Source organism: Triticum aestivum, chromosome 5D, assembly GCF_018294505.1.
Source record: "Triticum aestivum cultivar Chinese Spring chromosome 5D, IWGSC CS RefSeq v2.1, whole genome shotgun sequence".
Classification (NCBI taxonomy): domain Eukaryota; kingdom Viridiplantae; phylum Streptophyta; class Magnoliopsida; order Poales; family Poaceae; genus Triticum; species Triticum aestivum.
The window spans coordinates 108,490,431-108,629,785 of record NC_057808.1 but is presented as its reverse complement, the minus strand read 5'-3'; the positions used below and the strand labels follow the sequence as shown (position 1 = coordinate 108,629,785).

General features: G+C 45.5%; 3 protein-coding genes and 3 long non-coding RNA genes across 21 annotated transcripts; 3 read left to right on the top strand and 3 right to left on the bottom strand.

Annotated features, from left to right (window-relative positions):
* The first annotated feature begins 37,878 nt into the window (after nt 1-37,878).
* LOC123119737 (uncharacterized) lies at nt 37,879-40,700 on the top strand. The gene is made up of 3 exons (XR_006458813.1): nt 37,879-38,136; nt 38,570-38,634; nt 38,741-40,700. It is a non-coding gene; the product is annotated as an uncharacterized lncRNA (long non-coding RNA).
* Nucleotides 40,701-40,970: 270 nt separating this feature from the next.
* Nucleotides 40,971-43,407, top strand: LOC123119735 (uncharacterized). The gene is made up of 2 exons (XR_006458812.1): nt 40,971-41,750; nt 41,822-43,407. It is a non-coding gene; the product is annotated as an uncharacterized lncRNA (long non-coding RNA).
* Nucleotides 43,408-45,109: 1,702 nt separating this feature from the next.
* Nucleotides 45,110-51,011, top strand: LOC123119734 (uncharacterized). 12 transcript variants are annotated; one of them, XR_006458808.1, is made up of 8 exons: nt 45,110-45,713; nt 45,830-45,936; nt 46,447-46,582; nt 48,081-48,176; nt 48,345-48,668; nt 49,523-49,643; nt 50,017-50,072; nt 50,718-51,011. XR_006458808.1 is itself a non-coding variant. In XM_044539640.1 (4 exons), the coding sequence occupies exons 2-4, from the start codon at nt 46,451-46,453 to the stop codon at nt 48,633-48,635; spliced, it is 519 nt and encodes a 172-aa protein (XP_044395575.1). In that variant the 5' UTR covers nt 45,110-45,936; nt 46,447-46,450; the 3' UTR covers nt 48,636-51,011. The 12 variants fall into 12 exon arrangements, 3 of the variants coding, with proteins under 3 accessions (XP_044395575.1, XP_044395574.1, XP_044395573.1); XR_006458809.1 differs by having other exon boundaries at nt 48,345-49,643; XR_006458811.1 differs by lacking the exon at nt 49,523-49,643 and having other exon boundaries at nt 50,017-51,011.
* A 298-nt stretch (nt 51,012-51,309) lies between these two features.
* LOC123119733 (dual specificity protein kinase shkD) lies at nt 51,310-58,827 on the bottom strand. 2 transcript variants are annotated; one of them, XM_044539637.1, is made up of 14 exons: nt 58,594-58,827; nt 57,705-58,391; nt 56,656-57,091; nt 55,913-56,516; nt 55,169-55,209; nt 55,008-55,076; nt 54,523-54,623; nt 53,636-53,714; nt 53,062-53,160; nt 52,918-52,986; nt 52,778-52,827; nt 52,603-52,684; nt 51,996-52,090; nt 51,310-51,857 (listed from the first exon to the last, which is right to left on the bottom strand). In XM_044539637.1, the coding sequence occupies exons 2-14, from the start codon at nt 58,106-58,108 to the stop codon at nt 51,725-51,727; spliced, it is 2,262 nt and encodes a 753-aa protein (XP_044395572.1). In that variant the 5' UTR covers nt 58,109-58,391; nt 58,594-58,827; the 3' UTR covers nt 51,310-51,724. The 2 variants fall into 2 exon arrangements, with proteins under 2 accessions (XP_044395572.1, XP_044395570.1); XM_044539635.1 differs by lacking the exon at nt 58,594-58,827 and having other exon boundaries at nt 57,705-58,577.
* Nucleotides 58,828-66,117: 7,290 nt separating this feature from the next.
* LOC123119732 (pentatricopeptide repeat-containing protein At2g31400, chloroplastic) lies at nt 66,118-70,904 on the bottom strand. Of its 2 annotated transcripts, XM_044539634.1 has the most exons (5): nt 68,559-70,904; nt 67,680-67,893; nt 66,730-66,914; nt 66,298-66,597; nt 66,118-66,180 (listed from the first exon to the last, which is right to left on the bottom strand). In XM_044539634.1, exons 1-4 carry the CDS (start codon nt 70,466-70,468, stop codon nt 66,336-66,338), a joined length of 2,571 nt encoding a protein of 856 aa, XP_044395569.1. In that variant the 5' UTR covers nt 70,469-70,904; the 3' UTR covers nt 66,118-66,180; nt 66,298-66,335. The 2 variants fall into 2 exon arrangements, with proteins under 2 accessions (XP_044395569.1, XP_044395568.1); XM_044539633.1 differs by having other exon boundaries at nt 66,118-66,597.
* Nucleotides 70,905-72,127: 1,223 nt separating this feature from the next.
* Nucleotides 72,128-79,511, bottom strand: LOC123119730 (uncharacterized). 3 transcript variants are annotated; one of them, XR_006458801.1, is made up of 7 exons: nt 79,170-79,511; nt 78,918-79,088; nt 78,167-78,367; nt 77,297-77,537; nt 74,570-76,280; nt 73,001-74,168; nt 72,128-72,442 (listed from the first exon to the last, which is right to left on the bottom strand). It is a non-coding gene; the product is annotated as an uncharacterized lncRNA (long non-coding RNA). The 3 variants fall into 3 exon arrangements; XR_006458802.1 differs by lacking the exons at nt 77,297-77,537; nt 78,167-78,367; nt 78,918-79,088; nt 79,170-79,511 and having other exon boundaries at nt 72,128-72,445; nt 74,570-76,676; XR_006458800.1 differs by lacking the exons at nt 77,297-77,537; nt 78,167-78,367; nt 78,918-79,088; nt 79,170-79,511 and having other exon boundaries at nt 74,570-76,676.
* Nucleotides 79,512-139,355: the final 59,844 nt, after the last annotated feature.

Here is a 139,355-nt window from a genome sequence, read left to right as displayed (position 1 = left end):
CCGCCGCCCCCGAGCCCCGCACCCCCGCCGCCCGAGCCCCGTCCGCCGGAGTCCCGCCGAGGTACTGCCGCCGCCGGCCGTTTTTGCTATTGACCGGTTTTTCTGAAAAAAAAAACCTTTTGTTTTAAAAAAAACCCTAGATCGGTTTTTTTCGGTTTTCTTATTTCACGAGCGTTCACCGAATCGTTCGTTTTAACGAACGCGTTCATCGGTTTTTTCTCTGTTAACGAACGTCCGTTATTTAACCGTTCGTCCGTTTTTCTTTTTCGTCGGATTTTCTCGTTATTTTCTCAGATTCGATTTCTGATCGAAATTTCGAATCTGTTTAACTTTTTGCTCGTTTATCGGCATCAGGTGATTCAAGCGCCTAGAGTTTCGTCTCGAAATTCTCTTTCCGTTTAACCTACTCAAACAAGTTTTTGCTACAGTAAAATTTGACCTAGATCCAGATTAGCAAATGAAGTTTCTTTCTTTCGCCGTTTGACTTTCGTTGGTTCTTTCGAGTTGATTCTTTTTGCAAACCGGAGTTCTTAAGTTGAACTTTCTGGTTGGATCTTTCCTTCGAGTTTTACCTGTGCATTAGATGAGTACTGATTGTATGCTTGTTTGTTTGCGATAGAGTACCCGGAGTGTGCCGCTTGTTACTTCGACTCGCTAGGTTTTGCGGATCATCAGCAAGGCAAGTAACACTTTGATCATACCCGTTCATACCCAGTTTTGTTGCATTAGATCATGTTTTCCTCAAACACATTGCATGATTAGGATCTAATTAAATTGTGGGAACTGGGAAGTAGTTGTGGTAGTACCTATTACCTGTTTTCTTATCAAACCCTTGGGAGTTACTTCTACGTTGCTTTTATATTGCCATGCTATGCTCGTAGACGTGGATTGGGTTCGAGAGATATTCATGACAGATGTGAGTGTTTAATAATGGTTCAACTTAAGGTGGCAACTAAAACTCACATCTGGGTGGATTGAGGCACCTGGAGAACCCAGTGTTGTCTGTATGTATAAGGTCCGCCACCCAGGCTCAAAGGGATCATAAGATTATTCATGCTAGAAACTTCCGTGTGCAGCCGCAAGCTATTATGGGCTCTAGCATAGCTGAGTAGGTTACAGGATCTCTTGAAGAGGTGGACTAGCAGATGTAGGGGAAAGTAGGTGTACCGGTCCATCCAGAGTAGAGAGTGATTGTTTCTGAAAGACTGTGTCTCGGTCATCCGTTTCTCAAACATCATGCAGTGCGAGAATCAAGCGGAGGCGATCGAGTCTTGTGGGGAAAAGTGCACAAACCTCTGCAGAGTGTACAAACTGATCATGATTAGCCGTGTCCCCGGTTATGGACAACTTGAGTATCTAGTACCTGGATTATCATTTGAATCTCATCACCGTGATACTTATAACTAATTTTGTTGGGTTAATGATGTTACTTAATTGGGATTGAGTTGGAGGTACCTTCTCAATGTTTCAACCACCATGATAGTTAAATAAAATTTATTCCTTTGCAGTAGGATAAAATTGGCTTTTCGCAAAAACTGTAACCATAGAGCCTTTCCACCAGCCATATATGCATATAGTATAGCCTTATTATTGTTCATTGCTCTCTATGTGTTGCTTTGCCAGCATATTCTATGTGCTGACCCGTTTTCGGGCTGCAACGTTTCATGTTGCAGACTTTACAGACGACGAGTAAGGTGCCTTAGGTCGTGGTCTTATACTCAGTGATGCCGCTGGAGTTGATGGACTCACTTATCTTCCAAGTCTTCCGCTGTTATCGTTATTAGATGGCCTTAAGCCATGTTTATCATACTTAATCTCTTTGGAGATATTCGATGTAATAAGTGTGTGATTGCTACTCTGTTATAAATCCTCCATTTGTACTGTGCGTGTCAGCATTACTGATCCAGGGATGACACTGGTGCACAGCAGCACAGGCCATTTGAGGTCTGGTCGCTACAGCTTACCACCATTGCCTTGGTTATTTCCATTGCCCCCTGCCACATTCTGCTGCTGACCCTTACCATTGTCACTCTTCTTGCCTTTGTTTGACTTCTCCTCATCAGATCCAGGGTCCTTGGTGGTGTTAGAGTCGGCATATTTAATGAGAGCAACCATGAGCTCACCCATGTCATTACAATAACGCTTGAGCCGCCCAAGCTTCTGCTTAAGGGGGTGAAATGACAGTTCTTCTCCAAGACCAGGACCGCCTGGTTCGCTGCAATACTATCTGACGAGTGAATAATTGCAGAGACCCGTCGGACCCAATGATGGGCCGACTCATCCTCATGCTGCACGCAGTTATCCAGATCAATAATCATTAGAGGTTGTTTGTATGTCCCTTGAAAATTCTTAATGAACCGCTCTTTCAGCTCTGCCCATGAATTGATGGAACTAGGAGGCAATCCTTTTAACCATGTATGAGCTAGTCCATCCAACATCATAGTAAAGTACTTGGCACAGACTGCGTCATTGACATCCAATATCTCCATGGCGAGCCCATAACTCTCAATCCAGCCTTCAGGGGGGAGATCAACTCTATAATTGCGCACTTTAAGAGGACCCTTGAAATCCTTAGGCAGGTGTTCGTTACGCAACGCTGGTACCAAGCATGGTACTCCCACCGTCCTAGAGATAGTTCCAGCTCCCATCGAGGTTGAAGGGGTCACCGGAGGCTGCTGATAAGCCCCCAGTTGAGCCGCCGCCACCACCTGAGCCGCCGCTACCTCTGCCTCTCGGCGGGCTCTGGCTTCATCTACAATCGCCTGAGCCTTAGTAAGGGGCGGGTTATTCCCACGGGGCGGGTCATCCTGATGGGGCGGGTTACGACGCCGCTCACTGCTGGAAACTGCTGCCGACTCAACGCGTCGGCAGCAACTGCGACTTTGGCAAGGGGTCAAATGAACACGATCACGATTGTAGGAATAAGCTGCCTGCTGTGCAACAGCGGTTCGAAGGAGTTCAACTACATTCCGGGTCTCTATCCCTTCCGACGACTCTCCCTCGATCGGAATCGCCGCCAGCTAGGTTGTTGCCGCTAACATGTTACCCAACGGGTTAGAGTAGTGACCAGGTGGTGTCGAAAACTGCCAAGGTGGGGTCTGATCCCTATGGTGCGGGTATGGTAGTCGAGGCTGAGCCGTCACCCTGCTCCCCGGCGCCTCCACAACCTGGTTCATACCTGGCGGGTTACTTGGTCCTGCTCCAGGCGTGTTGGACAGGTTCCGTGCCTCATATTGCAAAGGCAGATGGGTTTGGTGCCTCCTACGAAGAACAGTGTTGGAGGCATCCTGATCCAAACTTAGGCGAAAAGCTCCCGCCCTTATACGCTGTGAAGCATCATCCATCTGAGCCCGCTCTATCGCCATCCTGATATTCTCTGCATTAAGATCCTCCTGGGCCTTGGCTACCTGGTCTGGCACCTTTGCAATCTTTGCATTATGCTCCACCTGATTCGCCGTTGTAACCTCTGTAGCTAGCAAGGTTGTCAAGGTGCCTAAGAGTTCCGATAAAACCTGAGCCGGCGGCCTAACTAAGCCGCAAGCCCCCGCTGACACAGCGGCTGTTGATCCAGATGTCATTGCAGCAGTTGTTGATGAATTTAGAACCGGCCCTGTACCGGCCATGAAAATAGCAGCCATGCACGGCGGCTCATAGGGGTCTGGAATACTGTTGTCGTCGGAATAGCCCCCAAGCCCGCCGTCTTCAAGCTGGTAAATTGACTCTGTCTCTCCGATCGAGGACTCATCACCTGAGTAGATGGCAGTCTCTCCTCCGGATTTAGAAATTTCCGCAAGCTCCATGCCTTGCGTGAAACCAATGAAAACATGCTTCCGGCCGGGTTGAACCCGGGCGGGTCGCACACGCCAAGCCAACTCAATGAAGTCGGTGGAGATGTCCGTCTCAGGCTCAGATTCGCCGATCTTGCTGATGAAGACGTGAATTCCGCCGAAGGGGACCCGGTACCCGTACTTGATTGAGTCGGCCTCGGGGCCCCAGCCAGCATCGTCAATGTAGAGCTTGCCGCGGTGACTCTTGGTCATCCTGCCAATGTCGTATCCCTCAATCCCTGGGAAAGAGCCCCTCAAGCACTTGAAACCACCGTGCGCAGGCCCCACGGTGGGCGCCAACTGTCGTGGTTTTGTCACGGCAGATGCCCTTGTGAAAGGACTTAGGTGTGGAGTCATCGCAACGTAGCTTAGCTCGAAGGGGTTGAACGGGACGAAGGACACAAGTTTACCCAGGTTCGGCCCCTCACCAACGAGGTAAAAGCCTACTTCATGCTTTGTGTTATATTAATTGAGTATCGATTACAAGGGAGTGGAATCGCTTGACCTAGCTATCGATTGGTTGTTACTTGAGTTAACCCGCCGCAGGGTCTCGCCTTTTATATACACAGGTCGAGGCCCTGGGCTTACAAGAGTCCAAGTCGGACCACACAACATGACCGTCCCGGGTTCTAAGTCACCTTGCCTTGCTAGGCAAGTCGTCATTGGGCGGCTTACAAGCGCTGGGTCTCGCACCATCTTCTGGGCCTAGGCCTCCGGTGGCTCATCACGTAAGTTGCCCTCTGGTTCCATATCTAGTTTCTTGGGCCTACTTAGGCTTCCTCTCTGAGTCGCCAACAGTGTCACCCGGCCCCTCCTGGGCGGGTCAGACCGTGGGGTTATATCCCCAACAGGGGCCATAGTTTTCACTAGAGGCTTCTCTCTTGAACACAAAGCATATGGTGGGTGAACAAATTACTATTGGGCAATTGATAGAAAAGCGCATAGTCATGACGATATTCAAGGAAATGACCATGTATATAGGCAACATGTCGGAGACAAGTAGACTGACTCATGCCTACGTCTACTACTATTACTCCACCAATCATCTGCTATCCAAGATGCATCTATGGTATTAAGTTCATAAAAAATGGAGTGATGCCTTAAGCAAGATGACATGATGTAGACAAAGTAAACCCAATCAATATGAATAAACCCTGTCGTTTTACCCTTAATTACAATAATATAAATACATGTGTTGTCCCTTTCTATCACTGGGATATGTAGCACTGCAAGATTGAACCCATTACAAAGAACCTCTCCCACTGAAGATAAATCAATCTAGTTGGCCAAACCAAATGGATAAATCGAAGAGAAATACAAAGCTATAAAATCATGCATAATAAAGTTCAGAAAAGACTCAATTACTTCTCATGAACATTCAGATCATAAACCCACAATTCATCGGATCCCAACAAACACACCGCAAAGAAGATTAGATCGAATAGAATGCCAAGAATACCGAGGAGAACATTATATTGAAGATCAAAGAGAGAGAAGAAGCCATGTAGATACTAGTTATGGACCCATAGGTCTATGGTGAACTACTCACGCATCATCGGAAGGCAGCAAGGATGATGTAGAAGCCCTTCGTGATCGGTTCCCCCTTCGGCAGAGTACCGAAAAAGGCCTCCACATGGGATCACAGAAGAACAAAAGCTTGCAGCGGCAGAAAAAATGTTTCGGGTGGTTCTATGTTGGTTTCCCAATATTTGAGAATGTATAGAAGTGGAATTAGGTCAAATGGAGCCACGAGTGGCCCACAAGGCAACAGGGCGCGCCATGTTGCCTTGCCATCTCCTTGTTCGTCATCTGGTCTCCTCCCCAAGCTTCCAGGGTCTCTCTTGTCCAGAAAAAAAATCATCAAACAGTTTCGTAGCGTTTGGACTTTGTTTGGTACTTATTTTTTGGAAAACTAAAAACATGCAGAAAATAGCAACTGGCACTAGGCACTGGGTGAATATGTTAGTTCCCAAAATGATATAAATATTATAAAAATGCATATAAAGTATCCAAGACTGATAATATAATAGCATGGAAGAATGAAAAATTATAGATACATTGGAGACGTATCAGTCAAGTGAAGAAACTCAGAACCATTGTTAGGATAAAGAAACTAGTGATACGTCCATTTTGCAACATGTTTTCCTATTGTTATTTATAATGTTTTTTATCAATATAATACTTTGTGGATCAATTCTATTGTCTTTTCTCTCTTAATTTGCAATATTTACATGAAGATGGAGATTGCCGCCAGCTGGAATTCTGGACCTTAAAAAGCTATGTCAGAGATACCTATTCTGCACATCTCCAAATGAACTGAAGTTTCACGGAGAATTATTTTGGAATAAATAAAGATACTAGAAGAAATAAATACCATAGGAGGCCACCCACGTGCCCACAAGGCACCAGGGCGCGCCCACCCGCTGGGCACGCCTTAGTGGCTTGTGGGGCCCCTGGCCAGCCTCTGTGGCCCATCTTTTGGTATATAATCCCATTTGCCCAAGAAAAAATAAGGGAAGACTTTTGGGACCAACGTCTCAAGGCGGAACTTGGGCAAGAGCACTTTTGCTCTCTAGCGGAGCGATTCCGCCAGGGGCACTTCCCTCCGAAAGGGGGAAATCGAAGCCATCTTCATCACCAACAACCCTCTCATCGTGGGAGGACCAATCTTAATCAACATCTTCACCAGCACCATCTCATCTGAAACCCTAGTTCATCTCTTGTATTCAATCTTTGTCTCAAAACCTCAGATTGGTACTTGTGGGTTGCTAGTAGTGTTGATTACATCTTGTAGTTGGTGCTAGTTGGTTTATTTGGTGGAAGATTATATGTTTAGATCCTTAATGCTATTGAATACCCCTCTGATCTTGGACATGAATATGATTTGTGAGTAGTTACTTTTGTTCTTGAGGACATGGGAGAAGTCTTGTCATAAGTAATCATGTGAATTTGGTATTCGTTTGATATTTTGATGATATGTATGTAGTTCTTTCCCTTAGTGGTGTTATGTGAACGTCGACTACATGACACTTCACCATATTTGGGCCTAAGGGAATGCATTGTGGAGTAGTAATTAGATGATGGGTTGCTACAGTGACAGAAGCTTAAACCCTAGTTTATGCGCTATTCCGTAAGGGGCTGATTTGGATCCAAATGTTTCATGCTATGGTTATATTTATCTTAATTCTTATTTCATTGTTGCGGATACTTGCGAGAGGGGTTAGTCATAAGTGGGAGGCTTGTTCAAGTAAGAACAACACCCAAGAACTGGTCCACCCACATATCAAATTATCAAAGTAGCGAACGCGAATCAAACAAACATGATGAAAGTGATTAGATGGAACTCCCGTGTGTCCTCAAGAACGCTTTACTTGCTATAAGAGAAAGTTCCGGCATGTCATTTGCTACAAAAAGGATTGGGCTACCTTGATGCACCTTAGTTGCTATTGCTACTTATTGCCCGTTACAAATTACCTTGCTATCAAACTACCTGTTACCGATAATTTTAGTGCTTGAAGAAAATACCTTGCTGAAAACCACTTATCATTTCCTTCTGCTCCTCATTGGGTTCGACACTCTTACTTATCGAAAGGACTAAGATCGATCCCCTATACGTGTGGGTCATCAACTAGCGATGAAAAACAACAAGATCTTTGTCTGCACAATGAAGAACACAACAGTGAACTACAGGATGGTACTAATATTATACCTTTTCATTATTCCTTTGCGCCATTTCAAAATGTAGAGAAGATATTTATGCATATCTTTGTTTTCAGGCCTTTCCAAAGCAGTTCACTGATGATTACCTCTCAAACCACATGTATGGTCAAGAGGCGAGGAAGCTGTTCATACAACACCCACGGTACAATATTGAAGTCTTCCTCAAGAGCATGAAGGATGGGCGGTCAATCATCCACAGGCACTTGCCTAAAGTTGCAAGGACCTTCAACATCATTGAAGGATCAATATTCACCTTCTGCTTCAGCTATTTTCCAGATGAGATTCATCTGTCTATCTACTGTCTATGATGCTAATTTCCAAAGGTTTTAGATGTTATGTGTGAAAATTGGTGATGTTGTGTAATGGGGTAGCTAGCTATATGCTTATATATATGGTGTAACTGAGTGCTTAATTAAGCTATATGATGTTGTACTTTGATGTATTTCAATTATGAAATCCTGGTTCCGTAATATGAAAATGAAATATATTGTGTGTTTAATATGAAATGTCAATTTGATTACTAAATAGATTAAAAATAGTAGGCCAATTAGCCTGCTTATTGGGTTTTTCTATTGCAAACAGTTATTAAGACAACACCGTGGGCGATGACCTCAGACAGCCCACATAGTTTGTAGGAAGTAAACGTGTTGGATCAATGAACAACCACACACAACTTCCTCTGGACAATTGTTTGTGTTAGGCCACCTTGCACAAGTGTTTTCCACATAAAAAGTGTGTGTGATGGAAAGCCTATGCCACATAGTTTCTTATAGGCACCGTGTGTGATGCATTCAATAACACAAACGATAAAATATTAGGGATTTCTATTTCTGTGCCTTTGGTTGCTTTGTACTCCTCAGTTTTACCCCACCCAACTAACGTCCCTCACTTTTACCCTCCACCACTCACCCCACACTTAAAAACGCCCAAAAGGGATCATCTCCATTGGGTCAATGCAGTTGATCGTTACCTGGCGCATACACTGACGCTTGGGTCACCCAGGACCCACCTATCAGTGTCTAGTATATAAGTAAAAAATAGTGAAATGTACAGAATCCTGGGACACTGCAGGACCCACATGTAAGTGGCTGATTTATTTGCAAAAAATGGTGGAATATATTGCCGCCTGTGGGGGTCGAACTCGTGACCAAGGCTAAATTATGCAACGTGCGAGCCATTTCAGTTGTGTGCATCTGTTTGTTTATTATCCTACCCGAGTCTTTCTAACCTGATATTTTCTACCTTACAGAAGGACCCACAAAATAGTGACACTAAAGATAGAAAGCGGCGGAGTACAACATAGCAGATTCAGAGATCGAGAGATTCAGATAAACTTAATAAGCATGTTCTTAGATTTGTTCAATGCTTAGCAGAGCGAACTAACATAGTGACATTACACTAATACGCTATTTTAATAAGGGTGAGATTAGATGGCCGACCGGTGGCGGCAACGACAACAAATGGAAGGCTACTTGTCTTCATCATCCGAAAGGACGAAGGTATCATCGTTGTCGTTGTTGTGGTCTTCGTCGGAGGAGGAGGATAGGACGATGATGTTCGGTCCCTCGCCTTCTGCCTCGACGGCGGCCGCTACACGCAGAGTCACTGCCCTCCTCTGCTCTCGAGTGTGGCCTCTACTTCAGCCGCTTGGTGCCTGACAGCCTCTGCCTGCGCCGTGGGCAGAGACGCGGCTAGCCTGCCTCGTCGAGCTGCTGCTTGTTCAGAAACTTGGGCGGCTCAAGCGAAAGGTGCAGGACATGGGCAAACTCATGGACATCCTTACCAGATATGCTGAGTTAGATACCACAAAAGATCCTAGTCCGGACGATGATCAAGCCGGCAAGGGAAAGAAAAACGGCGGTAGAAAGGGTCATCAGTAGAACAATTCAGGTCATACTGGAAATCACAATAATCAAGGTAATGGTGGCAAGCACAAAAACCCGGAGGGCTGGTTAGATTTCGTCGCCAACACCAACACTGGTGACAGGGGCCAAAGGCAGAATAACTCAGGGAAGCCCTACAACGGGAACAAGGCTCGTAATTTTGAGGAAGCACTCAAAGGTTTGTGCCCGAAACATAGCCGCCCTGACAAACCAGCGCATCACTCTCGGGAGAACTGTTATATTATGCAAGCTTACTGCAATCAGGTCTACTAAAATCATCAAGGTGGTGGTGGTCGAAACCCGGGGCAACCCGCTTCCCATGAAGCGGCTCATCTAATAATTGCCAGAATACAGGTTTTAGGGATCAGGTGGCTCAGGGTCTGATTATCAAGGTTCAGGTAACAGTGGGGCTGGACACCAGCACTCCGGCCAAGGCACTCAACAACAGGGCAATCAGACAAGTTTTCAGAGCCATCCTAAAGAACTGAACAGTGTTCAATATCACGTGTTCACATCTAGCACTTGCAAGCGTGATCGCAAGCTGCAGTGGCGTGCAATCAATGTGGTTGAGCTGGCAGTCTCTCGGTACTTAAACTGGTCAGAGCAACCGGTTGTCTGGAGTAGAGAGTATCACCCATCCCGGATCGAGAATCCGGGTTGTCCTGCTCTGGTGGTGTCACCTCAAGTTGGTGGTTATAATCTTACCAAGGCGCTCATGGATGGTGGCAGCAGAATTAATATACTATATTATGATACCTTCAAGTGGATGAACTTTTCGGAAAAACAATTGCAGCCCTCATCTACGGTATTCCATGGGATTGTTCCAGGAAAATATGCCTATCCCATTGGCCAGGTTAAACTGGAAGTTGCTTTCGATACAGAGTTCAATTATCTATGTGAATCTTTAATGTTTGAGGTGGTCAAAATCAAAAGCCCATATCATGCTTTCTTTGGGCAGCCGGCTTATGCACGCTTCATGGCACGGTCGTGTTATGTATACCTCAAGCTCAAAATGCCTGGGCCAAAGGGCACGATCACAGTCAATGGTGATAGAAAGATTGCTCTAGAGTGTGAGGAAGGGGATGCAGCTTATGATGAGTCGGCTTGTGCTGCTGAAGAGCTAAAATTTTACACCGTCAATGTTGACTCGGCTGACATGACGCCCCTGAAGAAACCCACCATAGAGTCTGACCCACCACTCAAGTTCAAGCTGGCTGAGGACACGAAGCAAGTTGATTTCACTCTGGGTGGCTCATCCAAGCAGTTCACCATTGGGACCGGTTTGGACCCGAAATAGGAAAGCGCGCTCATCAAGTTCATCCGTGAGAATCGGGACGTCTTTGCATGGAAACCCTCTGACATGCTTGGAATACCGGGTGAACTCGCTGAGCGCCGCCCTAATGTGGATCCAAAAATGAAACCGGCCAGACAATACCTCCGTCGTTTTAACAAGGAGAGACACAAGGCTATTGGGGAAGAAGTGGCTCGGCTCCTAGCTGCCGGGTCCATCGTTGAAGTATTTCATCCCGAGTGGTTGGCAAATCTAGTGCTTGTTCTCAAGAAAAACGGCACTTGGTGCATGTGTGTCGATTACACAGACCTTAACAAGGCTTGTCCCAAAGACCAGTTTGCCATCCCCCGCATTGATCAGATTATTGATTCCACGACTGGTTGTGAGAGCTTATGTTTCATGGATGCTTACTCCGGCTATCATCAGATAAAGATGGTTGTTGAGGATCAGGAGAAGACAGCCTTCATTACACCCTTTGGGGCTTTCTGCTATGTCTCTATGCCTTTTGGGCTTAAGACTTTTGATAATCTTTGGGTCTATTAGATGAAGCCCAACCCGACCAAATGTGTTTTTGGTGTTCCTGCAGGGAAATTGCTCGGTTTCCTGGTGTCACAGAGAGGCATCGAAGGTAAGCTGGAGAAAATCAAGGCGGTCACTTCCCTTGCTAAGCCGGCAAATATCAATGATGTTCAGCGCCTGGCAGGACGAATCGCGGCTTTAAGCCGGTTTATAAGCCGCCTTGGCAAGAAGGCTATTCCGGTCTACTAGATGTTGAAAAAGACTGACAATTTTGTCTGGAGTGACGCTGCAAATGAGACCTTTGAAGCCTTGAAGAAATAGCTGGATGAGCCGCCTGTTCTTGCTGGTCCTATTGACAAAGAGCTATGCCCATGTACATTGCCGCTAATAATAAAGCAGTAAGTGCAGCAGTTGTCATCGAGCACAAGGAGGCTGGGAAGGAATATCCGGTCCAGCGGCCGGTTTATTATGTCAGTGAAGTTTTGACAAAGTCCAAGCAGAGATATCCACATTCGCAAAAGCTGGTATTTGGCATTTTCATGGCTAGTCGCAAGTTGAAGCACTATTTCCAAGAACACCCAATAACTGTGGTGAGCTCAGCTCCCTTGGGAGATATCATCCAGAACAGGGAGGCCACAGGCCAGGTTGCTAAGTGGGTAATTGAACTCGGTCCTCATCATCTTAAGTATGTGCCCAGGATAGCCATCAAATCTCAAGCATTGGTGAATTTCATCAATGATTGGACTTAAGCTACAGATTCCTGAGGAGAAGCCGGACAATACGTACTGGACGATACACTTTGATAGCTCAAGGCAATTGGAAGGCTCGGGGGTTGGAATTGTTTATCTTCTCCCTGAGGTGATAAATTTTTTATGTCCTTAGAAACATGTTTCCCTGTACTAACAATGTAACTGAGTATGAAGCCCTCATTAATGGTCTCCGTATGGCCAAGGAGATGAATCTTAGCCGGGTCAGATGCCTGGGCGACTCTGATTTGGTCATCCAGCAGGTCTCTACAACGTGGGACTCCAAGGATCCCCTCATGGCGGCTTATCGACAAGCGGTGACTAACATCGCCGGGCATTTCAAAGGATATCAGGTGGATCATATAGATCGGCGGATTAACAAGGTGGCTGATGCTCTATCACGACTTGGCTCTCAGCATAAGCCGGTCCCTCCCAATGTGTTCCTTGATGTTCTCCATAATCCTTCTGTTAAATTTCCTTACAAGGAAGATCTTGTTGTGCCTGACCCGGAGGCCCAGTTGGTGGCGGCTCTTCGTGCTATTCCAGATTGGACGGTTCCTTATCTGGCTTATATGACTCGTAAGATGAATTCATTGCTCATCAGATCGTTCGGTGTTCCACGTCCATGACTATCGTCAATGGCGAGTTGCGCAGAAGAAGCATCACCGGTGTTTTCGAACGACGTGTTTCCCCTGATGAAGGGCGAGAGATACTCAATGAGATTCACTCTAGTGATTATGGTCACCATGTCGGCTCACGATCCCTTGTGGCAAAGGCTTTCCTTAATGGTTTTTTCTGGCTCGCGGTGCATGGAAATGTTGAGGAAATAGTACGCAAGTGTGATGGTTGTGAGAAGTTTGCACGCCAAGCTCATGTGTCGGCTCAAGAGCTTTGGATGATTCCCATCACTTGGCCTTTTGCAGTACGGGGGCTTGATATGGTTGGTCCGTTTAAATGGTCCAAGGACAAGAAAACTCACCTTTTGTTGATGTTGATAAATTCACCAAGTGGGTCGAAGCAGAGCTAGTCAGCAATTGTGATGCAGCAACGGGGGTCAAGTTCGTGAAAAAGTTGATTTTTTGCTTTGGTTATCCGCACAGCCACATCACTCATAATGGCAGTAATTTGTCCAAAGGGGCTATGAAGAAGTTCTATCAGCAAGAGCACATCCAGTTTGATGTAGCCTCAGTGGCACACCCTCTTGAGCACACTCCAGGTTGTTGGGTTGAGGAGCTCCCTTCTGTCCTTTGGAGCATACGGACAACCCCCAACAGATCAACCGGTTATACACTAATACGTCTCCAGCGTATCTATAATTTTTTATTGTTACATGCTATTATATTATCCATTTGGATGTTTTATATGCATTATTATGCTATTTTATATCATTTTTGGGACTAACCTATTAACCTAGTGCCCAATGCCATTGTTGTTTTTTCATTGTTTTTGCCTTTACAGAAAATCAATACCAAGCGGAGTCCAAATGGAACGAAACTTTTTGACGATTTTTTTGGCCAATAAAACACCCAGGAAGCTTCGGGAGGAGGCCAGAAGAGCTACGAGGTGGCCACAATGTCACAGCCTGATTTTTGGCCCTTTCTTTTTCATTTGATTTTTTGAGGTTTTTGCTTGAGTTTTCTTTCTCCGTGGCTTTGTGGTCTGGAATCTGAAGAAGATGACTCTTCTTTGCTTCCAGAGTGGCTTGTCAACCTCAAATCCTTCCCTAGACCTTTCCATTTCCACCTTGGACCAAATCCTAATATTCTTTTTATTGGGAATATTCCTTTTTCTGTTAAACGAATGACCCTAATTGCCCTAGGTTGTGAAGCAACCTATATTTCTGTCAATCCTAAAATTCCCAAATAATTCTCGTAAATTGTTTGGGTCATATCTTCCTCAAATATGGCAAATTATTTCATTTGCCATGTTTATCATCATGCTCAAATAATTTATTTCCTATTCCGCCCTAAATGGCACATTGTGAAGCAAGTGCTATTTTACTTTGCCCAATTGACCTCAAACTTCTTGGACACCTTTTCATGTCCAAATAATTGGCCTGTGACAAAATTCAACTTTATTTTCCTAGCCAAGCTTCCTTAGTGATTTTTCAAAGTTCCTGCTTGAGGGAAGCCTTTGTGAAGGAAGTGCTAGCTAGGGTTATCCAAATAAGTTGAAATTTTTCACACTCCTTCATGTGCTCATATAATTACCCTCCTCCAATTTTCAGCCCTATCCTATGTTCTATGTGAGCACAGGACCAAATCTTTGTTTCTGGCAATATTTTCAGGTTGTGAAGCAAGTATATTTTAAATTGCTTCATTAATTATGAAAAATTACCAGATCATGCTCCTACCCATATAACATATCTCCACCAAATTTGGGATCACTTGCTTAAGCAGTTTGATCACCAAAATTATTTCTAGTTTCTGGTCAGTGGAAATGCTTGTGAAGGAAGTACCATTTTGGTTTATCCAATTGGTATGAAACCTTTTGTAGCATCTTCATATGACCAAATAACTCAGCCTTGCCCAAGTTGAGCTCAAGTTGATACTCCATGTGAGAGCATCATCATGATCTTCATTCTGGACCAGATTACTTAGTTGTAAAGCAACTATATTATTTAGTGGTCCAAATCCCTCCAAACTTCACAGGATTCTTGTCCTTCCTATCATAAACACACCAGAAAACCCATTTGGCTATAATACCTTTCCTGTTGATCAGCAGTGCTCGTCCAAATCTGATACAGCAAACTTGTACCGATGCCACACTCCTCTCCTTGGCTCCTTCTCATTATATTTTACTTCTAAGATGCCTTGGGGATCAAGGACTAGCCTCCAGACAAACTTTGCCAGCCCATGGCAGCTTCTCCTTGCCGGTCACAGTGGTGACCACCGTGTTGGCATATCATCCGCGCGCTCCAGCGCCTCTGTCTTCTTCTCCCTCTCTGTGCGCTGGTTCCCTTGGAGCCTAACCATGTCCAGCGTGCTCCCCGAGCCGTCGCTGTCCCTCTGGAGCTCTTGCCCCCTCCTTTTGCTTCCCCGGTGACCCGTCCCCGTCGAGAAACAGAGCGCGTCCATGGGCGCACAGTGCCGACAAGGCATTAATGGCATCGTGGCTTCTTCCCTCTCTTGTCCCCGAGCCCCTCTCGTCTCCGTGACCCTCGTCCACTTCCCCCTCGTCGTCGTTCGAGCTTGGCCGCGAGCACACGCGTCCGCGGTGCCGGACACGCGTCTGCAGTGGCAACCGAGCTCGAACCGCCTTGACATGGCTATATAAGCCAGCCCCGACCCCTCCCGAGCACACCACGCACCTCACCTCACTCCCAGAGCCCTGCCTAGCCTCTGTCTCGAGCTCAAGAAGCTCTCCTGCCCTCCCTCTGTCGCCATGGTCGCCGCCTCGGTCCTCCTAAATTGGAGCTACCCGAGCCCCTCCTCCACTTCTAGCCACCACCTCTAGCCCCTCCGATCTCCGGCGACCCTCCTCAGACCCTCTTCCCCTCACCGGAGCCACTATGGCCAGAACCCCATCTCCACCCGAAGCCCTCCTCCGCCGCAGCCCTCACCGCCATCGTTTCGGTCCTTCTCGGGGCCCGTGCACCCCAGGAATGGATGCTCCGCTCTTCCCCAAGCTCACCAGTGTGCCGAGAGCCGCGAGAGGTGGCCGGAGCCGGCCGGACGGCCGCCCGTAGCGCCGTTCCTCCCCTACATCGGGCGCGAGCGGAAGGAAGAAGGCGTTGACCCCCAGCCAGGCGGGCCCCAGCCCCGCAGACCCCACCTGTCGGCCTCCGACCCGTTGACCTGGTGGCCGACGTGGATAAGTGACGGGCCCCACTGCCCATGGGACCCGCACGTCAGCGAGATAAGCCTGGCCCCGCCACTGCCACATCAGCTAAGTGGAAGCGTAGTTTCCAGAAGACGTTTTTGAATTCGGAAAGCGTATTCTGTGTTAACTGCGGCTGAAAGTGCGCTTTCCTTTATAGGAAACGTATTCACTCGAATACGCTTTCAGTTTTTCTGTCCAGGCCCTGTTTGAAAATATTTTTCTTGCACATAGGTCCCTGGCAGAAAACTCCTCCTAACTTTTTATCCGTAAATCCGATCGAGGTGAATCCAACGCCCACGTCTTCGTCTCGTCGAGCCCGTTCTGTTCCCACCATTTTCACTATGTTTCAACATTCTGAAAATGACCATTTTGCCCTTGCCCTAATCAGCCCCCTCCGAGAGAGTACCCTTTCCGGCGATTCCTTCCGCGGTCATTCCGCACTTCTTCCCGGAGCCTTCTCCATCCCCAAGCAAGACACAACCACCATTTGCATGATAGCCATGCAGAAGCATTGGTTTTAAACTTGAATATTTAATAACTGTCTGTTTGTTTTGCTACTGTTGTCGGTATTTCGGTTATGCTTATGGATCGGTGTTTACCGTCATGCTATGTTTTCTTGCGCTCTGTTATTATGCTCTTCATGCTAGTATTACTTTCTTATGGACCATGTTTGGTAGTAGTAGTACATGTTGGCAATGGTCTTCGGTGCATGACTATCGTCTGTTCCGAGTACCGCCGTTATGCATGTTTCTTTACATCCAGTTGATTAAATACTTGCATGGTAATTTTATCGTTATTGCATGGTATTTATTGTTGATGCTAGTGTCATGTCATGCTATGAGTAGTGTGCTAGTTGTGATATTCATGCTTGTCAGTATGCCATGCTCATCTGGATAAATGGTTAAATGTTGTTGCTATGCTCGTGGATTATGATGCACCTCCATGCTTATGTTTGATATCATGTTCATGCATTGTAGTTGTATCATGTTATTTTGTCATGGATTAGCATATTGCATTCAAGTTTAACCGGATTAAATTGAACTTGAACAACTGTTGGCTGAGTCATGGTGCCACCATACCGAGCTGACCAGTGCAACCACGTTTGCCTTATGGGAAGGCCCTAACTGGGTCTATTGTCATGCCTCTCGCCGGTGCCTCCCGCAAGGGAAGGTTATGCGCGGGCGCTACCTTGGCCGGGTAGGACGGCATAAGCCTTGTGTGCCCATGTTTGGTTTTGAGCTCATGTCCCCGTTTGGGACCGTTTTGCCACGACAGTGGTTGTTGGTGCCTTTGGTAGGCACGGGGCCACCCAGGACTTAGCCCAAAGGGGAGTTGGTCAGAGTGGCCGGGAGAGTGTCATGGCAGTAGATCGGTTTTGTCGGAACGCCGTGTCCGCACGTATGGGAGTGCGAGACCATGGGTTCCGTGGTGTGGGTACAGTGTGCTAACCTCTGCAGAGTGTGTGTTTAACCTATCGATAGCCACGCCCGCGGATATGGGTCCAGTTCGTGTCGGTCACACTATGGGTCAACAGTAATAATAATAATGTGCTTAATAACAACCCCGGTTCGATGATGAAAGAAGTTGGTTGATATTTATGTGATCGTGAGAGGATCATTGTGGTATTGTGAATACCAACTTGTTGGATATTTGGGGATGTTATGCAAGAGTCAAGGGTAAAGATCAAGCTCCTTGTGGTCATAAATGATTACTATGGTATTGTTAATACCAAGCTTGATTGGATCCTGAGACGATTGTGAGATATCCATGATGGTAAGTGATACAGGTGATGGTTACGAGGTAACCCGAACAGAGTAAGTTGGTGCATGATAGTTTCATCATGTTGCATGCTAGTATCATCATGTTCATATGTTTATGCCATGCTCGTATTGTTCTAGCTATATCATCTTGTTCATGCTATGATTGATCTGATAGTATCATGTTAATCCGTGTTAACCTATAATTGCCATGCTATTGTTTGTCTTGATTGCTTTGGTTCTTGTGAGCTTGCAAGTACATTCAATGTACTGACCTGGCGTGTCATGCCAGTTTGCAGGTCATGCCGGATATGATTGCTTGTTTGTCGTGGATCCCTTGTTTGCGCGCTAGGATAAGCGTTCCAGCCAGAGTCCCAGCGGAGTGGGGTTCATCACCGTCATCGTTGTTCCGCTGCCAGTAGTCATACCATTGTGTCGTGTTGTTCTGCTGCTTGCATAGAGCAACCGTGGCAGGCGTAGCGTCGCTGCGCCGATGTAATCCCCTTGTAACCCAATAGATTGCAATAAAGAGCTGATTTGTTCTATGCTAAGCAGTGCCGTACTCCAGAAGACTTCTCCTCGATCTCTGTGCTGTAATACGGGGCGTTTCGGTTTCTCTGAGCCGGGGTGCCACACACAAGCTCATAGGGCGCGCCCTAGGGGGGCGCCCCCCAGGCTTGTGGGCCTCCTGTGCCTCCTCTAACCCTAATTCTTCTTCTATAAATACCCAAATATTCCCCAAGGACCAGGGGGCACACCAAAAATACTTTTCCGCCGCCGCAAGCTTTTGTTCTCATGAGATCCCATCTTGGGGCCTTCTCCGACACTCCGTCGGAGGGGGACTCGATCACGGAGGGCTTCTACATCAACCTTGCTGCCCCTCCGATGATGTGTGAGTAGTTTACCAAGGACCTATGGGTCCATAGCTAGTAGCTAGATGGCTTCTTCTCTCTCTTTGATCTTCAATACAATGTTCTCCTCGATGTTCTTGGAGATTTATTCGATGTAATCTTCTTTTGCGGTGCATTTGTTGAGATCCGATGAATTGTGGGTTTATGTTTAGATTATCTATGAATATTATTTGAGTCTTCTCTGAACTCTTTTATGCATTATTTATATAGCTTTGTATTTCTCTCCAATATATTGATTTGGTTTGGCCAACTAGATTAATTTTTCTTGCAATGGGAGAGGTTGTAATGGGTTCAATCTTGTGGTGCTCAATCCCAGTGACAGAAAAGAATGACACTCTCTGTAATTAACATGATCCTTCCGTTCAACATTCGATGAACTTTTCATAATTAGCGTGATCCTCCTGTTGAAAAAATAATACTTTTCATTATTGTACTGATCCTACTGTCAAACGCTAGATAATGCTTTTCATAATTAACATGATTATCCCGTCTAAATAATGATACTCTTCATAATTAATGTGATCGTGCAGTCCAAAAAATGATATTCTTCATAATTAATGTGATCCTCTCATCTAACGCTCGATTATACTTTCCAGATTAAATGGACATAGTCTGGCTAATTAACACGCATAATCAACTGGTATGGCTAATTAATTGCATGCAATTGTGGGCAAGGCAGGAATTGGACAAGAGATAACTGAGATGATTTTTAGGCATTAGTGAATGAGTGCAAAACCAAACCAATCGACATACCAACTCCCTTTATGAGTAGAGATTAGTTTCGAAGAGAAGAAGGCACTCCCTTGGAGCAGGGAGAGTGAGGGGTTTGCAATCCGTGGATGTCATCGCCGCTAAACCCCTCCGCCGCCATCGCCCATCTCCACTCCTCCCGTCTATCGTTTTCATCCTTGGTAGGCCGACGCGAGAATCACTCAACATCGTTCGCCGTCGAGATCACCACCGACACGGTCGACGTGCAAGGCAGGTCCATAGGCCGGGGAAAAAGGGCAACCACCCTGGGCCCTGAGAGCAACAGGGACCCAAACTACTAAATTATGGAAGTAATGACCATAGTATTATACATTATGTCTGAAAGATTATTGAATACCTAAGAAGATTCAATTTTCATGGGAGAAAATTCACACCACACTAATAGTGTATATAATCTCGAAGCAAATTCACACGTCATGCATGTCAATAATGAAATATATGTTAAGTAGATTTCTGTATTCAAATTAATGCACAACCTTTTATTTTATAAGCTAGTGGGAGCTTTGGTATACACCAAATTAAACTAGTTACATTCTAGAGGAGCTTATCAAATATCAAATCATATCTGTACAAAAGTAGAGTCTGCAATTTTCTATGTTCTTCGATGATTACAATAAATGTGTTATTTGAAGTACAAGTACAAATCATGCACATGTTGCCAATTTGTTAATGAACCCAAGTTGCAAGAGACAATTGGCATACTCCAAAAGTTTATATAAGCTTACCTAACAATACACTAGAAACCACTATTAATATTTTGTTGGATTGTATGCTTTACAAATCTCTATCATGATATTTAATGCTATTAATATATACGAACACACACGCATGGAAATGTATATTTATACACTATATAGTTAATAGAATTATTATCTTTAATAATTCAAAGAGAAATTTTTATATTATACAATTTAAATTTAAGAGAAGCGAAATTTTAATGGTATACATTTAAGCTGCATATAAAACAGAGAACACTATAAGTATTATTTGGCGAATTTTTTATGTTGTTGACTATGCTAACTAAGTAATATAAAAGTAAACTAATTAAAGCTATAGTATTATACAACCAGTTTAAATAAGTACAAAAGTTTATTATAAAGATATGAATTTGACACACCGGGTCTTCGCCGCGTGAGTATCTACAACCCCATCCCTTGTTCCCATCCAAAAGGCTGCTGTGAGAAGCTACAACTACTTGAGTAAGGATGAGATTGAGAAGAGGCAGAGGCAACAACGCAATATGGTAGAGGTGGCAGTCATGTACCGGTCCATTGTACTTCTCATCTTCATTGTTGTGCTCTTCTACTATGAATACAAACGGCTGATAATCTTGGTCTCTGAGATTGTTGTGGTCTCTTGCCTTTTTCTTTATCTCTGGTCCTCTCACATTATACAGTTTTGGTTAGACCATCCAGTGACCGAGGATGCCTCATCGGTCATGTTTATTTGGTGCTTAGTGCTTTGCCTGCTAGGGTTTCTAGTAGGAGTGATGATCGGTCCAGTTGCTGTTATGGTCATCACAAGTTTGGCTACAATATGTATGTCAACATTTTTGTGCTAAGTCTTCGTGAGTATTTACATACAAGACCACTGTGTTGTCTCAGTGAGGGAGAAGACACTTCTCGCAATGTCGTGGCTTTAGGGGAGATCAGTTTCTCGCCGAGAAGTTGGAGTTGCCAAGCCAGTCAAGAAACCATGGAGATAGGTGAAATATGCAATCCTACCACTATAGTCTTTGAAGTTGGAGTTTCGATGTGGTTCAACATTTTGTCTTGGTAATAAATTAAACACAGCATAGGAACCACTTTTGTGATTTGTTAAAATGAGAATATAAGCTCCAAATGTGCCTACATATGAATTGTGTGGGCACAAAAATATTAGTAGAATTTGTCATACCAATCTTTTTATATAGATGCTAGTCCATATACCATCTGGCCTAATGTTGTAGGATAGTGTAGCAAGTACCCTGAACAGCATGAGATGAGAAAAAAGCACTGGAAAAAAAAGCAATGCTATAGCGTATAGAGAATTACCTCGCTAAATAAATCAGTATATAATGCCTCGCTAATAGCGTAATTTAAGAGACGACGCTATTTTCTATAGCGTGCTATCTTTTCCTGGAAAAAGTCTCTAACACTATAATTTCGGCACAACATGGTTGTTCTATATAGCTAGGTTATGTCAATTTTAGATTCCTGGGTTATTCTGCAAGAAGGAATTAAAAGATAGGAACATTTCTATATTTTTTTCCTAATTTCTGTCCAACCTCATCTTTATCCTTAAAAAACAGTGCTCAACGTTGCCCCTCTTCGGTTGGAAGCCCTTATGAAAATACCCTTCTGTGTCATTCACGTTCGATCAAAGGACTTTGACCGTCGATGAGCTGTTCTTTGGACATTTGTTCCCCTTGCTGCATATGTCACTTACACGTGAGGCCTACCTTGTAAAAAGAAAAGGAAATCTCTCTCTCTCTTCCCCTCTCTCTTACAGATGGACCCGGGACCCCCAACCCAAAAAAAATCTCTCTCACACTAGCTCTCTCTCCCCCTGACATGTGGGCCACTGGACCCACGGCCAGGGTCAAAATTGGTCCACGCATGCCCGTGTGAGGCTTGCGCGGCTCGGCCGGTGGTCGTCGCCGGCGAGGAGCATCGCACCTGAGGGTGAGGTACATGGGGGCGTGCTCAGGGCGGTCTGGCGTCGGGGTTGGATGTGGTGATCGAGGTGGATGGATGTGGTGACGCTCGAAGACGACCTGGTCGTCATCAATGGCGGACGCCGGTGCGGCTGCTCGCGGAGTGGTGGCTCTGGGACGCGAGGATACTCACGGGTGCACCAGGAGATTCCGGGGATCAATATAGAGCAACAGAGCCTGAGGGAATCCGGCGGCGTCCACTGCTGGAGGAGATCAACAGCGGCAGCGCGACATCGGAGTCGGGGAAGACCGGAAATGATCCGTTGCTATGGCGTGACTCATTCTAATTCCTCCCATGGGGAGATGAGGTGGAGATCGTTGGAGCTAGTAGACATGTTTTCGAGGCTCGGGGATACCGTTGGTAGCGCGTGCGAGACACTGTTTCGGCGACGGCATGAACCGGGCGCTTTTGTCGTTCTTTGGTGACGCCAAGAGAGAGGGGGAGGGAGGCCATGGCGTAACGACGGCCGTGAAAGCGTGGGCGAGTGGAGGTTGTCGAGTCCTCGAGCAGAGAGAGGAAGGGAATCGGCGGTGGGGCTTCTCGGCGGAAGGCCGGAAGGGTCTTCCCGGCGGCGGCCGGGCTTCCCAACGGGCTACCTACAGGCGGGAGATGGGGGAAGGCAGGGCTACGGGTGGGTGGTATGGCTGTGCAGGAGGGGGCAGGAGCTCGCCGGAGGGAACAGGAGAGAGATAGAAAGGAGAGAGAGAGAGAGAGTTTTTCTGTTGGGTCCCATGTGTAAGTGGTAGAGGTGGGAGAGAGTTTTTTCTTTTTTTCTCTTCTTTGGGTGGGTCCCACATGTAAGTGGCATATGCAGCGAGGGGTACAAATGTCCAGAGAACTGCTCATTAACGGTCAAAGGCCATTGACCGGACGGAAATGGCACGGAAGGGTATTTTCATAAGGGATTATAACTGAAGAGGGGCAAAATTGAGCATTGTTTTTTTAGGAGTAAAGATGAGGTCGGGCAGGAAATAGGGAGGGAATGGAAATGTCCCTAAACAATAAGACTCACAAATCACTTGACCGAATAATTCGGTTTTTTTTTCTAGATTTTGTTTCCATTTCCACTTACATATGTTTGAAATGAATTGGGAAAATAGGAGCCATGTTCTGTTAATACATGGGAGTATCAGTGTATAACCCTTTTTGGCCATGATAGCATACATGTGCTATTCTTGTTCAGTTCTGCAAGTGAATCTCCAGTGACGAGCAATCTGAATATCAAGGTATAAATGTAAGTACCGAACATGAAATGGATATTTTAAATTGAAAATAGGAGAGATGTTATAGTGAAAAGCTTGCAAGTATGGTGGAAGTTTATCCACTTCAAGCAGTCTTTCAGATAGTTATACAATCTGTACTTGGTGAGAAGTTTGACTGGAAGAGGCAAGATTGGACAACAAGTTTTCTGAAGACATGAGGGGAGGGGTGACACGTGAGGCGCCGCTGCCGCCCGGTCAGGACCGCACCACTGGCCGGCGCATCGGCGGGAGATTCCGGGCCCTCGCAGATAGGTCTGCATCTGAAGACGAGGAGGAGGAGGATGCTGGCTCCATCGCCAGTTCTCCGGCAGTGGCCTCGACGACTCCTTCGGATGCGCTTTGTGAATAACTAGCGGTGGGATATGTAACGAACCAGAGAGGAGAGGGATCGGAATCGGAGGTGGGTGAGGTTGAGAGACGAGGAGGAGGAGGAGACTTGGGGGAGAAGAAGCTCGATTGCACATCAATGATTAGGTGAGGATACAGACTTTTCCACACGCATACCCTCGCTGCCACAGGTGGCCAGCTTTAAACCCAACGCGCGCGCACACACACACACACCACCTGCAGGTGGGGCACATTTGCAGGCATGCCAAGTGTGGCAAGGTGTGACATTCTCCCTCCCTTAAGATTGTGCTCCATCTTGAGTACTTGCGTCGCTGTCTTCCCAGATTGGCGCCGCCGGAAAACGTTGCTGTAGAATCTCGTAATCCTCCCATGTCATCGCCGGATGGGAGTTGTCGGCCCACTGTACCTTGATCTGAACAATTGATGTGTTGCCATGCTTCATCATGGGCCGATCCAGACTGCACGTGGGTTCTTTGTCGCGGTGGATAGATCTGGGACCTGGGGCAGCTCCGCGTACACCGGCGTGAACGGCTTCAACTGGGACACGTGAAAGACGGGGTGCACGCAGCTGGACTCCGGCAGGTCGAGCTTGTACGTCAGGGGTCCGATCTTCTTGACGATGGTGTATGGCCCAAAGAACTTGAATGCGAGCTTGGCGCAGGGTCGACTGACAATAGATTGATGGACGTAAGGTTGGAGCTTCAGAAGTACTTGTTCGCCCACCTGGAATTGGTGCTCCGTGCGGTTGCGGTCGGCTTGTTTCTTGAAGCGCCGTTGGGCGCGCTCCAACTGTGCTCGAATGTGTGGTGCGCTCCACCCAGTTCATGTCCTTGCCGGTGGGTGAGTCATAAGGGCCACACCGTCATCGCACCCAGGTTGTCATCCTTGCCGTAAAGTGCCTTGAATGGAGTACAATTGAGCGATGAGTGGAAGGTCGAGTTGTACCAGAATTCGGCCATGGGAAGCCAGCAAAGCCACTTGCGTGGCGCGTCCTGCACCGTGCATCGAAGATACATCTCCATGCACTGGTTGGCGCATTCGCTCTGGTCGTCCGTCTGCGGATGATATGCCGTGGAGTAGAGCAGTTTCGTGCCGGTGCCGGCGAGCAGTTCCCGCCAGAGATTGCTGGTGAACATCTTGTCGTGATTGGAGATGATCTATGCCGGAATGCTATGGAGCTTGACCACATTGTCCCAAAATGCACGTGCCACTTGCGTCGCGTGGAAGGGGTGGCGCAGAGGGATGAAATGGGAGAACTTGGTGCAGCGGTCCACCACAACCATGATCGCGTCGAAGCCCTCGGATGATGGCAGTCCCTCCACGAAATCCATTGTGAGGTCCTCCCATGGCACTGTCGGAATTGGTAGGGGTGTCAGGAGCCCCGCCGGCTTGGAGTGCTCGTGCTTGGCCTGCTGACAGGTCGAGCACTGCTGCACAAACTCCTCGACATTGCGCTTGAGGCCGCGCCAGTCGAAGTGCTTGCGCACGCGTTGGTATGTCGTTGTGGAGCCCAAGTGACCGCCGACCACGTTGTTGTGGAGCGCGGCAATTAGCTTGTTGTGGAGAACGGTGTTGGCGCCAATCCACAAGCGATCGCCGCTTTGTGACATATGCCTCAAGCCGATGCATGGTTCAGGAGAGTACCCCCTTCTCTTGGGACCGAAACCGGTGGTCACAATCTATGGGGTGTGTTGCCCCGAGTTGATGTTCTTTGAATCTCCTCGCACCACCCCAGTTACGCCTCGTATGGAGAGCTCGAGGACGGGCTTGGTGAGGGTGACACGTGGGACGATTACGGAAGAGCAGATTGTGCAACAGCTTAGGGAGTTGGTCTCAACCGGTTTTCAGTGTGCTCCCGTGAGACTTGAGGATCAGGCGCTCAGTGTAGATTTTCCTACAAGGGAGGATCTTGCTCGTCTTATTAAGTTTGGTCTGAGCAGGGTACCAAACAGCATTTTTGTTTTTGAGTTTGATGCATGGACTAAGCACGAGCCGAAGGGAACACCTCTTTGACAGATTTGGGTCAGATTCTTAGGGGCACCATCTACGCCTCTGAATGACTTTCTGGTTACGTGGAGTTTGGGTTCGCTGATAGGCAAGACGTAGCATGTGGATATGCCATTCACTCGCACTCAAAGGCATTGCTCGCTTTCTTGTCAGGTCCTCGAAGAACGTGTCGGCAAGGATCAACAGGTTTATTATTTCATTTCCATGCATGCCTAAGCACCTTGGCCTACAAAGATTATTTTTCAGTCATCAGTGGGACTGGTGACAGCTCTAGCATGCATGAAGACATGAGGTTCATGTTCTTGTCGTTCTCGTTGACACGTACGTACGTTTCTCCTCCGTCAGGTTCCTGGAGGAAGGAGCCGAGGATTTCCTGCTCAAGCCCGTCCAGCCGTTCGATGTGTCGCGCATCTACGGCCGTGTCCTCCGCCGAGCGCTGCGTCGTCAGGTTGCGCCGTGGACGGCATCACACGCTTGCGTATGGACTCTGTTGGGAATTACTCCATTTGTCCGGAAATATTTATCAGCGGAATGGATATATTTGATGTATTTTAATTCTAGATACATTCATTTTTACCCATTTCTACAATAAGTAATTCTAGACGAAGGGAGTACTAATTAAGTTGTAATTATATCATGTAATCCCCGCTTCGTAACTAACGGACGGTTAGCATACATTGCTAACCGGCGCATCCCTTACTATAATATCATCAGTAATGAAGAGTCGTTGTTCGTTCATTTTGCAATGGACTACTGCTGCCGAGGGCAATAAGGCCAGGATGGGAAGAAACCGCAAAAACAAAAGGAGTTACCATTAATCACATCTACTCCCTCCGTTTCATATTACTTGTCGCTGATTTAATACAAAGTTGTACTAAATCAGCGACAAGTAATATAGTACAACTTTGTATTAAATCAGCGACAAGTAATATGGAACGGAGGGAGTACCAAGGAGACGACGCCAACAACAACGAATTTATCTCTTCTGTTGAGCAAACGTTCGTCAACGAGAACAAGATTTTTTTTATAGACAATATAAGGCTTGAGATGATGGCTTTGAATTAGCGAGGCCATCAACTGACTAGAATTACAGTCAACATTAACACCTTACTAAAACAGAAATAAAAGCCAATGGCCAAAAGATACAAGGTGCCTGGCTCAACCTGGCAGTCGGGTCAGGTTTGACCGGGTCAACCTCTCCCAAACCCATGCCCGAATAGCTTATCGGGTCTACCATCCACCCACGACCCTACCCATGGGCATACAATCAGACCCATGCCCATACCCATCGGGTAACCCGACCCAACGGGTTGCCCATCGGGTCTGGCCGCACTGCACTTATGGCTGCCTTCTGGTAGTAGTTCTGTTATATAAGCATCGATGCCTTCACTTCTTTGTTTCACTAGCGAGGTGGTACTATTAGGCGCCACCGAGAGGTGGTCCTATTAGGCGCCACCGAGCCAGCCAGATGCTTTTTTTAGTAACGCCAGCCAGATGCATGAAACCATAGGGCTAGCATGGGCCTATGGTTGAACTAGTCAAGTCTTGGGCCGAATGAAACATCTGGATGGTTGTGTTCTTATGAGCGTGAAGACTGAGAGAAGGAAACGCATCCATCCATATTTATTTCAATTTAACCACAAGTCAGTTAATCGGGCAACCCACCGGGTGACTCATGGGCAAGAACTTATGCCCATACCCTACCGATGACTAATCGGGTTACCCATCGGGGTTATCCATGGATGAAGATGCCGACCCATACCCTACGCATTTGGATCGGGTGCCCATGGGCGCCGCCGCCCATGGGTCGGATTGCCGGGTTGATGCCTGGCACACAGGCTGAAAGAAAACAAAGAGGCTCCGCTTGTCGAAGAGCTTGCTCGAACACCGCAGCAGAAGACATGAGCAGCAGCAGGGGACCGAGAACAATGCGCACACACCTATTCCTCGCCGAAGAGGGACCCTACCCCCTCGTCTTGGCTCGAAGGACGTCGCACCGTCGAACTTGTTCACCCTAGAATGAAGACAGGACACCGCACGTGACCGCCTTGCCCGCACCAAGCTCACTTGACAATTCCAACGTTGCAAACCGGCGTAGGCAAAACAAGAGCGAGCTGAGGTAAGTCGGCCCGTACTAGTGCTAGGATTCATAAATTGCCTTTTCTTTTGTAGGAGGGGAATAAAATTGCCCAAGCTACTGCTGGGTCGTGCTACCCAAATACTTGGAAGATCAGAGGTATTCCGTCAAAAAGAAATGGAAGATCAGAGGCACTACTCAAATAAATTGGAGAGCAGACCAAATTGGTAAATTATGTTTTTTCTTATCTTTACCTAATATATATATTTATCTTTCTTTTTTTAATAATAAAACACGGATTGACTTTGTCGGGTTCACCGTCACAATACGCTTCTTCTCATGAATTTACCCTTTCAGTTTTTTCACCTATATTATTTTCTACATCCGAGGTGGTACTATTGTTCCGCGGTCGTTCTGTCTTACGTTATTGGGATGGGCCTGACGTTTCCATAAGCAGCAGCCCAGACTCATCGGTCGTTGGAATTGCTGCCCCGCACGGGAAAGCGGGGGTTTCCTTCCCCGCCGCGACCCCATATCCCTCCGCTCTACGGTGCCCCTCCTCGCTCCACGGTCGCGGAATCCGGATGAGACCGGCAGGATCCGCTCTCGGGCGAGGGTTTTCTCTCTATAAGTCGCTGCCTCGACCCATGGGAACTCCGACGAACGGTGTACATGCCGGCAGCCGGCGGGCCGGCGGATCGGCTCCAGCCGCGTCCACCCTCACCTCCTCGTCCATGACCTACTCTGCCCGGACGCCCGAGGTGACCGCGTGATGTGAGTGCGTGTTGCTGTGTGCTTAGCCTGTGTGCGTTTGCCTGCCGCTGCGTGCGTGTGTCTATGTGTTGCGTGTGTGCTGATGGAAGTTTTGCTGCTGCTTAGCACTTCCCTATACAATAGATAGAAGATGATTTGTATGTTCTAAATTCTTGCAGATTGAACTGACTATTGAAGGAAATATGCCCTAGAGGCAATAATAAAGTATTATATATTTCCTTATATCATGATAAATGTTTATTATTCATGCTAGAATTGTATTAACCGGAAACATAATACATGTGTGAATACATAGACAAACAAAGTGTCACTAGTATGCCTCTACTTGACTAGTTCGTTAATCAAAGATGGTTATGTTTCCTAGCCATAGACATGAGTTGTCATTTGATTAACGGGATCACCTCATTAGGAGAATGACGTGATTGACATGACCCATTACATTAGCTTAGCACCCGATCGTTTAGTATGTTGCTATTGCTTTCTTCATGACTTATACATGTTCCTATGACTATGAGATTATGCAACTCCCGTTTACCGGAGGAACACTTTGTGTGCTACCAAACGTCACAACGTAACTGGGTGATTATAAAGGTGCTCTACAGGTGTCTCCAAAGGTACTTGTTGGGTTGGCGTATTTCGAGATTAGGATTTGTCACTCCGATTGTCGGAGAGGTATCTCAGGGCCCACTCGGTAATGCACTTCACTATAAGCCTTGCAAGCATTGTGACTAATGAGTTAGTTGCGGGATGATGTATTACGGAACGAGTAAAGAGACTTGCCGGTAACGAGATTGAACTAGGTATCGAGATACCGACGATCGAATCTCGGGCAAGTAACATACCGAGGACAAAGGGAACAACGTATGTTGTTATGCGGTCTGACCGATAAAGATCTTCGTAGAATATGTAGGAGCCAATATGGGCATCCAGGTCCCGCTATTGGTTATTGACCGGAGAGGTGTCTCGGTCATGTCTACATAGTTCTCGAACCCAAAGGGTCCGCACGCTTAAAGTTACGATGACAGTTTTATTATGAGTTTATATGATTTGATGTACCGAAGGTTGTTCGGAGTCCCGGATGTGATCACGGACATGACGAGGAGTCTCGAAATGGTCGAGACGTAAAGATTGATATATTGGACGACTATATTCGGACACCGGAAGTGTTCCGGAGAAGTTTCGGATTAAACCGGAGTGCCGGAGGGTTACCGGAACCCCCCGGGGAAGTATTGGGCCTTAGTGGGCCTTGAGGGGAGAGAGAGGGCAGCAGCCAGGAGGTGGTGCGCCCCCTCCCAGAGGAGTCCTAGTTGGACTAGGAGAGGGGGGCGCAGCCCCCTTTCCCTCTCCCTCTCCCTCTCTTTCCTTCCCCCCTTCTTTTCCTAGTAGGACTAGGAAAGGGGAGTCCTACTCCTACTAGGAGGAGGACTCCCCCCCTCTCCTTGGCGCGCCCCATAGGCAGCCGGCCTCCCCCTTGCTCCTTTATATACGGGGGCAGGGGGCACCTAAGAACACACTTGATATACGATATTTTAGCCGTGTGCGGTGCCCCCCTCCACCAGATTACACCTCGATAATACCGTCGCGAAGCTTAGGCGAAGCCCTGCGTCGGTGGAACATCATCATCGTCACCACGCCGTCGTGCTGACGAAACTCTCCCTCAACACTCGGCTGGATCGGAGTTCGAGGGACGTCATCGAGCTGAACGTGTGTAGAACTTCGGAGGTGCCGTGCGTTCGGTACTTGATCGGTCGGATCGTGAAGACGTTCGACTACATCAACCGCGTTGTGATAACGCTTCCGCTGTCGGTCTATGAGGGTACGTGGACAACACTCTCCCCTCTCGTTGCTATGCATCACCATGATCTTGCGTGTGCGTAGGAAATTTTTTGAAATTACTACGTTCCCCATCGGTGGCATCCGAGCCTGGTTTTATGCGTTGATGCTATGCACGAGTAGAACACAAGTGAGTTGTGGGCGATATAAGTCATACTGCTTACCAGCATGTCATACTTTGGTTCAGCGGTATTGTGAGATGAAGCGGCCCGGACCGACATTACGCGTACGCTTACGCGAGACTGGTTTCACCGTTCGGAGCACTCGTTGCTTAAAGGTGACTGGCGGGTGTCTGTCTCTCTCACTTTAGTTGAACCGAGTGTGGCTACGCCCGGTCCTTGCGAAGGTTAAAACAGCACCAACTTGACAAACTATCGTTGTGGTTTTGATGCGTAGGTAAGAACGGTTCTTGCTAAGCCCGTAGCAGCCACGTAAAATATGCAACAACAAAGTAGAGATCGTCTAACTTGTTTTTGCAGGGCATGTTGTGATGTGATATGGTCAAGACATGATGTGATATAATGTGTTGTATGAGATGATCATGTTTTGTAACCGAGTTATCGGCAACTGGCAGGAGCCATATGGTTGTCGCTTTATTGTATGAGATGCAATCGCCATGTAATAGTTTTACTTTATCACTAAACGGTAGCGATAGTCGTAAAAGCAATAAGTTGGCGAGACGACAACGATACTACGATGGAGATCAAGGTGTCGAGCCGGTGACGATGGTGATCATGATGGTGCTTCGGAGATGGAGATCACAAGCACGGTGCTTTGGAGATGGAGATCACAAGCGCAAGATGATGATGGCCATATCATATCACTTATATTGATTGCATGTGATGTTAATCCTTTATGCATCTTATCTTGCTTTGATTGACGGTAGCATTATAAGATGATCTCTCACTAAAATTTCAAGATAAAAGTGTTCTCCCTGAGTATGCACCGTTGCAAAAGTTCTTCGTGCTGAGACACCACGTGTTAATCGGGTGTGATAGGCTCTACGTTCAAATACAACAGGTGCAAAACAGTTGCACACGCGGAATACTCAGGTTAAACTTGACGAGCCTAGCATATGTACAGATATGGCCTCGGAACACAGAGACCGAAAGGTCGAGCGTGAATCATATAGTAGATATGATCAACATAGTGATGTTCACCATTGAAACTACTCCATCTCACGTGTTAATCGGACATGGTTTAGTTGCTTTGGATCACGTAATCACTTAGATGATTAGAGAGATATCTATCTAAGTGGGAGTTCTTAAGTAATATGATTAATTGAACTTAAATTTATCATGAACTTAGTACCTGATAGTATCTTGCTTGTCTATGTTAATTGTAGATATATGGCCCGTGCTGTTGTGCCGTTGAATTTTAATGCGTTCCTTGAGAAAGCTAAGTTGAAAGATGATGATAGCAATTACACGGACTGGGTCCGTAACTTGAGGATTATCCTCATTGCTGCACAGAAGAATTACGTCCTGGAAGCACCGCTAGGTGCCAGGCCTCCTGCAAGAGCTACGCCAGAAGTTATGAACGTCTGGCAAAGCAAAGCTGATGACTACTCAATAGTTCAGTGTGCCATGCTTTACGGCTTAGAACCGGGACTTCAACGACGTTTTGAACGTCATGGAGCATATGAGATGTTCCAGGAGTTGAAGTTAATATTTCAAGCAAATGCCCGGATTGAGAGATATGAAGTCTCCAATAAGTTATATAGCTGCAAGATGGAAGAGAATAGTTCTGTCAGTGAGCATATACTCAGAATGTCTGGGTATAATAATCACTTAATTCAACTAGGAGTTCAATTTCCGGATGATTGCGTCATTGACAGAATTCTTCAATCACTGCCACCAAGCTACAAGAGCTTCGTGATGAACTATAACATGCAAGGGATGAATAAGACGATTCCCGAGCTCTTCGCAATGCTAAAGGCAGCGGAGGTAGAAATCAAAAAGGAGCATCAAGTGTTGATGGTCAGTAAAACCACTAGTTTCAAGAAAAAGGGCAAAGGGAAGAAGAAAGGGAACTTCAAGAAGAATAGCAAGCAAGTTGCTGTTCAGGAGAAGAAATCCAAGTCTGGACCTAAGCCTGAAACTGAGTGCTTCTACTGTAAGCAGACTGGTCACTGGAAGCGGAACTGCCCCAAGTATTTGGCGGATAAGAAGGATGGCAAGGTTAACAAAGGTATATGTGATATACATGTTATTGATGTGTACCTTACTAATACTCGCAGTAGCACCTGGGTATTTGATACTGGTTCTGTTGCTAATATTTGCAACTCGAAACAGGGGCTACGGATTAAGCGAAGTTTGGCTAAGGACGAGGTGACGATGCGCGTGGGAAATGGTTCCAAAGTCGATGTGATCGCCGTCGGCACGCTACCTCTACATCTACCTTCGGGATTAGTTTTAGACCTAAATAATTGTTATTTGGTGCCAGCGTTGAGCATGAACATTATATCTGGATCTTGTTTAATGCGAGACGGTTATTCATTTAAATCAGAGAATAATGGTTGTTCTATTTATATGAATAATATCTTTTATGGTCATGCACCCTTGAAGAGTGGTCTATTTTTAATGAATCTCGATAGTAGTGATACACATATTCATAATGTTGAAGCCAAAAGATGCAGAGTTAATAATGACAGTGCAACTTATTTGTGGCACTGCCGTTTGGGTCATATCGGTGTAAAGCGCATGAAGAAACTCCATACTGATGGAATTTTGGAATCACTTGATTTTGAATCACTTGGTACTTGCGAACCGTGCCTTATGGGCAAGATGAAAAAACACCGTTCTCCGGAACTATGGAGAGAGCAACAGATTTGTTGGAAATCATACATACAGATGTATGTGGCCCGATGAATATTGAAGCTCGTGGCGGATATCGTTATTTTCTCACCTTCACAGATGATTTGAGCAGATATGGGTATATCTACTTAATGAAACATAAGTCTGAAACATTTGAAAAGTTCAAAGAATTTCAGAGTGAAGTTGAAAATCATCGTAACAAGAAAATAAAATTCCTACGATCTGATCGTGGAGGGGAATATTTGAGTTACGAGTTTGGTCTACATTTGAAACAATGCGGAATAGTTTCGCAACTCACGCCACCCGGAACACCACAGCGTAATGGTGTGTCTGAACGTCGTAATCGTACTTTATTAGATATGGTGCGAACTATGATGTCTCTTACTAATTTACCGCTATCATTTTGGGGTTATGCTTTAGAGACAGCTGCATTCACTCTAAATAGGACACCATCGAAATCCGTTGAGACGACGCCTTTTGAACTATGGTTTGGCAAGAAACCAAAGTTGTCGTATCTTAAAGTTTGGGGTTGCGATGCTTATGTGAAGAAACTTCAACCTGATAAGCTCGAACCTAAATCGGAGAAATGTGTCTTCATAGGATACCCAAAGGAGACCGTTGGGTACACCTTCTATCACAGATCCGAAGGCAAGATATTTGTTGCTAGAAATGGATCCTTTCTAGAGAAGGAGTTTCTCTCGAAAGATGTGAGTGGGAGGAAAGTAGAACTTGATGAGGTAACTGTACCTACTCCCTTATTGGAAAGTAGATCATCGCAGAGATCAGTTTCTGCGACACCTACACCAAATAGTGAGGAAGTTAATGATAATGATCATGAAACTTCAGATCAAGTTATTACTGAACTTCGTAGGTCAACTAGATCAAGATCCGCACCAGATTGGTACGGTAATCCTGTTCTGGAGGTCATGTTATTAGACCATGGCGAACCTACGAACTATGAAGAAGCGATGGTGAGCCCAGATTCCGCAACATGGCTTGAAGCCATGAAATCCGAGATAGGATCCATGTATGAGAACAAAGTATGGACTTTGGTTGACTTGCCCGATGGTCGGCAAGCCATTGAAAATAAATGGATCTGCAAGAAGAAGACTGACGCTGATGGTAATGTTACTATCTATAAAGCTCGACTTGTTGCGAAAGGTTTTCGACAAGTTCAAGGAATTGACTACGATGAGACCTTCTCACCCGTAGCGATGCTTAAGTCTGTCCGAATCATGTTAGCAATTGCCGCATTTTATGATTATGAAATTTGGCAAATGGATGTCAAAACTGCGTTCCTGAATGGATTTCTGGAAGAAGAGTTGTATATGATGCAACCGGAAGGTTTTGTCGATCCAAAGGGAGCTAACAAAGTGTGCAAGCTCCAGCGATCCATTTATGGACTGGTGCAAGCCTCTCGGAGTTGGAATAAACGCTTTGATAGTGTGATCAAAGCATTTGGTTTTATACAGACTTTTGGAGAAGCCTGTATTTACAAGAAAGTGAGTGGGAGCTCGATAGCATTTCTGATATTATATGTGGATGACATATTACTGATTGAAATGATATTGAATTTCTGGATAGCATAAAGGGATACTTGAATAAAAGTTTTTCAATGAAAGACCTCGGTGAAGCTGCATATATATTAGGCATTAAGATCTATAGAGATAGATCAAGGCGCTTAATTGGACTTTCACAAAGCACATACCTTGACAAAGTTTTGAAGAAGTTCAAAATGGATCAAGCAAAGAAAGGGTTCTTGCCTGTACTACAAGGTGTGAGATTGAGTAAGACTCAATGCCCGACCACTGCAGAAGATAGAGAGAAGATGAAAGATGTTCCCTATGCTTCAGCCATAGGCTCTATCATGTATGCAATGCTGTGTACCAGACCTGATGTGTCCCTGGCTATAAGTTTAGCAGGGAGGTACCAAAGTAATCCAGGAGTGGATCACTGGACAGCGGTCAAGAACATCCTGAAATACCTGAAAAGGACTAAGGATATGTTTCTCGTATATGGAGGTGACAAAGAGCTCATCGTAAATGGTTACGTTGATGCAAGCTTTGACACTGATCCGGACGATTCGAAATCGCAAACCGGATACGTATTTACGTTGAACGGTGGAGCTGTCAGTTGGTGCAGTTCCAAGCAAAGTGTCGTGGCGGGATCTACGTGTGAAGCGGAATACATAGCTGCTTCGGAAGCAGCGAATGAAGGAGTCTGGATGAAGGAGTTCATAACCGATCTAGGTGTCATACCTAGTACGTCGGGATCAATGAAAATCTTTTGTGATAATACTGGTGCAATTGCCTTAGCAAAGGAATCCAGATTTCACAAGAGAACCAAGCACATCAGAAGACGCTTCAATTCCATCCGGGATTTAGTCCAGGTGGGAGACATAGAAATTTGCAAGATACATACGGATCTGAATGTAGCAGATCCGTTGACTAAGCCTCTTCCACGAGCAAAACATGATCAGCACCAAGACTCCATGGGTGTAAGAATCATTACTATGTAATCTAGATTATTGACTCTAGTGCAAGTGGGAGACTGAAGGAAATATGCCCTAGAGGCAATAATAAAGTATTATATATTTCCTTATATCATGATAAATGTTTATTATTCATGCTAGAATTGTATTAACCGGAAACATAATACATGTGTGAATACATAGACAAACAAAGTGTCACTAGTATGCCTCTACTTGACTAGTTCGTTAATCAAAGATGGTTATGTTTCCTAGCCATAGACATGAGTTGTCATTTGATTAACGGGATCACCTCATTAGGAGAATGACGTGATTGACATGACCCATTACATTAGCTTAGCACCCGATCGTTTAGTATGTTGCTATTGCTTTCTTCATGACTTATACATGTTCCTATGACTATGAGATTATGCAACTCCCGTTTACCGGAGGAACACTTTGTGTGCTACCAAACGTCACAACGTAACTGGGTGATTATAAAGGTGCTCTACAGGTGTCTCCAAAGGTACTTGTTGGGTTGGCGTATTTCGAGATTAGGATTTGTCGCTCCGATTGTCGGAGAGGTATCTCAGGGCCCACTCGGTAATGCACTTCACTATAAGCCTTGCAAGCATTGTGACTAATGAGTTAGTTGCGGGATGATGTATTACGGAACGAGTAAAGAGACTTGCCGGTAACGAGATTGAACTAGGTATCGAGATACCGACGATCGAATCTCGGGCAAGTAACATACCGATGACAAAGGGAACAACGTATGTTGTTATGCGGTCTGACCGATAAAGATCTTCGTAGAATATGTAGGAGCCAATATGGGCATCCAGGTCCTGCTATTGGTTATTGACCGGAGAGGTGTCTCGGTCATGTCTACATAGTTCTCGAACCCAAAGGGTCCGCACGCTTAAAGTTACGATGACAGTTTTATTATGAGTTTATATGATTTGATGTACCGAAGGTTGTTCGGAGTCCCGGATGTGATCACGGACATGACGAGGAGTCTCGAAATGGTCGAGACGTAAAGATTGATATATTGGACGACTATATTCGGACACCGGAAGTGTTCCGGAGAAGTTTCGGATTAAACCGGAGTGCCGGAGGGTTACCGGAACCCCCCCGGGGAAGTATTGGGCCTTAGTGGGCCTTGAGGGGAGAGAGAGGGCAGCAGCCAGGAGGTGGTGCGCCCCCTCCCAGAGGAGTCCTAGTTGGACTAGGAGAGGGGGGCGCAGCCCCCTTTCCCTCTCCCTCTCCCTCTCTTTCCTTCCCCCCTTCTTTTCCTAGTAGGACTAGGAAAGGGGAGTCCTACTCCTACTAGGAGGAGGACTCCCCCCCTCTCCTTGGCGCGCCCCATAGGCAGTCGGCCTCCCCCTTGCTCCTTTATATACGGGGGCAGGGGGGCACCTAAGAACACACTTGATATACGATATTTTAGCCGTGTGCGGTGCCCCCTCCACCAGATTACACCTCGATAATACCGTCGCGAAGCTTAGGCGAAGCCCTGCGTCGGTGGAACATCATCATCGTCACCACGCTGTCGTGCTGACGAAACTCTCCCTCAACACTCGGCTGGATCGGAGTTCGAGGGACGTCATCGAGCTGAACGTATGTAGAACTTCGGAGGTGCCGTGCGTTCGGTACTTGATCGGTCGGATCGTGAAGACGTTCGACTACATCAACCGCGTTGTGATAACGCTTCCGCTGTCGGTCTACGAGGGTACGTGGACAACACTCTCCCCTCTCGTTGCTATGCATCACCATGATCTTGTGTGTGCGTAGGAAATTTTTTGAAATTACTACGTTCCCCATCAACTATTTGTTATCTCTTCTCTCTAGATCAGAGAAGATACTATTTTTTCAGAAAAAAAAGGAAAGTAGGATTTGAACGCCATCCGCGAGTCCTCCATCTAAGAGGTACCCCATCCTATAAACATGAGTACTAGATTTTGTATAATCAGATCATGAATATCCTGGAAGTAGCATGCTCCCTTGCTGTTGTAATTCGCAGCGTGTACTTTTGCTATTGTACTATTGCTTGACAATCTGGTCTGGATTTATGATATTTAGTAATTATGTGATTTGTATTTATGTGTTGTTAGTTTGATCCAATTGGAACTTCTTACTGTTCAAGAATGATGCTTCATGATGTAAAGATGTTCAGTTTAAGTGGGAGCCGTGAAGGGCCTAATCTGTGCACTCTTAAGTTTCAGAAATATGGTAGTAGTCCATATAGAGTACAAGAGCTGACCAATGTGGAGGCGTGGAGCAGACTGACAATGGAAATACACAGGCTAATGCCTTTATTCTCCATGTTTGCTAAAAGAGAGCTGCCCAGGTCTCCTGTGTCTCTCCCCTTGCCCCCGTGCTCTCTCTCTCTCCCTCTCTCTCTCCCTCTCCCTCTCCCTCTCTCTCTCTCTCTCCCTCTCCCTCTCCCCCCCCTCTCTCTCTCTCTCTGAGCTCTTCTCATCTCACCGCCGTACTTCGTTTACAGGAGCAACCATGGATGCTCCGCGTTCAAGGTGTACAAGGCCGATTTGGAGTGGTTCCCTCGCAAGCCCCTGCTATTCCCCACCTCTCGCGGGGTTCTAGGCAGGAAGGTGAGTGGGAGCACCATATGTCAGGGAGTTTTGGTTTAAAGAGAGATCACTGGGGATGAGTTCACAACCATGTTCCTGCTCATTTTTGGCGATATGGTTCAGAGAGTGGTAACTATTTGGTCAAACAAACATCTTCCTGTCTTGATATGCCTTTTTATTTTTTGTTATTTTTGAGAACTTTTAGTACATGTCTTTGTCATAGCTAGAACTTCTGACAACTTTGAAGCAAGAATGTTCAGAGAAATTGTTCCATGGAATAGCTAAACGATAATACTATTATTGATTTATGATAGTTTGCACATACAGAAATAGATATATTCAAGCCTGTAATGGCTAACAGCCAAAAGTGCGAATCTATTCTTGATACTCTTTTCCCCTTCTCTTAAAATCATCATATACAAATTATAAGCTTTCTAACATCTGCATATTTCAGGTTTCCAAGGAGGTACAGATAGCAAAGTTCAAACAATTCAGTGCAGCAGCAGCAACACCTCCAAGGTGAGAAATATGTTCCTATTTATCCTTCTTTGCTAGCTGTGTTCCTCTGTCGGGCATCGACCATGATCTCCATGTCGCCACTATGGCCATAGCTCCTCGGATCCAGGACGCTGGGCTCGCATGGTCTAGGCCACTATCGATTTGTTTCTCTTGGTCGATGGCCTCTTTCGCCTATGGTCGGATCTGCGCGTCAGCGTCCACAGGAGGACTAGGATCTGGCTGTGCTCCACGACCATCACAACCAAGCCGGGGAGCGCCAGAGATCACAACTTGAAAATTTTAACTGCAATATTTGTTGGTCAGTGTCCTCTGAAATTGTTTGTAAGGTAGTGCTCTATTCTGTATAGCATCCTTGGAAGATTGTGTGGTGTGATGCTTTATTTATAAAGCGGGGCGTATAGCCCTTTTTGTTATTCTGTATAACAAAGGGAAAGAGCCTCAGTTTGGTATAGCAATGGGGGTGATCCTTCGTTGGAAGAAACATTAGACTTACTGTTTTTTTATACTAGCATAGTGTTGGTTGTTAATTTTAAGTGTATCATCAGTTTTTTCAGCCAATGAAGTTATGCTCACGACATGGAGAACTTCGAGGACAACCTGCCTGAACAGTTTCTACCTGATTATTGAACTAGGCCATTTACTATACAAATAGTTATTTTGTTGCAAGTTACGCCCGTTGCTTCTAAATACTACACTTTTGGTTGCATTTTGCAACTAAGAATGACACAAGCAGACTCTAAAACATTCGAGCAATGCCCAAGGTTAGTGCAGGAAGCATAGTAGTTTGCTTTAGTAGAAATTATATTCCTTTTTTCCACTACTGTGAACATGGACGTGAGTAGGTAATTTCTCCTAAAAAAACCTAATTAATGTATTGTTGAACCTAATTTTGAGATGATTTTTATTCTACCATTGTACAGTGCACATTAGCATCGTCTAAATACATATGTCTTTGGGGGTTTCTTTTTGGTGGCAAATTGATTCTTGCAATCATAGCGGAAAGGCCAGCAATAAGGCACTTTACACTGATGAAATTTGCATAACTATTCCTCTTTGTGATACGATTTCACCAAAAGTTTCAACATTCAGATGTTTACTTAGTTAAACCCGAACTGATGCACCCACCCATACATGTATAAGCTCCAAAAAAAACAATATGCAAAGAATTTTTCAGCTTTCGGGCTATAAGCATTAGACATTTTCAAAAGAAATGCTGAATGTTAGTATCAATTGAATCAATTTGACCTTAACACAGTGCAGGTACTGTTAAATCTATAGTTGTAATTTATTCATCTGTAACTTGATTTTCTTTTCACTTCTGTTTTTATAAATTCATGTAGTCGGCTATAATAATGATATTTTTTTTTCTTTTGAGAGAGAAATTGTGTGTCTGCTCTGGTTTCAGTTTTAACGTCAGCTCGTTACAATCCGTAACTACTTATAGACTACTTCATCCGGATGGGTTTGCAACTTTGTGTACAGACTGCTTCAACACTTCTATTTTCTATAGGACTTGGATTAATAATCTCCAACAATATGGTCATGCTTCTTATATTCACTTTCAGTTCTAAATACATTTGTGCTTTTCTCTATGTTGTACTACTAAACTATGTGTGCTCAACTGAACATAAAAATATGATGGGGTGGTGGTTTCAGCCATAGAAAGAATTGATGTGGAGAACAAAGGAAATTTTCGACGGACGAAGAACTCGCTCGAGATGCTTCAGTGATGATTTTATATAGCATTTTATCTAAACCTGGGTTCCTTCTTTCAGACTGGGCGGTGCCATATGATGTGAAGCCGGTGTAATAACTTTTTCATTTGGCATCAGTGGACAGTGGTGATGTGGCAACCTTTTAGACAATTTGCCACCTGTAACACAATGTAAAACCTCATACGAGCTGGTTGCCTTCTTGGTAGTTGTTGCGGCTTCTGAATTAAGTGTACCGCTATGTTTAAAACGCCATGATCAGAAGCTATGGTAGGTGTATCAATTGTGGGTGGCTATTCCTAAGATTGATTCTTATTGGGTCAGGGGCATGTGATTTCGTTCTCCCGGTGCAACGCACGGGCCCTTTTGCTATTAATTAATTTTTTAATAATAAAGCACGGATTGACTCCGTGGGTTCACCGTCACAATACGCTTCTTCCCGTGATTTTGCGCTTTCAGTTTAATAAATTTAAAACATATAACGAGGTGGTACTAAAACGGTTTCGTTCGCTGACAATTGTTTCGGAGCGTAGTCGATGTTGGGCTGGAGCCAGGCGAGTCTGCTCGGTGGCCCATAGCTCGTCCGCCCCACACAAGCCATTCGGGCACGAGTAAAAAAGACGTTTCGCTAGGTCCCCTCTGCGCCGCCATGCGCGTGAGATGCTCGTCACCTGTTTCCGCGCGCCCCACCGGAGAGCACCTGCCGGCCGCCGACGACGAGGGCCACGCCGGCGATCTCCTCTCAGCCCATCTGCCTCCTCTTTCCTCTCCATTATTTTCTTCTCTCTCCGCCTCTTGTTCATTCGTGACCGCCCGAGCTCGCCCAGATCCGGTCCGTCACCGGTCGTCCGTGGCGCGAGCGCCGGGCCTCCTCCTCAGTCTCCTCGTTCTGCGCCGCCCCTATTGCACTGCGCACACGCGCTCCGGAGCCATGGCCACCATTTGTCGAGCCGCGGGATCGACGCCCGACCGGCGCCGCGACCGGCCTCTTGCGCAGCTCCCGGCCGCCGTCCCCTGTGCCTCATCCCGTGTCTCCCCACCTCGCCTGTGCAGCACCGTGGCTGCACATCTCCAGCGCCATCTGCTACAGCCCTGCGGTCAACCGCCTGGACGCCATGGGCAGCGGCCATGGACCAGTTCGACAAGACCATGGTGCTTGCGGGCGGAATGCCCCTCGCCGCCGGCACTATGACAATACCCTCTGAAGATGTGGGAGTCCATGGACACTCTCGTGTGGCACCTGTGCATTGCCTTTGAGGAGCACGATGACTACCTGGAGGCCAAGCCGTTCGGTGTGACCGTCATGCCCGTACTTTCCTGCCTCCTCCCTGTCCTCCCCTCTTACTCTCAAACTCGAGCACCAACTCGACGGCAAGCACCAAGCAGCAGCTCAGCCAAAGCCCGGTACTCTTTCTGAATTTCCTTTGTACCTGCAACACATATCCGTTATGTCTGATGCTGAATTTTGGACACAGAAATACATTGAACGGACAACAAGTGCTGAACCGGTTCACGGACTAGCCTGATTGATTCAATCCCCATGTGCTTGTATCAATGCCTGCAAGGGAGCAAGCGTACTGGAGGGATGGTTGGACGGAGAGTAATTTGCTACAAAGCTTTATTATTTATGGTTATTTCCTGAATCCCTGATATAATATACAATGCATTATGTAGAAACCAAAATGATGTTCATAGAGATCCGTTCTTACCGCGTTTATGACATTCATTTCTGATTTGAGAAAATTGCTCAGAATTAGGTGAATATCATTTATGCTTGTGTCATCTCTTTCATTTTATGGTTTAGCACCAGTCGCCAACTATGGTTACCGTGTGCGGCTTGAATCAAATGGCATGTGATTGAGCAAATGAACGAAATATAGGTGAAACATTTATTTTTTAGAAGAGATGGGTGCTACGTATTTCCATTCAAGTGTTCCCTTTAATTTTTCATAGTTTACATTGAGACACAGGAATTGCTTAAAGCATGGATTTGACTGCAGTGTTGCTGGCCGGCATCTCCACCATTCATCTTGTCATTGACAGAAACCCCATCTTGTCACTGATAGAACCCCAGGCTCTTCCACCTACAGCAAACAAATAAAAGGACTTGATTTATGGTCTTGTAAATTGGTTGTATCCTCGAGTCAGGGTTGATATATGTCCTTGCATGAGCAAGTTGACGTATCTACATGGAAGGTTACTACAGCACTACACTTATCTTGCAGACGTTTTTCTTTTACTGAAAATAGTAGGTGAGTGTTAATCTTTTGCAGGTTCTGTATTTGACACTATTTTGTATGTTTAAAGGATAAAATTTTATGGCTCTTTTCACTTCAGCAAGTGAACAACTTGGATCACTTATGATATTCGTTGTGCTATACTTCTAACTGAAATATGTAGTGCAGCGCATGTTACACTATCTGCTTGTCCAGAAACTGGAACAGCCAGCCGATGTTCGGTAGTGGAGTATCCTTATATTTATGTTGATAGTTGTCGAGGATTTGTTGGGTGTCACCTAAAGGACACTTCCTATGGCCCTGTTGCAACGCACGTGCTCTTTTGCTCTGGTTGATGGAGAAGTTGCAGTAGGCTGAAGACATCATCAAGGCCGAGGACCAGGAGATGAAACAGTGAGTGACAGAGGGTGTCGGTGCATGATGTGGCAGCTGTGCAGTCGACCAACGAGTGTTGGTTCTCATACCTTCAGGTTACGTAGAGAAACTACACATATCTGCACAATGTACTAATCGTGCAGTGTGCTTTGATGTAGAGTGGTGTTTTCCATGTTGTTGGCATAGGAGTACTGATCAATGTGAGCTTCAGTTACAATGGCAACATATGATCGAATGCCCATGTATCATAATTTATGGTGTACCTGACATTCGGAGCCTATGTCCAATACTTTTAGCTGTGTATTCTGATCTGTGATCAAAATTTGTAATATGGGCAGATGGAGCTAATGATATATTCACTCACAAGGTAAGTAGTTGATAGAATCATGTACATGTGGGAAGATCAGGTTTTCCTTTCTAAATAATCATTTATATGTTACTAGCGTACATATCAATATTTTTATGGTTGATTAGCATATCGGCTGAGGACATGACTTTGCTGTCATCAAGGCCATGGACGGTATTGTGGTCTCCCATTTGCGAGCAATTTGGCAAATTGCCCCATATTTCCTGGGACATTGCTCTAACACCACATCTTTCTTTTTTATTTGATTCAGTAATACACTTTGATGATAACTGGATAGAATATCACAAACTGAGTTTTTCTCACTTTTCATGTCAAGCCCACACATCATATTTTGTTGGATGATTTTGCCCTAAGTTGTTTTTACCTAGCGACCTGGACTCCTGGTTCAATCGAAACAAAAACAAGCGAGACCTACGCAGACGAAGCAGAGGAACAGAGGCGCCATCTTGCCGTGCTTCCTTCCCAGAGCGCCATACCACGGCGCGCCTCCTCCCCACGCTACCACCTCGCCTGCGTGTCATCCATTTATGTGGAGGATTAGATGCCGTCCGCTCCCTTGCCATGCTGGACAAGAAGGGCGCGGCCATCCGCTGTGCCATGGTCGCTCCCTCGTCGATGCCACTTCCATGTACATATTAAGATAGCTGCTGAGGGTGGGCCTCGCTTTCAGCTCGATGAGATTGTTTTTCAAGTTTTAAATATTTTCTTGCGCTAGCGCGATTCAATGACGTGTACGGTGGTGGTCAAGTTCATCATCTTGAGACTGACAAGTGAACAGAGTAGCCATCAATGGCAAGGATCAAAAGGAGGATAAGCAACAACTCAAATGGGATGTCATGTTAAAATAAAAAATGTGGATCTAAGGTTTATTGTTTAAGGGCGTACATTGTTTTTTTCTCCTATTGCAAACAGGAGCTCCAAGTTTACAAACGTTTCCATGATACTTGAATCAAGCTTTTTCTACATCTTCATGTCATAGGAGCCGTAATTTTTAGATCATCTACACACCTCACACAAGAAACATGAACTTGCGAAAAGCTAGAAAACATGACAACTTTTGCATGTTTTGTGTGTGTTTTCTACCCGTCGCCAAAGCACAAGGAGTCTGACTCGGAGTACCCGATGTGTGCGACACAAACTCCACAGTTTTCTATCTTATATTAGCTAAGGATGGAGGATCTTGGCACAATGCTCATAATATCATTGGATATGAATAGCGCTACACTATACAGTCCCTAAACCTAGCCAACACTAGTTCATGGAAATTTGTGTTACCTCCGTAGTGAGGCAAATACATTGTATTAAAATGAACTTCACTATTTTCGGTATAATGCGATATTTATAGGGCTTCACTAAGCAACCCCAACAAAGGCGTGAAGAGATACTCGCAATGGGGTGGATACTTCTGTGATTTAAATTGCATACACCTTCAATACACTTACGACATCCTTTCACGTTTATGTTTTTTGTGCAACACATCTTTTCATGGCAGCGTGGAGGATTTCAAAGAGTTTGTTGATGTCATCATGTCTGGCGGTGGGTTGTGGGAGGAGGGGGGTCTTGAGACATTGGGTTAAAAATTTGTTGTTTTTTCCTCCCGTTGCAACGCACGGGCATTTGTGCTACTATAATAATAAAGAAAGTTGGGTTTCTGGTAGGCCATCGTTGCTAGCGATTTTGCAAAAAAGTCCCTCGGTTTATAAGAAATTAACCCGCAGTCCCTGTTTTAGTGGGTCTATATATAACGTTTCAATTTTGCAAAAAAGCCCCTGTACTCATTTGAATTTCACCCGCTGTCCTCCCGTCGTCTTATCCATTTCTCCCGCGACAACGACGGCGGCTTCGCCCATTCCGTCGTGGGCCGGCGACGGCCGCCGCCGTGCCTCGCGCGGGAGGATGGAGGGCACTCGCCAGGAGGTTGGAGGACGTTCGCCGGGGCGAGTGCTGCGGAGGCGACGCGGCGAGGCGGGGCGGTGGCGGTTGTTGACCGGCCGTCGTGCGTCGCGGGGGAGGATGGAGGACGCTCGCCGTGGCGTGCGCGGCGGGAGGCGTCTGCTGCCGCGCTTCGAGGTGGAGCAGTGGCGTTGGTCGAGGAGGCAGAGGCAGCCAAGTCAATGAGGCACTGGCGTCGGCCAGCGAATTGGCGGCCGGAGCAAAGGACGACAGCTCCCGCCCTCGCTGCTGTCCGTGCGCGCCCGCGTGCTCGCCTCCGTCCGCGCCCTTCAGCTCGCCTCCGCCCGCGTCCTGCCGCGTGCCAACCGCGCCGGGAGACCGCCTTTGCCTGCCGCGCGCGCCTTTGCTCACGCCCTGCAGCTCGCCTCCGCCCTCGTCCTGCCGCGGTGAGCGCGAGCCTGCACCTGTGTCCGCGAGCAGGCAAAGCTGTGAGCTGTATGCTTCTGAATCTCTGACGGATTTTTGCTCCCGTGGTTGATTTGAATCTCTGACGGAAATCCTGCTCCTGTGTCCTTCTCAAACTCCTGCTCCCGTGTCCTTCTCGAACAAAGAAACCGTCCCGACCCGGATTGGAGTTCACTGCTATAAGTTGAATTGTTCTTGGCCGGAATCGTGAACCAGGCCAGCGCCACCAGCGAGCAGTGCACCGTCGCTTGGGGTATGATACAGATCTTCTTACCTTGCTTCTCCTGTTTCCTGCCGTATAATGTTGCAATTCACCTGCTACCATGTGATCTTGCAATTGTCGTAGTTATCATTCTTAATGTAAGAGTTATTGAGTATTAATAGCTGCTCAATCTGTTTTTGATCATGCTGTGAATATTGGCGTGTTTTTATGTGCCCTCGCTAGAAGTCTTAGCAAGTTTCTTAGCCTGATTATTAGGGGTTTCATTGGTTGAACTATTGGAGAAATTTGTATGCTATTTGCTGATGCCTGACGATGATTTTTGGTTGTCGCTCTGTTACAGTGTAGTAATATATAATTTGGTCGGTTCGTGTTGTGTTACTACCTCTGATCCCTAATTTGAGCAAAACTGCGACGCTTATTTGGGGCTGAGCTGATCCATTTGTGAACTTGCTATCCTGCACTGTTTTATGACAACAATTAGATTGTGCTTTGGATGATTTTTTGCTTGATAATGATTTGCCAGTCTAACACCATGCTCAGCATCATGTCGCCTTTGAGTACGCCGGAGGAACAGGCACCGAGTTCGCCTTTGAGTACGCCGGAGGAACCGGCACTGTGTTCGCCGGAATTCTTGGTCCAGAAAAGCACTGTGAGTCCAACGGTGGCTACAACAGAGGTATGTGATGCCTCGACCTCCCTCAAAAACAGCCCTGCTGTTGCCCCTTCCCTCAAGCTTTTGTGTGTTCAGAGATTTATTTAGAGATGGTAACTGAGCAGTAGGTTGTTATCTCTATTGTTTGATTTTTTGCATGCACTGTGGCTGGACATGATGTTGGCAAATACACTAGAGATTATGCTGCAATCTAGCATATATCTTCTAGGCCAATTACTGAATAAATCTGACGATGGTTGATTCGGCGAAGTGTACTGATTGCTTAGAATAGATTGAAGCAGATTATGCGTTGGTGGGGCTGACAACTGAAGGAACTGCATCCTCATGGTGGCGCCGCGTTCCCTACTTTATTGTCCATGCTTCATAGCATTTTTTCAAGAATAAAAATCATGACATGCATCCATGAGCACTCCTCTTGACTCGATTGTGTGCTGTAGGGACCGAAAGCCTACCAGTAATTGGGGTGGTCTGCCACTCAACATCCTCTCCAGCAACACCACAAAATACATACAGTTCCGTTTGATGTTTACATATAGCTTAAATTACAGATGTTTTTCCATATATTTAACTTCCAGATTGTATATGTATTGATTATTAGATTAGGTAGTCAGATTTGACAACTATTGGCCATACAGGTATCTGAAAGTAGTAATTGAGCCAGATTTCTTAGTTACACGGTTCTCATTCTACCACGGACCCCAGCTGTCAAGTTTTCCCAATCTTTTTCTTATCGAATTGTTATTTTAATTCTCTCCGATTATTATTTCTGTGACACACGTACACGCACATTAATGCAGAAGATAATACATGTCAATATTCCACAAATCCTATATAATACACTATAATTAACAATAGAAATCATCTCGAGGCTGGAAAATTTGCTGAACTTGTGGCGTACACTAGAGATCATGGGCTGAGACAATACAATAGAAATCATGTCGAGGCTGGAAAATTTGCTAAACTTGTGGTGCCTGTGTTCCTTCTGACAGTAGTTGTTTTATGGTGCTTGTGAGGCGTCAGCGACTGGTGTTACTTCTTTCAAATTACAATGTTTTCTGATTACCCAGATGAGTTAATTCAGAGGTTACTATCAAATCAATGTGTTCTCAGGTTCAGTATTAATTGGGAGCTGCTTTTGCCACAGTAGTTCAGAGTTTTCAGATTTGAATTAGCATGCATCAGGGTAATTCCTAATTAACAAACATTTGCTAATTAATTGGGGAGTTGATGGTTAGGATTGAGGAGTCACTGATAATTAGCCTGCTTTTAAGTATCAGTTTGCTAAACAGGCAAATGCCTCTAGGATTGTTGCTGGCATAGTAAGATACATCAATAGGTTTCTTGTTTGTTTGCAAGCACTGATGTGAAACTGCTATCATGACGTCATGTCGAGTTCTTTGGATATTCAGGCTTATCTCTTTATTCTAACGATAATGCATCTTTTATAGCCCTGCATGTAGGATAATTGGTTTTGATGTCTCTGTTGTGTGTGCACTTGTAGGTCCCAAAGACGTCTGATAGAACTCAGGTGGAGGCCAAGGAGATTCGGCTCTCGGACATGCCACCAGTAACACTTGATGATAGCAACATGCACACTGTAAGTTTCCCCATGCAAATTGCATATTTTGATATGTGTTGCTGCTGTGAACATTTGTTGTTGTTAAATGGAGCAAGTCAATTTAGTTCAGCACTAAACAACTGCATCTACCTTTATATATACCCTAAGTGGGTTTTCTAAAGCAGTTTATTTATGTTGTAACTGCAGAAAACAGATGACACCTCTGAAATGAACATTCCAGAGGATTTCGATAACCGACCTTCAAAAAAAGCAAAAAATTCTGAATCAGGTGTTTTGGAGCCATCACCAATGTCATTCATGGCGTACAAGGACGATTTGGAGTGGTCCCTTAGGGTACCGGCGACGGGGTTGTGGAGCAGTCGACGGGCTGTGACACGTGAATTGATACCAGGGTCACCAGCGTGCACCCGCGGCAAAGAAAGCGGCCAACAGTGGTCTCAACTATGGCAATCAGGATTTAGGAGATCGGCTTGGTGATCTGCGTGGTGGGTGTGTCATCTCCATGCACTGGTATGCTATTGTTCTCCCTTTCTATTAGCATTTCTCATCAATCAAATACATAAATTGGATGTTCAGACAGATTCTGGTCTACAGTTCGACCCAAATGAATCGATGTTTCTGTACTATTTCTGTTTACGTTGTTGTTTAGTTACTTTTTTTATCGTCCTATAATTTCTCAGTTGTCTGACTTCTATTACAAAACATGTGCCAATTGTAAGTGTGTTTAAAAGATTGATTCGTGCAGAATCTTACCCAAGCTAATGCGTGAATTAGAATGCAAATCATCATAGATGCAGAGTAGAATCAAAACTGATACCCAAGCTGGGAGCTATTTTCCAGTTTGGCATATAATGAATTGATTGGAGCAGGACATGTTGTCTATTTTAACTCAATCCACTGCTCTCTTTGGATTTCTTTATCATCGTTGTATTTTGTTGCATCTGGATCTCTGAGAAAATTTATATCTTATGTCCCTTTTTTAGGTTGGTGCAAAAGCATCATCACTGTTCTATTACTAATGTGGTCGTAACTTAGGCTACTGTCCGAGGCTTCTTGTGTCCCCTTCTTAGGTTGGCACACAAGCTGTAATTTAGGCTACCGTTGCAATGAGGACAGAACACAGGATATGGTAATAATTGGTACTGTCTAGAGTGCTCGAGTAAATCTATGGAATTTATCATGTTAGCAACACTGACCTAGGAAAAAGTTACAAGTAGAGAATTTTGTACTAAATAGGCCTGATTTGTTTGATTTGTGGATATGACGTCTGCACCTTATTTGTGAGCTGCCACGAAATTAACGAAAAAGAAAATGTATTATTGTGATTTGTTACTAATATACTGACCACAAATTTTGGTGTTCAGTTTGTCATTTATGCATCCTACAGGACAGTAGTACTGAATTATATATGAGTTCTCGAGAGAACAAAGTTTGTTATCCAGCAGATGAATGGTAGAAGTACATTCAGATTTAGTCAGGTTTCAGGTTTGTGACATTTAATTTTTGCAGTCTCATGTGAATGAAAGACCCTGTGTGTCTCTGACTTGCAACTGATTTGAGGCTCAAACTTTGCCATTTGATCTCCTACCAGTAGCTCCAGTGCATTATTATCGTTGTTGGATTTGCATGTACTACATAAGCAAAGGGTAGATGCCATGAAAAAAGCACATTAGGAAGTATTTGTACCTTTTAGTTATTATTATCATTGTGTTTGTTCTGGCCTACAAGGATCTCACTTAGATATTACCAATTTTCATCAGGGTTCTATATGCAGTGTTCATAGATTCCTTGCATTGTTCAGTTACCAATTTTTGTAAGGGTCATACTTAATGGACCATGGCACACCCTTCCAATGCAGGTTGCTTCCATGACAATACTTCAAATATGGGAGCCTGGTTTGCCTATCATCAACAGGTTTGGACTCTCTTTGCGTGGGCATTTTTTTTTTCAAAGCGTACTTGTATAAAATAAACTGTATTGGTGTTCACTTTATATCTGTCCATGGTTTTGCTCACATCACAAATATTTGACAGCTAGATAGTTCCCGAGTTCGGTGCAACCGAAACACTTATAATCCAGTCCAACATAGATTGTTTACCCCTATTTGACATTCATTTATCTTTCTCGATTATTCTTCCATGAAGCTTTTAAATCTGCTAGAAAGGCCTGATTGTTTGTTCATACAATTTAAGTTGGACATTGCATTTATTTTCCTTGATTATTCTTCCATAACGCTTTCAAATCTGCTAGAAAGAGATGCATACATCACGTACTTCTTTTTGCACGTGTAGTTCAGTTATATCTAGATCTGATAATGATTCATCACACTTGAGTAAATTACCTTACAGATTAAGGCGAGAAATCTAGATTTTTATTTTGTGTTTAGCTAATTGTTACTCCCTCTGTAAAGAAATATAAGAGCGTTTAGTAAACGCTCTTATATTTCTTTACAGAGGGAGTATGTCTCAAGACATGACAATGCATAATAATAGTTGTTGTAAGGGAGTTGAAACTCATGAGAAGTGAGAAAAAATGTAAGACTAATCCATTGACTACCAGGTTTATGAGTGGCCTTATTACTACGTGGAAGGTACCTCTTAATTCCTTCTTTTTATGTGGGGACCCTCTTCATTCCTTGATCATAGCATGGCTTGAGGCGAAGCTAAGTGGAGGCAAAGAAATATCAGACATAGTCGGCGGCAAGTTGGTTCTACCAACGCAGGAATGTTGTTGTTGACGAATGTGAAATATCAGTGATTCACTATCATTAATAATTTGGTGTTCATATTCATATATACATTTTGTGATCACCTTATGCAAAATGTTTTTTGGAATGTATGTTTCTGAAAACAATTTGCATCCGCATCCTACATTCTTGAGACATATTAATTTCGCATGATTTGTGGTTAGTCATTGCATGATGCGGGGTGGAGAAGCTAATCACATACTTTTTCTTGAGTCGAATGCAATGCGCCTGAGTGTTTCAATACCATGATAACATGTCTACAGTGCATTCCCGCGACGGGCAATTTTCCTATACTAAATAAAAGAAATAAAAGTAGACGTACAGTAACAGCTTCGGTTGATTTGTGCTGGAACTCGGAATTCCCGCCAAAAAAAAATTTGAAGAGCAGAAGAAGGCAAGGGAAAAAAAACAAGTACAAATCTTACAAAGTTCTTGTTGATTGGCCACTCGTGTACAATTTGTCATCAGAACAATCTACACAGCAACACCGTCCTCTCCGTGTTACAAATGCAAGCCAGATCAATCCGATCGCATGTTAGTCACGCATCGCCACGGAATGTAGAACCCCAAAAGCGCCAGCCTCGGCTCACTCGCTACTCTAATCTTTGCTGCCAGAAGTTGCGGTCGGAGGAAGTTCAGGCATATCCTCCCACGAATTCAGAGGACACCTCATCTGCACAATCTTCAGCATTGGCTTCTCGTGAAACAATCACACCTGAGGTACGAATCTTTTCTTGGGTTAAAACGTCGCTCCATCACCGACCGACAATGTTCCCTCCTCATTCGCACACCCACCGCCTTAGCAAGAAGTTGGAATCTTTCATTCCTCGATGATGCTGTTCTTCGCAGCGGCAGATGCATTTCGCTGCACCTGATTCTGGACCGCGTACTTCCTTTGCAGTTCCCTGAGCTTCTCCAGAAGTTCTTGGAACGACGGACGGCTTTGTGGGTCGCTGCTTGCACCAAGGACAATGGTAGTAAGAACACACGACATGTACAAAAACCAGCACAGTTCAAAATTTATGAAGTCTGAAAAGGCAAGTCGTTAAGAAGAGTGAGAAAAAAAAAGGGATGGCAGAGATAGTACATACGTTTCCCAACAACTGAGTATAAGTGATGTCCAGTAAGGATCTGTTTCACTGGGAATCTCCAACCTTTGGTTCATGAAACCTACTGCACCAATGACCTACATAGGAAAGAGTTTCAAGAATTAATTTACAAATAGCCAAGAGTTTCAACAATTGATGTACATTCTACAAAACTTGTCAAATTCTGAGAAAACTGCAAGTGAACTAGATTTTTTTTAAGCAATACTGAGCACAGATGCTGCTACCATAAGAAAATTTCACACTATTCATGGGACTTCTCCAGAATATGAAAACCAGCAGAATATGCTGCTTCTCGTAACTCTAGTAGTTACATTCCTAGGTGACCAATAATACTAGCAATCGCAATTAATCGGACAAATTTAGAAGCCCATCAACTGAATATTCGTATGTCAACCAGCTCATGTTCTTGTGCCAAATTTTAGGAAGCGATGTAACCAATCCAAAAAGAATATATTACTCTGGAATTTAACTTTTTGTGGAGCTGCTGAAACAAATATTGCTTGAAATTCAAATCATCACAATCTGAACCAAATGTATGGCCTGAACCAGATGATTTAATGACAGATAAAACTACATAGAAGCAACATACCTGCATTGAATTGAGATTTTCCCACGGTATCTTCTGAGTGACAAGTTCCCATAGGATCACCCCATAGCTATACACATCAGACCTAAATATGTAGTCACTCAAGTCATTAGCAATTATGTACTTTTGCAGATGTGACCACAGGAACTTCTGTTGATTAAAACTGCCATGTACTTACTTCTCATCTGAAGGTTCATTGCGCAATACCTCCGGAGCCATCCATTGTGGCTACACAAGAAAGCGGCATCAATAAAGTTAGGAAAACAAAAGGTCCATGCTGTGTATGTCAATCAATCAAATGATTTTTTTTATACTTACCGTTCCTTTTCCTGTTTTTGTTGTCAGATAAGTTTCACGCTTGAGACGTGAAAGACCAAAATCTGCAACCTGATTGAGCAAGATGAAATTAGATGCAAGTAGAACATATTAAAAGGCTTGAAGAGCAAATGATTGTAATGTTACCTTAACAGTCCAGTTCTTATCCACCAGCAGATTTGACGACTTTAAATCTCGATGAATGATAGGTGGGCTATAGTGATGAAGATAATTCATGCCCCTTGCCTGTAGAAATGTTAATAAGAAGACGTTATGAATCTTATCATCCAGGAGATTCTGAAGTTCCTTGCTTGAAATGAAACGCAAACTAACCAAAACTATTCACAGAATAGCTATGTGCATATTAGCATCATAATAATTCAAAACTTCAGGTAGAATCCAGCCACCTAAGGGGAAAAATAAATGAATATATTGAACATACGATACCGTCACTTTTCAAATATATTTATTTCTTGCACTGAAACTACCCGATGTGGCCTTTTTATCTGGAATTCAACTTCTACACATGCCCATTTGCAACAAACACAAAATCAGGTGTCTCACATTTTACGTTTTGTACGCAATCAATGTCTCTACATACCACAATCCAAGAATAATTCTCTGTTTTTCCTGTCATTAACTGCATTTCCTTTTGGACTAAAAAGTAATATGTGATCTGTGGTAAAATCCACATTCGGCCATTAGAAAGAAATGCACTTACAACATCTAAAGCCATGTGAACACGTCGTCTCCAATCCAACTTGGTAGTGCTTCTTTGAAGTAAGCGAAATAAACTTCCACTGCATTTGAGAAATAATGAACAATGAAAATGAGACCCAACCTATTTTTTCTGTAGGTAAGATCATGACATCTGGGTAGTAGTCATATTCTGTTAATAAAATTGAACAAAACCAATCTTGACGTGCTAGTGAGTATTGAAGCATAAATCTAAAAATTATCTTGATGTGCTAACATGGATAAAATATACAACTGAACAGCCTAATAAACGGTCCCCATGAAATTTTGCCCACCTCTATCAACAGGTATGGGTACACCATAAGAGAAAAGGAGAAATGTCTAATCTAGTTAAACCGGCAAATAACTTCTGTTTAGCTAGGATCAAATCCACACATTGTTGCACAGTTGCAGGCATTCAACTTTCTCTTTTATTAGAATTAAAATTGACTATTGATGGTCCTAGAAAATATGGAACATGTTGGTCTTTATATGCATGTGAGAGAAATCTAGAGAAAGGAGGTGTGCTCTTAAGTATTTACTTAGAAGTGTATAGTATGCACTATATTTTGTAAATACTGAGTGTTTTCTTAGGTATTCTTTTCAATTTTGTTCATAGGTTTGAATCAAATAGTAGATAGAAAATGGAGTGACATGGCACTTGCTTGTGCCATCTTCTGTGCTTAATTTTGATAGAGATGATATTTACCATGCCTTAATGAAATTGCTTTTGTAAAAATCAAGCCATGGCAGGTTTTGTACAAGTAGCTCCGGTCATTGTCTTATACATTTGAAGAAGAGAGCAACAGCCAGAGAATAGATACTTTCAAAAATATAGGGTAGTAGAACGCAAGTACAAAGTAGGGAACACACCGTGGGAGGAACTCGGTAACAATACAAAGGCGGTGTGGAGATGTAACCGCACCCATGAAGAGCAGTATATTAGGATGGCGTAATTTCTTCATAAGGGATACCTTCACATACGAATGATGACAATTCATTATAGAAGAACTAAATTTAAAATGATATCACGAGACCTGAAGTCAGTGAATACTTAATTTCTATCTTCCGGAATTAACCTTTAAAAAAAGTGATGATCTGTGGCCATGTTATGTTCATATTTATTCACATCAAAATGTTTGGCAACCATGGCAATGATAGGTTTTTATGGGCATCCTGAGAACAAAAAATTTCATTATTTTGAAAGGCCCAAAGTATCAATAGAACATCACAGGTTTGATGCTAGCTAATCGGCTAAGAAAATACTGAAAGCCACTCTGCTGGTTACATAGACATTGTCTTCTCTTGTATATTTCATGAATCAACTAACAGAAGTTGTGCTAAAAATGGAAAACTACCTCTTGTCGAAAGGCCTGTATCACTTCCTCCGAATATTCCTGCCTGGAGAAAACTTTCACACCCACATCCTGCAGCAAAATGCCACACAAAAAGATGAAACTAACAACCAAAAGTGAACAGAGACAAGTCACTCGTGCAACAAAGAAACAACTGAACATACCGAGCCATACCACAAAGCATGGTATACTGTCCCACAGGAGCCTGTGCAGATCAAAATTGAAAGGGACACAATTAGAAAACACTCAATATAGTAGAAAGCAGTACACCCCGTCAACATTTTTGGCATGCTTGTACTCTTCTAAAAATATCAAACCCTATAGCAACTAAATTCACACAAGAGTATTTGGATCTGGAGAAGTGTTTGAGCATAAATGCAAGGGAAATTCTTGATGGTCTAAGCTCTCTAAATGTTCAGGTCCTAGGAATAAGCACACACACTATTAGTAGGGCAAATTCATATCAAACCAAAATAGCATATTAAGAACTTGAAAGTAGAAATTTTAATCACAAATTTGAAAGCAAACTTAAGCAACCCATGTGAAAAGTTTCTATGTCTCATTAGGAGTTAGAGCTAGTGAGCTACGTGGCCCCAGTTGTAATAAAATTAGAACCAAAACTTGGCCAAACTGGGGGCAAAATGGATTATTATTTATTCCAACTACATATATAGTTGTAATATTATCTAGCTGATTTGACAATGGAGATTATGCAACAAGCATAGATTTTATAAAACAAATAGGACAGGAAAGGAGCTATTCTAAAGTAATGTCATGCAGACAAAGCCAGTTACCATAACCAAATAGTCAATTCTAAAGCCGCTGGTAGAAACTATGAAACAGCATAGAAACTTCCATGTGATAAAAAATATATACACATAAGAACTCACAAAAGGAGAAGCAACTACCTTGGCCTACTTGTTCTCCAATTACAAGATCTTCCCACAGGATTTCATAATCCAGACAGTCTGCTTCATGGTCGATTTTGTATAGAGCACTACTATTGGTACTTCCAGTGCTGCTTGCACTACTTGAGCTGTTGTTGTTGAAAGAAGACCAGGAACCTGATGCCTCATTTTTGTTAGGTTGGTTATATTCAGCCAATTGAGTGTCAGAGACTTTCGGATGATTCTGGCCATTCTCTTGCTCACTATGCAATGATGGCAAGGTCACCTGATTTCTGCAATCAGGCACATCATTCTCCCGCCCTTTCCAAGGCCATGTTATCCCTTTCTTGTTCAACAATGCCTCTGCTTTTGAACTCAACATCTTGTGGAGACCTATTTTCGCTTCTGATTCATCACCGTTTGTTTTGGTTGATTTCCCAGGGGAATTCTCTTCCGTGCCGAAGGCACCATGTGGTGCATCTCCTCTTGGTGTACTTGGTCCACTAGATGGACCTTCCTTGTTATCACGATCAGAGCACTGACTCTCACCACTGCCACCTTCCCGTACCATGCCATTCTCATCCATCTTGACCCTCGAACGAACTTTATTTGTAACCTTGTTAGCCTGTGTTATTCTAAATATCAGAAAGGAATACAGTAGCAAATAATTAAGAAAACATGCTATAGAGAAACAATGTTTCATTGCTACTCAATGGCATGCATATCTCTACTTTTTACAATAATAAAGTAGTAACAGAACTCACCAAATTTGTTATCTTGGAGGCTATAGTAGACTGCTGGGGATCAAACGGATTTCTGTTCAACAAACTGGTTTTTCGATTACTGTTGCTGCAACTGCCATCACAACAGGAGGGGCTAGATGATTCTGAATGGGACCTTGCAGAGGTTGAAGGTCCACTGAGTATCTCCTCCAATGCGCGTGAATCACTTGAAACACAAATAATGCCCACCAAACTGCCATCCTCATCATAAAATGGAGTGTTGGTGCCAACAGCTAAAAACCTATCCCCTGCCTTGTTCTTAACTGGAAACTTCCCAGTCCAACTCTCACCCAAAGAAATACGTCGAAACATATCATTTACCACACTGAGGTCACGGGAATCAACCAGCAGCATGAGTGCATCCTGACCAAGTACTTCTGATGCAGGATAACCATAGAGATTCTCTGCAGACCGATTCCTGCATCATAGCAAATGAAAGGCTTTGGTGATAAGAAAGCATTAACAAGAACAAAAGAGAAGCAAAAGTCCATGCAGAACTGCAGACTAAAAAAAATATGTGATGTTTGTTTAGCACAGGTGGGAAGTAGGTACATGACTATCAAACTGTGTTGCTGAATTGATAAGCAATGCGACTCACACAAAAATGAAGACCCAAAACTTTGACCCATGTGCATCACTCAACTCTTGAAACAACAATGGCAGAAGTGCCATGAAACCTTATTGTGTTATTTTACTGTTACCAATTTGTTCAACCAGGCAGAAAGCTTCACTTCAAATCAATATAAACTGTGACATAGCATGGACGATACGTAACTTGTACAGCCTAGGGTTGTAGGAGTACAAAGCTCTGACAAAATACCAGATTTCACCAAGTAGTAAGTCCCATCATCACACGCATACATGGTTAAAATGCCACTAAAAACACAACTCCCATTGGATGCATGGTCACTTCATTGCAGTATAACAAGAACAGTTGAACCGATGCCATCACTATCACCGCAGCAGCTCCTCGAGCATTTACAAGCTCGCACAAAACAGGTCAACAAACATTGAAGAAGTAGAAAGCTCACCAGTATATGATCCTTCCATCGAGGTCAAGAATGTGGACGGACTGCCCCAGCGACTGGAGCACCCTGCGGTACTGCCGCTCCGCCAGCCCAGCGCCCGTGGCGCCGCCTTCCGCCGCCGCACGGCCTTCCCGCTGCAGCGGCGACGAGTGCGAGAAGGACGCGGAGCCACGGCCCCACCCCCGCTGGCCTCCATCAAGCCCCCCGGAGAGCCGCCTCGAGGGCGCCGGCGCCGGCGCAGGATGAGGCGGCGCGCCGCGGCTGGGCGAGACGGACTGCGAGCGCCGGCGCTCCCCTCCGCCGCCGGTCGGCGGCAGCGCGAACTTGGACATCTCCTGCTTGAGCTGCGCCTGGCCCACCTCCAGCTGCCGGATCTTCTTCAGGAGCTCCTCCCCGCTGGAATCCATCCCCGCAGCAGCGTGAACCAGAATCAAAGCAGCGGCATCGCCGCCCTCCCGAGCGCTCGGAGGCCGCCTCGCTCACCCTCCGCGGCTCCTGGGAGCTCGAAAGGCCGCTCGCCTGTCGCCGGTCCCGAGGCAGGATGATTCGGGCTCAAAATGGAGCAAGAACCGGCATCAAATCCTCCTCCCGGAGATCCAGCCGCCGCCAACCCGAGATTTCCCGGACAGAAGCGGGCCAAATCCAGGAAAAGAAAAAGATCCTTCCTTGGGAGGGAGCTGTTCTTGGCTTCTGCTCGGAGCAAACAAGTACTCAGCTATAGCTGGGGTTGGAAACTTGGAATCTATCTATCCATCCATCACACACACACCCAAATGGGCGAACAGCTAAACAATAAAATAATCAAGAAACCAGTGAGAGGGAGAGGAAGAAGATAAAAAAAGAAGCAAGCGTACAAGAGGGAGGGAGGGAGGGAGGAAATGATATAGGTGACCTGGTGGTGAGTTCCTGAGGGGTCCTCCTCCGGCGATTGGTCAGCCGGGCTATAAAAAACACGGCGGCTGCTCGCTGGCCTTGCGCGAGGTGATGATGGAAAGCTCCGGTCTTAGTTTTTATTTGGGCTTTGGAATTTTCCTGAGAAATTCATTTACTTGTCAATCTCTTTTGTTTTATATATCTACAGTATATTTTGATCCACACAGTAGGAGAGGAGAGGGGAGGGGGGCTGGCTGTCCTTGTCCCTATCCATCTACCTTGCTGCCAATGCCAACCTGTGGCGTCATCTGTCGAGAGAGGGCAGGGAGAAATGGGCGAATTGGTTGGTCCATTTTATCACTGGCCTTTCGCACTGGCGTTGCCACAATTGGGTTAGGGTTTGGCCTCTAACTGCCTCTTTGGTGTTTTGTGCTGCGTGTTTCTACTCTGGTGTGCTCTCCCCTTTTTTGTGCTACATGTCTGTGGGTGCATGTGAATCTCTTTCATGTTGATCAACTACATTGTTGCTGTACAAGTTTCTCTTCTTCTCTGACCCGTAAGAATTTTATTCTTTCTATTTTCTGCCAAGCAATTCGGGTGAGAAACCACGGCAAGATATGACAAATAAGTGTATTATTATTGGATGCGCAAGAGCTATACAATATTGAAAGTCAATCATTTGTATACTTTAAAATAATATTGAAAACAAGATAAGCTGATTAACTTGCGGTTTGTCTTAAACAGATTTTTTTTTCTCTTCTAAGATAGGCAATTCATGTATTTTGTATTTCTTTTCTTTTTTGCAGAGAGAAAAAAAGAACTTATAGAGCAAGCACAAAACATGTATGCATTACATAATTCAGGTACCTCACCAGGCCATGATCAAAGCCACACAACAGTGCGCTTCTCCTTTCTACCGGAATTTGCTAAATAATGACTCACGGAGCTCTGCTCTCTCCTAACGTGCTTAATTACAAACTCTCTTTCTTCCGAAAGATATGTGTTGATTTCACGAACCATCATAGAATACAAAGATCTATCATCACCGGCAACTCGTATCATGTGTGTCAACTAAAGGTGGTCAAACTGCACCACACTCCGCAATAGGCATCGACGTCCACTAGATAGCTAGAGCTAAGCCCTCCATGCATGCAGCAAGCTCTGATTTCAATGGTGAGGAATACTGCCGCAGCTCTCGGCATGATGAGAATATGAGCGCCCCAGATTCATCACGCAAGATCATCCATGCACCTGCCTGTTTTCTCGTTCACTCAAGGAACCATCAATATTCAAAGTAGTCCAGACCGACGACGATGATTCTCAACGTAATGTTGAGACGTTGCCTTGTTCCACATGTGGAAGCACTCTTTGGGGGAGATGAACAGCGACTGACATCTTGCCCTTAACTTGGCACGCATCAGGGTGGTTCTTGATGGACACTAGAGATTTGACATATCTCACTAGGAATCGCTCCGATGACTCCACCTCCGATGGTCACTTGTGATGCGCAATCGCACAGTTGACATGCCAGCTGCGCCATAAATGTCATCACCAACGTTAACCGCCCCCTCTCCGGTAGATTAGCAAGGGTGTGGAGCAACCATCCAGGCACTAAGTTCACCAGTTGATGAAGCTCCGGAGTCTCCAGTGTTGCACCATTGCCTACCAAAGCGCCACCATTCGTGGACCTCTGCAGAGGGCATGAAAGTATCCTCCGACTCGATCCTAGAGAGAAAGAATAAGTCAGAAACCTCAAGTGTACGACGTTCTTTATTCACCGACCTAAGTAGGCAGAGAATCAGTTGCAACACACACCTTAGGAGGAACAGATCTCACCTCCGTAATAAAGCCCAGACGGCTCATCGCCCGTTCGATGCCTCGTTCACTACGATTGAAGAAGGACGAAGACGTTCATCGAGCACCAACTAGTACGCGCTCCGGACTGTGAAAACACCACTCAGTTTTGCTTCCCACGCCAGCACATCCTCCCCGAGGCAAGGGGATGATCGGATTTTGACTATCTGCTCAATGTCGACTGGAAGGAAGTATTGGTGCAATAAACCAACTCTCCAATTGCAATGATCGTCCAATAATTTAGATACTCTGCGCGGCCTGCATCGTCCTTGTGGGGAAATTGGCCTACCAGAGCCTACATTTGGGATCCATCTATTGCACCAAATTTGAACTGATCGTCCATTTCCCACTATCCAAACTAAGCCTTTTTTGAGAAGTTAAAGGCCATGTTGAACTGCTTGCCAAGTAGGTGAAGAAGCGTTAGAAAAAACAGTGTCCTCCATGTTGTCGTTGAGGAAGTATCGCGCCTTGAGCATAAGGTGTCAGGGGAGGCAAGCACTCCAAGCTCATCGTGCGAGCAACGCTTGGTTAAAAAGGTGGAACTCCATGAATCCAAGGTTGCCATGTGACTTTGGTCGCATCAAAGTCTCACATGCGTGCCAGTGCATCTTCCTTCTCCCCTTCTCGGCTCCCCATCGGCAATTCCGAACCATGCGCGTGAGGTCATCACATGTGGTTGCATGTAATCGAAAGATGCTCATCAAGTAACTTGGGAGTGCTTGGGCTGTGACCTTATTAACACCTCCTTGTTGCTTTGAGCCATTTGAGAGTCACGCCAAAGGATAAGCCTCTTTGTATTCTTAAATGGCCTTTAGGCAAGTGCCCATTAGGGGTTGGCAACTCCAAGTACTTTTCTTCGAGGTTAACATTCTCCACTTCCAGAACCTGGGTAACATCAGTCTTTTCACCTGCTTGTCATTGCTCTCCAAACAAAATAGAGTATTTTTCAGTATTGATCAATTCCCGAGTAGCTCTTGCATAATTCTCCAAGACTCCTTTAACTCAGACTGTCTCAGCCTCAGTTGCCCGGAAGAATAGCAGCGTGTCATCTACAAAAGAGGTGTGAAATCCCTGGTCCTCTCGGGCACACCTTCAAAGGGGTAATGATTGTCCTCTAAACTTCCCGTTTCAACAATCTTGCTAAAGCATCAGCAATAAAAAGGAAAAAGAATGGTGAAAGAGGATCTCCCTGGCGTAGCCCTCGGATGCAAATGAATCAAAGCGAGCTCCATTAATATTAACTGTATATCTCACCAACATGACACATGACATTATCCATCTCACACATCGATGACTAAAGCCCAACTGTTGCATCACTCGCCCCAGAAAGATCCAATCTACTATATCATACGCCTTAGACAAGTCAAACATATATGCACAAAAGCTCTTATTGGGGTCCTTCTCCTGCTTAATAAAATGAGTGCACTCAAACGCAATGAAGGTGTTGTCTATGATGAGTCTGCCTGGTACAAATGCACTCTGCTCTGGTGAAATAATATCTCGCAGAATGGGTCATAACCTATTAACAGAATTACATTACAGAGGCTAATATGTCTAAACTCTAGAAGCTTTGTTGGCTCATCAGCTTTGGGAATTAACACAATGATCGTCACATTCACTCCCTCTGGCGGCATGTGTCTAGACTCAAAGGAACCTTGTAAGATCGAGAAGATAGGTCTAAAGGGGGGTGAATAGACACTTAACCAACCAAAGGTGCAGTTTTTAATTTTCTTGAGGCTTAGGCACTAGTTAAGATACACCCAAGGTTTCCTACACATGCATATCTAGAGATAGAGCAGCGGAAAGAATACAACACGCAATACTGCGGAAAGTAAAGGGGTAGAGATGGAAGGTCAAACGCAATGAAGATATGGTGGTTTTTGGCGTGGTTCCGATAGATGGTGCTATTGTACGTCCATGTTGATGGAGACTTTAACCCACGGAGGGTAACGGCTGCGCGAGTCCACGGAGGGCTCCATCCACGAAGGGTCCACAAAGAAGCAACCTTGTCTATTCCACCATGGCTTACGTCCACAAAGGACTAGCCTCACTTGGGGTAGATCTTCACGAAGTAGGCGATCTCCTTGCCCTTACAAACTCCTTGGTTCAACTCCACAAGATTTTGGAGGTTCCCAAGTGACGCCTAACCAATCTAGGAAACACCACTCTCTAAAAGGTAATAGATGGTGTTGTTGATGATGAACTCCTTGCTCTTGTGCTTCAGATGATAGTCTCCTCAACACTCAATCACTCTGTCATAGATTTGGCTTGGGTAGGAGAAGGATTGGAGTGGAAAGCAACTTGAGGAGGCTAGAAATCAAGGTTCAAATTGTTGGATTAGAATCTCTTGATCTCAACACATGAGTAGGTGGTTCTCTCTCAGAAAATCAATGGTGAAAGTGTAGATTCGTTTTGATGGCTCTCTTAGAGAGTAGATGGGGGCGGAGGGGTGTTTATAGCCTTCACCCAAAATCCAACCCTTACACACTTTTGACTCAACTCAGTGACACCGAAGCAAAAACTCGGTGAGACCGATGTGTAAAAGATATGAACGTTGGACTTTTCGGTGGGACCGAAATGGAAATCTCGGACAGACCGAAATGCGATGACCTAGGCAAGACTTCGTTTCGGTAGTTCCGATTAGTTCAACTCGGTGATTCTGAAGTGAACGAATTGGCTTACAGAAACTTAGTCACTGCAACTCGGTGAGGCCAATCGCAATCTCGGTGAGACCGAAATTCTAGGGTTTGGCTCTGGTAGTGTATAGGATCAACTCGGTGGGTCCGGAGTAGATGTTTTTGGTGGGACCGAGTTGGCTATTTAGGGTTTAGACATGTGTGGATTGGAGAAAGTGGTAGAGGGTTATTGGAGCAATATCATCAAGCAATTGAGTCATGATCAAAACCTCATCCCCTTTTAATAGTATTGGCTTTCGTATGGACTCAATGTGATGTTGGGTCACTTAACCAAAAATGTAGAGTCTTGAAGCTTTGCCAATCCATATCCTTAGTATTTTGAAGGGGTCCACATCCTCATGTCCTCGCCATGTCAATGTTGAACTTTTCTGAAATACACTAGATAAAAGCATTAGTCCAATTATATGTATGTTGACATGAATTACCAAAACCGCCAAGGGGGCAAGTGTGCTTTCAAAGCTTCACCGCTGCAATAATGTCATTCTTTAGGATGCCCTAATGCTTTTGAAAAACCTGAGCAGGAAACCCATCAGGCCCTTGCGCCTTCAAGGGCCTGATCTGGAACATAGCATCACTCATCTCCTTATCTGAAAAGGAAGCACATAATTTCACATTCATATCCTCTGAGATCAGGCGCCACTCGAACAAGAGCACCACATGATCTGCATTCAAGCTCACCTAAGCTTCAAATAAATTTTCAAAGTAACTCATCGCCATAGCTTCCATTTCTTGTTGATTAGCATGGAGCACTCCATTACCATCAGTCAAGCCTTTGATTAGTATGTATTTTATATTTCGTGATTAGAGTAAAGGAGACTTTGTCAAATTGCTTGATACTTAGACATCTCCCATAATGCTCTTAGTCAAGATTTTCTTAAGTATGTTGTCAAGTTTACTTTTGAACTCTAATTTTGATTATCTTGGCCAGAAAATTCCCCCTTGACTTTGCAGATATATATTACTACCTCTTAACATTGTTTTTATTTGAGCGTAAATGAGGTATATAATGAGGGTGCTCCCCTTTTTGGTGGTTGATTTGCTAACAAGGTCAACGTTTGTAGGTACACGTGGACTTTTTCTATGAGAACGAAAATCTACATTGGTATACGAATTTCTCATTTCTTGTCACCTGCAAGTTTTCTAGTGTTCTTTTCTTCAAAACAAGCCGAGGTTTAGTCTAACCTTTTTTAAAAGATCTAGCAATACTAAAAATACTGCAGGATATGCACAAATAATTATATTATTGGATGCATAACAGCTATAAAAAAAATGAAGTCAACTATTTGTATATTTAAAAAAGTTGGAAAGAGTATAAGTTGATTAACTTGCGGTTTGTCTTAAATTGGAATTTTTTTCTTTTGAGATATAATTCATATATTTTATATACTTCATGAATAGTGCAGAGGACCTTACAGTTATTTCCATTTTCGGTGTAACTGGGGTATATGAAGAGGGCTTCATCACGGTCAGTGCTTATCTTTTTGTCCTCCTATTAAAGTCTATAATTGTTTATCTTTCGAGAAAAAGAGTATAATTGTTAGCTGCGATAGTGACAATTCTACCGCATATGTTGCAAAATACATACCATATATGTATTTACTAGAGCATGTTAGAGTTAAGCAAAATAGTGAGGCATCATCTACAGGTACACCCAACAGTTCCCGGAGCACTTTTCTCCATCCAGAATCCAGATAATAAACCAGAAACAGTACTAGTACTAGTAGTAACAGTTACAAGTAGAAATTGTCCAGAAATAGTGGCGAATCTGCTGTTGGACCAATCTCTTTCAGCTGTCATTCAAGTTTGTTTGCCATGGCCTCCCTTCGCTCGCTTGGGGAGCAGAGCATATCCCCTCCCCTCCCAAATTGCTGGATAATCATTAGCTTTGCATGGGCCTCAAGCAACCCATCCATCTTGCTGGTGGTGTTGCTGTGCTCCCACACGCAATCCTTCCTTCCTTTTTCTCTGCTGGCTTTTGCAACTTGCAGCCACCCCTCTGAATTTATTTTGATCTTCAAACTTCTCGGCCATTTCTTTTCCGAGAAAAAAAGAGAGAAAACGACGGATCATTGATTTCTTCCCGCAAAGAAAAAATCAATCGAACAACGCTAACCGATCATTTACCGATCCCGTGACCAAAACCAAAACCATCGGTTCTTCCTTTTTCCTTAGTATGAATGTCGCTCTCACCTCTCTTCCTTTGACTCCGCCCTCGTGTAAGATGTTGCTTCAACGACTCAAAAGTACTCCCTCCGTCCGGAAATACTTGTCATTGAACTGGGTGTATCTAGGTGTTTTTTAGTTCTAGATACATCCATTTTAATGACAAGTAATTTCGGACGGAGGGAGTATCTAAATTAGGAGAAAAAAAAGGCAGATATGCAAGGGGGTATGCAAGGAAGAAGTCAAATTCCGATGAGAGCGAGAAGCGAACCAACAATTAAATGTAAAATGAAAATCAAAGTAAAAAAATGAGTCGCGCGTTGGCAAATATACAGTTTCTGCCAATTTTTTGACCATTTCGAATGGTTGACAATGCCCCAACTCCAGGTCCAATTGTTCAGAAAGGAGCCATGGCAACTGAATGAATGAATCAACAGCCTACACATTGCGCTCATCTCCTCCACGCCTTTTTGCTTGCCCTTTCCATGGCGCCTCGTCAGCCAACCACTTGAGCTGCCCACACAGCCACAGGCTGCCTGCTCATCATTCATGGATGGGGAGATGCCATTTGCATCTTCAGCAAAGCTCATGGCATCTTGTAAAGCAGCATCACGAGCCAAAGGGGGAAACCAGCCGGTGGAGGTGTCAGCGTCATCCATCCATGGCACTTGCCGAAACCAGAGCTCCAGGTATCTGCCTTCACAGGACAAGCACCAAAACAAGAACTCAAAGCATCTTAACCCGCTGCAGATGACCCTCTGGGAGCAGTGATACCCGGTCCGTGCTGTCGACGAAGCGACAATCCATCGAGGGCAGGGGGGCCAATCGGGTGGATTCTCATTAAACTTCTTTTTCCCAACCTTGATGAAAGGAGTTGGAACTTGAAAGGTACACTGCCAATTAACAACAGGATTCAACAACAAAACAAGCTCCTATTCGGCGAGCCTATAATACACTACACAGTCTTCTGAAAGGCAGAAGACAAACTAAAGAGAGGCGGGGGAGCTTACAGACAACGCTGCTACAGGGGTATGCCGTGCTCTAGGGGCTACAACTGCAGCGCCTCCAACCTCGGCACCAGATTGGATGGGCTTGCACGCTGCGCACGCTCGTCGCTGAGGAGTATCGTGTTGATGGTGCCGGATTCTTTCAACCAGGCAGCCACCACGACGCTGGGCGACACAAACCTTCCAATGTTGAATCGCTCAACCTGAAAGGGTGCTCCGATTGAGTTGAGCAGTGCTTCGATGACGTGACGGAGAGTGCTTGCGCCCGCAATCTTGCTATGCTTTCCCCACCCTGTCAGAATGCTGTACATACAGAGCATGGCTTCAGCCCACAGATGCAGATGGAGGAAAAGTTTACAGCCTTTGCATTTGTGCAGACACACAACTACTGTAAATGTAACAAACACAAGAAAAGTAAGTTGTAGCATTGAGTACCTTACAAATTCAGGCATAGCTCGTCCTTCGAAGACAATAGAGCGCACATTCAGGAGCCATGCATGAACCATTGCTTGAGCTGCACCACATGACATAAGGTGCAGGTCCAAGCAAAACTCACTCCATGTGTTCTCCCACACACGGCGATTCACCCCTTCGAGCACAATTAACTGAGCTCCTTGCCTCTGAAAATAATAAGGAACACACATTTGTCATTCAGTTCATTGAATGGATTAGCCCTGTGTATGCAGTTTAATTGGGAACATTTTACATAGCACACAACACTTGCTACCCTACATATGAAGATGGTTTAGTACAATTAAATATCAAGCAGTCCAGGAAATACCAATTCAGGTCAGTTTTACTACTACTAATCTGAAAACAAGTTCCAAAGTAACCATAAATGTCAATGGGCTACGTCAGAAATGTTTAATTGAAATATTGGAATGGCTATCGCACAACATGACTTCATTCAAGGGAAATCAAATTCCATGCATACTAAGGTTAAGGACAAATACAAAATCCACTACACTATCAAATTCAAGAGGGGAATAAGAAAGATTCCAAGTCACTTAAAAGTTAATATAAAAACTATTACAAACTATCTTGACGAGGCCCTCTTTGTTGAGGTGTGTGGGGTATCATGTGTGTGCCACTCAGCGGTTTGTGATGGTTTTAGCCCGGTTTTCCGTTAATTAACTGGGCAACTCTCCTCTTCTTACTTAATAGATGAGGCAAATCTTTTGCCTCCGTCTTGAGAAAAACACACAAGTATTACTGTGATACTATTTCAGCTTTTCAAATATAACCAGTCAGTTGAGAATAAAAATTACCCTTAAGCATTGATAAAATGTTAAGGATTGCTCAAGGATTTAATCATTTTAACAACACAAATTCTCAGTTTCTGCACAATACTTAAATCAAAGATGTACACTTCGAGCAGATCCTACCTGGCCAAAATGCCATAGCATATCAGTAAGAGCATTGTAAAAGGCAGAGGATGTTGGAGAATCCATGCGTCCCAGCTGATTAAAAAGGGACTGTGCTTGCGACCAAATTTCTTGGTAACCCATAAGGAGCCCATACGCAACGCCGTAGACAAAGTTATCAAACAAGCGAAGTTGTTCCAGTAATAGGGCTGCATCTTCAAAGTTATTACAGCGACTGCAAGACCGGAATTAAAGCGAAGAGTTAGTTACCGTATACCAGATTTGCAGGTTGGAGAGGAACGCAATGTGACTCTGCTAATTCAGATTTATGTACTAGTAACATGATTTTCTAACTCCACTCTCATATGTATTATACACTTCTGTTATGGCCAAAATAAATATGAAGCCATAAGGATATCTTCGGCTTACACTCTTTACTAAAACCAATAAATAATGACAGGATGTAAAATAAATAGTCTTCACCATGCGCAGATCATGTAATGTAAGGGCTGAAGGCTAAAATTTGACCAGTGCAAGCATACATCCATATTGAACTTAGAAAAATTAAACTGGCAGGAAAAAGGCACTCCCTCCGTTCCAAAATAAGTGCTGTGGTTTTGGTTTGGAGTAATTGACTTCCAGTATAGTGCAGCACAAAATTTTGAAATTTTCAACTGGTATGATAAGTTCGGAACTAAATGGTCAGACAACATCTAGTGGCAGAATACTGAGAACAATTTTCAGTATAATACAGCACCAATTTTTCAACTTTCAACTAGAATGACAAAATTAATAACGAAATGGCTAGACAAGCATCCAGTGGTAGCATCCAGTCGTAGAATACTAAGAATTTGAGAGATTTGGCATTAAAAGGCTTGAATGAAAGAAATCAAGATGTACCTGCACGCATTCAGGATCGCAGAAAATGTAACAACATTTGGCCGTACACCCTGTTGGACCATCTTCTGAAACAATTCCAGAATGAAATACAATTCCTGAGACCTCCTCATCCGGACATCAATGGCAGAGCGTCCTCTTGTCACTGGATTAGCAGCCCTTATGATCTGGCCATTATAAACCCCAACAATGCCCATCTCTCCAACTTCAGGATCCTCCTCAGCGTGTACCTTAGACTTGCCAAATGCATCAATTATTGTGTTATACGTAACCACATTTGGCTTGATACCCATCTCAGTCATATCATTCAGCAAAGATAATGCCCACTCTACCAATCCATTCTTGGCCAATGTGTCAATGAAAGAGCTGAACAGAACAACATCGGCCTTTAGGCCAGATTCCTTAAAATCTAAATAGACATTAAATGCATCACCATGCATTCCTGCCTTTGAATAGATATCTATCAAAGTTGAGTATGTGAGTACACTAGGAGCTACCCCGCGTCTCCTCATATCTTGGACGAGGAAAGAGACGATGTCCAAGCGTCCCTGCTTTCCATATCCATTAATCAAAGAATTGTAAGTGACAGTATCCTTCTCAATCCCAGAGTCCTCCATCTCGTCACACACAATGGCAATCTCGGCATACTTTCCGGTCTTCACATAAATAGCCAGCACTGTGTTGTAGCAAACTCGGTCCAATCGAATTCCCAAAGACTTCATCTTTTCGTACAACTTGAGTGCCTCCTCATACTTCTCCAGCTTGGAGTATCCATCAATCAGGGTACTGTATGTAACAACATTTGGCTTCAGCTTTTTCGCTTCCATATCCAGCAGAACCTGCATAGCAAGCTCTATGTTGCCACACTTGCAAATTGCGTCGATAAATGTGTTGTATGTGTAAATGTCACGCCCAATGCCAAGATGGATCATTTCATCAAAGACAGCACGGGCATCCTCCAAGTGCCCTGCGCGGCTACACGCAGAAAGAAGTGAATTGAAAGTCTTCCGGTCAGGACAAAGCCCATCCCGTAGCATCTGACGAAAATATCCGAGCGTGAACCTGAGGTCAACACCCCCTTTCCCACATGCATCAATCACCGCATTGTACGTAACTGTGGTAGGCCGCAAGCCTGCACCCTTCATCGACTCAAGCACCCCCATGGCCTCGGTCGCAAGACCACTCCTGGCATATGCTGATATGAGCGCTGAGTATGCAAACACCGTTTTGCCATAACCCCCTGCAATGCCAGAATCAAAACCTCTTCTTGCGAGGTCTGGTCGCCCCATCTTGCCGAGTGCACCAATTGCGGCGGTCAAAAGCTTGCCCTTATCGACGGAGCCATTGCCAACAAGGGGCAGTGCAGCGTGGAACACCTCAAGCGCACGGAGCGCAGACTTGTCCCTGTCGCCGAGCTCCCGAAGGACATGGCAGTAATCATCAGGACCAACCAGCTCTCCCCGGAAAGAGGAAAGCGATGCGCCGAGCGCGCGCCGGTCTTCAGGGGCAACGCGGAGCAGCTTGTCGACACAGCGCCCAGCAGCAGCTGAGGACGCGCGCGCCCCGCGTTCCTGGCCTCCTGCACCACGGTTGTTGCGCTTGGAGATGTTCTTGGTGGAGCGCGCACGCCTGAACTCCGGGCCAAGGGCCCCAGCAGCGGCGCGCTGGGGCTGCACCGCCCACGGCGCGGCCGGGCCACTAAATATCGGGTTCTGGACGGGCGGGCACGTCACGGAGTGGGACCCCGCCGCGAGGAAGGGCGGGCAAAGCGCGGCCGCCGCGGCAGGCGCCGACGCGGACGCCGACGCATGCAGCCGGGCAGTGGCCGTGGCCGCCGCCGCCGCCGCGGCAGGGTGGTGGGAGGTGGCCGCCGCGTGCGCCTGCGACGGCGTGAAGTGCGTCGTTGGCGCCATCACGGCCACCGAACGCAATCACCTTCCTTCCTCCACGGACTCCCGGCACCGTACGTAACCCGCCTCGGAGACCCTCCTAAACTCCTCCAAATCCTTCCACGCAACCAACAGCTTCTCCAATCTCTCGCCCCGCAATCAGGCTGGAACGGAAGCAAATCCCCGGGAGACAGCGACCAGGAAGTCAGGATATTTATATGTCCGGAACAGCAAGATCGCTCCCGCGTGCAGCGACGGCGACGCAGTAATCGCCGCGCGCTGGCAGCATGCTAGTAGTGGCGAATGATTTGGTGATAAGATTGGATTAGGCGGAATTGGGGATTGGATGGCTGGGAGAGGAAGATCGCACCAGGCTGCGCGGGGGTTGGGGAGGGAAGAGATAAGACGCCGGAGCAAGCAAGGAAGAGAGAATTATTTCCGGAAGATTTCTCGACTGGAAAGCGTCACCGGTTTTGTTGGTGGTGTAAAGTCCATGACCTGTGGGGTTGGCATTCGAGGTGGCCCAGCTGCAACGGCAGAGGGTGGAGGTCTGTGGGAGTGACATGTGGGGCTGACTAGGTGCTGATCAGCTGAGCTGGTGGTGCTGTTGTGCTTATTAGAGCAAGTATAATAAGGTGCCATAAGCAGGCTATAAAGACTAGAATATTACTAGATCGGAAACGCGCCTTGGCGCTAGGATGCCGGTCACATCGATGTGTCCAAGCCGATAGTGCTCAATTTAGTAGGAAGTCGGGTTTAGCGACGTATTCAAACAGGATACAACAAACTAAAAAGAAGAGGAAACATTCACATGTAATAGGAGTAAAACGTCATCGCGTTTGACATCTTCATGAGAAATAAGGCATTATTCAATTTAGTGTGTTCATGAGACCACAAAAGGAAACCACTTGATATTAAGCTCGGTACTAAGAGCGTAAATATGAGAGAGGAAGTACCAAGAGCAGAAACACGATATAAATAAATAAAAACTACATAGCCATAGCTATTAGGCATACTAATAAGTTGCTTCATTCGGCTGCCTTGTTGATCAACTTCATAGACGGCACGTCACATTAACCCGATGCATGCAATCTATTAGATACATTGCATAGAACGATTTATGTGTAGACAAAAATTGCACTTGCGATATTGTACCTTAACCTTTCAAAGCTCATGAACAGGGAGGGATGGTTCCCCTTTTCAATTTTGAAGGCAAAGACACATATGATACTCTTTGATCCCTGCCGTTTTGATAGAGCCTAACCAATTGTTTGTTATTGTTGGTCTCTTATCTATATCTGGGTGCACTCATCCAACCCGGTAATACAACCATTGAAGCATTGCATATAAAACATGGCATTATCTATGAACTGATCCACTACTACAATGCCTCTCAATTATGATGTGGACTTAATCAAAGAGGTGCTACTTGCCCAACCCCAACTCCCACACAATCCCCTTTTTGCTAACCCGGTAATAGAAAGAAAATAGGTTTCTCAGGATGGAAATGTAGGGACTATCTCAGGATAAAAGTGTATCAAGGAATTAATCAACTAAGTTCAATGATCAAACCTCTGATATAACTATTTTGATTAACATCTGATATTACTCAATATATCTCAGGATGGAAATATATCTGAGTAGGTGATGGTAGATACTCACAGTAGTAATCACCCCGTAAGATATCTAAAAAGATGACCCTATATATGCATGCCATCGACGCATTTGTTATAAAATGTGACGTGAAATACCTAAGCAAGGTTTGGTATGATAGAAACCAAAAGCAGGCCATAGTATTAATCCCAGCTAACTTATTTACATTGTTTTTTATACTGCATAATAGTAAACTACATCTATTAGATATATAACTTTATCCACAAGCCTTCATCCGATTTGCTTCATATATAACTTTGTCCACACGCTTTGATCCAATTTTCTTGATATATAACTTTACCCACACTCCATATTTGATTTCCTTGCATGTTGTGACACACGGACCTGCTAAAGGACATATCATGTTAGGCAAACTATTCAAATAGTGTGCCTCATGGATAGGGAGAAAATAATTTGGCCTATATGAAGGAGAACCACTTTGGATAATATTCAATGATCTGGATACACTGTAACCTCTTTAACATAAAAGAATATAAAAGATAAGAGTAAAATTATTTTACCTTAGCATTCTACATGGCACCCAGAAAACATATCGAAGATTTTCTTTAGGCACATAACTTGATTACACCATGCGATGAATCGAAGTAAAGGGATCTCACCTTATTATATGCCTAATTATTTAACACCGACAGAGGTTTCCAAATTGGTGATTTTGTTTTGGCATATAAAGAAACTGAAGTTCATAATATATAAAAGCAAATTAATAGAAATTAGATATTGCAACCATGAACCCAATCCTCTAGTGATTACTCTCATTCTAAAGTTAAAACATACCAATATGTAGCTAGTAAGTAATCAATTAGGTTAGCTTGCACGAACAAGGAGTTAACTGACATGTATCCCTAATCACAATAGCTTGTTAGTAGTTTGCATGCTACTAACCTCATGCTTGATCAGCCTGCACTGTATGGACTCCTTCAGGCTTCTGCATTCAATGGGTTCTCTCTCCAGCGCTCCTCTGTTGACAGTACAGGTAAGAAGTGCGGCTTGCCGCACCCCTGCGGGTGCGGTCATTCTCAACCCGGTAATAAAGCGATCAGAAAATAATGTAAGAACATCAACAAGCAACAATGCAATGAACAAAAGAGCTAAAGGCAAATACATAAGAAACAAAGATCAACTTCTTACAGGGAACATAACATGAAAACCGATGCATTTATTAGTTTGGACCAGACCAGTTGCCCTAGAAAACTGAATTGCCCATCACAAAGTTCAAGGACACTACAAATTTGCTATAGAGCAATCCCTGTCATTTCACTATTCTGCTGGCAATATTGGGATCACAAATTCAGTAAATTTAGTAACTGAATATATCACCGCACTTTTCAGCATATAGTTTCCTGCTTATTTGTACCAAGGAGAGCTCTCGGGTATAGGTGTGAGACCAAGTTGTATTTAAGACCGCACATGGAAAAGTTGTGTATGGAAAGAACAACATGGACATGTGATAGGTTGTACACGTGTCCGAGGTTACATAAAGTACACATGAGGCGACTTTACATCACTGATATGTTAGCCAGTTCATCCTAATATAGACTAATGCAACCTGACCTTACATACTAAACTGGCCAAAAGGGTGCAACAACCATCTTGGATATAGAACTATAGACTACCTGTATATGATATGATTGGGGAAGAGCTAATACTAAGTACTATTAGGTAACTACTTGGATAACCATCACATCTTACCATCAGCCTTAGTCTATCGAGATTCCTGAAAGTAAATACCACGTAGCCATGTGAGTGGTTAGGAAACATATTTTTAATACATTGCAGTTTAGCATAATTTACCGGAGCTAAATTACATAAATTTCTATAGCTCTTTATCCCTATAGTTGAAAACAATGTGAAACAATACAAATAAGAGGAAAATGAGGTATCATTTGGAAACACAAACTTTGGAAGCCCTCAACTACACCGAATGGAAATACATGATGATGCTAAGCACCATACCATGATAGGGAACATGGCTCTGGTGTCGATACACATTGTAGCAGAAGTTTCCACTGCAGAGGTAGTACACATAAAACCATGGTGGCGCAGGGAGTCTCTGGCAAGAAAAAACCACAAGATCCAGTCAAGCCAACTGCATGAAGGTGGAGACATGGCAGCAGGGTTCGCACAATAAACTCAATTCAAATCCTTTAAAGCATCTAGTTAGCTCGCCTGCTCACCAAAAAGAATAAATGAAAAAATAAAAACCAGCCTTGCATTATAGTACGGTGGAAACCGGGCTTGCAATAAACTCCCAAGTGCTTGGTTTATGGAAAAGGATTAAAAGACACCAGGTTTACATCATCAAGTGACATGAACTAATGATCAGGGAGAAATGGCATGCATTTAAAATAAATAAATTTGATTTCCACCGTTGTCTTGATAGAATTTGAGCAAATCATAGTGCAAGAATTTTAAAAGCATGATGAACTGATCAATCAACAGAATGGGACATACCTAGTTTACTGGTGGCACCATGGACCCAAAAGCTTGTGCGATTGTCGGCGATGCAGTGGAGAAAAGCTTCCTCTGTGTGAGTGAATCCATCACGTGTTGAGAGACACCACACAGCCGTGCAAAGAGGACGACAATGATGCATCAAATCGATCTGTACACATAAGATCAGCAAGATGGGTACGACGGCGAAAGGGGCCAACCACCAACACGTCACCGCTGGATAGAGTTACACAAGGAAGTGGTGAAGTGAATCGCAAATGAACTCTGAACATGCTTCCGTGATAAGTTGAGGCTTATGGGGAATCAGAAGAATACTTTTGAGTGCAAAAACATAAATTAAGTATCTGGCAAACTGAATGATGGGATGTTACACAACCACTGTAGACTGACTTACTAATGTTTAATACAATACTTATTTTGCTATTTCTCACAATGTAAGATCTAGCACACATGCTTTGACGGAATACATAACATATATCCACAAGAATAATAGGATTAGTTTTTTCAAATGGAAACAAATATATTACCTCAACTTCTTACATGTAGAAATATTGTTATTGTCTTCAGACCAAGCATCACATTTCCTTGCACAGACTGAATACTCAAGTTACATGTCAGTCCTAGTGCTTGATTCATGTTAAGATGTAGACCTTGGAAGTACACGGACTGAATACTCAAGTCCCATGGTAGTCACAGTAACTCTTTAGATATAAAAAATATAGGTGTTCTCTTAAGAAAAAAAAGAGGTGCAGACCACAAACTTTACACTGAATACTCCAGTTACATCAAGACCACCACATCAGAACCTCCTAAACTGAAGCAAAGTGATTTATCAGTCAATCTTATCGTGTTCCCATTCCCTGTATGACATTCCCTTTTTTGTATCTTTTGCCGAGATATATATCTTCAGACACCTTGCTAAAGTACAAATGAAAAATCCCCTTTTGTTAGACTAAAAGAAGGCTATTCTGAAACTACATCACCAGAATCCAGGAACACCGCAGATGGGGTAGTTGTAACAGTAATCCTAAACTGGGACATGCATTAGACTATATAATTATTACTCGGCAAAATACACTTTCCATAAAAATTAATTACTGAGCTCAAGAAAACCTACTCAAGATGGATGGAACCAACATTCTTCAGCTACACACAGATTGATGCAAAATGAATAGCTACCTAGGCCAGATATTGAATCAAAAGTCATTGATTTATCGAGCAGTGCAGAAAGTAAAAAAACTAAACATGTGACCATCTCCAAGCTCATAAAGCGAGCACGAAACCTGAAATTTATCTAACATGAGGCCAACAACAGAACTGGCCGATCATAGATTTTCCTTCCTAATGAAGCCAAGCCCCAAATACTCTTATCCATACACAAAAGAACAAAACATCAACATTCCATGCACAAAGGAACAAGTGTTGGCCCTACCAGGAAGGGACAAAAGGCAAGGCAACCGCAAAAAAACCAGTGCGCAAAGTGACTGATACTTTTGGTTGTATCAGAAACAAGACAAGAAATAGAAGGATCTTATTCTCCAGCCTATGCACAACCAGCATATCACCATACAACCGTGTACCTAGCTTTGGAAAAGAAGGGGAGCATAAAGGAGGGGGAGAAGAAGGGTTGACCCGCACATCAGTAAACAGAGAAGAGCAGCCATAGATCGAAGGAGGCATCGACCAGGGGATTGAGCCACAGAGGACCAATCTGCAGGTATAGAAAAGGAAAAAAATAGAGATTAGCAGCATCCAATCACCAAGAACAGGAGAAAATAGAACATTGGCCCATGAAGCAAAGGATACATGATTATCCTGGAAAAGATAACCAATTTTGACAATGAGCTACAAAATCAGTGAATCTCTATCTAGTTACACGGAGATAAATTTGCTCAGACATGTTCTAAACGCCTGGCCTATTGGCCCTGCTCTTGACCAGCACAATAGGTATTGGAAGTAGCCACTGCCACCATATTGATCTTAAGGGTACAACATAAATTACTTCCAAACCACTGATGAAGAGGATCGGTAGTCAGTAATATTTATACATATGGGTTGCTTGTTGCTGTTCTTTTTCATTCATACACAATGAAATTTCAACTAAAAAGTACAATAGATCCTGAGAAGCAAAAAAAATGACATCAAACTGCACTTACCGTCTTAACTAACATAGATACAAACAGAAAAATAATAGACATGCTGACAATGTCTAAATGAGCAGATTACAGAGTACAAATAAAATATGAGTTCAAAAGTATAATTATATATCAATAGACTTGCAGATAATGAACTAATGATGCATCATGATATACTGCTTTCACCCACGTGATCAACTTCCATAATCCTACTATGTATGGCGCAAACATTGGTTACTTGTTATCATTAATGTAGAGATGGTGATGAGCAACCAACTAATTAGATTGCCTTGGTATTCCGGTAAAAAAAGAACCTTCATCTAATAAAATATCTCCTTCCTATAGATAATAGCCTAGTAGGTATGAACCACAGAACCTAGGCACCAACGAACTATCCATAGGTACACAACAACCTAAAAAATGGAACCCATCAGGGCAACCTGAAAAAGTAACTAAGATCATGAGCAACCTGTAGCAAAAACAATAGCAGTTCCAACAACAACATCCTACGATAAACATCATCATACAAATGAAAAAAGATTGAGCGTGCGCATAGAAAGGCATGAAGGAAGCGATGAGAATAGAGTAGCACCTGAGCTAGGACCAGCCACCAAGAGCCAAGACTGTGAGACAACCACGAGCAACAACAACAACAGTTCCAGCAATGCGACAGTCAAGACTCAAGATCACCAGCAGGCGGCGATGACTTTTGGATCCAGCAACAAACACTAACCACATCCCTAGAGGAAAATTAGTGTAGATGAGCAGCAGGACAGCAGAAAACCGACTTCCCTGACGTGTAAACTGATTGCAGAACAATACCAGCAATGTATCTGAAAAATGGATTAGAGATGTTAACAATACGAGCATGCAGTTCCCAACACACAAGTCATAATAGTACGGGCATGCAGTTCACAAAATGAAAATCGTAATCTACAAACATAATAACAAAGTTAAGTAACCAACAGAATCTAGCAGATTGGAAGAGCTTATGCTAAATAACATATTCGGTGTGTCAACTGCAGATCTTACTCATCTTCTACGAGTATTTTCGAACATTTTCACTAACTGAGTAACCAACAACAAATATTTCACTTGTTTACCTATAGGAATATCCATAGCTTTCAAGGGTTGTATCCTCATATAATCAGTTCTCTCTAGCTTCTACACCCCTTAAAAACAATGAACGGGGCAGCGGCCTATGCAGCCAATGCAAAACCTGTGTCGAAGTTGGGTTCATATATATCCTCCTAATCCTAAGCACATAAAGATGTGAATTGAACAATGGCTGACAGATCGCTCAAAGTTCAAGTGCATTGTTCAGCATCGGCTCTCAATAATCTGTGCTTAATCCTGTACTAATTATATACCTTGTGGATTTACATACTTGAGGCTACACCAAATCTATAAATGAAACAAGAGTGCATAAAAAAGAGCATATATAAGTGAAGAAGAATATAACCTTGTAACTATAATTGAGGTAAATTTGAGCATTTCCACTAAGCTTCATAGGCAAAGTATACATCCAATGCATAATTAGCACTCCCACTTCCGATACATAATCAGGAGCAAGGCCAAGGATTGATGCCAAATCCCTCTATCGAAAAAGGATGATCTGCGCTAGCTCCATGAATAAATGAGCACTTGTCCATGCCATCTGAACCTGTCACACACCAACGATATGGAAGATAAAACATTTAGCTTTAGGAAAATGGATTATTACACGGGTGAAAATAATTACTAACAACTACAAACATGTTATATTTATTATCATGTTCAAGGTAAGTAATTGAGTGAGCCAGTGCCAAACCTTTCCATTCCCTTGTCACCACTGATAAGGACAAATCAGGCAGCGGACAAAATAAAAAAGGTAACAAAAACATAGGAATCTAGGCAGACCACAACAATCTCCTACACAACAACAATATCTGAGCACCTAATGCATCCAAGCAAGACAAATTAAGAAAGGTAACAAAAATCTACCCTGGATATAGGCATGATGCCTAGTCTCCTGCAAAGCAACAACAAATACCAGTGATCCAAACAGAACCGAGCACCTAATCGATCCAAAGGAATCCGACCAGATCCAGGATCAAGCAGCAAATGCATCCAAGAAAAAGATTCGGGAAGTCAACACATCCAAAAAGCTACTGGAGCTGCACATAACAACTAATAGTCTGCTAGCCAGCAAGGAAAAGGAAGATCTCACCAACCAGGAACCTTGCAACCTCTCGACATGGCAACAGATAGCAATAATCCTGTAATGATGTGCTCTCGTCCATCCTATCTTCTACAGCAGCTGTAGGATCACATCAATTGCTCTACTCCAAATCGAATTGAAGCACATGTGGAGCTGCAGGCTCAATCCCCTCTCCTCTCCTCTGCTGCTACAAAAGAAGAGAGGGATTAGAAAGAGATAGAGAGGAAGAGGAGGAGGAGGAAGGAGGGGGAGGGGATGAACCGACCAGGCAGAGAGGAGGCGCAGCCCCATGGCCGCCGGTGTTGGAGCCAACCTCCGAAACCCTAACCACGAGGCAGGGTCACGGGTGAGCGGTGAATCCGGCAGGAGGAGAGGACGCAACGGAGCAAGATGATCTCGGCGCTGTGCTGCGCGGGGCCGCGGTCATCGGCGAAGGCCACGGCGAGCGGGACGGGTGGGGCGGCCCGTTGCTCCCCCGTCGAGCTCGAGCTCGTCCATGGCTGCCGCGGCGGGCAGGGCGGGACGGCGGGGCCGCGGTCATCAGCCACGGCCACGGCGAGCGGGACGGGCGGGGCAGGAGGAGAAGGAAGGCGTGAGGGGGTGGGGAGGAGACGATGGGCGGAGGGGACGAATGGGGAGCTCGAAAGGGCAAGCCAGCCGCCTGCCCCCACCTCATGGACTCCCTCACCCAACCAGCGTACATCACGCACACAGCACGCACAGTGCCACCACATGAAAACCCAAAAATGCCCTCGGTGGGGCACGAGATTTTCGGCGGTGGCATGAGATCTTTTACCAGTCGAGCACGCCGACGGGCCGCACGGGACGCGCCCCAGCCCAAGCAAATGACATGTGGGCCCCATCTGCTGGTTACCCCACCCGCCAGCGACACCGGAACGAGTCCGCGAAGTGAGAGAGACCGGGAGAGGGCAGTAACTATTCATTGCTATAGGCGCGGGGGTCGATCCGACGGCCAGAATCTTTCACCGCATCGATCTAACGGTCTGGAACGCATCAAAAATCCGATCCGACGGTCATGAATCGCTGAACTCTGAGAACTCTCATGTTCTCCCAACTAACTTATATCTGGATATCTTTGCTCAGTTGAAGGAGAGAGAAGAGAAGCGGGCTCTTAGTTAGCGCTTTGTGAGGTTGTAAGGTGAGCCAACTACTAATAAATTAATACACATTTAAAATTTACTATTGTACATGCTAGTTGTGAGGTTGGCTTTAGATGACATGGCAACTTCTTATAGCTGACCGTTGGCTATATTATTAACCATGCTCTTAGAGCATCTCCAAAAGTGCTTTTATATTATCGGATGGAGGAGTTCGTAATAAAAACTGCTAGATGCAAAATTTACATAAAAAGGAAAGTATTACACAAAAACACCCAACTTCAATGGATGATGTAAAAATACATCAGCCGCGCGGCCGCTGCTCCAACAGGTGATGTAAAAAGGGCCATCAGCCGCGCGGCCGCTTTCCTCTCTGCTCGAAGGTTCTGCCATGTTGCTTCATGGAATTGCAAATGTAAATAAAAAATCCTTGGACATTCTGAATCACCGACGAAAGTACCTCTCTAGAAAAAACGGATGGAATACCAAAATAGTTGCACATCAATCTATTGTGCGTCTCAACCCGTTCTCTTCGGGTATACTCACGGCCAAACACACAACCGTCGTGCTTCGGCTTCTTCCTTTTGTGCATCGCTACTAACATATCAATGTCCCCTCCTTCGGTCAAATTAAATTCCTCATCCGATGAAAAATCGTCCACAAAAGAGGAGTTGCACGAGCTCATCTGCAATAGGAAATCGCCATCAAACTACAACTTTATGTCCTATGAAAAATCTCCAAGTTTGTGCGAATTTTTACCTTGGGGGAATTTCGTCGAACACGTTGTGTGCGGGGTGGAAGAAACTGGTCGACGGCTGGTGGAAGCCCTAATGATGCTCACGTCGGCCGTCGAGGGTGGGCGGCTAGGTCTACTACGACCCCTGGACGGCTGGCGGATAGCGAAGGAGTCCACTTACATGATGCAACGCCGCCGCCGCCGACCGAAGCAATGGCCGCTCGACGGGGTCACGGTGGTCGCGTGGCTGCCCCTGCTAGCTTCGGTAGCGAGTAGCGCTACTCCGGAAGGTGGCCATGAGATCCTGGAGCCATAACGTTCCCCGGCGCTCCAGTGAACATCCGAATCGGCCAAAAAAATCCTCGACGGGGTAGATCCAAATCGGCGGGTCGTTGGGGGCTCTGGCGGCAGGGATGGGCGACGAGGTCTCGGGGTGGACGGACGAACGGCAGCGGGGGCGTTTCTGGGGCAAAATCACCGGCGATGGGAAGCAAGTGGGCGAGCAGCGGGCAGCGGGAAGTGTCCTAGTGGCAATTGGGCGTTTGCGTGGCAGCTGGGCGTTTACATCACGCGTGGCCAAGTGATGTATCTTTGCATCACTTGATGATGCATTTACACTATAGTGTAAACTTGTAGTAAATTTTTATACATCTGAATCATCTATTGGAGGGGTGTTTTGGGGCCTAATGATGTAAAAGATGGTTATTTGTACATCTATATTATCTATTGGATATGCTCTTAGAGCATGCATTTCAGACCGTAGATGATTGATTTGAAGTGTAAGTTTCAGTTCCCATAAAAATGGTTTTACAGGGTGTGTATATTGATGGGGAACGAAGCATGAAAATTAAAAAAATTCCTACGAACACCCAAGATATATCTAGGAGAAGCATAGCAACTTGAGGGGAGAGTGTGTCTACGTACCTTCGTAGACCGTTAAGCGGAAGCGTATATCACACGTTAATGTAGTCATACTCTTCGCGATCCGATCATGATCCAACCGATCTAATGCCGAACGGACGGTACCTCCGAGTTTAGCACACGTGCGGCTCGATGACGTCTCCTCCTCCTTGATCCAGCAAGAGAAGGCAGAGAAGTAGATGGGATCAAAACTAGCTCGACGGCGTGGTGGTGATGGAGCAACGGCAGCGCTTCGCTAAGCGAAAAACCGCGAACGAGAACTATGCCGGGAGGGAGAGACGGGGCAGCGGCCAAGGCCAATGTGTTGGGATGCCTTGTTGCGCCCCCTCCCCTATATTTATGTGTGTGGGAGGGCTGGGAGTCCAACCCTACTCCTAATAGGAGTTGGTGCCTGTCGGATTACGGGTTCCGGCAAAACCCTTGAGGTTCGAACTCTGGGGTGCGCACAAAGATCTCTCCTCCCCCTAGCTCACGCTCTCACCACGATCTCAAAGCTCAGCACGTCGAACTCGAAGAACAAGGGACACAGGGTTTATACTGGTTCGGGCCACCGATGTGGTGTAATACCCTAATCCAGTGTGGTGTGGTGGATTGCTTGTAGGCTGAGGATGAACAAGTATAAGGGAAGAGCAGCCTCCTGAGGAGAGGTGTTCTTGGGCTCGATGAGCTTGTGTGGGTGAGGATGATCCGAAATATCCGATCCCAGATGAGTTGCCCCATACCGTGGTGGCTAGTCCTATTTATAGAGGCCCTGGTCCTTTTCCCAAATGTAGGCGGGAAGGGATCCAACAACGGCCAAATTTGAAGGGAGACAAGTTATCCTGACAAAAGGTGGTCTTCGCCTACCAAAGGCTCTGGTGGTGACGCCGTCGTGGGCTCCGTGATGACCTCCGTCCTGTCGTCCTGCTGGTCTTGGTCTTGTTGCACCGATATGGAAACCTTTGCCTGATGCCTCGGGACTAAAAGTGTGTTATATCGACTAGAGGGGGGGTGAATAGGCGATTTTTATGAATTCTTCACCGAGGAATTTCAGGGTGAGGAAATTCCTAAGCGAAGAACTACTTGCAGCGGAATAAGTACTCAGATGCAAACATAACAGAACATAAGCATGGTCATCATGATGAAATGTAAACATGCACAGAGTACAGGAAGCGTAAGCACAGGATAAAACAGGATGAAGACAAACAGACTGAAGAAATTGAACTGAGGAAATTGAGAAGTCTTTAGTCAAAGTCTTCAAACAGATATGAACAAGCACACAACACAATAATGAGGAAATGAAAGAGTTGAGGAAATAGAACCAGTAGGCTTGGTGAAGACAATGATTTGGTAGACCAGTTCCAACTGCCGTGACAGTTGTACGTCTGGTTGGAGCGGCTAGGTATTTAAACCTAAGGACACACAGTCCTCACCGTATTCTCCTTGAGCTAAGGTCACACAAACCTCGCCCAATCACTCGTGGTAAGTCTTCAGGTGACTTCCAAACCTTCACAAACTCGGTCACTCGGCGATCCACAATTTCCTCTTGGATGCTCTAGACCATGATGCCTAACCGTCTGGAAGATGCACATTCTTCAAAGGTAACAAGCGTCGGATCCACGCAGGATCAATCTCTTCAGTGATGCTCAATCACTTTGGGTTTGTAGGTGTTTGGGTTTGGGTTCCCTCACTTGATGATTTTCGCTCAAAGTCCTCGGAGGATGGGATGCTCTCAAATGACAAGTGTTAGTTTCTCTCAGAGCAGCCAACCAGCTAGTGGTTGTAGGGGGCGGCTATTTATAGCCTAGGGAGCAGCCCGACATGATAAGACATAAATGCCCTTCAATGATATGACCGTTAGGTGGGTAGATATTTTGGGACAGCTGGTGCGTAGCACAGCAACGGTCGGAAATTTGACTATCAAATTCCTCAGGGCTATCATGTTCCTCACTTGTAGGCAATCCACACTGGCGAATTCCTAACTCCTCAGTCAGAACAAATTCCTTAGAGACCAGAAGAACTTCGTCTCTGTCACTGAAGAAATTGACTGAACTGTATGAGATTTCCAATGGCTTCACTCAAAGGGATTGGTAGGTGTAGGATTTTGAGTTGAGCATCACTTGGAAAATTTTCCTTAGTATTTCCTCGACCCCCTTTAACAGTACGGTGTTTCCTATGACTCAAGAAAGAGAAAATGAAACTACGAAAACAAGAGTCTTCATGCTTCATGTTCCTCGAGTGAATACCAAGTCTTCAGGGACACACCAATTTCTTCACTTTCAAAGTCTTCAGTAATCCAAAGTCTTCAGTCGAAGATGTTCATTTTTAGGGGTCGACTTTGTCTGTAAATATCAAACTCCTCATAGACTTATAGACCTGTGTACACTCACAAACGCATTAGTCCCTTAACCTATAAGTCTTCAATACACCAAAATCACTAAGGGGCACTAGATGCACTTACAATCTCCCCCTTTTGGTGATTGATGACAATATAGTTAAGTTTTCAACGGGGATAAACATATGAAGTGTAAATACTGATGTTGAGGAATTTGATTGCAAGATATAGAAGAAATCCCCCTGAATATGTGCATAATGAGGAATTTGCTTTTGAAGCAATGCACACTTGAAGAGTAGAATCATGGAGATCTCCCCCTATATCTTGTAATTCATACACACATTTGACATATAATGTGAAGAATTTGAAATGCATGATGAAATATGGTGACTGATGTAATTCAGCATGCGTGCATTAACATTAACGAGGAATAAGCATGCAGAAGAACACAACAAAAGTATCAGACCACCATAGAGTTTAAGTTTACAACTCGATCCAGCAAAGTCTCAGAAGAACGAGAGTTGTAACTTAGCAAAAAAAACGTCCCATATAGGTAGACCCGCTTGAAGACTAACTCAAATTTCTTCCCCTTTGTCATCGAATGACCAAAAGGATCGAAAATGAGGACTAACGTTCCTGAAGAATATCATGTTGATGGAGGAGCGCCAGCGTTGTTGGGGTCGTTTGTTGTAGTAGGGCCTGCCGCAGTGTCGTCCAAGTCTTCATGCTCGTCCGTGTCGCGTGATGAAGAATATGAGCTGGCCACCAAGGAGGGAACTTTGACCTTCTTGTATTTCTTCGCTGGAGGCTGAGACCAGTCAAAGTCCTGCTTGAGACCCATTTGCTTGAGATCTTCTTCACCATACCGATGTGACAGAACAGCCCAGGTGCAACCAAAGACTTCATGGAGGTAGTAATGGTTTTTTCACTGCATTGTGTGTAGCAGTCATGTTGTGAAGAATTGAACCAAACTGACGCTTAACCCATTTTTGGTTGCGATCGACCTTCTGGTGAAGACTGAGGAGAAGCTCACGATCAGTCATCACCCGTGGAGCCGTGCCTTGAGGATTTTGCTTTGAAGCTTGTGCGGCAGAGTCATGAGTGGCAGAGTCATCATTGGTGGAGTAAGATGTAGCTTTGCGGAACTGACCATCCAATGGACGAAAGCCTTCATCGATAACAGCAGCGGCCTTGCCCTTTTCATTGGCTGAGGAAAATGTCCGTTTGAGGACTTCAATGGGGGGCAAGTAGCTGAGATGATTTTGAAAATCAGCCTTGTAGTTGAGTGAAGACCTTGTTCTGAGGAATCTCATAATCCAAGGAGCATAAGGCTTCAACTCAAACAGAGAGAGTGCAACATTTGCCAGAGTTCTCATGAAGAAATCATGATAGTTGACAGGAATGCCATGCATGATATTGAACAACAGATTCTTCATGTTGCCAACGACTTCTTCATCATTCGAGTTGTGGCCTTTGATTGGACTCATAGTCTTCATTAGAATGCGATAGACAGTCCGAGGCACATACAACAATTCCTTCACGAGGAATTTGGTCCTTGGGGCTTGACCGGCTTCATCAACACTTGCATGTAGTGAGCTGTAAGTTCAGGTTCATGGTAGATGCAACGAGCTCCTTCAAGGGAGGACTGATAGGCAGAGCATGAAGCAATTCAGAGGCTGGTGCTTTATAGTGAGTATTTTCGGTCATCCAGTCCAATACCCAAGAGTTCACATCGTCAGCAAATCCTGTGATGTGCAACATTGCATAGAATTGAAGATTAGCTCTTCATTCCAATCAACAATGTTAGTGCAAAAGTTGAGCAGTCCTGCATCATGAAGCACACTGAGTACTGGGGTGAAGCAAGGCAGGGATTCCATGTCCACGTGAGGAATATGCTCGTGGGCGAAGACTTTGTCTTTGTTGAAAAGCAGTGAAGAATAGAAATTGGCTTGGTTGGCAGTCCAGAAACGCTTCCTTCTAAGACGAGCAGAGTCATATGGATTATATTCTGTGAAGAACACATGCTCGCCGAAGAAGTCATCAGCCTTGAATTTCTGCTTCTTTGAGAAGGGATCCTTTGGCTTGGGCTGAGGAGTATCGATCAATTGCATCACCACCTCAGGAATCGCAATCTCAGGATCCACAGGCTGAGGAATTTCAGGTTCTTCTGTGGCAGCCTAGGTCTTCAATTCTTCATTAACATTTACATCAGCACTAGTGGCTGGAATCTCTTCATGGACAGACGGGGTGTTGCGAGGTTCTTCAGATCCCATTTGAACTTCAGTATCTACTGGGGACTGAGGAATTTGTTGCAGAGGTGTGAACATAGGAGAATTGGGGTGCTGACTTTCCCAAAAGTCATCATTCATCACTGGAGTAGTGCTTCCAATGTCCACATCCTCTTCTACATCACTCATTTCTTGAACGCCAGCCTCTTCAGCAGTGAACTGAGGCATGGGCGATGAGACGATTGGGGTTGAAGGGATTGCATCCGCTTCAATTTCTTCATCCAACTGCTCTGACGAAGCAGCAGAAGGAATCCCTTCATCTGATCCGCTTGGGATCACATATTCTTCATCAAAAGGAACAAGTTCCTTTGATGGCATGCTTGAGACTGGAATAGCATCAATCAGATTCTCAAAAGAGCTAGGCAATGTCTTCATCTTCTTCGGAGCTGAAGAATCTGATGAAGTTGATGCTTTCCTTTTCTTCACAGCTGCACGCTCCGCAGCCTTTGTCTTCTTCACATCTGATGTAGAAGGAAGAATTGGACTTGGTGTAGGTGTCGGAGGAGCAGAGAAATTTGGTTCAATAACTTCAGGCGCAACTGATGCAGTTGCCCTGGCATCTTCAGTTTCTTCAGGCACAGCCGTTGAAGCTTCAGCTGCCCTGACAGTTTCTTCAGGCGCAACACTATTGGTTGCCCTGGCAGATTTATCAGAGGCTGGAATGCAGCCATCAGCCCTGACACTTGCAGTTTCATCAGGAGCCTGATTTTCATCAGCGGTGATGGCATGTTCTTCAGTAGGCTGAGCAGATGCCTCAGCCTGAGGAATTTCTTGTTGCGTTGGGGTTGCAACATTCTTAGTGAGTCCTTCAGCTAATTTCACAAAACGGACCTTGGCTCCCAGCCAATCAGCGCGGTATGCATCAAATTCATCACTGAGTTTCTTGATCTCAGATTGAATAGTGACAAGTTCTTCAGTTGTCATAGAGACAACGTTCTTCTTCAGGAAGTGCTCCTTCTTGTATTGCGCTTTCTTCAACTGCCTGTCCTTTTCAAATTTCCACTTTTCTTCGCCTATGAAGGCGGTCAACATGTGACTTTGGCCAGGAGTCAAGTTGAAGTCAGGCATGGGCGTGTTGGGGTCCTTGTGCCATAAGTCGATGAAATTGAGGATCAACTTAGGATCCAAAAGTAGAGGCACATTTGTGCCTTTGGCTCTAGCGGCCCTGAGCTGCCTGTCCCTGATGATTTCAGCAAGTTCCTCATCATCAGCTTCGTCTTCATCAGACGGCACTTGAAAGGCGACCTGCTTCTTGTGAGGACTTGGTCGAGAACCTCGTCCAGCAGTGGCCTTTGTCTTCAGCAGAGTGGGGCCGGTTGAAGAATTTGGTGGAGCTGAAGAACTAGCAGAGGCTCCTGAGGCAATAGAGATGCCTGTTGTTCTTTGGCATGAGGCGAGGTGCACATGTGCTGAAGATTTGGACGGAGGAGCTGAGGACTTTTGAGGAGCTGGAGCAGCTTGAGGAATTTGTCGTGAGGGCTTTGAAGAACTTGGCCGTGAGGGCATTGCTGAGGAGCTTGGCTGTGAGGGCATAGAGGTTGAAGCACTGGGCTTGTGAGCAGGCTTCTTTGCCATGGCCTTCTTTGGCTTGCTTGCAGAGGCCTCAGCAGTGGCAGCAGCAGCAACAGAGTCTTCATTGAATTTCCTCACTGCATCCATAGCCATTTTGGCTAACTTGGCCTGGCGCTTGGCCCATTCATCAGGATAGTCCTCACCATGCTTGAGGCTGGTAGGATCAGCTTCTTGGCCAGATGCCAATGGAGGGTTAAGAGCGAATTTCTTCATGTACTTAGGAGTGACATATTTGTATTCCCTCCATTCCCGTGCCCATCTCCTCTCTATCCTTTGTATGCGCACCTTGCGCTGATTTTTGTCCTCCTTGCCATGTTTGGCCTCATCAGGTGTGCAATAATCCTTGTAAATGTCATCTGGGATTTCGAAAGCAGTGTTGACCTCAGGTCTCTTTCCACCCTTCTGAGGCTTCTTGCCATCAGCCATTTTCTTCAGTTGAGGAATCTGAACAATAGAATTCTCTGAAGAGGTGTGCAACTTTTCTTCGAGGAAAGCTGCAAATGAGTTAAGTTGATGAGAACCTAGAGATTCAGCGGCGGACATGTGTACCTGTGAACAGAATATAGTTGCGAGGAATTAGGAGAGGTCATATGCGTTCTTAGAAGTTTTTGCAAAAAGAACAAGTTTGAGGAATTTGACCAGATGAGTCTGGAGGAATTTCACTAAGCGCTCTTTGTCTTAGGTTCCAGAGTTGTATAGATTAAAAATCCACACAATTGAGGAATCTTGAAGAAAAATGATGCTTAGGGAAACAGATCAAGAACAGATGATATGTGAGGTGTTTTGTGTGTGAAGATTTGAAGAATAAACACCTTTTGAAGATTTTGTGGAAAACTTCAGAATCAACAATGGCAGTAAAAGTAACTTTTAATTACCCTTGACGAAGAACACGATGAACTAGGAAGTGTAGATTTGAAGCTCGTCGGTTCAGATCTTCCACGCCCTAACTTGGCAGAGGAAGACAGCTACGGCGGCGGCGGAGTGAAGAAATCCGTGGCTGGCGCGAGTACGACGGCGACGAGGTCGAGGCAGTGAAGCTCTTCCTCACCGGCGACGATGGAGGTAGCGACGACGCTAGGGTTTGAGAGCTCGAGCGAGGGAGTGAGGTCAAGCGGAGTAAAGACGAAGTGAGGAAGGGGAGGGGTATTTATAGCTGCGGTGAAAAACCACTCATCCGAAGAAATTGGATGAACGTGCCCTTGACCCTTCTCATTCGCGTGACATGTGTCACCCACGTACTGAGAGGTGGCAATCGTGTGAGATCGTGGGTGAATAGGTAAGTATTATCGTGGGATGTGGAACGGTTTAGGCGGCAACAGCCAACAATTCAGATTAGAATAGTTTAAAGTTTTCGTTCGCAAATTCTTCAGCTAACAAGGACACAGTGAAGATTTTGAACGAGTTTCAAATAGAACGCACATGAAGAATTTGTGAATAGACTGGGTTGAGTTTAGCATAGAGGGGGAAGGGTCCGATCACATTCACTTAGCAGGAAAAAGCATCTTGAAGAAATAGCAATAAGTGAATGCTGTAGAGGACATAAACTCATATATATATAGCCAACAAAGAACAACAGCGGAAAGAGTGAAGACATTGAAAATTTGAAGAATTTGAACAACTGAGGAATTTCAAAAATGAGAAAAAAAACTCAAATTGAAGATTTTCAACTTTTGGTGGTGGCGTGGCCCACCGTATAAGAATGATGATTTCAGACACCGCGTACAATTGTCGTAGGGTTCTGAGAATCAAATTCTCCATTAATTTCTTCACACTTAGAGTGTTAGTCTTCATGGATTGAAGAAAAACATTTCTTCGCGTGTTGCACATCTAAGTCATCAATTTTGCATAAGTGTTAGGATGAGTGTCCTTTTCAAAGAACATTCGAAGATTTTAGGATATTTAGCTCACACCTCAACTTGCTAAATCTCTTCTCATCCAAGGGTTTTGTGAAGATATCGGCAAGTTGTTCTTCAGTCCTTACATGCTCAATAGAGATGTCGCCCTTCCACACATGATCACGAAGAAAATGATGACGAATCTGAATGTGCTTTGTCTTCGAGTGCTGAACTGGGTTATGAGCGATCTTGATTGCACTCTCATTGTCGCAGTAGAGAGGCACATTCTTCATGTTGACGCCATAGTCCTTGAGAGTTTGCTTCATCCACAGCAATTGAGCACAACAAGAACCAACAGCAATGTACTCAGCTTCAGCAGTAGACAGTGATACGTAGTTCTGTTTCTTCGAGGACCAACAGACCAAGGATCGTCCGAGGAAATGGCATGTGCCTGATGTTGACTTGCGGTCCACACGATCACCAGCATAGTCAGAGTCTGAATATCCAATGAGATCAAAAGCAAGCCCTTGGGATACCATAATCCAAGTGTTGGTGTGTGAGCTAGATATCGAAGAATATGCTTCACAGCTTTATGGTGTGATTCCTTCGGTGTAGCTTGAAATCGGGCACACATGCAAACACTAAGCATAATATCTGGCCTAGATGCACATAAATACAATAAAGAACCAATCATGGAGCGGTATACCTTTTGATCGAAGTCAATACCATTTTCATCAGTGCATAGATGGCCATTTGTGGGCATAGGGATTTTGACGCCTTTGCAATCTTGCATGCCAAATTTCCTCAATACATCCTTGAGGTATTTCTCCTGACATATGAATATGCCATTGCGCTGTTGACGAAGACCTAAGAAGAATTTCAATTCTCCCATCATAGACATTTGATATTCTTCACTCATCATATAGGCAAATTCATCACTGTAACTTTGGTCAGTACAGCCAAATATGATATCATCAACATATATTTGGCACACAAACAATTCACCATCATAAGATTTAGTGAAAAGAGTTGGGTCAAGTGAACCGGGTTTGAAGCCTTTCTTCATGAGGAATTCCTTCAAAGTATCATACCACGCCCGAGGGGCCTGCTTGAGGCCATAGAGGGCCTTATTGAGTTTGAAGACTTTGTCGGGATGCTTTGGATTTTCAAAACCTAGGGGTTGAGCAACATATACTTCTTCCTCAAGCTTACCATTGAGGAATGCAATTTTCACATCCATTTGATATAAAGTGATATCATGATGGTTAGCATAAGCAAGTAATAAGCTAATAGCCTCAAGTCTAGCAACAGGTGCAAACATTTCATCGAAATCAATTCCTTCAACCTGTGTGTAGCCTTGAGCTACAAGCCGTGCCTTATTCCTCACCACAAGGCCATTTTCATCTTGCTTGTTGCAGTAGATCCACTTTGTGCCAATGATATTACGCTTGCGAGGATCTGGACGTTTGACTGATACGTCCATTTTGCATCATGCTTTTATATCGATATTTATTGCATTATGGGCTGTTACTACACATTATGTCACAATACTTATGCCTATTCTCTCTTATTTTACAAGGTTTATATAAGGAGGGAGAATGCCGACAGCTGCAATTCTGGGCTGGAAAAGGAGCAAATATTAGAGACCTATTCTGCACAACTCCAAAAGTCCTGAAACTCCACGGAAGTTATTTTTGGAAATAATAAAAAATACTGAGCGGAAGAAATACCAGAGGGGGCCCACACCCTGGCCACGAGGGTGGGGGGCGCGCCCCCTGCCTCGTGGGCCCCCTGTTGCCCCTCCGGTGCCCATCTTCTGCTATATGAAGTCTTTCGTCCGAAGAAAAATCATAAGCAAGCTTTCGGGACGAGACTCCGCCGCCACGAGGCGGAACCTTGGCGGAACCAATCTAGGGCTCTGGCGAAGCTGTTCTGCCGGGGACACTTCCCTCCGGGAGGGGGAAATCATCGCCATCGTCATCACCAACGCTCCTCTCATCGGGAGAGGGCCAATCTCCATCAACATCTTCACCAGCACCATCTCCTCTCAAACCCTAGTTCATCTCTTGTATCCAATTCTTGTCTCTAAGTCTGGGATTGGTACCTGTAGGTTGCTAGTAGTGTTGATTACTCCTTGTAGTTGATGCTAGTTGGTTTATTTGGTGGAAGATCATATGTTCAGATCCATTATGCATATTAATACCCCTCTGATTATGAACATGAATATGCTTTGTGAGTAGTTACATTTGTTCCTGAGGACATGGGAGAAGTCTTGCTATTAGTAGTCATGTGAATTTGGTATTCGTTCGATATTTTGATGAGATGTATGTTGTCTCTCCTCTAATGGTGTTATGTGAACGTCGACTACATGACACTTCACCATTATTTGGGCCTAGAGGAAGGCATTGGGAAGTAATAAGTAGATGATGGGTTGCTAGAGTGACAGAAGCTTAAACCCTAGTTTATGCGTTGCTTCGTAAGGGGCTGATTTGGATCCATATGTTTCATGCTATGGTTAGGTTTACCTTAATACTTCTTTTGTAGTTGCGGATGCTTGCAATAGGGGTTAATCATAAGTGGGATGCTTGTCCAAGTAAGGACAGCACCCAAGCACCGGTCCACCCACATATCAAATTATCAAAGTACCGAACGCGAATCATATGAACGTGATGAAAACTAGCTTGACGATAATTCCCATGTGTCCTCGGGAGCGCTTTTCTCTATATAAGAGTTTGTCCAGGATTGTCCTTTGCTACAAAAAGGATTGGGCCACCTTGCTTCACTTTATTTACTTTTGTTACTTGTTGCCCGTTACAAATTATTTTATCACAAAACTATCTGTTACCTATAATTTCAGTGCTTGCAGAGAATACCTTGCTGAAAACCGCTTATCATTTCCTTCTGCTCCTCGTTGGGTTTGACACTCTTACTTATCGAAGGGACTACGATAGATCCCCTATACTTGTGGGTCATCAAGACTCTTTTCTGGCACCGTTGCCGGGGAGTGAAGCGCCTTTGGTTGGTGGAATTTGGTAAGGAAAAATTCATATAGTGTGCTGAAATTTCTGTCACTTGTTGCTATGGAAAGTAATCCTCTGAGGGGCTTGTTCGGGGTATCTTCACCTTGACCAGTAGAGCAAAGAGTTGCTCCTCAACCTACTGAACCTACTGAAAATTAAAATGTCTACTTTGAAATTCCTTCGGGTATGTTAGAAAAACTGCTAGCTAATCCTTTTGCAGGAGATGGAACATTACATCCTGATGAGCACCTAATCTATGTGGATGAGGTTTGTGGATTATTTAAGCTTGCAGGTATGCCCGATGATGTTATTAAGAAGAAGGTCTTCCCTTTATCTTTGAAGGGATATGCATTGACATGGTATAGGCTATGTGATGATATGGGATCGTGGAACTATAAACGATTGAAATTGGAATTTCATCAGAAGTTTTATCCTATGCATCTTGTTCATCGTGATCATAATTGTATATATAATTTTTGGCCTCGCGAAGGAGAAAGCATCGCTCAAGCTTGGGGGAGGCTTAAATCAATGTTATATTCATGCCCCAATCATGAGCTCTCAAGAGAAATGATTATTCAAAATTTTTATGCTCGGCTTTTTGACAAAAATCGCACCATGCTCGATACTTCTTGTGCTGGTTCTTTTATGATGAAGTCTATTGAATTCAAATGGGATTTATTGGAAAGAATTAAACGCAACTCTGAAGATTGGGACCTCGACGAAGGTAAGGAGTCAGGTATGACACCTAAGTTTGATTGTGTTAAATCTTTTATGGATACCGATGTTTTCCGTAAATTTAGCACTAAATATGGACTTGACTCTGAGATAGTAGCTTCTTTCTGTGAATCTTTTGCTACTCATGTTGATCTCCCTAAGGAGAAGTGGTTTAAATATCATCCTCCCATAGAAGTAAAAGTAGCTGCACCTATTAAAGTTGAAGAAAAAACTATCACTTATGATGATCCTATTGTTCCTACTGCTTATGTTGAGAAACCACCTTTCCCTGTAAGGATAAAAGATCATGTTAAAGCTTCAACTGTGGTTCGTAAAAGCAATATTAGAACTTATACACCTCCTGAGCAAGTTAAAGTTGAACCTAATATTGCTATTGTTAAATATCTCTTGGCTGATAATATTGATGGGCATATTATTTATTTCTGTGATGAGACTGCTAGAATTGCTAAACCTTGTTCTAAAGATAAACATAGACCTGTTGTAGGCATGTCTGTTATTTCTGTGAAAATAGGAGATCATTGTTATCATGGCTTGTGTGATATGGGTGCTAGTGCTAGTGCAATACCTATTGACTTATACAAAGAAATTATGCATGATATTGCACTTGCTGAGTTAGAAGATATTGATGTCACAATTAAGCTTGCCAATAGAGATACTATATCACCAATTGGAATTGTTAGAGATGTTGAAGTCTTGTGTGGGAAAACTAAATATCCTACTGATTTTCTTGTTCTTGGTTCCCCACAAGATAGCTTTTGTCCCATTATATTTGGTAGACCCTTCTTAAACATTGTTAATGCTAAGATAGATTGCGAAAAGGACGTTGTTACTATTGGTCTAGGTGATATGTCTCATGAGTTTAACTTTTCTAAATTTCGTAGACAACACCGTGAAGAGGAATTGCCTAGTAAAGATGAAATTATTGGTCTTGCTTCTATTGTCGTGCCTCCTAGTGATCCTTTAGAACAATATTTGCTAGACCATGAAAATGATATGTTTATGAATGAAAGAAGGGAAATAGATGAAGTGTTCTTTAAATAGGGACCTATTCTGAAACACAGCTTGCGTGTTGAAATCCTAGGGGATCCTCCTCCACCCAAGGGTGATCCCGTGTTTGAGCTTAAACCATTGCCTGATACTCTTAAATACGCTTATCTTGATGAAAAGAAGAAATATTCTGTTATTATTAGTGCTAACCTTTCAGAGAAGGAGGAAGAAAAATTATTGAAAACTCTGAAGAAGCACCGTGCTGCTATTGGATATACTCTTGATGATCTTAAGGGCATTAGTCCCACTCTATGTCAACACAAAATAAATTTGGAGAAAGATGCCAAACCAGTTATTGATCATCAACGACGGCTGAAACCTAAGATGAAAGAAGTGGTAAGAAAAGAAATACTAAAGCTCCTTGATGCAGGTATAATTTATCCCGTTGCTGATAGTCAGTGGGTAAGTCCTGTCCATTGTGTCCCTAAGGAGGGAGGTATTACTGTCGTTCCTAATGATAAAGATGAATTGATTCCACAAAGAATTATTACAGGTTATAGGATGGTAATTGATTTTCACAAATTAAATAAAGCTACTAAAAATATCATTACCCCTTACCTTTTATTGATCAAATGCTAGAAAGATTATCCAAACATACACATTTTTGCTTTTTAGATGGTTATTCTGGTTTCTCTCAAATACCCGTATCAGCTGATGATCAAGCTAAGACTAAATTTACTTGTCCTTTCGGTACTTTTGCTTATAGACATATGCCTTTTGGTTTATGTAATGCACCTGCTACCTTTCAAAGATGCATGATGGCTATATTCTCTGACTTTTGTGAAAAGATTTGTGAGGTTTTCATGGACGATTTCTCCGTTTATGGATCCTCTTTTGATGATTGCTTAAGCAACCTTGATTGAGTTTTGCAGAGATGTGAAGAAACTAACCTTGTCTTGAATTGGGAGAAGTGCCACTTTATGGTTAATGAAGGTATTTTCTTGGGGCATAAAATTTCTGAAAGGGGCATTGAAGTTGATAAAGCTAAAGTTGATGCTATTGAAAAGATGCCTTGTCCCAAGGACATCAAAGGTATAAGAAGTTTCCTTGGTCACTCCGGATTTTATAGGAGGTTCATTAAGGACTTCTCAAAAATTTCTCGGCCTCTGACTAATTTATTACAAAAAGATATACCATTCGTCTTTGATGATGATTGTGTAGAAGCATTTGAAATACTTAAGAAAGCATACACCTATTGTTCAGCCACCTGATTGGAATTTAGCCTTTGAAATTGTGTGATGCTAGTGATTATGCTGTAGGTGTTGTTCTAGGGCAAAGAGTTGATAAGAAATTAAATGTTATTCAATATGCTAGTAAAACTCTAGACAATGCTCAGAGAAATTATGCTACTACTGAAAAAGAATTATTAGCAGTTGTATTTGCTTGTGATAAGTTTAGACCTTATATTGTTGATTCTAAAGTAACTATTCACACGGATCATGCTGCTATTAAATATCTGATGGAAAAGAAAGATGCTAAACCTAGACTTATTAGATGGGTTCTCTTGCTACAAGAATTTGATTTGCATATTATTGATAGAAAGGGAGCTGAGAACCCCGTTGCAGACAACTTGTCTAGGTTAGAAAATGTTCTTGATGACCCACTATCTATTGATGATAGCTTTCCTGATGAACAATTAAATGTCATAAATGCTTCTCGTACTGCTCCATGGTATGCTGATTATGCTAACTACATTGTTGCTAAATTTATACCGCCTAGTTTCACATACCAGCAAAAGAAAAAGTTTTTCTATGATTTAAGACATTACTTCTGGGATAAGAAGGAGTAGATGGTGTTATTAGGCGTTGTGTGCCTGAGCATGAACATGAACAGATCCTACGCAAGTGTCACTCCGAAGCTTATGGAGGACACCACGCTGGAGATAGAACTGCACATAAGGTATTGCAATCCGGTTTTTATTGGCCTACTCTCTTCAAGGATGCCCGTAAGTTTATCTTATCTTGTGATGAATGTCAAAGAATTGGTAATATTAGCAGACGTCAAGAAATGCCTATGAATTATTCACTTGTTATTGAACCATTTGACGTTTGGGGCTTTGATTATATGGGACCGTTTCCTACCTCTAATGGATATACACATATTTTAGTTGCTGTTGATTACGTTACTAAGTGGGTAGAAGCTATTCCAACTAGTAGTGCTGATCATAACACATCTATTAAGATGCTTAAAGAAGTTATTTTTCCGAGGTTTGGAGTCCCTAGATATTTAATGACTGATGGTGGTTCACATTTTATTCATGGTGCTTTCCGTAAAATGCTTGCTAAGTATGATGTTAATCATAGAATTGCATCTCCTTATCACCCACAGTCTAGCGGTCAAGTAGAATTGAGTAATAGAGAACTCAAATTAATTTCGCAAAAGACTGTTAATAGATCTAGATAGAATTGGTCCAAGAAACTTGATGATGCATTATGGGCCTATAGAACTGCATATAAAAATGCTATGGGTATGTTTCCGTATAAAATGGTTTATGGAAAAGCATGTCACTTACCTCTTGAACTAGAACATAAGGCATATTGGGCTATTAAAGAGCTCAACTATGATTTCAAACTTGCCGGTGAGAAGAGGTTATTTGACATTAGCTCACTTGATGAATGGAGAACCCAAGCCTATGAGAATGCCAAGTTGTTTAAAGAAAAAGTTAAAAGATGGCATGACAAAAGAATACAAAAGCGTGAGTTTAATGTAGGTGACTATGTATTGCTATACAACTCTCGTTTGAGATTTTTGCAGGAAAACTTCTCTCCAAATGGGAAGGTCCTGACGTTATCGAGGAGGTCTATCGTTCCGGTGCCATAAAAATCAACAACTTCGAAGGCACAAATCCGAAGGTGGTGAACGGTCAAAGAATCAAACATTATATCTCAGGTAATCCTATAAATGTCGAAACCAATGTTATTGAAACCGTAACCCCGGAGGAATACATAAGGGACTCTTTCCGGAACATTTCAGACTCCGAAAAGGAATAGGTATGTGGTACGGTAAGTAAACCGACTCCAAAACAGTTCTAATGGCAATTTTTCTCCGTTTTGGAATATTTAGAAAAATAGAAAAATAAGAAGCAGTGCGGGAAGGACACGAGGCCTCCACGAGGGTGGAGGGCGCGCCCTACCCCCCTGGGCGCGCCCCCTGCCTCGTGGGCACCTAGTGCGCTCTCCGGACTCTGTTTTCTTTCACGTTACGTATTTTGGTCGGTAAAAATTCATTATATAATCTCCCGAAGGTTTTGACTCCTGTATCATGCAAATATCCTCTGTTTTCATTTCGAGTTGTTTTCCTGACAGATCTAGATCATCATGACATCTCCAAGCGCCCCCAAGGACAAGTTCTTCGAGAAGGTCATCAACCCCTACCTCGCAGAGGTGCTGCAACACCCTCAAACCATTGAGATGCATGAGGGGGTGCTGTACATCCGCGATGTTGAGGGACCAAGGAGGACCGGAAACGTGGAGACAAGGCTCGAGGCAATGGAGCAACAAGTTTTCAAGTGCCAGGAGATGGTGGAGCGTGGACTTGACTCCAATCATATGATGATCGCGGAGTTCACCAACAACCACAAGCTGGATGCAAATAACATTGGGGAAACCATCTTCAAGCTTCACGAGAAGATCGAGCATCTCCAAGCCCAAATCTATGACCTGCAAAACCAAAACTGTGAGTATGAATATAGATTCGAGAGGATGAGTTTGGCTGCAGATTTAAGGATCCCGGAGACTCGATCATCCTTCTATGATGGCGAGCCTATGCCTTGGAAGATGGACGACAAGCCTTCATCATCAACAACCCCTTCACCAGCAAAGGAGATATAATCATATGGGTACGGGCACTCCCCTTGGCAACTGCCAAGCTTGGGGGAGGTGCCCCGGTATCGTATCACCATCACACTCCTATCTTTACCGTTTTTCTTAGTTCAGCCCTTTTAGTAATATCTTGATCTAGTAGAATAAAGTTTTAGTATGATCTAGTTTTGAGTTTTGCTTTATGATCCCTTTATGTAATCGAGTCCGTGAGCTATATATAATAAATATTAGTGTTAAGTCAAGGGCTTGATTACCTTGTTATGATCTTGAGTGAATAAAAGAAAAGAGAAAGAAAGAATAAAAAGAAACAAAGAGATCATATTGATCTTATGGAGAGTAATGACTTCACATAGAAAGAGTATGATGATTAAAAGTTGTTGAGAGTTGACAAACATAGCTTTGGTCATCGTTGCAATTAATAGGAAGTAATAAAGAAACAGAGGTTTCACATATAAATATACTATCTTGGACATCTTTTATGATTGTGAGCACTCATTAAAATATGACATGCTAAAGAGTTGATGTTGGACAAGGAAGACAACGTAATGGGTTATGTTTTCTTATATCTGAGATAAAGTATATTGTCATGGATCATCCAACATGTTGAGCTTGCCTTTCCCCCTCATGCTAGCCAAATTCTTTGCACCAAGTAGAGATACCACTTGTGCTTCCAAATACCCTTAAACCCAGTTTTGCCATGAGAGTCCACCATATCTACCTATGGATTGAGTAAGATCCTTCAAGTAAGTTGTCATCGGTGCAAGCAATAAAAATTGCTCTCTAAATATGTATGATTGATTAGTGTGGAGGAAATAAGCTTTATACGATCTTGTGACGTGGAAGAAATAAAAGCGACAGACTGCATAATAAAGGTTCATATCACAAGTGGCAATATAAAGTGACGTTCTTTCGCATTAAGATTTTGTGCATCCAACCCTGAAAGCGCATGGCAACCTCTGCTTCCCTCTGCGAAGGGCCTATCTTTTACTTTTATCTTCTACCTTATGCAAGAGTCATGGTGATCTTCACCTTTCCTTTTTACATTTTATCCTTTGGCAAGCGCAGTGTGTTGGAAATATCCTGATATATATATCTAATTGGATGTAAGTTAGCATGAACTATTATTGTTGACATTACCCTTGAGGTAAAAGGTTGGGAGGCGAAACTATAAGCCCCTATCTTTCTCTGTGTCCGATTAAAACTCTGTAACCACAAGTATTGCGTGAGTGTTAGCAATTGTGAAATACTAAATGATAGTTGAGTATGTGGACTTGCTGAAAAGCTCTGACATAGACTCTTTCTGATGTTATGATAAATTGCAATTGCTTCAATGACTGAGATTATAGTTTGTTAGTTCTCAATAAAGTTTCTGATTCATACTTTGCATTGTGAATGGATTATTACTTGAGCATGAGAAATCATATGACAATATCCATATATGTTGCTGTTATAAGAATAATCACGATGCCCTCATGTCCGTATTATATTTTATCGACACCTCTACCTCTAAACATGTGGACATATTTATCGTTATCGGCTTCCGCTTGAGGACAAGCGAGGTCTAAGCTTGGGGGAGTTGATACGTCCATTTTGCATCATGCTTTTATATTGATATTTATTGCCTTATGGGCTGTTACTACACATTATGTCACAATACTTATGCCTATTCTCTCTTATTTTACAAGGTTTACATAAGGAGGGAGAATGCCGGCAGCTGGAATTCTGGGCTGGAAAAGGAGCAAATATTAGAGACCTATTCTGCACAACTCCAAAAGTCTTGAAACTCCACGGAAGTTATTTTTGGAAATAATAAAAAATACTGAGCGGAAGAAATATCAGAGGGGGCCCACACCCTGGCCACGAGGGTGGGGGGCGCACCCCTGCCTCGTGGGCCCCTGTTGGCCCTCCGGTGCCCATCTTATGCTATATGAAGTCTTTTGCCCGAAGAAAAATCATAAGCAAGCATTCGGGACGAGACTCCGCCGCCACGAGGCGAAACCTTGGCGGAACCAATCTAGGGCTCTGGCGAAGCTGTTCTGCCGGGGACACTTCCCTCCGGGAGGGGGAAATCATCGCCATCGTCATCACCAACGCTCCTCTCATTGGGAGAGGGCCAATCTCCATCAACATCTTCACCAGCACCATCTCCTCTCAAACCCTAGTTCATCTCTTGTATCCAATTCTTGTCTCTAAGTCTGGGATTGGTACCTGTAGGTTGCTAGTAGTGTTGATTACTCCTTGTAGTTGATGCTAGTTGGTTTATTTGGTGGAAGATCATATGTTCAGATCCATTATGCATATTAATACCCCTCTGATTATGAACACGAATATGCTTTGTGAGTAGTTACGTTTGTTCCTGAGGACATGGGAGAAGTCTTGCTATTAGTAGTCATGTGAATTTGGTGTTTGTTCGATATTTTGATGAGATGTATCTTGTCTCTCCTCTAATGGTGTTATGTGAACGTCGACTACATGACACTTCACCATTATTTGGGCCTAGAGGAAGGCATTGGGAAGTAATAAGTAGATGATGGGTTGCTAGAGTGACAGAAGCTTAAACCCTAGTTTATGCATTGCTTCGTAAGGGGCTGATTTGGATCCATATGTTTCATGCTATGGTTAGGTTTACCTTAATACTTCTTTTGTAGTTGCGGATGCTTGCAATAGGGGTTAATCATAAGTGGGATGCTTGTCCAAGTAAGGACAGCACCCAAGCACCGGTCCACCCACATATCAAATTATCAAAGTACCGAACGCGAATCATATGAACGTGATGAAAACTAGCTTGACGATAATTCCCATGTGTCCTCGGGAGCGCTTTTCTCTATATAAGAGTTTGTCCAGGCTTGTCCTTTGCTACAAAAAGGATTGGGCCACCTTGCTGCACTTTATTTACTTTTGTTACTTGTTGCTCGTTACAAATTATTTTATCACAAAACTATCTGTTACCTATAATTTCAGTGCTTGCAGAGAATACCTTGCTGAAAACCGCTTATCATTTCCTTCTGCTCCTCGTTGGGTTCGGCACTCTTACTTATCGAAAGGACTACGATAGATCCCCTATACTTGTGGGTCATCATTGACCAATTCCCAGACGTTGTTGAGCTCGAATTGATGTAATTCCTCTTGCATAGCTTGAATCCATTCAGGCTCCAGAAATGCTTCATCTACCTTAGTGGGCACTGAGATAGAGACAAAAGCAAAGTGCCCACAAAAGTTAGATAAATGTGAAGCTCTTGAGAGTGTGAGAGGACCTGGAATTTTGATGTCGCTGATGATTTTCTCAATCTGCACTTCATTTGCGACGCGAGGATGAGTGGGTTGTCGTTGAGGAATTTGATCAACATTTTCTTCAGCACCATTTTCCTCAGGTGCATCAGCATGACGTTCTTCACATTCTGGAATGACTTCTTCAGCATATTCTTCAGTAGGAATGACATCCTCAGTAGCCTTGAACTTGATAGTTTCCTCAGGTGATTGTTCATCTAACACAGGAGGTAGGTGCTCTCTTTGCGAGCCATTAGTTTCATCGAACCGCACATCTACAGTTTCAACAACTTTGTGGTGAACATCATTGAAGACTCTGTAGGTGTGCGAGTCCTTTCCGTAACCAAGCATAAAACCTTCATGTGCTTTCGGTGCAAATTTAGAATTGTGATGAGGATCTCTAATCCAACATTTAGCACTGAAGACTTTGAAATAACTCACATTGGGTTTCTTGTCAGTGAGGAGTTCATATGCAGTCTTCTTGAAGAATATGTGAAGATATACCCTGTTGATGATGTGGCACGCAGTATCAATTGCCTCAATCCAGAAGCGACGAGGCGTCTTGTACTCATCAAGCATAGTGCGAGCCATCTCAACAAGAGTCCTGTTCTTGCGCTCCACGACGCCATTCTGCCGAGGAGTATAAGGAGCAGATAACTCATGAGTAATACCAAGTTCATCAAGATAGTCATCAAGACCAGAATTCTTGAACTCAGTTCCATTGTCACTTCTGATGTGCTTGATCTTCACACCAAAGTTGGTTGAAGCCCTCGAGGAAAATCATTTGAAGACTTCCTGCACCTCATGTTTGTAAGTGACAATATGCACCCATGTGTAACGAGAGTAATCATCAACAATAACAAAGCCATATAGAGATGCATCATTTGTAACAGTAGAATAATGATTAGGACCAAAGAGATCCATGTGAAGCAATTTAAATGGTCGAGTGGTAGTCATGATAGTCTTCGCTGGATGTTTGGCCTTGGTCATCTTTCCAGCTTCACAAGCTCCGCACAAGTGATCCTTGAGGAATTTGACATTCTCATTGCCAATGAAATGCTTCTTCTTCGCGAGCGTGTGCAAATTCCTCATGCCAGCATGACCAAGTCGTCGATGCCATAGCCAGCCTTCTGAAGCTTTTGCAAGTAGACATATAGCTGGTTGTGGTCCTGTAAAGAAATCAACAATATACAGATCTCCTCTCCTAAAGCCTTCGAAGACTTTGGAATTGTCGACTTCCATGATCACAACACGACGATACTTGCCAAAGATAACAACCATATCAAGATCACAAAGCATTGAGACAGACATGAGGTTGTATCCTAAGGACTCGACAAGCATGACTTTGTCCATGTGTCGATCCTTTGTGATCGCAACCTTACCTAGACCTAATACCTTGCTTTTGCCTTTGTCAGTGAAGATGATATGCTTCAGATGTGATGGAGATAGGGGAACATCCATCAATAGATTCTTGTCACCAGTCATGTGATTTGTACATCCACTATCGAGGACCCACTCAGTGGCTTTGGGTAGATCATCCTGCAGATGAATTATTGTAACTTACGAACTCATATACTTCATCAGTGAAGAATATGACATCAATTTCATCAGATCAATTTCATCAAGCAATCGGACAAATAAAATAGTATGGGGACGAGAGAAATGAGGATTCATTTCCTCACGATTAGCCCGCGTCCTTTCAGGCATTTTTCAGGTCTCCAGCAAATTCTTCAGACGTTTGAGCACGTCTAGAGACCCGACCCTGCATGAGAGATTAGTTCTTTTTCTTCACCACCCACATCTGAAGGGTTGGCAAAGAGTTCATCACTCTGCGAGCTCCATACAAGAAAGGTGGCATAGAAGCCAGTCCACTTTGTTTCACATAAGAGGAGTTAGGGTAAGCATATGAATAAGCAGAGAAATTCTTTGAGGACTTATGAACATAATGGTTAGAAGAATAATGCTCATATTCATAGCCCTTAAATCTTCCCTGCGAAACAGAAGTGTTAACACGATGATGTTCATATGAGGACTTTGATCCTTTTGAGGAATTTGATCCACATGAGGAATTTGGTCCGTATGAGGACTTGGATCCATATGAAGAATTTGGTCCATGTGAAGATTTTGATATGGGGTTCCTATTCTTCACAGGTGGTGTCATGATGACATTCACCTGAAGATTTTCAAGGCACCTTTTGGGAACCCAGATTTTCTTCATAGGGGAACCGTTCCTGCAGTTAGTACCAACATATCTAGCAAATACTTCACCATTCTGATTTTTGAACAGTTTATAGTTGGAGTCAAATGACTCATCAGAAGAATGAGGAGATTCACATGTAAAGCCAGATAAAGTAGATGGATCTACTAGAGGTCCTTTTGCAGCAACCCATGAGGTTTTGGGATACTGCTCAGGCTTCTAGTATGTACCATCAGCATTGAGTTTCCTCTTAAAGGCAATACCCTCTTTCCTAGGGTTCCTGTTGAGGATCTGCTTTTTAAGCACATCACAAAGAGCCTGATGCCCTTTGAGGCTTTTATACATGCCTGTCATGTACAATTCCTTCAGCCCTGCATCATCAGTGATACTAGCAATGTCCTCCGATGAGGAATTAGTTATAGCAGTGACAGGTGAAGAATTTGTAGTAGAAGAAGTATTGGAACATTCAGGTCAAGAATTAGCAGATTCACGTTCAATGCACTTCAAACATGGAGGAACAAATTCTTCCTGAGCAGTGCTGATTTGTTGAGCATGTAATGAATCACGCTCCTTCTGAAGATCTTCATAACTCACCCTTAGCTTTTCAAGATCTTGCTTTCTTTGAAGAAATTCATAAGAAAGCTTCTCATGATCAGCTTCAGAGTCCATTTCCTTGCCAATGAATGCCCGAGCCTTCTTGGAGCTGCTCTTCTTGTGAGATGAAGACTTCGAGGATTTTGATGATGAAGACTTTGAAGATTTCTTCTTCTTCTTTGAGTCATCAGAACTGCAATCCTTGTATTTCTTATTCTTTGATTCCTTTTCCCACTGAGGACAGTCTTCAATGTAGTGGCCGGGTTTCTTGCATTTGTGGCATAGTCTATTCTTATAGTCACTGGATGAGGAATCATTACTCCTTGAGGATTTTCCAAAGCGACCATGTCTTGAGAACTTCTGAAATTTCTTCACGAGCAGTGTTAGCTCCTGGCTCAGTTCTTCAGGATCACCAATGCTACTACCAGAATCTTCACCTTCAGATTCAGAGACTGCCTTGGCCTTCAGGGCACGTGATCTGCCATAGCTCAAACCATAGATCTCTCTCTTTTCAGCAAGCTGGAACTCATGAGTGTTTAGCCTCTCGAGGATATCGGCGGGATCAAGTGACTTTTAATCTCCACGTTCTTGTATCATCAGTGCCAGAGTATCAAATGAGGAATCAAGCGATCTCAACAATTTCTTCACCACCTCATGGTCGGTGATGTCAGTGGCACCAAGTGCTTGAAGCTCATTTGAGATGTCAGTGAGGCGATCGAAGGTTTGCTGAACATTTTCATTATCGAGTCTTTTGAAGCGGTTGAAGAGATTGCGAAGAACGTCAACTCGAGAGTCACGCTGAGTTGAGACTCCTTCATTCACTTTGGACAGCCTATCCCAGATAAGCTTAGCAGTTTCCAAAGCACTCACTCTGCCATTCGGCCCTTTACTTATATGGCCACATATGATGTTCTTCGCTTGAGAATCGAGTTGCTTGAATCTCTTCAAATCAGCGGCATTCAGAGAAGGTGTGACCGAGGGAACACCATTTTCCACAACATACCAGAGATCGTTGTCAATTGCCTCAAGATGCATACACATCTTATTCTTCCAGTAGGGGTAGTCCGTCCCATCAAAGGTAGGACACCCAACAGAGAGCTTGATCATACCTGCAGTCGACATAACTAAAACTCCAGGCGGTTAAACCAAAATCACACAGAGCAAGGGAGTACCTTGCTCTGATACCAATTGAAAGTGCGTTATACCGACTAGAGGGGGGGTGAATATGCGATTTTTATGAATTCTTCACTGAGGAATTTCAGGGTGAGGAAATTCCTAAGCGAAGAACTACTTGCAGCAGAATAAGTACTCAGATGCAAACATAACAGAACATAAGCATGGTCATCATGATGAAATGTGAACATGCATAGAGTACAGGAAGCGTAAGCACAGGATAAAACAGGATGAAGACAAACAGACTGAAGAAATTGAATTGAGGAAATTGAGGAAGTCTTCAGTCAAAGTCTTCAAACAGATATGAACAAGCACACAACACAATAATGAGGAAATGAAAGAGTTGAGGAAATAGAACCAGTAGGCTTGGTGAAGACAATGATTTAGTAGACCAGTTCCAACTGTTGTGACAGTTGTACGTCTGGTTGGAGCGGCTAGGTATTTAAACCTGAGGACACACAGTCCCGGACACACAGTCCTCACCATATTCTCCTTGAGCTAAGGTCACACAGACCTCGCCCAATCACTCGTGGTAAGTCTTCAGGTGACTTCCAAACCTTCACAAACTCGGTCACTCGGCGATCCACAATTTCCTCTTGGATGCTCTAGACCATGACACCTTACCGTCTGGAAGATGCACAGTCTTCAAAGGTAACAAGCGTCGGATCCACGCAGGATCAATCTCTTCAGTGATGCTCAATCACTTTGGGTTTTTAGGTGTTTGGGTTTGGGTTTCCTCACTTGATGATTTTCGCTCAAAGTCCTTGGAGGATGGGATGCTCTCAAATGACAAGTGTCAGTTTCTCTCGGAGCAGCCAACCAGCTAGTGGTTGTAGGGGGTGGCTATTTATAGCCCAGGGAGCAGCCCGACATGATAAGACATAAATGCCCTTCAATGATATGACCGTTAGGTGGGTAGATATTTTGGGACAGCTGGCGCGTAGCACAGCAATGGTCGGAAATTTGACTATCAAATTCCTCAGGGCTATCATGTTCCTCACTTGTAGGCAATCCGCACCGGTGAATTCCTAACTCCTCAGTCAGAACAAATTCCTCATAGACCAGAAGAACTTCGTCTCTGTCACTGAAGAAATTGGCTGAACTGTATGAGATTTCCAATGGCTTCACTCGAAGGGATTGGTAGGTGTAGAATTTTGAGTTGAGCATCACTTGGAAATTTTTCCTTTGTATTTCCTCGACCCCCTTCAACAGTACGATGTTTCCTATGACTCAAGAAAGAGAAAATGAAACTACGAAAACAAGAGTCTTCACGCTTCATGTTCCTCGAGTGAATACCAAGTCTTCAGGGACACCAATTTCTTCACTTTCAAAGTCTCCAGAAAGTCTTCAGTAAACCAAAGTCTTCAGTCGAAGATGTTCATTGTTAGGGGTCGACTTTCTCTGTAAATATCAAACTCCTCATAGACTTATAGACCTGTGTACACTCACAAACGCATTAGTCCCTTAACCTATAAGTCTTCAATACACCAAAATCACTAAGGGGCACTAGATGCACTTACAGGGACTCCTCGCCTGCGCTTGCCCCTTTAGTACCAAAGAGGAAACGAGTACACTGCACGCGCTGGCGCCTGCGTGGCTTTGGTCGTTATGGCTTGCGTTACAAGAACCTCGCGAGGTGCCCCTTGCCTTGATCTCTCCGCCCCTCGCGAGCTAGCCTGGGGAGGCCGCCCCCGAGGAGGTCTTGCGTCGTCTGCCTCGCGAGGCTTGGCCCCTCGCGAGGGTCTTGAGTGTTTGCTGCCGAAGATGGGCCGTACCAGGCCGCTGGTGGAGCCACGCCGTGGGCCGCAGGCAGGCAAGTCTGGGAACCCCCGTTCCCAGAACGCCGACAGTAGCCCTCGGGCCCTAGGCGCGCTCGAACTTGGCTTCGAGGCGAAGCCAAAGGGAAAGTGCGGAGCGCCGCGGGCCGTAACCGCCTGCGGCCTTGATTGACACGTGGCGACTGACGGGATGTGGGCGTCTCTGCTTCCCCATGCTACCTCGGCAACCGCCCGACTTGACGAGTCCCTGATGCATGCAGAGAAAATCATCATTACCTGTGATCATGGGGGTCGCCGATTGGCCTTCTCCTGCTATAAATGAGGAGGGGGGCGGAGCCCCCATCGCCCATCTCTTCCTGTTCCGCTCGCTTCTTCTTCCTTGCTTTATTACTAGCAGCGACACCCATGGCGCCTGTGAAGAGGTTCTCGGCCGCAGAGAAGGGGAAGGCCCGCCAGGAGGGGTCCAGCTCACCGCCGCCCAAGAGGGGGCGCGGTCGCCCACGTAAACACGTCGCGACCCCCGCCGTGGCCCCTTGCGGCCGCGTGAAGGAAATATGCCCTAGAGGCAATAATAAAGTTATTATTTATTTCCTCATATCATGATAAATGTTTATTATTTTTGCTAGAATTGTATTAACTCGAAACATAATACATGTATGAATACATAGACAAACATAGTGTCACTAGTATGCCTCTACTTGACTAGCTCGTTGATCAAAGATGGTTGAGTTTCCTAGCCATGGACATGAGTTGTCATTTGATTAACGGGGTCACATCATTAGGAGAATGATGTGGTTGACTTGACCCATTTCGTTAGCTTAGCACTTGATCGTTTAGTTTACTGCTATTGCTTTCTCCATGACTTATACACGTTCCTATGACTATGAGATTATGCAACTCCCGAATACCGTAGGAACACTTTGTGTGCTACCAAACATCACAACGTAACTGGGTGATTATAAAGGTGCTCTACAGGTGTCTCCGATGGTGTTCGTAGAGTTGGCATAGATCGTGATTAGGATTTGTCACTCCGATTGTCGGAGAGGTATCTCTTTGCCCTCTCGGTAATGCACATCATTATAAGCCTTGCAAGCAATGTGACTAATGAGTTAGTTGTGGGATGATGCATTACAGAATGAGTAAAGAGACTTGCTGGTAATGAGATTGAGCTAGGTATTGAGATACCGACGATCGAATCTCGGGCAAGTAACATACCGATGACAAAGGGAACAACGTATGCTGTTATGCGGTTCGATCGATAAAGATCTTCGTAGAATATGTAGGAACCAATATGAGCATCTAGGTTCCGCTATTGGTTATTGACCGAGACATGTCTTGGTCATGTCTACATAGTTCTCGAACCCGTAGGGTCCGCACACTTAAAGTTCTGTGACGACCGATATTATGAGTTTTTGTGTTTTGATGTACCGAAGGTAGTTCGGAGTCCCAGATATGATCACAGACATGACGAGGAGTCTCAAAATGGTCGAAACGTAAAGATCGATATATTGGACGACTATGTTCGGACACCGGAAGTGTTTCGGGAGGTTTCGGACATATACCGGAGTACCGGGGGGTTACCGGAACCCCCCGGGGAGTTTAATGGGCCTATTGGGACTTAGTGGAGAAGAGGAGGGGTGGTCAGGGCAGGCCGCGCGCCCCCTCCCCCTCTAGTCCGAATTGGACAAGGAGGGGGGCGGCGCCCCCCTTCCCTTCCTCCTCTCTCCTCCCCTTCCCCCTTCTCATACTCCTACTAGGAAAGAAGGAGTCCTACTCCCGGTGGGAGTAGGACTCCCCCCTTGGCGCGCCCTCCTCCTTGGCCGGCCGTCTCCCCCCTAGCTCCTTTATATACGGGGGCAGGGGGCACCCCAACACACAGCAATTGACCATTGATCTCTTAGCCGTGTGCGGTGCCCCCCTCCACCATAATCCACCTCGGTCATATCGTAGCGGTGCTTAGGCGAAGCCCTGCGTCGGTAACTTCATCAACACCGTCACCACGCCGTCGTGCTGACGAAGCTCTTCCCGGAAGCTCTACTGGATCGTGAGTTCGTGGGACGTCACCGAGCTGAGCGTGTGGTGAACGCGGAGGTGCCGTACGTTCGGTGTCATAACGCTTCCACTTACGGTCTACGAGGGTACGTAGACGACACTCTCCCCTCTCGTTGCTATGCATCACCATGATCTTGCGTGTGCGTAGGATTTTTTTTGAAATTTTACGTTCCCCAACAGTGGCATCAGAGCCAGGTTTATGCGTAGATGTTATATGCACGAGTAGAACACAAGTGAGTTGTGGGCGATACAAGTCATACTGCTTACCAGCATGTCATACTTTGGTTCGACGGTATTGTTGGATGAAGCGGCCCGGACCGACATTACGCGTACGCTTACACGAGTCTGCTTCTACCGACGTGCTTCGCACACAGGTGGCTGGCGGGTGTGAGTTTTTTCAACTTTAGTTGAACCGAGTGTGACTACGCCCGGTCCTTGAGAAGGTTAAAACAACACTAACTTGACGAACTATCATTGTGGTTTTGATGCATAGGTAAGAACGGTTCTTGCTCAGCCCGTAGCAGCCACGTAAAACTTGCAACAACAAAGTAGAGGACGTCTAACTTGTTTTTGCAGGGCATGTTGTGATGTGATATGGTCAAGACATGATGCTATATTTTATTGTATGAGATGATCATGTTTTCTAACAGAGTTATCGGCAACTGGCAGGACCCATATGGTTGTCGCTTTATTGTATGCAATGCAATCGCCCTGTAATTGCTTTACTTTATCACTAAGCGGTAGCGATAGTCGTAGAAGCAATAGTTGGCGAGACGACAACGATGCTACGATGGAGATCAAGGTGTCGCGCCGGTGACGATGGTGATCATGATGGTGCTTTGGAGATGGAGATCAAAGGCACAAGATGATGATGGCCATATCATATCACTTATATTGATTGCATGTGATGTTTATCTTTTAGGCATCTTATTTTGCTTTGATTGACGGTAGCATTATAAGATGATCTCTCACTAAATTTCAAGGTACAAGTGTTCTCCCTAAGTATGCACCGTTGCCAAAGTTCGTCGTGCCGAGACACCACGTGATGATCGGGTGTGATAAGCTCTATGTTCACATACAACGGATGCAAGCCAGTTTTGCACACGCAGAAATACTCGGGTTAAACTTGACGAGCCTAGCATATGCAGATATGGCCTCGGAACACTGAGACGGAAAGGTCGAACGTGAATCATATAGTAGATATGATCAACATAGTGATGTTCACCATTGAAAACTACTCCATTTCACGTGATGATCGGTTATGGTTTAGTTGATTTGGATCACGTGATCACTTAGATGATAAGAGAGATGTCTATCTAAGTGGGAGTTCTTAAGTAATATGTTTAACTGAACTTAAATTTATCATGAACTTAGTACCTGATAGTATTTTGCTTGTCTATGTTGTTGTGGATAGATGGCCCGTGCTGTTGTTCCGTTGAATTTTAATGCATTCCTTGAGAAAGCAAAATTGAAAGATGATGGTAGCAATTACACAGACTGGGTCCGTAACTTGATGATTATCCTCATTGCTGCACAGAAGAATTACGTCTTGGAAGCACCGCTGGGTGCCAGGCCTGCTGCAGATGCAACTGACGACGTTAAGAACGTCTGGCAGAGCAAAGCTGATGACTACTCGATAGTTCAGTGTGCCATGCTTTACGGCTTAGAACCGGGACTTCAACGATGTTTTGAACGTCATGGAGCATATGAGATGTTCCAGGAGTTGAAGTTAATATTTCAAGCAAATGCCCGGATTGAGCGATATGAAGTCTCCAATAAATTCTACAACTGCAAGATGGATGTCGGAGTAAATGGCCACGGGTAGCCTAACCGACTACCCCTGGTTCTTCAGAAAAATTATCAGGCCTTTGGGCCTCCCAACGCTCCAAGCATTGGACCCCCTTCCCTGGCCGGCTACCTCTGAAGCCGACTCACGGAAGGTGGCCCGGCCTCAAGCGACCTCCTTCCCCAAGACAACCACGGGGTGGCCGACTCCAAGGAGCCGGCTTCCAAGAGCACCGACTCCAAGAAGCCGGCCGAGACCACAACCACCAAAGCTACTCCCACATAACGGTGACAAGACGGGGTGTGGCCACAGTGCGGCCCACTACCCCCGAAGCCCGAGGCGGGCATGGCTACAGGAGGCCGTACGGGACGGCCGTCTCCCGTGCGGCTCGGCACTGTAGCCATGCTAGCCTCAACGTCATCCACGACAGACTCCCGTACGGCCCACGGGCGGCGGGCACCTTCAGCCAGAGAGAGGCGTGAAGGTGGCCCGGCCTTTCCCAGTCGGCCAAGGGCGTAGCCGGCCCCCAGAAGCCGGCTACTCCCTTCCTCGAAACAGGAGCCCCATTAAGGAGACAAGACGAGGTAAGGCTACAGTGAGAGCCCCCGAGGCGGCCCACTGTAGCCACGATTACCTCGACAAAGCCCTCGTCATCAGAGGCGAGGCTACAGTAAGCAGCCGCCGACAAGACCCTGGGCGGTGGGGCCGGCCTGTCGACCAAGAAGCCGGCAGCCGGCGGGACCCACCAGTCGGCGGGACCCAACAGCCGGCGGAGAAGCCGGCGAGCGTAGACACTGACGGCTGGGACCAGCGCCCAGTCGGATTACCATTGTACCCCCGGGGGGTAGGCCTATATAAACCCCCCGGAACACCCATGCAAAGGGTTGGCTTCTAAGCATAGAACACACACCACAGATAGAGAGAAGAGAGAGCTAGCCTTGTTCTTCTTCTCCCTTGAACCCAACAGCTCTAGGAGCGATTGTAGCTACTTTCACCGATCTAGTGGTCATGCGGAGACCCCGCAGAGCAGGACTAGGGGTGTTATCTCCTCGGAGAGCCCCGAACCTGGGTAAGATCCGCCGGCGTGCATGTCTTCGCCTCATCCCGTTTCCAGGCACCGGCGACGTCTTATTGGCACCCACAATGATAAGCCATCCGTTGGCATATGTCGCACCAACCACCCGACAATGGAGGAGAATAGTTTTGTCAGTGAACATATACTCAAAATGTCTGGGTATAATAACCACTTGATTCAACTGGGAGTTAATCTTCCGGATGATAGTGTCATTGACAAAATTGTTCAATCACTGCCACCAAGCTACAAGAGCTTCGCGATTAACTATAATATGCAAGGGATGGATAAGACAATTCCCGAGCTCTTCGCAATGCTAAAGGTTGCAAAGGTAGAAATCAAGAAGGAGCATCAAGTGTTGATGGTCAACAAGACCACCAGTTTCAAGAAAAACGGTAAAGGGAAGAAGAAGGGGAACTTCAAGAAGAACAGCAAACAAGTTGCTGCTCAGGAGAAGAAACCTAAGTCTGGACCTAAGCCTGAAACTGAGTGCTTCTACTGCAAATAGACTGGTCACTAGAAGCGGAACTGCCCCAAGTATTTGGCGGATAAGAAGGATGGCAAGGTGAACAAAGGTATATGTGATATACATGTTATTGATGTGTACCTTACTAAAACTCGTAGTAGCACCTGGGAATTTGATACTGGTTCGGTTGCTAATATTTGTAACTCAAAATAGGGACTATGGATTGAGCGAAGATTGGCTAAGGACGAGGTGATGATGCGCGTGGGAAATGGTTCCAAAGTCGATGTGATCGCCGTCGGCACGCTACCTCTACATCTACCTTCGGGATTAGTTTTAGACCTGAATAATTGTTATTTGGTGCCAGCGTTGAGCATGAACATTATATCTGGATCTTTTTTGATGCGAAACGGTTATTCATTTAAATCTGAGAATAATGGTTGTTCTATTTATATGAGTAATATCTTTCATGGTCATGCACCTTAAAGAGCGGTCTATTTTTGTTGGAGGTGCTGCCGGAGTTCGTCGTGTGGTCGGAGAACCCGGCCAGCACCTGGCTTTAGCTCCCGCGCTTCTTCGCCGGCGAACTGCCGGCCACGGGTCCAGGCGGTCTCTGGCTGCAGGCGGACGGCTGCTGCAGCAAGGCTTCGTGGGTCGCGGTGGAGGTCTCCGTCGCGGGCAATCCAGCCCTAGCCCGCGGCTGGCAGACGTTTGCCTGCGCGCGCGGCCTGGGCAGGCGGTGTACCCTCCACTTCAAGTATGACGGCAACGCGACACTCTACGTGAGGGTATTCAGGGAATATGGTCACCGCGTCGGATGCTGCCCTGAGGACAAGTACGGCGGCGAGGTACTCGGCCTTGGCGACGGTCGTGACGAGGGTGAAGGTGGACTTGCCCTCGGCGCCGGCCACGGCTCGTCCAGCTACGGCGGCTCTTCCTCAGGCGACACCTCCAGCAGCGGCGGCTATGACCAGCCGCCACGCCGCCTTGCCCGCTTCGAGGTCGGTAGCAGGTCGTCTCATCGCCGGGCCCCAGTGAAGCGTGAGGAGGGGTCTGGCTGAGTACAGGAAGGCGCCAAGGGCCTACCCTCCGAAACCGCTGCGGGGGCACGCACCGCTTTTGTTTTATTCTTTCCTTTCTTCCTGTATTTGAGAAAGAAACAAGTATGGGGCCCTGCATGGGCGTGCAATGAACCGTGATTTCCAAGTCGCTATGTTATGTTTATTGTTCGTGTGTCGTGTTGCAGCATCAGTGTTTTATGTAGGCGTATAGAGATAACTTAGCTCGACATGTCTGAAGTAGTTTCCGCCTCGTGAGGTGCGCATCTCCCAGCACCTGGTGAGACCTCCTTGCCGTAGGCTTCGGAGGCGTCGAGGAACTGCAAAAATTTGTTAAGAAACTCTTATTCTTCCAAGCCCAGGGCACTAGGCGTGGCCGGCCATGACCCAGTGCTCGACATCGCGGTACCCAAGGGGCACGGACTTAAGAGAGGGAGGCGCGCCAGCTTGCGAACTCGAGCGAGGGTGCCTCGCGAAGACCAGGGAAAACACTCACGAGTGCACCCGTCCAGCCCCCTCGCGAGGCATGCGAGGGAGAGCACGAGTCAAAAACAAAGAACCGAGGAAAGAAAGAGAGGAAAAAGGCGATCGAACCAAGCCGACAAGAAACACCAGAATGCGAATTTCCATTAAAGAGGGGCAAACCAACTACGGAAAGCAAATGAAAAGCCGCATCCGGCACCTAGTCTAGTCTTCTCACCAGTGCGGAGCTAAGTGCTGCCACTAGGACGTGGGAGGGAGCCCCCGAGGCCCGAGGGTGGCACTCCTGAGACTCCGAGGCGTGTACAGCCCCACTCATTATTATGTGAGAGTGTCACGAGCGGAGACCTTCACAGGCGCTGGGCCTTGCTTCATGGGTAGAACTTCTGGAGGTGCTGGATGCTTCAGGCATTCTGGATGGGGACCCCGTCCTGCGTCTCCAGGCGCACGGCGCCAGGCCTGGAGACATGGGCTACCCTAAACGGGCCCTCCCACATGGGCGAGAGCTTATGCAGCCCTTCCCTGGAGAGCACCCGCCTTAGGACGAGGTCGCCCACCTCGAGCGTCCTGGAGCGGACGCTGCGGCAGTGATACCGTCGCAGCGCCTGCTGGTATCTTGCCGCTCGGAGCATGGCTTCATGGCGGCGTTCCTCCCCTAGCACGAGGTCCATCCCCCGCATGGCGTCCTGCTGCGTCTCATCAAACACCAGGACCTGCGCGGAGTGATGCTTGACCTCGTGAGGGAGAATCGCTTCTGATCCATAGACGAGGAAGAACGTGGTCTCGCCTGTTGGCTTGGTGGTAGTGGTGCGGATGTACCACAGCACAGACTGGAGCTCGTCGTGCCAGCCCCTGCCACAGGCCTCGAGCTTCTTCATGAAGGTCCTGGTCTTGAGGCCTCTCAAGACTTCCGCGTTGGCGCGTTCGGCCTGGCCATTACTCCTAGGGTGCGCCACCGAAGCGTAGCAGATCTGCGTTCCAAGGTTAGCACAATATGTCTTGAAGAGATTACTAGTGAACTGCGAGCCGTTGTCAGTGATGATGCGGTTGGGGACCCCGAACGAGCTCACAAGACCCTTGATGAACTTGACCGCCGATCCGGCCGGGATGGTGCTGACAGCTTCTACCTCCGCCCATTTGGTGAACTTGTAGGTAGCGGTAGCCCCCAGACGCTCGAGGGAACGGGCCTAGGATATCCAGCCCCCAGACCGCGAATGGCCACGAGAGCGGGATGGTCTAGAGGCCCTGAGCTGGCTAATGGATCTGCTTGGCGTGGAATTGGCAGGCCTCGCAGGACTTCACCAGCTCGGTCACGTCGTTGAGTGCCGTAGGCCAGTAGAACCCGATGCGGAACGCCTTGCCGACGAGGGTTCGTGATGACGAGTGGTGCCCGCAGTCTCCGCCGTGTATGTCAGCTAGCAACTCATTCCCCTGTTCCCTGGAGATGCATCGCAAGGAAACATCATTTGGCCGTTTCCTGTATAGCTCACCGTCCTGGATGTAGTATGCCGTAGCCTGTCGGGCCACGCGCTCCGTGTCCTCCTCTTTCTCCGGCAGCGTCCCTTGCGTCAGGTATTCCTTGAAATCCTTGGTCTAGCACCCCTCCTGAGGCTCGAGCGCCAGGAGTAGGCGCGCTCCTGTGGTCGGGCCGCAGGCTGGGGCTCCCGAGGTAGGTGGTTGGGGGAGTTCCTCCCGAGGCGGCACCGACCCTGAAAGCGGAGGTGCTGCCGAAGGCTTGAAGAGCCACTCCTCGAAGACGCCAGGCTCTTGGGGTTGGCGCTTGGATGCCCTTTTGGCGATGTCGTCGGCCTCCTTGTTGGTGCCACAGGGCACGTGCTGCAACTCTAGGCCCAAGAACTGCTTTTCCTTTTTGCGTACCTCTGCGAGGTATGCCTCCATGTGCTCGTCCCTCGGCTCGTATACCTTGTTGGAGAAGTTGACGAGGAGCTGCGAGTCGCCCTTGATGGTGAGGTGCTTCACCCCCAGGTCCACCGCAACCTTAAGGCCAACGATGAGGCCTTCGTACTCCGCGATGTTGTTGGAGACCTTCTCGCCCTGTTGGAAGCAGAGCTGCATGACGCAGCAGAGCTTGTCCTGAGTGGGCGAGATGAGCACTGCTCCAGCCCCCGCGCCCTGGCATGCGAACGCGCCATCGAAATACATAACCCAGCCATCTGGCGCTTCACTTCCCGGTGAGAGGGATCGTTCCTCGCCTGCTTGAAGCCCCGGGGTGTCATTCCATTCTGCCACGAAGTCGGCGAGCACGGCTCCCTTTGATGACCCTGTTTGTGCTAAACTCCAGCTGGAATGCTTGCAGCTCAATGTTCCATTCGGCGACTCTTCTAGCAGCGTTGGGGCTCCTGAGTACCCTCTCCAGCGGGTAGGCCGAGATGACCTTGATTGGGTGACTTTGGAAGTAGTGACGCAGCTTACGCGAGGCCACCAAGAGCGCTAGCAAGAGCTTTTCAGGCACGGGGTACCGTGCCCTCGCATCCCGCAGCAGCGTGCTGATGAAGTACACTGGGTGCTTGACGAAGGCAGGAGCATCGACGGAGCCTGCGTCTGCCGAAGGTTGGGGCGCCTCCTGAGGTGATGGGACCCCAAGAGCCTGGTCGCTCATTGGGGCCTCTGTAGTCCCAAGAACGCCGTCTTGCTGGGCCTGATCATTCACTGGCATTGCTGCAGCCTTTTCGGTGCCCTCTAGGTCCCGTATTGCCCCGGCTGGAGGTGCGGCACGGTGCGGCGGACCCTTGGCCTAGCGCTCTTCCCGAACCGCAACTAGAGCTGCGCTAGCGGAGTAGGGAGTGGCGGCAAGGTAAAGCACCAGGGTCTCGAGAGGGCGAGGTGCCCCCATCATCGGAGGGCTGGTCATGTATCTCTTGAGGTCTTGAAATGCTTGGTCGGCCTTTGGGGTCCACTCGAACGGGCCCTTCTTCTTCATCAGCTTGAAGAATGGCAGGGCCCGCTCTCCCAGCTTGGAGATGAAGCGTCCTAGCGAGGTCACGCAGCCCGCAAGCTTCTGCATCTCCTTGAGAGTTTGTGGTGGGCTCATGTCTTCTATCGCCTTGACCTTCTCCGGGTTAGCCTCGATCCCCCTGTGGGATACGAGGAAGCCCAGCAGCTTGCCGGAGGGGACACCGAACACACACTTCTCTGGGTTGAGCCGCAAGTCCACCTGGCGCAGGCTTGCGAAGGTCTCCTCCAGGTCCTGAATCAAAGTTCTCGCCTCCCGAGACTTTACCACAACGTCGTCGACGTAGGCTTCAGTGTTCCTCCTGAGCTGCTGACCCAAAGCGATGTGCATCAGCCGTTGGAAGGTCGCGCCTGCGTTGCGCAGCCTGAACGGCATGCAAGTGTAGCAGTACACCCCACACGGGGTCAGGAAGGCCGTCTTCTCCAAATCCTCCACTGCCATCTTGATCTGGTGATAGCCTGAGAACGCGTCCAGGAAGCACAGCAGGTCGCACTCAGCGGTGGAGTCAACAATCTGGTCGATGCGCGGAAGCAGGAATGGGTCTTGGGGACAGGCCTTGTTGAGGTTGGTGAAGTCGACACACATGCGCTCCTTCCCGCCTTTCTTCGGTACGACGACGGGGTTCGCCAGCCACTCAGGGTACCGAACCTCGCGAATGACACCTGCTGCCTCCAGCTTGCGGGTTTCCTGGATGATGAAGGACTGCTTATTCGTGGACTGTCGCCGCGCCTTCTGCTTCATAGGGCGCACATTGGGGCACACCCTCAAGTGATGCTCGATCACCCCCTCGGGACCCCTACTAGCTGCTTGGGTTCCCAGGCGAATACATCCTTGTTCGCGCGCAGGAACCTCACCAATGCCTCCTCTTGATCCGGGTCGAGGTTGGCGCCTATACTGAAGGTGGCTCCTGAGGACCCATCTTCCTCGACCGGCACCTGCTTAGATTCGGCCCGATCTTGACTGAACAACTGCTTATTCTTTGCCAGCGCAACCTCCTTAGCTCCAGGGGTGGCCTTGTCGGTTGGTCGCGCCGTCGTTGCAGTTTTGAGGGCAAGCTTGAGCGCCACCAAGGCCTCCTTGGTGTCTTCAACTGCGGTGAGGACGTCCTTGCTCCCGGGCATCTTCATGAGGTTGTAGGCCGGATGGGTCGCCGCCATAAACTGAGCCAGAGCCGGGTACCTGAGGATGGCGTTGTATGGGAGGCCAATGCGGGCGATGTCGAAGTCGATCAGCTCGGTGCGGTAGTTGTCGCGAGTGCCGAAGGTCACGGGAAGGCGGATCTGCCCCAGGGGGCTGGCGGAGCCGCCGCCAACCCTGGAGAAGCGCTCGCTGGGGCGGAGCCGTTCGAGTGGTACGTGAAGAAGGATAAAAGCCTCCATGGAGAGCACGTTGAGGCCGGCGCCGCCGTCGATGAGGGTCTTGGTGACAACTACGTTGCAGATGGTGGGTGTGCAAAGCATTGGGAGCACGCCCGAGCCGACGGTGGTGACGGGGTGATCCCCCGAGTCGAAGGTGAGGTCGGCCTTGGGCGCCGCCCAACCCGGGGGAGCTCCTTGCTGCACGGAAGCACCGCCGATCTGGCGAAAGAACTGCTTGGTGTGACGGTCCAAGGGCGGTGCTTGCGAGCCGCCGAGGAGGGCTGCGACGGCGAGGGGCGCTGGTGCCGCGAAGCGCGCGACGAAGAGGTGGCACAACTCCTCCCAAGATGCCACTAAGGATCCTGGGAGGGGGAGCAGCCAGGCGCGTGGTGCACTAGCGAGGGCCTTGGGAAGCCAGTTGGCCATGACCTTGTCCTCGCCCCCAGCCTTCAGGACGGCCTCCTCATATGCCAGCAGGAAGGCCGACGGGTCCGCCGCACCGTCGTAACATGGCGGCATCTCCGCCTGAACTTGGGTGGCCATTGTACCCGTCGCAAGGCGGAGGCAAAGATTCTGAGCCCCCGGGCGCCGTCATGGGCGTCCGTCATCCTAGCCGGAGGAGCAATGCCGGCCATGGGGACAAGGCACGGAGGTGGTCGAGCGTGGATCGACAGAAGGAAAGCCTCAGTGCACCCCTACCTGGCGCTCCAAATGTCAGATTACGGGTTCCGGCAAAACCCTTGAGGTTCGAACTCTGGGGTGCACACGAAGATCTCTCCTCCCCCTAGCTCACGCTCTCACCATGATCTCAAAGCTCAGCACGTCGAACTCGAAGAACAAGGGACACAAGGTTTATACTGGTTCGGGCCACCGATGTGGTGTAATACCCTACTCCAGTGTGGTGTGGTGGATTGCCTTGTAGGCTGAGGATGAACAAGTACAAGGGAAGAATAGCCTCCTGAGGAGAGGTGTTCTTGGGCTCGATGAGCTTGTGTGGATGAGGATGATCTGAATGATCCGATCCCAGATGAGTTGCCCCCTACTGTGGTGGCTAGTCCTATTTATAGAGGCCCTGGTCCTCTTCCCAAATGTAGGCGGGAAAGGATCCAACAATGGCCAAATTTGAAGGGAGACAACCAGTACAAGTTATCCTGACAAAAGGTGGTCTTCGCCTGCCAAAGGCTTTGGGGGTGACGCCGTCATGGGCTCCGCGATGACCTCCGTCCTGCCATCCTGCTGGTCTTGGTCTTGGCACCGATATGGAAACCTTTGCCTGATGCCTCGGGACTCCTCGCCTGCGCTTGCCCCTTTAGCACTGATAACCCACAAGTATAGGTGATCGCAACAGTTTTCGAGGGTAGAGTATTCAACCCAAATTTATTGATTCGACACAAGGGAAGCCAAAGAATATTCTCAAGTATTAGCAGTTGAGTTGTCAATTCAACCACACCTGGATAACTTAGTATCTGCAGCAAAGTATTTAGTAGCAAAGTAGTATGATAGTAGTGGTAACGGTAACAAAAGTAACGGTAGCAAAAGTAATATTTTTGGTGTTTTGTAGTGATTGTAATAGTAGCAACGGAAAAGTAAATAAGCGAAGAACAATATGTGAAAAGCTCGTAGGCATTGGATCGGTGATGGAGAATTATGCCAGATGCGGTTCATCATGTAACAATCATAACATAGGTGACACAGAACTAGCTCCAATTCATCAATGTAATATAGGCATGTATTCCAAATATAGTCATACGTGCTTATGGAAAAGAACTTGCATGACATCTTTTGTCCTACCCTCCCGTGGCAGCGGGGTCCTAATGGAAACTAAGGGATATTAAGGCCTCCTTTTAATAGAGTACCGGAACAAAGCATTAGCACATAGTAAATACATGAAATCCTCAAACTATGGTCATCACCGGGAGTGGTACCGATTATTGTCACTTCGGGGTTGCCGGATCATAACACATAGTAGGTGACTATAGACTTGCAAGATAGGATCAAGAACTCACATATATTCATGAAAACATAATAGGTTCAGATCTGAAATCATGGCACTCGGGCCCTAGTGACAAGCATTAAGCATAGCAAATTCATAGCAACATCAATCTGAGAACATAGTGGATACTAGGGATCAAACCCTAACAAAACTAACTCGATTACATGATAGATCTCATCCAACCCATCACCGTCCAGCAAGCCTACGATGGAATTACTCATGCACGGCGGTGAGCATCATGAAATTGGTGATGGAGGATGGTTGATGATGATGATGGCGACGAATCCCCCTCTCCGGAGCCCCGAACGGACTCCAAATCAGCCCTCCCGAGAGGTTTTAGGGCTTGGCGGCGGCTCCGTATCGTAAAACACGATGAATCCTTCTCTCTAGTTTTTTCTCCCCGAAAGCAAATATATAGAGTTGGAGTTGAGGTCGGAGGAGCTCCAGGGGGCCCACGAGGTAGGGGAGCGCGCCCTAGGGGGGGGGGGGCGCCCCCCACCCTTGTGGCTAGGGTGTGGGCCCCCTGGTCTTCATCTTTTGCAAGGATTTTTTATTTTTTCCGATTAGACGTTCCGTGGAGTTTCAGGTCATTCCAAGAACTTTTGTTTCTGCACATAAATAACACCATGGAAAGTCTGCTGAAAACAGCATCAGTCCGGGTTAGTTCCATTCAAATCATGCAAGTTAGAGTCCAAAACAAGGGCAAAAGTGTTTGGAAAAGTAGATACGATGGAGACGTATCAACTCCCCAAGCTTAAACCTTTGCTTGTCCTCAAGCAATTCAGTTGATAAACTGAGACAAACTCTGTTTGCTCTTGTTGTTGTAGATATGTAAAGCCAGCATTCAAGTTTTCAGCAAAGATTATGACTAACCACATTCACAATAACTCTTAGGTCTCATGTTTACTCATATCAATGGCATAATCAACTAGCGAGCAATAATAATAAATCTCGGATGACAACACTTTCTCAAAACAATCATAATATGATATAACAAGATGGTATCTCGCTAGCCCTTTCTGAGACCGCAAAACATAAATGCAGAGCACCTTTAAAGATCAAGGACTGACTAGACATTATAATTCATGGTAAAAGAGATCCAATCATAGTCATACCCAATATAAATTAATAGTAATGGATGCAAATGACAGCTGCGCTCTCCAGCTAGTGCTTTTTAATAAGAGGGTGATGACTCACCATAAAAGTAAATAGATAGGCCCTTCGCAGAGGGAAGCAGGGATTTGTAGAGGTGCCAGAGCTCGGTTTTGAAATAGAGATAAATAATATTTTGAGCGGCATACTTTCATTGTCAACATAACAACCAAGAGATGGCGATATCTTCCATGCTACACACATTATAGGCGGTTCCCAAACAGAATATGGTAAAGTTTATACTCCCCCTCCACCAACAAGCATCAATCCATGACTTGCTCGAAACAACGAGTGTCTCCAACTAGCAACAGTCCCAGGGGGAGTTTTGTTTGCAATTATTTTGATTTAGTTTGCATAAAGCATGGGACTGGGCATCCCGGTGACCAACCATTTTCTCGTGAGTGAGGAGCGGAGTCCACTCCTCTTGAGAATAACCCGCCTAACATGGAAGATAAGGGCAGCCCTAGTTGATACATGAGCTATTCGAGCATACAAAACAGAATGTTTATTTGAAGGTTTAGAGTTTGGCACATACAAATTTACTTGGAACGGCAGGTAGATACCGCATATAGGAAGGTATAGTGGACGATATGGAATAACTTTGGGGCTTAAGGGATTGGATGCACAAGCAGTATTCCCGCTTAGTACAAGTGAAGGCTAGCAAAAGACTGGGAAGCGACCAACTAGAGAGCGACAACAGTCATGAACATGCATTAAAATTAATAAACATTGAGTACAAGCATAAGTAGGATATAATCCACCATGAACATAAATATCGTGAAGGCTATGTTGATTTGTTTCAACTACATGTGTGAACATGTGCCAAGTCGAGTCACTTAAATCATTCAAAGGAGGATACCACCCCACTATACCACATCATAACCATTTTAATAGCATGTTGGCACGCAAGGTAAACCATTATAACTCATAGCTAATCAAGCATGGCACGAGCAACTATGATCTCTAATTGTCATTGCAAACATGTTTATTCATAATAGGCTGAATCAGGAACGATGAACTCATCATATTTACAAAAACAAGAGAGGTCGAGTTCATACCAGCTTTTCTCATCTCAATCAGTCCATCATATATCATCATAATTGCCTTTCACTTGCACGACCGAACGAAGTGAATAATAATAAGAGTGCACGTGCATTGGACTAAGCTGGAATCTGCGAGCATTCAATAAACAGGAGAAGACAAGGCAATATGGGCTCTTGGTTAAATCAACAATAATGCATATAAGAGCCACTTCAACAATTTAATCATGGTCTTCTCCTATCGACCCCAAAGAAAAGAAATAAAAACTATTTACACGGGAAAGCTCCCAACAAGCAAAAGAAGAACAGGAAATATTTTTGGGTTTTCTTTTAATTATTACTACTACAGCAAGAAAAGTAAACTAACTAAAAGTTACAACTATTTTTTTGGTTTTCTTAAGGTTTAACAAACACACAAGAAGAAAGCAAGAAAAAGAAAATAAACTAGCATGGATATTACAGTGAAAGAGTATGAGCACCAACATCTAGCAATGAGTGTGTGAACATGAATGTAATGTCGATGAGAAATACGTACTCCCCCAAGCTTAGGCTTTTGGCCTAAGGTTGTTTATTGCCACAGATGGCCTGGCGGATATCCATAGTTGTAGCTGGGGTTGTACTGCGATGCGGCAGTTATTGCCTCCTGGGCTGCAGCGTGGCGGCGAGCTGCCTCCGCCCTCCTCTCGTACTCATCTGCCTCCTCTCTGGTAATAAAATGTCTTCCTTTTGCGTGATAATCAAAGAAGGCAGGGGCAGGGAGAGTAATACGGACAGCACGACGTCTGTCAAAGATTAAGCGATACTGAAGAGGTGATTCATTCCTCTCAACAAACTGGTGGTGAACCATAGCATTAAAGTCTAGGTAAGCAGGAGACAATTCACTATCATCATTACGTATGGTTACACCAAGAAAATCAGCTAAGCGGGTTGCATAAATTCCGCCAAAGAAATCTCCATTAAATCTATTATGATGCAACCTACGTGCAACAATGGCTCCCAAATTATAAGATTAGTCTCCTAACACAGCACTCCTAAGAATACTGAGGTCAGGGACACACATATGACATGCTTCATCTTTACCATTTATGCACCTACCTATGAAGAGAGCAAAATAATGTATAGCAGGAAAATGAATGCTCCCTATGGTAGCTTGTGCTATATCTCTAGATTCCCCCACAGTTATACTAACAAGAAAATTTCTAAATTCAGATTTGCGAGGTTCACTAGCACTACCCCATTGTGGAAGTTTGCAAGCAGTGGTAAAATCCTCTAAGTCCATCGTATAAGATTTTTCATAAAGATCAAACAGGACAGTTGGAGAATTACGTGAAGATGAAAATTCAAACCTCCTCACAAAGGAACTAGTGAGATAGTGGTACTGGCGGCACTTTTCCTCCTCAAAGCTCACAAGATCAGCGTTACGCAAATATGCGTTAAATTCTTCCTTGATTCCCGCTCGATCCATAAAATTTTCTGAAGGCCACTCACAAGGCCGCACTGGAGCGTCCCTGCTCATCGTCAGCATCACGCATTGCAAGCCTGGGTCCTTGCTTCCTTTAAGAACCACCTTGGAACATTTTCCTAAGCATATTTCTTCCTTTGAAAAATTTCTGAAATTTTTAGTAACTTCAAACAAAAGTGAACCAACCTCAATAAAATTGATAGCAACTACTCCTACAAGTGCCTAGAGCCTATATCATGCATTAGAACTACTTGGAACCATATAAATTTGACATGCAAGCTCAAGAACATGGTCACCTAGGCAATACAAATTTGCAATGAATAAAGCACTAGAACAAAAACTAATTGGACTAATGGAGGAGTCACATACCAAGGAACAATCTCCCCAAGCAGTTTTATGAGAGGTGCTTTGAGCAAGGAGATCGAAAATCGCAGCAAAATGAGCTAGAACTCGTGCTTGAGCTGGATATTGGTGTTTGTGTGAGGAAGAAGGAGTGTGTGGGTGCAGGAATAAGTGGAGGAGGGCCACCGTGGGCCCACGAGGCAGGGGCGCGCCCAGGGGGTAGGGCGCGCCCTCCACCCTCGTGGCCAGGTGCTTGCCCCTCCTGCTGTGTTCTCAGTGTTAGATATTCTCAAATATTCTAGAAAAATCATATTCCATTTTCAGGGCATTTGGAGAACTTTTATTTTCGGGGTATTTTTATAATGCACGGATAAATCAGAAAACAGACAGAAAAATACTATTTTTACTTTATTTCCACTAAATAACAGAAACTAGAAAGAGGGTACAGAAGGTTGTGCCTTCTAGTTTCATCCATCTCATGCTCATCAAAAGGAATCCACTAACAAGGTTGATCAAGTCTTGTTAACAAACTCATTCCGAATAACATGGAACCGGAGAAATTTCGAATAACACTATGTTACCTCAACGGGGATATGCACATCCCCAATAATAAGAATGTCATATTTCTTCTTGACAGTAGGAAGAGGAAATTCAAAACCTCCAAATATAATCGATGGAATTTTTCCAATATAGTTGATACTATGAACTTGAGGTTGTTTCCTCGGAAAGTGTACCGTGTGCTCATTACCATTAACATGAAAAGTGACATTGCCTTTGTTGCAATCAATAACAGCCCCTGCAGTATTCAAAAAAGGTCTTCCAAGAATAATAGACATACTATCGTCCTCGGGAATATCAAGAATAACAAAGTCCGTTAAAATAGTAACGTTTGCAACTACAACAGGCACATCCTCACAAATACCGACAGGTATAGCAGTTGATTTATCAGCCATTTGCAAAGATATTTCAGTAGGTGTCAACTTATTCAAATCAAGTCTAAGATATAAAGAGAGAGGCATAACACTAACACCGGCTCCAAGATCACATAAAGCAGTTTTAACATAGTTTCTTTTAATGGAGCATGGTATAGTGGGTACTCCTGGATCTCCAAGTTTCTTAGGTATTCCACCCTTAAAAGTATAATTAGCAAGCATGGTGGAAATCTCAGCTTCCGATATCTTTCTTTTATTTGTAACAATATCTTTCATATACTTAGCATAAGGATTCATTTTGAGCATATCAGTTAATCGCATACGCAAAAAGATAGGTCTAATCATTTCAGCAAAGCGCTCAAAATCCCCATCATCCTTTTTCTTGGATGGGTTGGGAGGAAAAGGCATGGGTTTCTGAACCCATAGCTCCCTTTCTTTACCATGTTTCCTAGCAACAAAGTCTCTCTTATCATAACGTTGATTCTTTGATTGTGGGTTATCAAGATCAACAGCAGGTTCAATTTCTACATCAATATCATTACTAGGTTGAGCATCATCATGAACATCATCATTAGCATTTTCATTAGGTTCATGTTCATTACTAGATTGTGTTTCAGCATCAGAAATAGAGATATCATTTGGATTCTCAGGTGGTTCAGCAATAGGTTCACTAGAAGCATGCAAAGTCCTATCATTTTTCTTTTTCTTCTTTTTAGAAGGACTAGGTGCATCAATATTATTTCTCTGAGAATCTTGCTCAATTCTCTTAGGGTGGCCTTCAGGATACAAAGGTTCCTGAGTCATCTTACCAGTTCTAGTAGCCACTCTAATAGCATAATCATTTTTCTTACTATTCATTTCATTGAGCAAATCATTTTGAGCCTTAAGTACTTGTTCTACTTGAGTGGTAACCATAGAAGCATGTTTACTAATGAGTTTAAGTTCACCTCTAACATTAGCCATATAATCACCCAAGTGTTCAATCATATAAGCGTTTTGTTTTAATTGTCTACCAAAATAAGCATTGAAAATTTCTTGTTTGACAATAAAATTATCAAACTCTTCTAAGCATTGTCTAGCAGACTTATAGTGAGGAATATCACCTTCATCAAATCTATAGAGAGAATTTACCTTTACTACCTGTGTAGGGTTATCAAGACCATGAGGTTCTTCAATAGGTAATGGATTAAGATCATATGTTTCTTCAACAGGCGGTAGATTAAGACCATGTATTTCTTCAATAGGAGGTAAATTCTTAATATCTTCAGCTTTTATACCTTTTTCTTTCATAGATTTCTTTGCCTCTTGCATATCTTCAGGACTAAGAAATAGAACACCTCTCTTCTTCGGAGTTGGTTTAGGAATAGGCTCAGGAATTGGCTCAGGAGCTGGCTCAGGAAGTGTCCAATTATTTTCATTTGTCAACATATTATTCAATAGAATTTCAGCTTCATCCGGTGTTCTTTCCCTGAAAACAGAACCAACACAACTATCGAGGTAATCTATGGAAGCATCGGTTAGTCCATTATAAAAGATATCAAGTATTTCATTTTTCTTGAGAGGATGATCAGGCAAAGCATTAAGTAACTTGAGAAGCCTCCCCCAAGCTTGTGGGAGACTCTCTTCTTCAATTTGCACAAAGTTGTATATTTCCCTCAAAGCAGCTTGTTTCTTATGAGCAGGGAAACATTTAGCAGAGAAGTAATAAATCATATCCTGGGGACTACGCACACAACCAGGATCAAGAGAATTAAACCATATCTTAGCATCACCCTTTAATGAGAGCGGAAATATTTTAAGGATATAAAGGTAGCGAGATTTCTCATCATTAGTGAACAGGGTGGCTATATCATTTAATTTAGTAAGATGTGCCACAACAGTTTTAGATTCATAGCCATGAAAAGGATCAGATTCAACCAAAGTAATTATATCAGGATCAACAGAGAATTCATAATCCTTATCAGTAACACAGATAGGTGAAGTAGCAAAAGCAGGGTCAGGTTTCATCCTAGCATTAAGAGATTGCTGCTTCCATTTAGCTAATAACCTCTTTAGATCATATCTATCATTGCAAGCTAAAATAGCTCTAGCAGCTTCTTCTTCCAGAACATAACCCTCAGGAACAACAGGTAATTCATATTTATTAGGGGGAGAGTCTTCATCATCACTTTCATCGATATTATCAGTTTCAATAATTTCATTCTCTCTAGCCCTAGCAAGTTGTTCATCAAGAAATTCACTAAGTGGCACAGTAGTATCAAGCACAGAAGTAGTTTCATCATAAGTATCATGCATAGCAGAAGTGGCATCATCAATAACATGCGACATATCAGAACGAATAGCAGAAGCAGGTTTAGGTGTCGCAAGCTTACTCAAAACAGAAGGTGAATCAAGTGCAGAGCTAGATGGCAGTTCCTTACCACCCCTCGTAGTTGAGGGATAAATTGTTGTTTTCGCGTCTTTCAAGTTCTTCATAGTGACCAGCAGATATAAATCCCAAATGACTCAAAGAATAGAGCTATGCTCCCCGGCAACGGCGCCAGAGAATAGTCTTGATAACCCACAAGTATAGGGGATCGCAACAGTTTTCGAGTGTAAGTATTCAACCCAAATTTATTGATTCGACACAAGGGGAGCCAAAGAATATTCTCAAGTATTAGCAGTTGAGTTGTCAATTCAACCACACCTGGATAACTTAGTATCTGCAGCAAAGTATTTAGTAGCAAAGTAGTATGATAGTAGTGGTAACGGTAACAAAAGTAACGGTAGCAAAAGTAATATTTTTGGTGTTTTGTAGTGATTGTAACAGTAGCAACGGAAAAGTAAATAAGCGAAGAACAATATGTGAAAAGCTCGTAGGCATTGGATCGGTGATGGAGAATTATGCCAGATGCGGTTCATCATGTAACAGTCATAACATAGGGTGACACAGAACTAGCTCCAATTCATCAATGTAATGTAGGCATGTATTCCGAATATAGTCATACGTGCTTATGGAAAAGAACTTGCATGACATCTTTTGTCCTACCCTCCCGTGGCAGCGGGGTCCTAATGGAAACTAAGGGATATTAAGGCCTCCTTTTAATAGAGTACCGAAACAAAGCATTAGCACATAGTGAATACATGAACTACTCGAACTATGGTCATCACCGGGAGTGGTCCCGCTTATTGCCACTTCGGGGTCGCCGGATCATAACACATAGTAGGTGACTATAGACTTGCAAGATAGGATCAAGAACTCACATATATTCATGAAAACATAATAGGTTCAGATCTGAAATCATGGCACTCGGGCCCTAGTGACAAGCATTAAGCATAGCAAAGTCATAGCAACATCAATCTCAGAACATAGTGGATACTAGGGATCAAACCCTAACAAAACTAACTCGATTACATGATAGATCTCATCCAACCCATCACCGTCCAGCAAGCCTACGATGGAATTACTCACGCACGGTGGTGAGCATCATGAAATTGGTGATGGAGGATGATTGATGATGACGATGGCGACGAATCCCCCTCTCCGGAGCCCCGAACGGACTCCAGATCAGCCCTCCCGAGAGGTTTTAGGGCTTGGCGGCGGCTCCGTATCGTAAAACGCGATGAATCCTTCTCTCTGGTTTTTTCTCTCCCCGAAAGCAAATATATAGAGTTGGAGTTGAGGTCGGAGGAGCTCCAGGGGGCCCACGAGGTAGGGGGGCGTGCCCTAGGGGGGGCGCCCCCACCCTCATGGCTAGGGTGTGGGCCCCCTGGTCTTCATCTTTTGCAAGGATTTTTTATTATTTCCAAATAGACGTTCCGTGGAGTTTTAGGTCATTCCGAGAACTTTTGTTTCTGCACATAAATAACACCATGGAAAGTCTGTTGAAAACAGCGTCAGTCCAGGTTAGTTCCATTCAAATCATGCAAGTTAGAGTCCAAAACAAGGGCAAAAGTGTTTGGAAAGTAGATACGACGGAGACGTATCAAGCACCAAAGAGGAAACGAGTACACTGCGCGCGCTGGTGGTCGCCTGGCCTTGGTCGTCATGGCTTGCGTCACAGGAACCTCGTGAGGTGCCCTTGCCTTGATCTCTCTGACCCTCGCAAGCCAGCCTGGGGAGGCCACCCCCGAGGAGGTCTTGCTTCGTCCGCCTCACGAGGCTTGGCCCCTCGTGAGGGTCTTGAGTGTTTGCTGGTGAAGATGGGACGTACCAGGCCGCTGGTGGAGCCACGCCGTGGGCCGCAGGTTGGCAAGTCTGGGGACCCCCATTCCCAGAATGCCGACAGCGCCAAGGGCAAGAGGACTTGGACTCCTAGTCCAATCCTATTCCTAGGGCTCCCCTTTTTCCCCTTCCCTAGCCACATGGGCTTTTGAGGACTTGGTGCATCTGGCCCAATAAGGCCAGGGCGCCTCCCCTTAGCCCATGCCAATCCTTGGGATGTAGTGGACCCACTTGTGGACTTTCGGACCCCTCATGAATCCACCGAACCTTCTGGGAGCTTCCCGATACAATACCGAAAAAACTGCACCTTTTTCCGAAACCCAAAATATGACTTACCATATATAGATATTTACCTCTCGACCATTCCGAGACTCCCCGTGATGTCTGGGGTCTTGAACAACATTCAGTTATCAATCATCAAATATCCCAATACTACTTTAGCGTCATCGAACGTTAAGCGTGCAACCCTACGGGTTCAAAAATCATGTAGTCATGACCGAGACCTCTCTCCAGTCAATAAGCAATAGCGGGACTTGGATGCCCATATTGGTTCCTACATATTCCACGAAGATCTTTTATCGGTTGAACCATGATGTCAAGGATTCGGTTAATCCCGTATGCAATTCCCTTTGTCCGGGGATATGTTACTTGCCCGAGATTTGATCGTCGGTATCTCCATACCTAGTTCAATCTCGTTACCGGCAAGTCTCTTCACTCGTTTCGTAATACAAGATCTCGTTACTAACTCATTAGGCACATTGCTTGCAAGCTCTTTACGATGTTGTATTACCGAGAGGGCCCAATGATATCTCTCCGTCACACGGAGTGACAAATTCCAGTCTCAATCCATGCCAACCCAACAGACACCTTCGAAGATACCTGTAGAGCATCTTTATGATCACCCAGTTATGAAGTGACGTTTGATAGCACACAAGGTATTCCTCGAGTATCCGGGAGTTGCATGATCTCATGGTCTTAGGAATAGATACTCGACATGAAGAAATTAGTCTAGTAGAGGCTCACTAGGGACATATTATTTGTTTATGTATTCACACATGTATTTAAGTTCCCGGTCAATACAATTCTAGCATGAATAATAAACCTTTATCATGAACAAGGAAATATGATAATAACTAATTTATTATTGCCTCTAGGGCATATTCCCAACATATATAATTGGGACAATTGCATTCCCTAGTTGGTTCCTACCCACGGGTTTTGCCCTTACTTTTCGAGCTTGCTCAGTTTTGCCCTTACTTTTCCCCTTAGGTCGCTCAAATGCCCTTCCGTCACTGTGCCGTGTGGTCAAATGCCTTTGACCGTTACTTTGGACCAAACTACCCCTGGGACAAAAAAGAAAAAAAAGAAAAGTGAGGGAGTGAGCTTACCTTAGGCCCAACACTGTGCGGCTGACCCAGGCCCACCTGCAACTCATCTCCTTCCTCGCTCCAGAAGGGAAAAGCGGGTGGATGTCGGGCGCCGCCACTTCCATGCCATCTCCCATAGTCTTGCCACATCTCCGAGACGCCGATAAGCCCTACACGCTGCCCTTGCACCGTTCCCCCCTCTCTCTCTCGTTCTTTTCCCTTCGTTCTAGCTCAGATTTGAGCTCGCCCGAGAGGAGACAGTCACCGTTGCTCGCCGCCGTAGTGCCCACAACCGTCTCCTAGCCTCACAAACGTGCCCATTAGCGCCGCATCCTCGAGCTCTATTTGTAAATCGAAGAACTCAAGCCTGGACGCCCTACAAGCTCGCCATCGCCGTCGTCTTGTACATCGGGAGCCGATGAGTGCCGCTGTCGCTTCGTCGCCATCCGTGCGTCCTTGAGCCTAATGAGCTTCTCTACAGACTCGCGATGAGCCACCGTTCAATATATACTTCTTTTTGCAATCAATTACGCCCCTTAGCTAGCTTCTCCGCGGATCCCGTGAGCTCCCCATCGTCGGCCATGTTGCCGCCGTCACTAGGCCTACTACACGGTGCCTAAGAGTACACCCCCATGCTCAGTGAGATCCAAGGAATCTTTAGCACCCCTCATCTCACTCTCCCGTGCACCGTAGCACCAAAGCCATCGAGGTCGTGCGTGCGCTGCCGGCACGAGCTCACTCCCATCGAGCTCCCGCCACGGTTTGACCTCGCGTTTGATCCAAAAGACGTGCGCGAATGAGAGCGACCCCTAGTACCTCTCCATGATGCTCCCCATGCCTCTAGTGCGAATGCCGTCGTGTTTCTAGGTCGCCGGTGCAAATCCCCGTCAAACTGACATGGCAGATTAGTTTAGGCTAGTTATGTTAAGATAGGTACAATGTGTCACTAATGGGTGGGCCCTACTGAGTAATTAACCCTTTGGTTTGATAATTAAGTTAGGTAGAGAGATTTGTTGGATAGGTTTGGCTTTTGTTTTATATGGTGGGTCCTACACATAAGTGAGAGAGGGTGAGGTATACTTATTTTCTTTATTTATTTTCTGAGTAGATCCCGCATGTAAGTGTCATACCCTCTTCGCCAGTTACAAAGGGTAGTTTGGTCCAAAGTTGTGGTCAAACGCCTTTGACTGGACGACACGGTAATGGAAGGGCATTTGAACGACCTCAATGAAAAAAGCAAGGGCAAAACTAAGCAAGCTCGACTGCAATATTGTGCTGGGGACGGAAGGGAAATCCCCCTTAGAGGTGATCGAGAGTTTTTGGGCTCAAGAGGCAGTGCAAGCTGCTATTGCGGAGGCCTCAGCCCGGAGGGATCTGGCTCGCACCATTGCGGCTGAAGAGGTGTTGGCCGACGTTGCCTCGGTTCCCGAGGACCCTGCCAGGGTGACGGCAGGCTCCTTGGGCTAGGCTTCTTCTAGCCGAGGCCATGGGCGTGGCCGTGGTTGACGCAGGTGCCGTGGCCGTGGGGCATCGCCGATCCATGAGGAATGTGATGTTGAAGGGGCAGGGGCCCGATCCTCCTCGGTGCCCCAATGACAGGCCTAATATGGAATTTGAGAGGGTTTGGGCAGCGAGACCGGCATCGCCAACTGATCAAATATATCCTGGACCAAAAGATGGACTTTGTGGGGCTGCAAGAGACAATTCGGTCTTCCTTTTCTCAAATTGAGATAGATTCTCTCGGTGGAGGTGATCGGTTCAACTGGGAGTGGATTCCGGCCATGGGACGTTCGGGTGGGATTCTCCTGGGGTTGAATAAGGATGTCTTTGAGGAAATCTCTTTCTCCAGGGGGAGTTCTTTCTTGGGGCACAAGTTACTTAGAGAAATAACAAGTTCAAATGCGAACTTCTCGTGGTATATGGGCCGGCAGACCACTCACGTTCCCTTGACTTTCTAAGGGAATTGTACGCTAAGATGGAGGGGACCTCTCTGCTGATTGTTGTGGGAGGTGATTTTAATCTTATTAGATCGGTTGATGATAAGAGTAATAGGAGAATTCTCGACCAAGGGCTGGTTGACAATTTTAATGATTGGATAGCGGACCTCCTACTTATCGATCTCCCAAGGGTGGGTGCTCGCTTCACTTGGTCTAACAACCAGGATCTCCCGGTGAGGTGTGTGCTTGATCGGGTTTTTGTCTCCACAGAATGGACGGCTAAATACCCTTCGTGCTCGCTGGCGGCGGAAACTAGGCTGGGGTCGGATCACTGTCCGTTGGTGCTGAATTCGGGCGAGGGAACAAGACACCCTTCAAAACGGTTTTTCTTCGAACGCCAGTGGCTGCTCCAGCCAGGATTTGTGGAGAGAGTGCGTGATATTTGGGAGAAGGCGAGAGGATGTAGGCCCCATAGATACGAGCCGTTGTGTGACTTGATAGATGAGTGGCAGCATTGTATCCGTCGTACTAGACATCATCTCAGAGGATGGGGGCTAACTTTGGCAGTTTCTCTAAGGCTCGCAAGGAGGCTTTATTGTCAGAAATTAAGGGGCTAGACACGAAGGCGGATGTGTCTGGCCTATCTAGAGGGGAATGGGCGCGGAGATACGAGTGAAGATGAGATCATTTTCATTTTGACATGCGAAGATTTGTATTGGAAACAACGTGGGCAACAAAAGTGGGTGCTGAAAGGGGATGCTAGCATGAAATTTTTCCATGCGGTGGCCAATGGCCGCAGGAGGAGGTGCATGATTTCTCTCCTCCATGAGGGCGGGACTACGTACTCTAAGGAAGCTGCCCTTAGGGCCCATGTGGATGGTTTCTATAGAGGTCTTTTGGTTGTAGCCGGAAATGAAGTTGTGTCTTTGGGGCCGAATATGTGGACTGGCCATAGGAGGGTGTCTGTGCTGGATAATTCAGTGCTGATTAGACCTTTTTCGCTTGAGGATATTACTGCCAACTTAAAGGCAATGAGAGTGAACATGGCCCCAGGTCCGGACGGGTTCCCCGTGATTTTTTACAAGAAATTTTGGAGCATGATAGGCCCCCAATTTGCTGAGATGGTCCATGAATTTACGTTGGGGCGAATAGACGTGAAAAGGATAAATTATGGCATTATTGCTCTTATTCCAAAGGTCCAGGTGCGTACAACATTCGGCAGTTTCGGCCTCTCACGCTTATTAATGTGAGTTTTCGGCTGTTGGCTAAAGGTTTCGCAAATCGGCTTGCCCCGGTGGCACATAAGATTATTAACTCGTGTCAATCTGCATTTATTAGAGGGAGGAGTATCTTAGACGGAGTTGCCATCTTGCATGAGGGGTTGCACGAGATTTGACAAACTAAGGAAGAGGTGTTCATTCTGAAAATTGATTTCGAGAAGGCGTACGATAGAGTGAGATGGGAATTTTTTGAGGAGGTGTTGCGCCAGAAGGGCTTTGACCCCCTTTGGATAAGTTGGATGCAACAACTTGTCCATGTGGGCCAAACGGCTGTCAACCTTAACGGCCAGACCGGCCCCTATTTTCGAAATAAGAGGGGCTTTCGTCAAGGAGATCCCATTTCTCCGCTGCTATTTAATGTGACGGCGGATGCCTTGGCAGGCATTCTGGATAGAGCTAAATCGTCTGGGCACATTTTGGGTGTGGCCTCGTCTATTATTCCTGGAGGGATTTCTCATTTGTAGTATGCTGATGATACTCTTATTTTCATCAAAAATTTGGAGAGGGAGATTATGAACCTAAAGTTTATCCTCATGTGTTTTGAGGGGATGTCGGGCCTGCAAATTAACTTTGAGAAAAGTGAGGCGTTTGTGACTTGAGGTGATCTTGAATCGCAGCTCCGCGTGGTCCATATGATGAATTGCGAACTAGGCTCCATCCCCATGAAATATTTGGGGATGCCTACTTCTGCGAGGGCTCTTGCCATGATGGATTTCCAGCCGATCGTTGATAAGGCTGAGGCGTGTCTGGAGCCGTGGCAAGGCGAGCTCCTTGCTTCGGGAGGTCGTTTGGTTCTGGTTAATGACTGTCTTACTAACATTCCGATGTTCATTATGGGATTCTACTTGCTTCGGGATGGGATTCATGATAAATTGGATAGGGTGAGATCCAGATTCTTTTGGGCAAAGGAAAACCAGAAACAAAAATACCACATGGTGAGGTGGGAACACATTTGCCAACCAAAGGAGCTGGGAGTCTTGGGGGTGATTAACACCAAAATTATGAACTAGTGCCTTATGGCCAAATGGACGTGGAAAACCCTCACCGGACAGGGCGGGCTTTTGCTCGACATTTTTAGGGCTAAATACCTCGATGTGGATGGCATGGAGTTCGAACGTAATATCCCTTTATCTCAGTTTGCGGGGGACATTCAAAAAGTACAACCTCTCTTACGGCTGGGGACTAAGTTCACATTGCAAAATGGGCGATCTATCTCTTTTTGGTGGGATCGCTGGCTCCTGGATCGACCCCTTCAGGAGTCGTTCCCTCGGCTGTGTGCCATTGCTGGGAACCAAAATGCGAGGGTGGCGAATGTGTGGCACCAGGACCGATGGGACCCCAGGTTTCGGCGCTCCCTTGGCCCTCCTGAAATGATTGAGTGGGATGAGCTTCGTACGCACCTCCAGCACGTGCACATTTCTGCTAGGCAAAATGAGGTGATTTGGCGGCTTGATTCGTCCGGCCAATTCACTACTGGGTCTTTATATAAAGAAATCTTTCATGGGTCCCCGCAATGCGACCTTTCTGGTATTTGGAAAGCCCCTTTACCGGCCAAAATTTGGATCTTTCTTTGGCAAGTGGCCCGAAATAGGATTACGAGTGGGGACCAAGTTCAGAAACGCCGTGGTCCTGGAGATGGGAACTGTCCCTGGTGTGGGGAGAGGGAGGATAGTGATCATATATTTTTTCGGTGCGTTATGGCGCGATTTGTATGGAGCACGATTAGAGAGGTGACCATGAATGATTGGAACCCGTCTGGTTTTTCAGATTTTTATCGTCTAGCGAGAGACCTGAGAGGGAGACAGAAAAGTCTCGCGTGGATGGGACTTGTGGCTATTGTGTGGGCTCTTTGGACCACTAGGAATAAAGCTTTGATAGAGGGTATTTTCATTCGGCACCCAGCTGACCTGCTGTACACAAGTGTTTCTCCGTTGCAGCTGTGGAAGCTGCTGGCAAGGCGCCAAGACAGAAGGCTCATGGAGGGACTCGCGTCAAGGGTGCGAGCAAAGTGCACTGACCTCCGGCGTGTGGTGTAGGGCATGGATGGAGGTGGATGGCCTATGCCTCGGTCTTCCTATTGACCGTTCTTGCTAGTCTTACCGTCCTGCGTCACGTGTATGGCCCGATGGCCTGTATCTGCTACCTCTCCTTTCTTTCCTTAACCTTGTTTGAACTTTGTAAGGGCCTCAGTTTAAGGCTGGGCAGATGCCTCCTCTCTAAAAAAACTTCTTGAACACCATACACGCACGAGAAGGCTACAAAATAAAAGATTGTCAACAACTCATATCCAGCTAGTGATCAACAAAACTATGCATATCCGGCTAGTGATCAACAAAACTATGCATATCCAGTTAGTGGTCAATGAAACTATGCATATCCGGCTCTTTGCCATGGATCGGATCGAGGGTAGTGGCCAACCATGCACCGCACAACAGCTCGTCCTTCCGCATGTTGAAGCTTTCTCCTCTACCCTCTTCTTTGGATCGTCGGCTAAATCATACGTATCATCGTCCTCGTCGTCCTCCTCCTCCCGCTATCCGGCGGCCCGGTCCTACTCACTACAAAAAAAAGACACATCCATGACATTTTGGGCCGAACAATTTTTTTTGTCATACTTATGACACTTCTATGACGATAATTGTGACAAAACCCGGTATCATCATAGATGTGGTGGGGTCCTACTTCTATGACAAAAAACATGACAGAAAATGGGCTTTCCCTCCTGGGCGGGTCTGAGACGCAGCTGCGTGACATTCTTTGGGCCGTCCATGATGGACAAAACCGTGGTAGAAGTGAGGGCGAGGAAAATATCGGGGAGTTCCCGGTTACGAAGGGTGGTCGGGGGCCGAGCGATGCACGTTTCTCTCGTACGTACGCGCGTGTGTGCGAGGCGTTGCGCTCTAACTGAACCCGAGCGAGGGGTTGGGCTCTAACTGAACCCGAGCGATTGCACTGTAGGCTATGCATTACTGAACCCGAGCGATCGATCGATCCCTTGCTGTTAACTGAAGCCGAGTGATTCCTTCGCTACTGCTGCTAACTGAAGCCGATCGATGCTGCCTGTGGATGAACAGTGAGCGTTGTTGGGGGGTTTGGATGAACAGTTCCCGGTAGGGGGTTGGATTAACAGGACCCCGTGGTAGTAGAGGCCGTTGCCGTTGGATGAACAGTACCCCGATTGATCGAGTCGGTGGATGAACAGGACCCCGTGGAGGGCTGGATGAACAGGACCCCGTGGAGGGCTGGTTGAACAGTAGCCGGTGGAGGGCTGGATGAACAGTAGCCCGTGGAGGGGTGGTTGAACATGACCCTGTGGAGAGGGCTGGTTGAACTGTAGCCGGTGGAGGAGCGCGCGGTGGAGGCTGGATGAATAGGAGCCTGTGGATGAACAGTCGCAGGTGGAGGCTGGACGAGGTCGACGGTGGATGAACAGTAGCCCGTGGAGGCAGTCAACGGTGGAGATGAACAGTATCCCGTGGAGTCCCGTTTTGTGGTACGCCACACCCCTCCCGATGAACAGGACCCCCGTTTCGACCGTAGAGTTCCAACACAAGTCCGTTTCCTCCGTTTTTCGGTACGCCACACCCCTCTCGATCAACAGGACCCTGTTCTGACCGTAGGAGATCCGTTTCCTCTGTTTTGCGGTACGCCAGACCCCTCCCGATGAACAGGATCCCGTTTCGACCGTGGCCGGTCGAACACAAGCTCGTTTCCTCTGTTCTGCGGTACGCCAGGCCTTGTTTCCACCGGCTGTTCCATCCAAGCCAGTTGGCTCCTGATGAACACGACGTATTTCGACCCAGTCGGTTGCCTCACGATGAACAGGACGCTGTTTCTCCGTTTCGACCCAGCCGGTTCGCTACCCGATGAACAGGACATCGTTGCTGCCGTCCATTGCCTCTCCATGTACACAAGCCCTGGCCGTCCGTATATATATGCGTGAGTAGGCGTTCTAGACCCCGCCCGTATGTACGTACGTGGTCGTATTTACTTTCTTGCACCCTGGCCGCTGTACTTACGTGTACATGCTACGTGCGCGCCTCTACTATGACACGTGCACGCCTCTACACCGACCAGTATGCACGTACACATTCGCGACCAGAATGACAACGCTACGTACACTTCGACCAGGTGGGTCCCGACTATCAGGAACTTCCTTGCGTGCGAAGATGTAGCTGGTGGGTTCTAGTAGTCAGGGGGCGAATCATTTTTTTGCCCGTAATATGGACGCATTTCCTTGCGTGTGAAGATGTAGCTGGTGGGTCCCAGCAGTCAGAGGGGAAATGTTTTTTTCACGAAATACGGTGGCCCGTCCGATGGGTCCCTGCTGTCAGGTGGAGGAATCATTATTTTTCGCATAATAAGGAGGCACTTCCTTGCTGCGGTCGTGGACCCAACTGTCAGCCTCTCCATGTATAGTACTCTTCAGATGGAAGTCAGTCGTTGACCACATAGACCACACCGCGCCGAGAGCACCAAGGCGGTGGACGACGACGAGGCCTAGGAAGGGGACGACACGGAGCCGGGGAAGACGCGACAGTGGATGCCCATGCGGAGAGGAGTACGAGGGTTCACTAGTTCGGCTGCGGTGTGAGGCTGCCATCGCCGCAGGGCCTGGCCAGCGGTGGGAGTAGTAGGGGGCGGTGAGGCCTTCACGGCAGCACAGCAGGCCACGGGAGGCAGGAGCAGGCGGCACGACCGGCGCTGCTTTCGGCGGCTAGAGCAAGAAGACCAGAGGTTGAAGAAGCACTACGGCCGTTGGATGGACATCGTACGGTCACTAGAGTTAGAATCGTTCATATTGACTAAGTTGACAAAGCCCTCCGTCCCCGTCAACTTAGTAGGCCCATAGGTAAGCCTCCCACTATGCTGGGTCCCAGCTAGCAGGGGGAGTATTCATTTTTTTGTGCGTAATAAGGAGGCACTTCCTTGCGTGCGAAGATATAGCTGGTGGGTCCAAGCTGTCAGCGGCAGGAACGTTTTTTCACGAAATATAGAGGTCCTTTCGGTGGGTCCCAGATGTGAGGTGGAGGAATCATTATTTTGCACATAATAAGGAGGCATTTCCTTGCGTGCAGCCGTG

Bases quoted from the DNA above. Each gene is read 5' to 3' on its own strand.
- LOC123119734 (XM_044539638.1), top strand. From the start codon at position 46,400: ATGATTTTTTGCTTGATAATGATTTGCCAGTCTAACACCATGCTCAGC. The intron at 46,583-48,080 runs GTATGTGATGCC...GTGCACTTGTAG, and splicing joins CAACGGTGGCTACAACAGAG to GTCCCAAAGACGTCTGATAG. The intron at 48,177-48,344 runs GTAAGTTTCCCC...TTGTAACTGCAG, and splicing joins ATGATAGCAACATGCACACT to AAAACAGATGACACCTCTGA.
- LOC123119733 (XM_044539637.1), bottom strand. From the start codon at position 58,108: ATGGATTCCAGCGGGGAGGAGCTCCTGAAGAAGATCCGGCAGCTGGAG. The intron at 55,210-55,912 runs GTAGTTGCTTCT...TGATCTGCACAG, and splicing joins TGGAGAACAAGTAGGCCAAG to GCTCCTGTGGGACAGTATAC. The intron at 51,858-51,995 runs GTATGTACTATC...TGGTGCAAGCAG, and splicing joins ATACTCAGTTGTTGGGAAAC to CGACCCACAAAGCCGTCCGT.
- LOC123119732 (XM_044539633.1), bottom strand. From the start codon at position 70,468: ATGGCGCCAACGACGCACTTCACGCCGTCGCAGGCGCACGCGGCGGCC. The intron at 67,894-68,558 runs GTACATCTTGAT...CCGGTCTTGCAG, and splicing joins GCGATCCTGAATGCGTGCAG to TCGCTGTAATAACTTTGAAG. The intron at 66,598-66,729 runs GTACTCAATGCT...CTGTATGTACAG, and splicing joins GCTATGCCTGAATTTGTAAG to CATTCTGACAGGGTGGGGAA.